General features: G+C 45.3%; 1 protein-coding gene across 1 annotated transcript; it reads right to left on the reverse strand.

The window, feature by feature from the left end:
• Window positions 1–7,006: 7,006 nt before the first annotated feature.
• Window positions 7,007–69,981, reverse strand: LOC147733884 (uncharacterized). The gene is made up of 8 exons (XM_086952459.1): window positions 69,894–69,981; window positions 66,192–66,278; window positions 50,350–50,497; window positions 50,252–50,292; window positions 27,638–28,116; window positions 19,698–19,779; window positions 8,090–8,169; window positions 7,007–7,225 (listed from the first exon to the last, which is right to left on the reverse strand). The coding sequence occupies exons 1-8, from the start codon at window positions 69,979–69,981 to the stop codon at window positions 7,007–7,009; spliced, it is 1,224 nt and encodes a 407-aa protein (XP_086808585.1).
• Between the last annotated feature and the right edge of the window lie 74,198 nt (window positions 69,982–144,179).

Below are 144,179 nucleotides of genomic sequence, written 5' to 3' on the forward strand. Positions count from 1 at the left end.
CTGATCTCAACCTACCTGTGATTCCTTGAAATCTTAGTAAGTGGGTGACAGTGACTACAAGATGCTAGGTAGTGCACAGTTGTCCTGTCAGGAATATTCAAGCAAAATTATATTTTTCCAAAATTAATATGGGCTCACCTATGATTTTTTCACTCCGTACATGTTTAGTGGACTCCATTAAATGGGTATTTGCATGGATACCAAACTGATGCATATTTGTGCTTCAGTGTGTACTCATTGAACTAAATATATATTCTTTCCAAAAATTGCCCTTGTCTGTACAGCAAACGTCTACACTAGCCACTGCTCAATCTTTGTATGGTGAGCATCATGGATGTTCATTTTATTTTCTTCTGAAGAATAACCCTGGAGTAGGTAGCAGTAAAACCTGACTGGAGCCAGGAACGCCATGAGACCTAAAGCCTGCCTTGCTTCAGGTCAGCTGCCCTATGTCCTGGGAAGCTGACCTGTGGCCTGAAAAGTAGACAGTGGTCAAGAGACCTTAACATGAGACAGGAGATCTGAACATGGAGAGTTGATGAATGACCTCAAGGTGAAAAAAGAAGCCTGCTAGAAGAACTCACACAAAGAAGAGTCCTCCAATCACAGTACCTGAAGTGGCAGTAACATTGGACATCCTGAAGCCTTGGCAGCACAGTCGAAGGCCTCAACACTAGCCCTTCCAGTGAACTTTCTTGTGCTTACAGCTGTTTTCAAGCAACAATAAAAAATGTTCTTACTGGTGAGAGATCGGAATGTTGTCTAGTGTCAGTTTAGGCTCATCGTAATGTAGGGTGGAGGGTTAATATGCTTGCAGACAATAACGTGACCATACAGAACTAAGGGCCATATGTATCATCAATCTGATTTGCGATTCCCAAATAGCTATTTTTAAGAAATCGCTATTTGAGAATCGCAAATAGGTATGTATGTACAAAATCGATTTCTTAAAATTCCTTAATTGCGATTAGCAAATTGCGAATCGCAATTAAGGAATACTTTCCCATTCATTTCTATGGGCCAGGAGGCCCATAGGAATTAATAGGAAGTTATTCTCAATTTGCGATTTGCAATTTGCTAATCGCAAATTGAGAATAATTTCAAGGGTGCAGGGGTGTCCAAAGGACACCCTGTTGCACCCCGAAAATATGCATGGGTGCACATGTGGCGCACATACATGCCCTAAGGGCATGTATGTGCGTCACATGGCACTTTGAAAAATGCAAAAATGTGCATTTTTCAAGGAATTCGCAACTTACCACCAACTAGAAGTTGGTGGTAATTTGCAATTCCTTAAGGACATTTTGCAAATTTTTTTTGCTTCATACATTGCATTTAAGGAATCGCAAAATTTGCGATTCCTTAAATGCAATTGCAAAATAAGGAATCGCAAATTTTGCGATTCCTTATTTTGCACCACATTTTGCTTAATACATACCATTTAGCAAATTCGCATTCGCGAAGGCTGAGATTCTGCGAATTTCAGCCTTTGCGAATGCGAATTTGCTTGATACATATGGCTAAGTGAACTATGAGTAGTGCTATAAAAAGGATATGTACATCTGAGAGAGGATATGGAGAGATGAGGTGCACTGTTGGAGAGTGGCAGTGGAAAATTCATGGAGAAGGAGGTCATGGGGGAGGGGACCCCCAAAAAAGACTGTGGTAGTCTTCAATGCTACATGTATGTATTTGAGCTTATATAGCTCCAGCCCTGGCTAGGAATGTTAGCCCATGCCCCCCACCCCCACCCCCGCCCGGCCCTCAACGGAAAGTTATGGTCTAGTTGCGCACCTAGTGTCAGTTGATGCACCCTTTGCTAACTACGCCCTACTGTCTCTAGCTGAATAGATCCACTGTCTGCAGGGAGTTCTGTTTTATGGGTTTATGACCGATAGTTAATTATTTCAAGAACGCTTGTCCAAACCAGATTTCTTTTATTTAGTCTTTGTGAAGGGAAAATACAGCATTGTGTATCTCAAACGCCCTTTGCTTTTCTATCAACATTTGAAGTAGATAACAGAAATTATTACGAAACACGTCAAAGTAAGCATTTGCTGTTGCAACGAGCAAACAATGACTTTGAAGTTTCTGGTACGTTCCAGAATCACCAGCCTACCTATTGGCTGTGCCGGGTGCGTGCCTGCCTGTTGTTTGCACATTACCAACCGCAGACCTTGGCTTTTGACATCAATCAGGTCACGAGATGCAGACGTGGAAAGTCCCAGGTCGCAGAGTTCCTGTTTACGCAGATGTTACTCTAAAAATAGGTCGCATATTCACGTGACTGAAATTTCCGACGTTACTGAAGGGTGAAAAGTTAGACGGGCTCACTTACTGGACCATTTCTTTGCAGGACAGACTGAGGAGAAGCAACTACGCAAACGAACTTTCAAACACTTTGGGCGGGATCACAAAACGTGTTTTTTACTGGCGCTGATCTATGTTCTGTGTGGTAAGTAAGGCAGTTGTCGGTGCAGACCCCTTTCCCCGCCCTATTATGAAAGCAGACTTGTGAAGGTGGTAAAACGTTGTGCATATTTGCTATGTTGTATTTAGTTGAAGTGGTTACTTCAGGTACTCATTTCTGTTCTGTTGTGTTTTAGTGTTACATTATTATGTTGTGGTTGTTTTGTACTATGGCTATTGTACTACATTTTGTTTTGACTTTTTTGTGCGGGGCGCTGTTTTGTGTTCGCTGTGTTATGTTGTTTTTTGTTATGTCGTGCTTTATTTTCTTGTTCACTTTTCTTTTTTAGATATTAACCTATTCTGCTATATTTTGAGTCAAAGGCATCACAGTTCCATTGACAAACCGCCATTATGAATGTTAGTCACCAGGTCCTGACATCAGGAGCTCAGGAAACGTGGAAAGAAAGGCGCTGCAGTCGTTTGTCCGGAGTACACCCACAATTGCGAAGTGACCGACCACCTGTTTTCTAACGATTGTATTCTAATTGTTTTATTTGGCATTATGTGGATGTTTTCTGTATTTCATACGGTACTGATGTGTGCCACAACTGCGCTTTTTTCACGCAAACTGTGTGTTTAATATGTGCACTGCTGTCTGTCTCCATTCATTTCACGCCACTAAATTGGTTGCACGTTTCAGTTATAAGCCTTAATTGGCGATCCAGCATGTTCGTTTAACCAATGTTCTGTGGAATAAATAAAGTTGAAGAAAGTTATGTTTAGATGCTATGATCATTCATTTTTAAATGTCATTAAAGAAAACCAGAAACATTCTCCTAAAATATACAGTAGCTATAGATAAGTTATCACACCTCATAATGTTCGTTTTATTTTTCAAATAACTTTTCTCAGTTTACAAATTCTGCTCAAAGCTTCTAAATTATTTGTTTCGATTCTAGATTGATTTGTGCAGATTGCGCAAGAAGACTATAAATCATAGGGGCTACAAAAAGAGAGGGCTCTATGTGGAATTTCGTGCCCTTTTTTCCACATAACATTGCAAAATCATCTAAACAGTCTGTCACCAAATTTCACGAGGACACTTTCCTCTCGGTGCTTTTGTAAAACTTGTGTAATGCTGATCAGTAGTTGCTCTGTATTGTGTGTGTATATATATATAATATATATATATAATATATATATATATATATATATATATATATATATATATATATATATATATATATATATATATATATATATATATATATATATATATATATACATACAGATATCTGGGTGATCAAATGCCCGAAGTCTGTCGATGTCCGTCACGTAAGTATGTGGAATCTGATTGGCTGCTGAGAGCTGCACTGGTGCATCTAACCTCCAGTCGCCAGGGGTCTGTGGACATCAATGAAATGTGCATTCGTTCTTCTGGAAAAAATATTTCTTTTAGCTATAGGGGCAGGATGGACACACCCCACCCTCAGAGAGAACTAAGGAGATCACCACGAAGAGGAACATTTATCCGGGGATCCAAGTAAAATATTCCGTAGTTTTTCTTTTCTTCAAATGAGCTAACTTTAATGTAACTCTACTGTATGATCCTAATCCTACCAATAATACTGTCCCACACCTCGCACTAGTATGAGCATTTATTGAGCATAGATCCACGATCTGTCCCCCATACCAGTTGCTACTGGCATATAATGCTATTGCTTTTGTACACAGTCGTTGAAAAATAAAGATAAAAGCCTCCATGGCCCCGTATAACAACATCACCTGAACACACCATAAGAAAATAGATGTCTGTTTATGGTAAGTTCAATTTGATTTGTTAAGAGAAAAGTTATCTCAAAAGCTGCGCTTTCAACAGAGGTTTCCAAAGGGTGAACACAAAGCAGCTGTCTGAGGACCATGCACAGTTAATAATGTTGGGAGCAGGGGGTGGTAAAATCCCAAAGAGCCCGGTTGTAGGCAACCCTGGTGCCATTGCCTGCTGGGCACATCCGATGCAGCCACAGCCCTGGCAGGTAAGATCGGTGGAGCCGGGTTGGGGGTGTGGGGGGATTTGGCAGGTGACCATTAAATCAATAATTAATTTTCCCTCCTCGTGGTCTGTCGAAATCACCCCCACCTGGCCCCTTGACTCTTACCTGCACAGGCCACGGCTGATCCAAAGACTGAACCTGTAGCCAGAGTGGTAAGGTGCCAGTAGGAGGGGATGACCAAAGGCTACACCCTGAAGGAATACATTGTGGGAGTTTCTAAACATATGTGGCTTAACACTATTCAGGAGACTGAGGGTAGGAGTACTTAATATCGAGCTAAGTAGAGATGACCCTCATTCACAATCGATCAATTCATTCATTTTTTGTTACTAACATGCAGACCTTTTTCATGTCACGTTTCAGTACTTTAATCAGTAAACGCTTTGGAATTTCAAATGTGCAGACCTAGTTATATGTGCCACAGTCAAAGATGTTTTACATATGACACTCAGGCCCTGATTAAAGTCTGCCCAACACCGTATCGGTCTGGCACCGCGAGACCATAGGTCGGCGGTTCCAACCTTTGTATTAGGATGCGACCGGCCATAGGGCGGTCGGAAACATCCATTCTACAATGAAAGCTTGTGCGGAAGGCAAAAAAGGCCCGCAGCACAAGCTTCCATTGTAAAAGGGATGTTTTTTAAACATCCTTGCACAATGTGGCAGGCACCTCAAGGTGTTTGCCACACGGTGCATGGATGTTTTGGGGGCACCTATGATGCCCCCATGCTCAAGAGTGGATTGCCAAAGGGAAAGGGGGGCCTGCTAGGTGCCCCAGAAAACACTTTCCGACAGCCTTTCCATGTCAGAAAGGCCGACACGAAAGGGCTGTCATAAACAGTCATAATATACAATAGAAGGGGGTTCCCCAGGGCAATAGGCGATGTAGGCAGGAAGGGAGGGGATCAATAGAGCAATTAGAAAAGAACACCCTGCCATGGTTGATAATAAAGGGTCCTGAGCAGGGTCCGATTCTGGTAAGAGGGGAGCAATATCAAATGAATATCAAGACCCAAGACAACAATTAGATAACAGTCAGTTTATCTTTTTATAGAAAATAGATTTTTTTTATTATTATTTGTTTTGATGCAATCAGTCATTTTTAAGAAACAATAAAAAACTAGCAAATTCTAGAATTAATAAAAACCATCAATGAAGTTCATCATTTCATGTGGGGACAGAATTTTCTCCAAAGAATTAGGTGTTCCAATCACTCCAGGGAATTTCAAGGGGCTCAACAGACACTCACATCTTACGGGGGTCATTCATACTCATACAGGTTCAACCACTTCACACAGGTAAATCTCGTTTCGCCTGCAACAAAAAGGTTGGACTTATGGTTGCATGGACGGGGGTGCAACTTGGGAAGGGCAGGTTAGGTGGAATACTGTTGCCGTTCTAGGCCGGCAGTTTTTGATTGTTTCTTAAAAATGACTGATTTCATCAAAACAAATAATAATAAAAAACATCTATTTTCTATAAAAAGATGAACAGACTGTTATCTAATTGTTGTCTTGGGTCTTGATATTCATTTGATATTGCTCCCCTCTTACCATAATCGGATCCTGCTCAGGACCCTTTATTATCAACCTTGGCAGGGTGTTCTTTTCTAATTGCTCTGTGGAAACAGTCATAATGCCAACGGCAGTGCCGAGTCTGGCTCCACCGTCATTAGTGGATCTTTGAATGCTTCCGACACACTGACGGGCCCCTAAAGTCAGTAAACAGCCGTTACAAGGAGTCCTTCACTACGCATGCAATTACAACGCGGTCGTTACAACAACTGCGTTGTAACAATGCATACCATTACCCTGCAAGTCATAACAACGAATTGCGGAGGGGGAGAAGTTGTTGAATTTAAAATCTAACACCTTCTCTACTGTTGCACAGACTGGAGTTGGAATAGTAAATTATACTATTCCAACATCCAGCACCTCCCCTAGAGCAAGTCGTTGTTACAATGCAGTTGTAACGACCTCGTTGTAATTGAATGCGGAGTAAAGGCATGAGTTATAAGCAGTCATATTTTCCAGAGTCCATCGGAAGCGCCGCAGACGGTCCCTCCATCCAATGCCTCCACCCGACGCATCATAACGCGGGTGGTGGACTGCAATGTGAAATGTTGGGCGGACGGCAACCGATGGTCGATCAGTTGTGTGCGCCCGACATCTTAATCGTGCCCAATGCGGTTTTACATGCTTTAAAAATATGGGTACATACCCATTAAGTCTTATTCCAGACTTTCCAGTTTCCAAGAAGTCACTAAATGATAGAAAATGTACTGTGGTGTGTCCCGTGACTGGTTGCTTTTCAGTGTCTCTAAATTTATTGTATGGTTTCCGTCCACTTAATATGAGGCACCAGAGAATTCTACTACAGTGCTAATGCTATTCAGTCATAATGGGGTTATAATTTGCAAGAGCTTTCTCCGGATTTACACATTATTTTTTAGGTAGAGGTTGGTTAAATGAGTTATTTCACTCTTCTTCTCGTCACTGTCCCTCTACTGTCGGAGTTTTATTGGCATGGTATTCCTCAGACTAAGCCACTGGAGAATACCACGGTGGTTCATCTGCAATCACAGTCTCCACTCCTCCTGGCTTGGTCATTCTTTGGTGGTATTGTTCTATTTTTGCTATCACTAAAATGTCATGCCTCGATGCAATTATCTGAACTTTTAGCTTCCAGAGTTTTGGCTTTTCTGTTCTCTGGTGGTGTGGTTTCCTTTCAGCTGCATCACTGTCAGGTGTGGCATCCACCTGGAATTGCACTCATGTACATTTGAAATTTTAAAACATTTTCTGATTAAATGAATCAAATGAGGCATAATGAAATGTTACTGACTACAAATGAATCTATAGTGAATGAGGACTATCTCTCCTTAGCTCAGCCCCTTGCGGAAACAACCATAGGCTTTGCGCAGTGGGCACTGAGATCAGGGTACATGGTGCAGGGTATAGTTTAAAACCCCAACTGCAGACTAGTGACCTCTTAGTACAATGATAGACAGTACTGTGAGTTTGGAGTCTCCCTGCAAGGTGTGACTGAAAGCCATGTCATATACCGCGTGCTTGCAGGGTACGTCTGAAGGCTACAATCTGTGAATTTTGGGAGAAGGGGATTACCCACTAGGGATGACCAAAAGCCACACCATTCATTGAGTACTATTTCAGACCGACGTCTGTGCTCGGTTGGCAGTGGAGAAGTATGGCTCACTGGTTAGAGGAGGCAGACCCTGATGCAGAGGTCAGACCCGGGACCAGGGTTCAATTCCCGACGCGGCAGGGTCTTGAGCTCAAAAATGTCCACGGGCTCGATAATTCTCGCCTCGGTGCCTACTCGAATCATGGGTTCACACTCTGAAACTCTGGGCAATAGCTTGCTTAATCTCCACTATGGCCCACCGAGATGGGATGCCTGGTCTTCACCTTGGGGAAGCCCAGTAGGGGTTATCTCACAGGGAAAGCCAGGACGGGTTCCCAAAAGCAAGCGCTAAGAGACCTGTTGGTGATTTGACTCTATATAAATCGAAATTAACATAACAGTGAGTGTGGGGTATTCAGCCTCATGATGTAAAGTGCTAAAAACCCTTAAAAATTGCAAAAGTCGTTTGATTGATCTACCTTCTCCTTGCTGATGACGCAGCATTGCCTTGTGATACCTCCATCAGTCTTGATACATTTCTGGAGTGATAGGCCCCGTTCTGTGAAGAGAGAAGTTTAGTTAACAACAATAGTCAAACCAAATACATGGGCTTCTTTTAAATGGAATCTTTGCTAGGGTTCCACCAGTTTAGACGCGATTCCTGAATTTGACTGCCTCAGAGTACACCTTAGCGAGGATAAGATGGACCAAACAAATCACATAGAGTGTGATTGTGCCTCAAAGAGTTTGCCTGTAGCTTTGGGGATTTAGCAACCATGATATTTCTAAGGAGGTGTTATACCGCTGCAGGAGTTACAATAATTTAAAGTGCCATACTGTGGGTTTGTGTCCCCTGTTTTAAAGCTTTCAGCCAATGAGAACTCGTTGCTCTGATGGTTCTTCAAGTTACGTAAGAGTGCAGTAATAGTGTCACTTCCTTAGAATTTAGCAATGCTAAGAATAATGAGGAACATTCAAGATCATTTCTGCTTTGAATTAGGGCCTGGACTGCTGCAGAGTTATTGTCTCTTAGAAGAAGAAATCTTGGCTGAGAGGATCGTTTTTTGCCTTCCTTTAGCGTAATATTGGAGACCATTTGCTGTGCTAGTGCTTGGAGGAATCCCTTCGATCAATAATTTTTTGATAGTCCAATTGAAGGAGGAATATATTTTCGTGATCAAAACACGATTTATTTCTTACCAGAAGAGTACATTATTTATTGATAAATCAGCTTGGGAGTTTCTTTTTTTTTTTTTTTTTGATTTTAAAAGTTTTTTTTATTGAAAAATATAAGTGGCATATACAAAGGCAGTTGTATACAGTACATTTGTGTTATCTACATTTCTTGGCTTGTCAAAGGGGAGAAAAGAAAAGAAAGAGAGGGGGGGGGTTGGTGTCATTGTGTTGTCTTTAAGTGTTCGTCGAGTGGCTCCCACATGAGCTCCTTGGCGGTATGTTCTTTCGAGAAATTGCCTGTGATGTTATCTGCTCCTCTTAGGAAGGTGACCCAGTTGATCCATGTTTTGAAGTTTGCTTTTGCCGTGTTCTTCCAGTTCGTTAGGATTATCTTTAGGGCCGCTGTGAGCAACAGGTCCAGTAGGTCTCTCTCTTCTCTGTTGTTTAGGTTCATTGTTAAATGCCCTGTCGCCAAGCTAGCATAGTTGATTGTTAGGTCTGTTTTGAACATGTCGATTATGAATGCAATTATCTGGGCCCAGAGCCTCTTGACTTTCACGCATTCAAAGATGAGGTGTTCGAGGGTGCCTTCCTCCTTCTGACAGTTCCAGCAGTCACTTGATTCTGCAATACCAGCTTTATGGAGCCTGGAGGGAGTCCAGTAGGCTCTGTGGAGGAGCCAGTATTTCGTTTGCGCCAAAAGTATGTGGAATCTGATTGGCTGCTGAGAGCTGCACTGGTGCATCTAACCTCCAGTCGCCAGGGGTCTGTGGACATCAATGAAATGTGCATTCGTTCTTCTGGAAAAAATATTTCTTTTAGCTATAGGGGCAGGATGGACACACCCCACCCTCAGAGAGAGCTCAGGAGATCACCATGAAGAGGAACATTTATCCGGGGATCCAAGTAAAATATTCCGTAGTTTTTTTTTCAAATGAGCTAACTTTAATGTAACAACTACTGTATGATCCTAATCCTACCAATAATACTATCCCAAACCTCGCACTAGTATGAGCATTTATTGAGCATAGATCCACGATCTGTCCCCCATACCAGTTGCTACTGGTATATAATACTATTGCTTTTGTACACAGTTGTTGAAAAATAAAGATAAACGCCTCCATGGCCCTGTATAACAACATCACCTGAACACACCATGAGAAAATAAATAAGGCTGTTTATGGTAAGTTCAATTTGATTTGTTAAGAGAAAAGTTATCTCAAAAGCTGCGCTTTCAACAGAGGTTTCTAAAGGGTGAACACAAAGCAGCTGTCTGAGGACCATGCACAGTTAATAATGTTGGGAGCAGGGGGTGGTAAAATCCCAAAGAGCCCGGTTGTAGGCCACCCTGGTGCCATTGCCTGCTGGGCACACCCGAAGCAGCCACAGCCCTTGCAGGTAAGATCGGTGGGGCCGGTTTGGGGGTGTGGGGGGATTTGGCAGATGACCATTAAATCAATAATTAATTTTCCCTCCTCGTGGTCTGTCGAAATCGCCCCCACCTGGCCCCTTCACTCTTACCTGCACAGGCCACGGCTGATCCAAAGACTGAACCTGTAGCCAGAGTGGTAAGGTGCCAGTAGGAGGGGATGACCAAAGGCTACACCCTGAAAGAATACCTTGTGGGTGTTTCTAAACATATGTGGCTTAACACTATTCAGGGGACTGAGGGTAGGAGTACTTAATATCGAGCTAAGTGGAGATGACCCTCATTCACAATCGATCAATTCATTCATTTTTTGTTACTAACATGCAGACCTTTTTCATGATGTCACGTTTTATTACTTTAATCAGTAAACGCTTTGGAATTTCAAATGTGCAGACCTAGTTATATGTGCCACAGTCAAAGATGTTTTACCATGTAACGATGATATATACTAGACATACAGTAATACAGTTTACAATTTTAAGACTAAGTAATTTCACACTTTTTTAAAAATGCAAGCCCTGTAACATTAATACAGTGTGCACATATGACACTCAGGCCCTGATTAAAGTCTGCCCGACACCGCATCGGTCTGGAACCGCCAGACCATAGGTCGACGGTTCCAACCTCTGTATTAGGATGCGACCGGCCATAGGGCGGTCGGAAACATCCATTCTGCAATGAAAGCTTGTGCGGAAGGCGGAAAAGGCCCGCAGCACAAGCTTACATTGTAAAAGGGATGTTTTTTAAACATCCTTGCACAATGTGGCAGGCACCTCAAGGTGACTGCCACACGGTGCATGGATGTTTTGGGGGCACCTATGATGCCCCCATGCTCAAAAGTGGATTTCCAAAGGGAAAGGGGGGCCTGCTAGGTGCCCCAGAAAACACTTTCTGACAGCCTTTCCATGTCAGAAAGGCCGACACGAAAGGGCTGTCGGAAACAGTCATAATGCCAACGGCAGTGCCAAGTCTGGCTCCACCGTCATTAGGGGATCTTTGAATGCTTCTGACATACTGACGGGCCCCTAAAGTCAGTAAACAGCCGTTACAATGAGTCCTTCACTACGCATGTAATTACAACGCGGTCGTTACAACAACTGCGTTGTAACAATGCATACCATTACCCTGCAAGTCATAACAACGACTTGCGGAGGGGGAGAAGGTGTTGAATTTAAAATCTAACACCTTCCCTACTGTTGCACAGACTGGAGTTGGAATAGTAAATTATACTATTCCAACATCCAGCGCCTCCCCTAGAGCAAGTCGTTGTTACGACTTGGGCGGGTAATGGTATGCGTTGTTACAACGCAGTTGTAATGACCTCGTTGTAATTGAATGCGGAGTAAAGGCATGAGTTATAAGAAGTCATATTTCCCAGAGTCCATAGGAAGCGCAGCAGATGGTCCCTCCATCCAATGCCTCCACCTGACGCATCATAACGCGGTGGTGGACTGCAATGTCAGATGTTGGGCGGACCCCAACCGATGGTCGATCAGTTGTTTGCGCCCGACATCTTAAACGGGCCCAATGCGGTTTTGCATGCTTTAAAAATATGGATACATACCATTAGGTCTTATTCCAGACTTTCCAGTTTTCAAGAAGTCACTAAATGATAGAAAATGTACTGTGGTGTGTCCCCTGACTGGTTGCTTTTCGGTGTCTTTACATTTATTGTATGGTTTCTGTCCACTTAATATGAGGCACCAGAGAATTCTACTACAGTGCTAATGCTTTTCAGTCATAATGGGGTTATAATTTGCAAGATCTTTCGCAGGATTTACACAATATCTTTTAGGTAGAGGTTGGTTAAATGAGTTGTTTCACTCTTCTTCTCGTCACTGGCCCTCTACTGTCGGAGTTTTATTGGCATGGTATTCCTCAGATTACGCCACTGGAGAATACCATGGTGGTTCATCTGCAATCACAGTCTCCACTCCTCCTGGCTTGGTCATTCTTTGGTGGTATTGTTCTATTTTTGCTATCACTAAAATGTCATGCCTCGATGCAATTATCTGAACTTTTAGCTTCCAGAGTTTTGGCTTTTCTGTTCTCTGGTGGTGTGGTTTCCTTTCAGCTGCATCACTGTCAGGTGTGGCATCCACCTGGAATTGCACTCATGTACATTTGAAATTTTAAAACATTTTCTGATTAAATTAATCAAATGAGGCATAATGAAATGTTACTGACTAAAAATGAATCTATGGTGAATGAGGACTATCTCTCCTTAGCTCAGCCCCTTGCGGAAACAACCATAGGCTTTGTGCAGTGGGCACTGAGATCAGGGTACATGGTGCAGGGTATAGCTTAAAACCCCAACTGCAGACTAGTGACCTCTTAGTACAATGATAGACAGTACTGTGAGTTTGGAGTCTCCCTGCAAGGTGTGACTGAAAGCCATGTCATATACCGCATGCTTGCAGGGTACGTCTGAAGGCTACAATCTGTGAATTTTGGGAGAAAGGGATTACCCACTAGGGATGGCCAAAAGCCACACCATTCATTGAGTACTATTTCAGACCAACGTCTGTGCTCGGTTGGCAGTGGAGAAGTATGGCTCACTGGTTAGAGGAGGCAGACCCTGATGCAGAGGTCAGACCCGGGACCAGTGTTCAATTCCCGACGCGGCAGGGTCTTGAGCTCAAAAATGTCCACGGGCTCGATAATTCTCGCCTTGGTGCCTACTCGAATCATGGGTTCACACTCTGAAACTCTGGGCAATAGCTTTCCCAAAAGCTAGCGCTAAGAGACCTGTTGGTGATTTGACGCTATATAAATCGAAATTAACATAACAGTGAGTGTGGGGTATTCAGCCTCATGATGTAAAGCGCTAAAAACCCTTAAAAATTGTGAAAGTCGTTTGATTGATCTACTTTCTCCTTGCTGATGACGCAGCATTGTCTTGTGATACCTCCATCAGTCTTGATACGTTTCTGGAGTGATAGGCCTCGTTCTGTGAAGAGAGAAGTTTAGTAAACAATAATAGTCAAACCAAGTACATGGGCTTCTTTTAAATGGAATCTTTGCTAGGGTTCCACCAGCCGAGAAGAGATTCCTGAATTTGACTACCTCAGAGTACACCTTAGCGAGGATGAGATTGACCAAACAAATCACATAGAGTGTGATTGTGCCTCACAGAGTTTGCCTGTAGCTATGGGGATTTACAGCCTTATTCATCAATCTCCCGTTTTGCGAGGCCCTAATAGCGAATCATAGCGATTCGCTATTAAGGACTCGCAAAACGGGATTCATGTAGGATTAGCAAAATGTTTTGCGATTCCTAATGATTCCTTATTTGCGATTAGCAAATTGCTAATCGCAAATAAGGAAAAACTCCCCATTCATTCCTATGGGCCAAAAGGCCCATAGGAATGAATGGGGAGTATTCCTTATTTGCGATTAGCAATTTGCTAATCGCAAATAAGATTGCGATTTGAAGGGTGCAAGGGGTGTCCAAAGGACACCCTGCAGCACCCCTCAAATGACATTTGACACAGGTGTTGCACACACACATGTCCAAAGGACATGTGTGTGTGTAACATGCAACTCAGAAAAATGCTTTTACAAGCATTTTTCTGAGTTTTCGCTATTTACCACGAGGTTTGACCTCGCGGTAAATAGCGGCCCGAGATTGCAATTTCGCAATTTTTAAATGGATGATGAATTGCATTTAAGGAATCTCAAATAGAGATTCCTTAAATGTAATCCATCGCAAATTTGCGAAAACGCAATTACCGATTTTTGCATTTGGGATGATGAATCCCAAATGCAAAAATCTCACTCGCAAAGGGCCAAATTCTCAGAATCCGGCCCTTTGCGAGCCGATTTAGCCTTCATGAATAAGGCTGCTAGCAACCATGATATTTCTGAGGAGCGGTTATACCGCTGCAGGAGTTACAATAATTTAAAGTGCCATTTTGTGGGTTTGTGTCCCCTGTTTTAAAGCTTTCAGCCAATGAGAACTCGTTGCTCTGATGGTTCTTCAAGTTACGTAAGAGTGCAGTAATAGTGTCACTTTCTTAGAATGTAGCAATGCTAAGAATAATGAGGAACATTCAAGATCATTTCTGCTTTGAATTAGGGCCTGGACTGCTGCAGAGTTATTGTCTCTTAGAAGAAGAAATCATGGCTGAGAGGATCGTTTTTTGCCTTCCTTGAGCTTAATATTGGAGACCATTTGCTGTGCTAGTGCTTGGAGGAATCCCTTCGATCAATAATGGTTTGATAGTCCAATTGAAGGAGGAATATATTTTCGTAATCAAAACACGATTTATTTCTTACCAGAAGAGTACATTATCTATTGATAAAATCAGCTTGGGAGTTTCAATCTTACCCAGGTTGGATGGCCACCGTTTCCAATGTGCGAAATTGTATTTAGTACAAATTACAAAAGATTCAGGAAGAGCCCACCGCACTCAGTGCACTTGTTCTGTTTCTATACTAAACCGAAACTAGGGCATTTTTTCCTTTTCCTCCAGCATATTCTGATTTTCTGCCACAAATTGCTTTTGCCAGTCTGTAGTTCCTCTGGAGGCAGAACTTTTACTTTGCAAATCAGTCTTCCACGTTTCTATTACTTTTAGAATCACTCAATTTATTGCGCCTGAAAGCCGAGTTCAAGCAAATTATTTGAATTCTTAAGTCTGCCTGTTCTTTGCTTTTTCAACTCCTGTTTACAGTTAACATACATTTGACAAAGGCGTGTACTCATTTCTAATCTGTTTACATTTTTCCTTATGTAATACTTTATTTTAAGACTAATAGGGTTGATATGTTTTCAATAGTATCCACTTAATTGATAATTGAATATGCATAGGATATGTGATGAACATGCTTAAAATGTATTATGATTGTCATAGCCCGGTTCCAAAATAAAATGATATTGACTGATAGACTGACTTAAAATGTTATTTATTATATGCCATAAAAAAGTAAAAACAAAAAACTTCAGCTCAAAAGAAGTTTTACAAAGAACATTTTAAAAGGTGCTATGTCAAAAACTACATTAATGAAGAAAAATGTTTTGATAGTAAAGAGAACCATAAGCGAGCATAAACATCTTTAAAAATTACCAGGGGTGAAAAAAAAGGGAGCAGCAGTATCAGTGAGAGGTGTGCATAAAAAAGAACATGCTCAGCACAAAATCAGAGCGCAGTCACCAGTGAGGATGCTGACGCACACAACTCTGCTATCAGATAACACTTTAAGGGTTCCCGTTCTATTTTTGAATAAACAGAATGTGCTGACAGGCCAGAAACACACAGAAGCGATGAGAGCAGAGAAAAAGCTGCCTATTTATGATTGGTGTAGGAAATAGAAAGAGGACTTGCCGAACAGAAGCACTAAAAAGCAATTGACAATTTAAACCCCACAGGCAGTGACTGTAACCTTATTACTGTAGCGATCACCAAATCAATTTTGAATAAGGAACATAAGGAGCAAGTCAAAAAAATTAATTCAACAGCAAGGTAACATAATTGATATAGAGCAACGTTTAACAAGCATTTTCAATGCAATGGTTTCGCCTTTGGAAAAGTTTGAGCTATTGGCATTGTTAATGACAACATTTTTATGTATGTGCTGGTTTTGAAAACAGATAAATAAATGACATTGTCACTTACATTGTTATTAGCTTAATCTCTGCAGTCTCTAGAACTCCATAGCACTCCCTAGTTACTCTACACTCCCTCGCACTGTGCACTCCCTAGCACTCCCTAGCTTCCCTAGTCACTCCGCACCTCTTAGCATTGTGCACTCCCTAGCACTCCTTAGTCACTCCCTAGCACTCCTTAGTCACTCCCTAGCACTCTGCACTCCCTAGTACTCTGCACTGTCTAGCACTCTGCACTCTCTAGTCACTCTGCACTCCCTAGTCACTCTGCACTCCCTAGTCACTCTGCACTCTCTAGTCACTCTGCACTTCCTAGTCACTATGCACTCCCTAGTCACACATACACACTTAGAGCCACACCCCCCCAGAGCCACACACTCCTCCCAGAGCTACACAACCCCCCCAGAGCCACACACATACCACCCCAGAGCCACACACACACCATCCCAGAGCCACACACACATACACACTTTGAGCTACACATATATATCCAGAGCCACACACATACACACTGATTACAAACACACCCAGAGCCACACCCAGATGCACACACAGAGCTACACATACATACCCAGAGTCTCACACACACACACACACACACATAGAGTTATGCATACACCCAGAGTTACACACACATATACACACGCATACAGAGCCACACACACATACACACCTAGAGCCACATAGACACACCCAGAGCCACACAAAGACATACACACAGAGAGCCACACACACATACACTTAGAGCCACACACACACACACATCCTGAGCCACACACACTCAGATCCACACAGAGCTACACACACATACCTAGAGTCACACACACACACCTAGAGACACGCATACACCTAGAGCTACATGCACACATACAGAGAGCCACACACACAAACACACCTAGAGCAACACACACACACACACAGAGCTCTCCAAACACACACACTCAGAGGCACACACATACTTAGAGCGACACACACACACTCATAGCCAGGCATACACATACATCTAGTCAGCGGGAGGGGGGTGCGGGAACACACGGAAAGCACTCACCTGGACCTGGACTTCCTCGGGCGGCGGTTGGCCGCGGAATGACGAAAAGAAACCTCGACGAACACAAAAATAAACCCCGCCCACCGCCGCACTGAGGTGTCCAAAGGGGCAGGATGAGTAAAAATGGCCGGAACGCCCCCGAATCTGCTCCGCAATTGACGGACAGATCTCTGTTCCAATGGCTAGCCTCCATTTATGGAGGTAGCCAATGGAACAGAGGGGCGGATTCCCAGCCACACAGTGTTAGACATAAGATTTCGCCTGCGCGAATCGCTGCTTGCGCAGCTTTTCGCCAGGTCGAAACCGAGAAAACAGGGCCTATCTACCTCCAGAAACGAGCTCCCTATTAGGTGCCACCGAAGAACCTCAGGCCCACTCTAGTTTATGTAATTCTGCAACGGCCCTTGACGAGACTGAACCAAGGAGGAAGAGATACTAGTGTGCAGTGTCCAAGACTATGGATTGCTTCGGCTCAGAGCAGCATCTCCCAAGCTTTAGTTCAGGAAACTCCTGCAAACCAAACCTTTTCCAATGGACTTGAATGAAATGGTCAAGAATTTTATCCCATAACCCAACAACTGGAAAGTGATGAAAAAAACACAGTCTACGCATCCTCTGGACTCTAATGCCCTTGGGCACAATTTCTATCATTCCTCCTGTTTCTGTTGTTTTGTGACATCGAGCGCTACGAAATAGCATAAGCACTTATTAAAACATCAATAACATAAAATTAGTCAGTGCTTGAAAATGTCTGCAGTTCTTGACTTACTGCATAAGGATCTGTCATTTGTGCATTCAAAAAACATTTTCCCTCCTATCTCTTAGGTACACAAAAAACTTTGTGAATAGACCTAACGCAAATTGGTCAAATGGAGAAGCTTGGACAAGAACTCGATCAGGACACCAGCTTCTCCTGCCAACAATTTAGTAACTACTATCCCATGTACCTTCCCTTGACCCATATGTAGTAAAGCATTTTACATGTTCATATTCGGAATATCAAATAGCTATAAGTTGACACACAATAAGTTATACCTTTTCACTGCAAAAACATAAAAATATTGTCAAAGCCAACAGGTCTGGCCCGACAAGCGTACAATGCATCTTTTTACTAAAATGTATCCAATATTCAATAGCAAATCTATAAAAATAAAAGGAAGTTGCCCAGGTGCACAAGTCCTGAAACTACAGTGCACTCTTTTTCATGCATGTGTGTACGTGATCAGTCAAAAAGCGTTCTGTCACAGTGGAAGGCAGCCAATGGATAAAGATTATTGGCACACTGTCCATGCTATCCCAATGGTAAGTGGAAAGTAAATGTCAATGACAGTTGAACAGGCCACTTGATGAATACGGCTCACTGAGAGACGTTTTGTTTATGCATTTATGAGGTTCGGTTATATTTAAAAAGATAAAATACAGAAGGTTGGTACAACAACTAAAGCCACTTTTAAGTCAGACCAGAAAATTAGCCCTAAGGCGCTCGTATGGCAAATGGTGCGGTTCACAATGCTGGTCTGGACATTACTTAATTCTCCTCGGTCAGGCCAATCACAGGCACATAGAGCTTCCGCAGAGGAGGACAAAGTCTGTTAGAAGCCAACAAACAGTAGCCGAGGCCAAAACGGAATTCACTGTCTTTGCTTTCCAGGCAGAAGGATGTAACAAAATGAATTGATATTATGCATCTGGGAGAGGAGGAAGGGCACATAGAGCTATTGTTTCAAATATCAGCTGATTATGACATAATATTTATTCACACATTTTGTCAGTGTTGTGACGAAAAGCATCAGCTTTACAATGTCGGTCCCATCCTCGGGCTGTGGTTTCTTCAGTAAGATAAAGAAACATTGTGAGAAAAACTGCCTTCTCATTGCTTTTTGTCATGTCAGAGGAGGCTCAGTGAAAGGAACCATCGAAAGGCGTTATGTGCCCTTGCTGTAGGAGACCAAATTCCTCTTAAGCTGTCACCACATCTTCAATGTAGGTTAATGGCTGTTGTAGTGGGAAATGCCATGAGATAAATGCCTGCACGCGGCGCTCAAGGAGATACTCATAGCGAGTGTGGATGGACATTTTCTCAAAGTTAAAGCCCTCTAGAACTTTTTATTAATTATTGGAATGGCTTGCTGAAAGCAGCAGTTTGGGAAACTTTATGAGGGGTATTTTAAAAATGTGTACATGAATGATGTGATTTTGCCTAATGTACTTGCTATAATAAACTGCGGCACAGTTCTGTAAAACAGGGTCAGTTGAAGTTACGAGAACCCATAAATAAACAAGGCAGGGGCGTCTGAGTCAGTGACTAGAGTAATATAAACGTTATGCAGCGTTATACCGGGTACAAGCAGGGAAGAGTACTGCCGAGCCAATGGCTGGGGTAATACTGGCTTTATGATGCTCGGTAACGGGGTGCAAGCAGAATAGAGTATTGCGGAGTAACTCACTGGGATTAAACAGACTTTGCAGCTCAGGGACGCGTCATGCCTGAATTTAGCAAGGGAATACATATTCACGTTATACATAAAAACAAACCCTTCTAAAGATTAACATAGGAATGTGGATTGCGCAACGTGCTGGTATGAAAAAAAATCTACGATCACAATCTGGTAAATTCGAAGAGTGTGACTGGACTAATCGTACCCCGGGATTTTACTGAAAAGGGGTTTTAAGGCTGCCGTTGCTTTAACCTGAAGTATTAAACCTTTCTCTGCACAGTCAGCGTGGACGCATCTCCGCCGGTGGATCCTCTCTCCTTACAACTCGCAGGGGGGACGGGACTGGCGCGGGGGGTTAAAAAATACATTTAAAAAAAATAAAACTTACCTGACTGCTGTGTCCGCGTCAGAGCAGAGGAAGCAGCTCTAGTGTGGGTAGAAAGCGGCAGCATCACCGTACTCGGCACCGGCTGGGCAACAATGGAGGACACAAAGCTTACAAAATTAGCAAGGGCCGTGGGAGGAGAGGGGAGCATTTCTATTTCCCGAGCATCAAAAGGTTACGCACACGGGCAGGCTGATAGTATGCTCTGCATTGCGACCCTCGTGCCACTCGAGAAACAGTGACTCAAGAACACAATTGAACATAATCAGACAATGCCAAGAGAAGGGGATGGAGGATAGAGGGATGTTCGTAAGCCACGAACAATGATCACAACGCGCCGCCTCCCCCCCCAAAAAAAATAACATCCGCCCACTGCCGAAATGACGTCACAAAGGGGTGGGATGAGAAAAACATCGCAGGAACGCCCACGAATCGCCTCGGCGAATGACGAATGCCTCTCTCTTCCAATGGCTAGCCTCCATTTATGGAGCTAGCCAATGGGAGACAGAGGCGGGACTAAGCCCCACACTGTAGGAACATAAGATTTCTCCTGGCGGAGCTAGTGCTCCGGCCCAGGCGAAACCTAAAAATGAGGAAACATGGAAATATTTACTAGAGACAAATTAGTTTCAGTTGCTTATGGAAAAGGGAAGAGATGTACAGCAACCGTCTGTTCAAACCGCCAGTTTTAAATTGCAAGTATTTAAAGTCATTATCATGCTGTATTATGCACCCTACTAACAGTTTTAACGAAAGGTTAAGGTACAATGTAAATGCACCAGATGTGGATCTGAAAAATAAATAAATAAAAGTCTGTTCTAAATTGTTGAGTCACACAAACAGGCCACAGTGCCAGAGGTTGGAGCACAGATTACATTGAAAACGTATACCAGAAGTGCTTATAGCTAACTCCCAGTGTATTTTTATACTATTTTTAGCATTCACACCAGTAGCTTCAAAGGAGTTTGGTATGGGGACTTCAGGCATGCCCTGACCCCAAAGCTGCAGCTATCTCCTTTTTACTACACCTAGAGTGAAGTTCACAGGGGAAAAGTGCTTGAAATGGGATAATAGAAATGCAGGTACTCCGTACCGGAGAACCTGCTTGTTTCCGAAAAGTGTAGGTACTCTCTAATTATAAGTATTACGTCTGTCTGGAGAATTGCTGGTACTCTCCTTCTCAAAATAAAAAAGTGCTGGTACTCTGTACTGGACAGTACCAACCCATTTAAAGCACTGCAGGGGAAAGGAGCGGGTGAGAGAGAAATTCCAGGAGTGCAGGGAATGGGGGTGAAGAGAATGGAATTTTGAGAAGGCAGAGATGTGGTGGAGCGCCCTGGGAAAGAGAGCGGTGCGAGAGAGCTGGGGGGAAATAGAGGTGCAGGATCAGTGAGAGCACCAGGGAGGAGGAGGCAGGACAGGAATCTTGGTTGGAAAAGAGGTGTAGGAGAGAGAGCATAGGGTAAAAAGTAGATAGGCATCGAGAGCACTGAGGAGAAGGTGGTGATGTGGAGATCACAGGAAAAGAGAGAATGCACAAGACAGCAGAGGAAAGAGAAGGATATAAACAGCAAGAACGCCAGTGATGCAGCGTTTTGGTCCAACCCTCTAAACATTGGTCCTCCGATGGACCCTTCTTCCCCACTGAGAGGTGAAGGAAGCTAACATTACATTATTCAAATTTCAATTAACAGTGTAACCCACTTGGCTACACAATAAGCTACAGGAATCCGTAACTATAGTTCAGAAGGTTTATTACAAGTTAGCAATCAAGTTAAGGTAAACGATTCTCAGCACCATGCCATAAAGGTACAGAATAACAACTAGGAAACCCATCCTCCTAAAGAAGTTTAGACATGCCAGTATTAAATACACAAGAAGTTCAGTCACAGCAATACAAAAGATTAACAGTAGTATCTGATGCTGAGAGAAGAGTCTCAAAGAGTTTCTCGTTTATACATAGGGAAATCTAGAATCACCTAAATTAGAATCCACGCTAAAAGGAAGGTTCTGGCACCTTAAAGATCTAAAAAGTCAGGGGACTGTAGAAAAATAGGAAAAATCTAAGGAAGTATGGAAAGTGAGAAAAACAAAGTGTAGGAAGTAAGGGAAGGTATGAGCATTGCAGAAACTCGATTAAGAGTCTTGAGTCAGGGAAGTAAGTGTTAGCCTAAACCACACTCAGCAAGGATCAAAGGGAATAAGCATAGAGGGCTGAACCTCTCAAAGTCCAAGGAAAAGTAATGCTCCTAAAAGCTCTGGAAAGGTTCTGAAAGTGTTCTGAAGGAACATCTTATCTCCAACTGTGTGAACACTAAGGGGCCCATTATGATGGCGGGCGGAGGCACCACTGCTATGCTTTCGCATGCGGAAGATGCCTTTTTTCGCACGCCAGCAGCTTTTCTCACGCCCGCCATATTAGTATGGTCAAACATAGCTCATTTCCCGTACAACTTGAACCGCCGTAAAAATACACTGCCACCACGGCAGTGTGAGCCAATAGAGACCCACCGCCATGCCGAATGACGTCCCGACCGCCGTACAAATCAGGATGCCCCAAACAGCCAGTCACACCACAGCGGAGAAACCGCCCAACCAGAGACGGCGGAAGCCTGACAGTGGAGCACGAACCAGTTTCCCGGTCCCTCTGCCCGGTCACAACTGCAGTGGATCCAGCTCTACACGTCTTCCCGGTGCTGTACCTGATATACTACCAGCAACTCATGCACCATCGCGGCCGCCGCCGCAGGTACGCAATAACACAACTCCGCACATAACAACAACACATTACCCATGTGCAGATATAGGGTTCCTGTCCACACCAGACACCCTGGTGGGGACAGGAACATATCCACACGTGTACCCACACATGTCCTACCTGTCACAAAATCACCCCTCCGCATCCAGGTCACCCATCTACAGCGATCTTGAAGTAATGTCCTGGTCACGCCACCGCAGTGGTGAAAACACGGGAAAATATGCGCACAATGCAGGAGGCAGTGCCAGCGCCAGGCATGGGCAATCCACAAAGATCACAGGGCCACACCTCCACCCTCCACACACTAGCCCCCCCAAATGAAGGGTCATGCCATGTATCCCTCCTGTGCTACCCCATGCACAATAACCAGACAGGTGAACCCACAACCTGCACCACACAGCAAACAACTAAGGAGACAGCCTCAGCAGGTGTGGCTGTAGAGGAACACACAGCACAGAAGAACAGGGCCAAGGCACCCACACACCACAACACCACACTCATGGCAAGATAACTGAGTCCAAGCATAACATGAACACACACCCAGATAATGAACAATCACTCAACTGGACACAGAGCCTGCCAAGTTACACAGACATACCCCACACTGACTCACAGCCACAGACCAGATGCAGCAGCAATGGAGGATAACAAATAGGAAACCGGAAGTGAGGTGCACACAAATGGAAGGCCAAGGAGTTAACCACCAAGCATGTGTACATCACATGCAAGCATGCAAGAGAAGGAATATATAACAACACCCTCAGCCCATCAAATCACACATGGCTGGCACAGTGAGTGAAGTCAAACCACAGTCACTTCAGTGGAACAACTCAGGGAGAGAGCAAGACAACCCATGTATAGGCACATGGATGAAAGGAAGAATATGAAGTTAAACAGTGAACAGCCACACAGCTGTCTCCAACTACTTGACAGGAGTATGTCAGCAGCACATCACTCCATGACTGTCAAACTCAAGTCGGAACCTTCATACATACCCCACCCCACCCCAACACACCTGCAGCACACAACACCAGTGTCAAACACACAGAAGGGTGCCAAAAATGTCCAGTCAATACACTTACAAACACTTCTCCCTGTTGGATATCCACAACCATCACACACACACTGGGATGCCTGAACAAATGTTTGCACAAAACAAAAGCCAAACAGACAACTCAATAAAAACACACACAGAACTACAACAAGACTAGACATGACCTTTCAGCAAAACTGTGGAAAGGCAATGGCAGCACATACAGAACAGAGTATACAACCGAATCAGTCAGGAACAATGCACAGACAACATACCACAACACAGACAAGAAGTGCATAATCACAAAACAATCATGGACACAAATTGGGAAAAATGGGCCTACAATGACACACAGACAGACATACCACACCACCCATCAAGTCAACATGGTGTCATAGTGTACCACATGCCTGCACATGCACAAGAATGACAAGAGATAGCTCAAATATGAGAGGAGAAAACACCAAGGACGCACCTAAAACTGACACAGAAACTAGAATAGACCTAAGTTCATGTGACAGACACATAAGTAAGGCACAGCACACTGGCAACACACGTCGGAATGAAACACACCACACCAACAAAACACACACACTGACATGCAAATAGAACACCACACACAGAGCATCTGTCAACTGCAAGAGACAACACAGCCCAAACACTGCACACAGCCATATCAAACACACAACAGATGCACATGCAAATAAATCAAATTGCAAACACACCAGGCAAGGACAAGGCAACATACACTTACAGCACTACATTCACACCAAGCAGTGTGTGCACACCAAACATACCAGTTCCACACAGATATGAGTGACTCACCATGAACAGCCACAACAACAATCAAAATAGCACACAGACAACACCACACTCAGGAAGTTAAACAGTACCTCATCAAACACACAAACAGCTAACCCAACATCCACAGATGCACAAGTCTGGGACCTCAAAGTGGAAACAACATGACCAAAGGACTGTGCAGCACAAACAGTTGAACTGCATATGAGCAACCATGACTGCAAAACAGTACAAGAAAATCACATATAACCAATTGGGAAAATGTCCTGAGTGGCACATTGCTCCTGTGCACAGATCTGCACCACAAAGCACAGTTTTACAAATGAAGTGATGGGGAGGCACACACACAGGCAACCCAAGGGAACATATGACATGAAAGTGAAGTGTTGTGAAGTGTTGTGTACGGCATCAGTGTGGCTCAATGATTAGAGTGGCAGACCCTGATGCAGAGGTCCAGGGTCAATTCCCCGCCTCGTGGGTCTTGGGCTAAAAAATTCCATGGACCTGATAATTCTCACCTCAGTGCCTATTCCAATCATGGAGTCCCACTCTGCAACTCTGGGTAATAGCTTGCTTAATTTCCACAACGGCCCCCACAACACTAAGGATGCCTGGCCTCCACCTTGTGGGTGCCCAGGAGTGGACGCCTCACAGGGAAAGCCAGGATGGGTTCCACAGCGGTATTCGTACAAGCGCCTTGAGACCCTTGCGGGTGAGTAGTGTGCTATACAAGTATCAATTTACAATTTTTACAATTTTCACACAGCACATGACAAAGCCCCATGTGACAGCAATGCATGAGAAAACACACCCATAGTGTCAATGTGGCTGAGCAGGTCTGCACGGTGACCACAAACAGTATCAAGACACAGGCTGATCAACAAAACACAACACTGACTTGCCAGTCACACACTCTGCTTATTCACAATTGCGACCAACAACAAGTAGAAGTCAGCCAGAACTACATGGACACACCAACACACTGCACAGTGCACAACATACAACTCACACATGGGCACACAATCACAATCACAGGGCTGCACAATCAGACAAACAGGCACTCAACTCCTGGGTGACACATGTGTGTAGTTGGCATTGCAAGGGCACACACAAATCAACACTCCAGACAAATTCACCCCCTTACACTGCACACTTCCTGACCAACCAAGTGCACACATTGAAAGTAGCCCATGTGACTAGGATGACTGCCCATCACAAGATGACCACACACCAACACTGCTGGGCACACATAAAGTAAGATCATACATACATGATTTCCCTGGTCAGCCTGTCTGCAATCCTGTGAATAGATCTCACTCTGTGCTGGCTGTGCCTCCACACCTGACGTGTACAATATAGCTAACACGAACAAAGAATGATAATGATAACAGTATTTTATCTAAAACCACCATCATTGCACCCACAAGCTTCAGAGTCAGGAAGAACTTAAGTCCCTGTCACCCCTGTAAAAACTAGAAAAAGTGAGACAAGCCATTGGCAATGTTGAAGTGGCATACAGAGCATGTGTCTCAGTAAATCATACCCACATAGAAAACACTTTATTCAGTAAGGACACTGACAAAACAGACAACAGGAGCAACTGTCTTTATTCACATATTGCACAGATAGGCACCAATATTAGACAAGAGCAAGGCCAGTGGCCAGCACAAAGTGCAGAGTAGTTACATGAAATCCTGCATAGGCAAGTGGCAAACATCAGTGAACAACAAGGCCAGTGGCCAGTCCAATGTGCAGAGGAGTTACATGAGATCCTGCACAGGCAAGGGGCAAGGGGCAAACAGCAGGGAACAACAAGGCAAGTGGCCAGTCCAATATACAGAGTAAGTACATGAGATTCTGCACAGACAAGGGGCAAACAGCAAGGCCAGTGGCCAGTTCAATGTGCAGAGTAAGTACATGAGATGCTGCACAGGCAAGTGGCAAACAGCAGGGAATAACAAAGCCAGTGGCCAGTACAAAGTGCAGAGTAATTACATGAGATCCTGCACTGGCAAGTGGCAAACATCAGTGAACAACAAGGCCAGTGGACAGTCCAATGTTCAGAGTAAGTACATGAGAAGCTGCACAGGCAAGATGCAAACATCAGTGAACAACAAGGCCAGTAGCCAGCACAAAGTGCAGAGTAAGTACATGAGAAGCGACAGAGGCAAGGGGCAAACATCAGTGAACAACAAGACCAGTGGCCAGCACAGAGTGCAGAGTATTCACATGAGATCCTGCACAGGCAAGGAGAACACAGCAGGGAACAATAAGACTAATGGCCAGTCCAATGTGCAGAGTAAGTACATGAGAAGCTGCACAGGAAATGTGTGTGACCGTACCCTGCCATGGTCAGCAACACAGTCAGGAGGTAACAATGGGTAGCACAGGCAGCGCTGTGGGCGAGACAGGTGTGTGAGGGGGACTTCCACTGAGACTTGGCTGTCAGTCGGACTGGGAGGTGGCTGTGTATTGGGGACAGTTGGAGGACTGGACCGGGGAGAGAGAGGCCCAGCTGAGGTAGAGACATCAGTGACTTGGGAAGCCAGAGGGCTGCTTAGACCAGGTGGTGTGGTGGCACATAGAGGTGGAGTCATGCTGCCGTGAGACACAGTATGGGTGGGAGATTGTGGAGGGGTACCTTTCCACTTTTTGTGGACTCTAAATAGGTTCCCTGTCTTAGGATTAATGGCAAGAGGTGTGGACAAAACAGGCACACTTACAACCAATGCTGCATCAGGTGCAAACGGTGGCCCTTCCTCTGGGGACATGCCGGATCCAGCGGTATGTTTGGCCTGGCCTTTCCTTTGCCCTTCCATCCCGTTTTACCAGGTGTACCCCCTACAGTTCCCTCTTTTCCCTGCTTCACAGGGCTTTGGATGGGAGTTGAGGTTGTGGGTGAATCTGCCTTGGAGCTCTTCTTATGTGTACTCTTAGCAGGCACCACCTTCTCAGCGGGCATGGAACCTATCTGCGTGTCTTTGCGAGACGCTTTTGGGGCAGAATTGTCCTTGGCTGGGGATGCCTCTGAGACATGTGACCTTGAGGCCTGCTTCTTGGCTTTTGGCCCCTGGTGTCGCCTGATGGGCTTTTGTCTATGCGCTTTGGAGTGGCTTTAGTTTTCTTTGGGGATGGTGTCTGTGCCCTGGACCGCTTGGGCTGCTGCTGCTGTGTGCTGGGTGTGCTGTATCTTGCCCTTGAGGTCTGTGGTGTGTTGTCCCTATCATCAGATGTCGCACTAGCAGGGGGTGGACAAAGGGACTGGAGCTGGACTCTGTGACTGTGCCAGCTGAATGCCTGCCGTCACTATATGGAGGAAAAAGAGTGGACAGTCCGGTGTAGCCCACCCACGTCTGAATGAATGCCCTCCATGAAAGCAATGACCTGGACCAATTTTTTGTCATGGTCTAGGAAGGTGTTGATGAGAGTTGTCTCACCCACACACAGCTGGCGCAAAAGGTCCACTGACTCAACACTGAGGGCAGCAGGGGAGGCAGGTGCAGCGGTGCCTGGGGTGAAGAACACCCTTCTCTTCTTACTGTTGCGAACACGGCCAGCACAAGTGGAAGTAGCTGGGAGGGTGGGCGCTGGATGCTGTGTGGTAGAAGAGGAGGCAGAGTTCCCACTCCCTGTGCCCGCCAACATATATGTGTCACCGCTGGCATCAGATGACGTAGAGGATGGTGTCTCGGGCTGTGATTCCTCAAGCGGACTCCTGTCCCCCTCTGAGGCGCTGGTCACATCAGTGGCACTGTGCTTGTGTGCAGCAGTTGTGCTTGATGCCTCACCAATGGTGTCCACCCCCTGTCCTTCGGTGCCCACGGGAGATGCTGCATGAGAGAGAGAGATGTAGGGTCAGTTCATTAGCATCAGCAGAACAATCATATGCCAGCAAAGCATCCCTAAAGATGATGAAATCGCCATGTTGCACACCACCCTGTGCAATAACATTGTGCAACCTCAATTTTTAACTTGAATTTTGTTTGTCAACAAGCAAACGGGGCATAAATGAGCCATGTGATGACCACACAGCACAATATCCTGTCAGTGGCTCCGTTCAACCAGACACACAAATAGCTATGAGCATACCTAGGGCCCTAATGGGGCAAAGATGTACCCCAAGACATGTTGCCACTGTCGTATCTGGATAGAGAAGAAGGGGACAACAAGATACAAGACTACAACATAACAGTCCACCATGTTGTACTTTGGGCACAACTACAGTTGCACATTGGTGTCAGATGTCTAAGCCTCACAATACTGAGGCCAGGAAATGCACACATTGATGAAAGCACGCGCAGATGATGCACACTGCCATTCCTTTCCATGGGATTTTCCAGACTGCATCCAGCTCAGATGATACCTGAAGCCCACAACTCAGAATGCAATGTCAATTCCCATTACTCACATTACATTAGGAAGTACAGGTACGGCAAATGCATGACAGCTGCACCCAACACAGAGGCCACTTACAAGCCACTGCATCACACTACCAACAGCACAGCCCAGCGCTGGCCCAGGCTGTGAACACATGCAGCCACTCTTAGCCAAAATCACCCTTCCAAGAACACTCTCCCCTAGCTTGCTGCTGATGCTCCTTCAAACGTGCATCCAGCTCAGGCTATCTCACGGCCAAGATGCGGGCCATTAGTCGTGTCATGCTCCTCAACGCCAACCTGCCAGTCCGAGGGAGCCACCCCAGTGTCATCTCCGCCACGTTCTTGCTCAGCCGGCAGATGTCATCCCACCTCTTGTAACAGTGTGTGTGTCGTCGGTTTGAGACACCCAGAGCTCCCAACTTGCATGCAATGGCCCTCCACACTGCCTTACGCTGGTGGACTTTGAACTGCAGGCATGGGAGACAAAAGGGAGGAAAAAATCAGTGACACAGTGTTATGTACCAATATCTCTCAGCACAGGAGCATGATACTAACGCATCCCAAATTCACAGATAGGTCTAACGGAGACATGCAGGATGCCAGCACAGAAAGCAATGTGTAGTCTGCCCACATCTACTGTCCATTTTTAGGTTGAGCAAGACATACATTACATATCAACATATGTTTGGGCGTAGACTCGCTGGGTCCAACACTGTGCAGCCCTCAATGTCCTCGACCTGTGAATGGCTCACTGTGTCATGGATGTCACATTGAGGGACACAATCTTATAAAACCACACCCTTCTCACAAGGCCTGTTGTGTGCAATCTGCCGGACTGAGATGGCTCATTGATGGAGAGTTCCACAAAAAACACTCATGTAACACTCTGTTCATTCAGTGATGTGTCCTTGTCAGAATGGGCAGTGACTGTGCAGGCCAGGTGGGCTCACACTGAGGTCCAACATGGGGCATCAGAAATGCCACATGAAGGGACAATTTGAGAGCGGAAACAGTGCCTACACATGTGAGTCGGTAAACATGCTGGTGGAAATGGAGGGTGCAGTGCACAACAGTACAGCAATCTGCTCTGTCATAGGTGAATGCCCACCAAGAGTGTCACCCTTGGGTAATGAAGTCCTGAGCATAGTGCTGAACTAGAGATGATGTACAATTTTGAGCCAGACACAATTCCATCACTACCCTCTGGACGAAAACCCCAGCTAAGTTCACAGATAGGCCTGTGAATCACATCAGGGACCCACACAGCCATTCACACAAGCAATCATTCCCCTGTCTCCTGCATTACCAACTTGCAACTTGCAACTTTCTGCGGCACTGTATAGCTGACAAGACAATACATGTCCCTCCAATCTTGATGTGCAGGCAGGGAAACGTGTGAAATAGGCTACACACCCCTTTTCCCTGAGGACAGCATGCTAGGCAGTGCATGACACTACCTCACACTCTCAGGGACATACTGCAGCAGATCAACGTCATGTGTGCCCCCCCCCCCCTGCACTCTCACTCCCTCTCTGGAAGACTTATCACAACATTTGGAGCACCATTTAGCCTCAGATACTGTTTGAGCACCTCGTCCACCAGGACCTCCAGCTCCTTGGTGGTGAAAGGACTTGCACAGATCTTCTCAGTTCTCGCCATCACTGTAGCCAGGAGACATCAGTAGCAGCAGTTGGTGTTGAGGGGTGGTAGGCAGCAGGCCCTGGAGACAGCAGTAGAAGTTGGTGTTGAGGGGTGGCAAGCAGCAGGCCTTGAAAACAGCAGCAGCAGCAGTTGGTGGTGAGGGTTGGCAGGCAGCAGGCCCTGGAGACAGCAGTAGCAGCAGTTGGGAGTAAGGGGTGGCAGACAAACAGGCTCTGTGAGCTGTGGAAATGTGAGGCTCTCTCCCACACATATATAGCCCCCTGGGGCCGTTTCAGTGGTTCTAAGCTGTTGCAATTGGTGTTTCAAGTCAGCCATTTTCAAATGTATCCAATGACCGGCTCCGCAGTGGCGGAGCAAGCCTATTGCGATTTTCAAAATTTGCATTGTGCTAACGCGATTCCGGTTCCCATTGGCTGTAAGGACATGGTCCATGGAGGTGACACGCCGCAGGGGCCTGGCCGCGCTACCGTGGTGGTGCATCTTTCACTTGCAGCCAATGACCGGTACGCGGTGGCAGAGCACGCCTACCGCAATTTTCAAAACTTGCATTGTGCTTCTGCGATTGCGGTTCCCATTGGCTGTCAGGGCATGGTCCATGGCGGTGACACACCACAGGGGCCAGGCGGTAGCTACCGCGATACGTGTTCCATACATTACATCGTATGACCGTGATTTGGGTGGCGGAGCATGCGAACTGCCATTTGACAATGAGTATATGCCCATCACTACAGCGATTGTGTCTTGGGCATTAGTGGTGACACACCGCAGGTGCCAGGCAGTTGCTACCACAATATGTGTGACATACATTACAATGTATGGCCGTGATTTGGGTGGCGGAGCATGCCAACCGTCATTTGACCATGTGTATATGCCTATCACTACCACAATTGTGTCTTGGGCATTGGCAGTGACACACCGTAGGTGCCAGGCGGTAGCTACCGCGATATGTGTGCCATACATTACAATGTATGACTGTGATTTGGGTGCCGGAGCATGCCAACCGCCATTTGACCATGTGTCTATGCCTATCACGACCGCAATTATGTATTTGGCATTGGCGGTGATACACCGCAGGTGCCAGGTGGTAGCTACCACGATATGTGTGCCATACATTACAATGTATGACCGTGATTTGGGTGGTGGAGCACTTTGACAGCACCTATGGACACGTGTGAAAGGTCAATGTGCAGTTCTCAACAGTGCACAGTGGCCACATGATCAATGGCACATGATTGTGCACACAATGCCAATGTCATATTTACCTCACTGCTGACTACACATGCCATGTTTGTGTTTATACTTTGGAACATTGGCATGTACTCCCTCAAATGTCACTTGTGATATTGCTGGGCATGCCCTCAGAACAGTGTTGTGATGGATCCTCCAATGAGTACACATGGCAATGTGTATAAGTGCTGAGCAACTCACAGTGATGATTGTCTTACTGAACAATGTGCTGATTTGAGTGTCTACTTTTCCTGGCTCATGCACATACCTGTTTTTCTTGCATAGGCTGTGCTCATTGTGTTGTTAATGTGTGCCCTGTTTGACTTACACCTGATGGTGTGGCAGGTTCTGCAGCTAGGTATGAGACAGTTGTGTTGCTGTTGCACACATATGCTGTGTGAGATACTCTCAGGGCTGCTCATGCAAGATGTGGCCATATCCCTTTGGACATTCTCATAGTCAGATATTGTTTTGGAGGTTCTTGCTGTGTGAAAGATGGACAAGTGTATGAGAGGTGTAGCAGAAGGTATTCCTACATGTAAGGTGTGCTGTAAGCTTCAACTGTGATGCTAGTCATTGTTGCGTTTTGTCAGTCAAAACTTAAGATGTCAGACACATCTTCTGGTGGATTGTATTGACATGTGTCCTCTCTCATCTCACCTAGGAGGAGACCAAATGTGTATCATCCCTTCACAATGTTGGCAGACATTGAGGATGCGGATGTCATACAGAAATTCCGTCTGGAAAGAGACACCCTCAAAGACCTATGTGCTATGTTGGAGCCCCATCTGCAGCCTCGCAAGACATATCTGGGTGCTTTCACACCAACGTGTAAGGTGATGGTGGCCCTGCATTTTTTTGCATCTGGATCTTTCCAGTACACTGTGTCCAGCGCAGGTGGGATGTCGCAACCTATGTTCAGCATGGTGCTGCGTGATGTCCTGTCCGCTATGATGATCTACAAGGACAGATATATCCATTTCCCCAGGGGGAGTGAATTGGTGGGTGTTAAGGGTGATTTATATACTCTGGGACATATCCCCCATGTTGTTGGTGCCATTGATTGTGTAGTGTAGTTCCTATTTTCCCTATAGGCCCTGCGCATTGGAATAACATAAACAGCAGTGTAGGCGTAGAAGTGCGGTCTTCTAGGTCTCTACTGACTATGTTAGACTTATTTGGGTTTGTACCAGCTAGCTCAGAGGTCACTGGAAACTTTCTTGACTGAATAGGAAGTGATCAGCTTCCCAGGCACAGATAAGAAGGGATTCAGTTTTCCAACAACCAGATTAACATGACAACTTTGCTCCTCAGAATAAGAGTCAATCTCTAGAGTCGTGTGAAACAATAGACAGCTATTTCACTCAGTCAGTTGTGCAAGATTACTTTCAACAGTATGCAGAGAATGGAGAGACGGGCGTTTTCAATAAAAGGTATTATTTATTGAACAGTCTTTCTTCTCATGCAAGAGAAATGAATTGCCACAATTGCAAGACTTGTTATTATAAAAAGTGCGTACAGTAAAAGGAGCATTGATATGGTTTCTTAGCCATACGATGGTTAAAATGAATAAAATATATACATTCATATATACATTTGGCTAACGTACTTAACTGGTGCTTCTAGCTACGCCTACCCCAGTGTACCTGAACTAAGCCTAATACGTGGGAGGGAGTAAGTAGCAGTTTAAGTTAAGTGGGTTTTGCCAAGGGTTTGCTTCAAGAATTCTCTCTAAGGGTTTAGTCAGCACCGTACCTCTGGAATAGAATGTTGGAGGTCTAGTATCTCCTCTCAGGACTCGATATTCCAGTCACCTGCAAGGGTAGGCTGGAACCGCCGGAGCTGGATTTTCTCGGCAGGAGAAAAGACAGCGTCTTTCTCAGCGCGTCAAGGAGGAGGAGGGGCAGCGTCCGTGGGCTTCTTGCATCTGCTGAGCTCTGCAAGGGACAGCTGTTCTGCTCCTATATTGACCACCACCGCTGTGTGTGCTTAAGGCAACGTTGGTATTATTTATACCTGAAAGGTGCCTTGTTTGACGTAAGTTTTTGGACATAAGACGTCAATAAAGATGTCACTAAGAACTGGTCATTCTTACAGTGCTCGTTAGAGTTCTATTACTAATCAAAACAAAGCCAGCGGGGCTTTCCCAGGTTGCTGGTGGTTTTATCTGTTGAAAGAACTCGGTGTGTTATCTAGGAATCTTTAGGAAGTGGCTTCTGCTGTGTCATGTACTGTAATGAGCTGCAGAGACGGGTTACTGAAATATGGCTCTGATCGTTTATTCTATTATAGGGATACGTAGTGATACCTATTGATACCTATTGATTATAGCCGTATAGGGGCATGAGGTCACAATATTGATCGGGGTCCTAGATAGATCACAACACCCTCTCCACGATTTTATGTCCATCAAATTACTAAAAACTTAAGCAATAGGATGCGCATATATTCCTACCCACCCCAAAATACATTTCACATTTGACATGGCGTATTTTAAATACATGAAAACATAGGTACTGTACGTTTTTTAAGCATAGTAATCATTCAAAAATTATTGCATATGTAATCAGCTGAACGATTTTGCGAAAAAATTACACATGAAATGTCTCTAAATACAGAAAAAAAGGCGAGACTATTTCATCAAATACAATTGCTGTAAAATGTGCTAGAGGCTGAGGTAAAGTTTTTGTCTCTAGATCTACTAAAATAGAAGTTCTGTTCTTTATGAATAGTTCTACTTTAAGGAAAGGTATTTGTGCCAAAAATAGGGTAAATATTTTGAAAAATTGTTCCAAAAAAAAAAAAAAATCTGTGGTGAACGGGGAAATAGAGTTCCAAACGCTTTACAGTCGTTTTTGTTGATCAAAACTGAAGGCCAAATTCAGAGTTCATGGGAACGCTGTGCGCCGGAATGTTTTTTCCAAAAATTTGTGTTGCTGTTCAGGCGAGAACATCATATCAGACAGGCTCTTAAAGAATAGGTCTAAATATTCAGGTGACAGTTCGACCAGGTTAGATAGCGCAGTAACCTGGCAGTTGTGAGAATGATTGCTATCATCGATGTTTGGATCAGCAATGCTCACAGAAGGCCATACCTGGGTGATGTTGCTTTCATTTACTGCTTCACTGCCGCCACCTAGTCATAGCGCAGGAGTCTCAATGAATGCCGTCATCAGGATTGGTAGCCGCTGGGGACAACACAAGCATGAGCCGTTACAGGACTTAGCAAAGTATCGATATCCATTGGTACTGCTGATGGTAGTGCAAGACAGGTGTCTAACACGCATTCTTCTCCGCATAGCATACATCGAAGCACAGGTAAGATGCAGGTCTGCCATATAGGTCTGAATGAAAGAAACCAGGTCATGTTTAGATCTCTCAGGCAGGCCAATCCAAGGACTCTAGTTATGCGGTCCCGGTAGCGTACTGCTAGGATCGTTTCTTCCATCCTTGACGGAGTCATGTCTGCGTTTTGGCTTGCCATATCGGAGCAGGAGGGTCAAGAATAAAATGCCTGCTACTAGTCCCAAAATTAGGGGTATGCCGCCAAAGACTGAATGGACAAAATTTGGTATTATGCCCAGGACTGCTTTGAAGGGTGTTAACAGTCCCAAACAAATCGTCTTAAATACGTTTGAGATACCTACGGCATCCGACATATTTAGAATTTGGCTAAGCATTTCTTTGAAATGCACGGGGCAATTTGTTGATAAAAGGTCATGTACCTCCGATGCTGTCCTTGCAACTTGGAGATCATACGTCTCTTTAGATGACGTGATGGGCACTGTTGTCTGTAAAAGCACAGACTTCATTCTGCTTAAAGTATCAATTCGTATGGAAGAGACATTCAAGGGAGGCCAAATCGGCGTCTCTGAATCTTCAGGGCCGTTTGGAAACAATGCTTGCATACAGCAAGTGACCATGGAAGTTACGCTTACGAGATATGCTTTCCCTGGCATCAAGCCACAACAGCTGTGATCCGTTATTAGAATGTAACTCCCGTTAGAAAGTTGCTTAAAGAAAGGCTCTATCTGCGTTGCAGGTGTGACGTGCTGGTGGCATGAAAGGTTGTTAGAAGTCCCTTCACTGGCCCCATGTAAATTAATAACCTCGCACAAAAGTATACCGCTTAGTGAATGTTTGCAGTTATTACCACTAAGAAATAAATTTTTGTTGTTGTCACTGTAGCATGTGTGTGTATATGGTAATTTCCATGATGACTTAATGTACCCTTTACCTAATCGTTCATACTGTCCAGTTGGTATATACTCAAGGCACTTTTTAAATTGGAAAGTTGTTATCGGAATTGTGATAATCCTGTGTATTATCCATTCAATGACAGGTCTTTCTGACATTGTCAATGGTAATCTCTCAAGTTTTTCGATGCTCAGGATTGTGTAGTCTGCTCCTTTCTGTGCCAAGCTGATTTGTTTATCAGTAAGGTTAAAGATGGAAAACAATGACGTTGTGTTGATTAAACGCCATGGCACTTAGCCTGAACGAAGATTTTGCAGCGTCCAGCCTAACTGTATAATAGAACGTAATTGCGACTGGCCATGTTGTAACATTAGCAAGTCTTTATCTATTATATCGATGGCAGATGATACAATACTGTCCAGTGAATATATTCTGGAGGACAGAGTCATTAACCCATTGTCCTCAACAGAAAGTGATTTTTCCAAATTAATACGATCAATTTCTTGTATTTTTTCTGCTGTTTCTATTTGTGTTACTTTCCAAGCCTCGTTGTATGCCGCATATATACTTGCCGCTATGAAACATTTTTGACGCTGTTTGCGTGGTCCCATAATGAAATCGCGCAAATCAGCACCATCTTTAAGTAAAGATATGTGTTGCTTAATTTCTGCCAGTGTGGATGATTCTAGCCATTCAAGGCAGAGTTTCCCTACACTGTATGTTGTTACTATCCCTGGATGTTGTCTCTGGGAGTATCTAGGGTCTGGTCTGGTCATTGTTAACCCCTGTGTTTTATTCAGGAATCTATCTTGACAGTTATTCGTGTCAGTAGGCCAGATTAACCACTTTTTCCAATCAGGATGTGTTCTCTTTAGATGTAAAATTTTTGATACGTCTATTTCAATATCTGTGGTTACATTATCAGGTATTGGCTTTGGAATAGACGGTTTGTTAAGGTCTTTAATTTTAGCTAGGCCAAGACAGGTTGTTTGGTGAATTGTGTCATTTAAGAACATTATTTGTTCTGGGATCATGCAGGCTCGAAATAATGCTTCCAGGCCTTGTACCTACCAATCTTTTGTACCCCAGATGGTTTTTGTTTCAATGTTGTTTTTCCAGAAATCAAAACCAAATGTCATCATTTTTTCATAAAATGCTTCTGAATATATTAATTTAGTATTTGTCAGCATGGTTTTCGTCCCTGTTTTATCCAACAGTTTATAATAAAATGTTTCTGCGTTACTTGTATTAAACCCTGAGAAGTATTGGAATTTCTCAAAAAACGTTTTTAGGTGGACTAGCACAATGTTCCCATTGGTTATATTTAAAAATATTTCTAGGCTGAGCAGATTTATGTAAGTAGTGGTCAGCGTAATGTGAGAAGCAGTACATTTGCTCATAATTAGATGAACCTTGCAAATAATCATGTTCTGTAAATTTTGCTGACAACACTAAATCCAACATCATATTATTTATACTTTCAAAATCCCAATCATCAGAGAATGTACTTGGTTTAACAAAGTAACTTAAGGAAACCTTGAACTGGTGAGGACATTTCAAGATCTCGACCGGGCCATATATTTCATAGTCAGTCTTGTCCCAAACTACCCCGCCGGGTATTGGAATGTAAATGTAAATGTAAATGTATGAAGCTTATATAGCGCATGACTTACCCTGGGGCATCTCCGCGCTTGCTTAGGGAACCCGTCCTGGTATTCCCCTGTGAGATAACCCTGGCAGGGTATCCACAAGGTGAAAGCCAGGCATCCCACCGCAAGGGGCCAATGTGGAGATTAAGCAAGCTATTGCCCAGAGTCGCAGAGTGTGAACCCGCGAGTCGAGAAGGCACCGGAGCGAGAATTATCAAGTCCGTGGAATTATTGAGCCCAAGACCCACCGAGGTGGGGAATTGAACCCTGGTCCAGGGTCGAACTCAAGCTCCAGGTCTGCCGCCTCTAACCCCTGAGCCACACTTCTCCACTATGGCTATGACATTTACTGATGATAGTTCTCTTTTCTTCACGTGGGATGATCTGTGTGGTTTTAGAACTAAGTTGATGTTCTGACTTGCTGTGTCCATTGAACTGTGATAAATGTTCCTAAAATTAAAACTAAAATTAGGCATAGTAGGAGTATAAGTACCCCTGAAATAATCCAATGCTCAATCAATGGTGCATCTAGATATACTTCTTTGATTTGATGAAAGAGTTCTGTTGCTTTTTCTTTAAAAGTCTTTGTTTCTGGTGTCACTTCAGGGTAGCTTTGATCTTCAGAAAAGTTACCGAAATTGATGAAGTAACCAGAGGCAGTTCTGTCAATTGTTGGAATTGTTTTCTCAATTTGTCTTTCATTAGCACATTCTGATGCCACATCATTGTAGACTGGAGTTTCTTGACGAACTGTTTCAATCTGTGTTTCAAGAGGCACGAGTTCCATGGCATTATTGCATAGTCCTTCTCTGTGTACTGTAGGTTTATCAAATGTGATTAGTCTTTCTGTTTGAACCTCTTAGATTGTTGCAAATTTGGGTGTTCTGTTATTTCTTGGGAGTCCACTTGGCCTACTGTTGATTATAGGCCACATGCTTGTGGTTTTACCAGGTCGATTGATACAACTCAGTTCTCCTTTGTACCAGCAAGGGGCGGTAGTACTACTGATCTTGTTCCGTTGATTGCTCAGACAGGTACTGCTTTTCTGTAAGAAGGCCCAAATTCCTTCTTCACCGCTATTTTCTCTCTGACCAGATCCCTAATCTTTGTAATCCAGACAGGCCTTGCTGGGACAGGTGGTGTGTCTTCAGTGGTAGTTGGCTGTTGCTTTATTTTTATGTTGCTTAAGGATTTTCTTGTTTCATTCAGGTCCTGTAAAATAGCCAAACAAGCTTTGATGTCAAAGTCTTTATTTTCATCTTTTACCACTGAAGCCTGACTATCAAGATCCTGAACATGCATTCTAGTTCCGAACAATAGTTCGTACGGGCTGAAACCTTTAAGAGAATTTCTTGGCAAATTATTAAGACTACGTTGGACACTTATTAAATGTTTGACCCACCCATCACCCGAACCTAATACCTTTGCTGTTATAGATTGCTTTATGTCTCGGTTTTTTCTTTCCACTACACTGTTTCCTTCAGGGTGAAATGGACAAGAGAACGCAACCCAATGCCCATACTGGCCATGGCCTCCTTATAAGCTCGAGAGCTGAAAGCAGGACCCTGGTCAGAATGGAACATGGCAATTGCTTATGTGCCGATAAAGACTCGCAGATGTTTTATAACAGTTTTGGCATCAGGCGAGCGTGGGGCCACATTTTTAAGTGAATGTAGTCTTTAACAATTAATAGGACGCTGGATTGCATATAGACAGCATTAACCTGTCCATAAAAGGTATCTGGGCTACAGGCTGGACCGGTTCACAACTGCTATCTCTGCTGCAGTCTTGACAGTTTTTTGCAAATATTTGATGTTGCACGCTCATCCCCGGCCACCAGTACTCTGATTGTAATTCAGTCAGAGATTCTTTGATCTTTTTGTCCCTCGGACCCAATCCCATGTGTGCGTCTGCTATTAAAAAGATTCTCCGATTCGTGTTTGGAATTAGCCTATCCCCCACTCCAGGGATTCGAGCAAAAGGAACAGAGTTTGTATCAATTACGTATGCATAATTGAGTGGATAGTTCACGGGTAGTGCTGCACAGTCGCCTTTTAAGGACGTTTTTACTGCCAGCATGGTTTCTCCGTCTATGTATTTTTCTGAACTCTTTTTTGTGGCTACGGAAGCCGGTTTAGTTACTTCCGCTATGGCTGTATTAGCCAATGAATTCCCTGCAACGTGAACGCCATCACGTTGATGACTCAGAGTGTGTATCATGTGAGTCTTTCGTAGTTGTCTCTGTAAAAGAACTACTTGCTTCCAAAGCATTTTATGCTTGATTGTGGCACCTGTGTCATCTTTGTAATCATTTTGAATCCAGCTCTGTAAATCATTATTGTATGAGTTGATGCAAAAAATGTGAATCGCACACGATTAGTGTCGGAAATTCACGTTCTGCATTTTCAAGCGCCATCTTTAAAGATCTGATTTCAGCTCGCTGAGCCGAACATTTTCTCAGTGATTCAGTTTTTGTTATTTTCGGTCTGAATTTACCGCACAGCCAGCGACCTTTAACAATCGCACAGGCTGCGTCGTAGGATTTATTTTCTACATTGTAATGTTGTACAAATCTGTCTGTATAGATTATACAGGAGTACTGTTGTAGAGAAAGAATTTCGATTGGCAGAGGATATTCTTTTTCATAAGTTAAATCATTCAGTTTTTTCATGTGCGGGGCGAAATAGTATTTCACATCTTCCGCAGCAAGAGAATTTTCCCACTGTATCCATTTCGGATCCAGTGACAATGTAGGCAGGTTTACTGGGCTGAATAGTGCCTCGAAGGTGGATTCTGCTGTGAGAACAGTGATCCTTTTGCCTTGTGCTAATTCTCGTTCTTTCGCTATAGCAGTCTGCACTGTTTTCACAGTATTTTCTGTGAGACTGAATGTTTTTTCTGCTTGTGTGTACAAGTGAGATTTGTAAGCTATTGGTAACGTTTCTCCCTCATTAGAGGGCAGGTACGTGAATCCGCATCTTCCTGGGATGACTCGGATTACAAGGTTGCGTGTGTTGTCACGTGTTTCTAATTTAGTTTTCTCTAACATGTCTGTTTGCAGTGATCTCAAAATTTCTGTGTGTTTTTGAGTCCAGTTGATTGGTTTAAAATCACGTTTAATTAATTCGTAGAGAGGTTCAAACCTCTCCGCATAATTTAGAATGTAAGTTCTTCCGAAATTCAGGAAGCCTAGAATTGATTGTAAGTTTTTCAGCGTTTTTGGTGCTTGGAGTACTGCGCACTTCTCTAAGAAGTTGTCCGCTAGGCTTTTCCCTTCACTTGATAATTCATATCCTAAAAATAATACTGTCAGATGGGCAATTCTTGACTTTTTAAAGTTGAATTTGTAACCCTCTGCTTCGAAACCAAGTATTATGGTGTTCACCCTTTTCAAGTGAGTATCCAAGTCGTCGTCCGTGAGATAGATGTCATCAACATAAGATAATGCCTCATCATCATATATTTGTAGTAACTCTGTTACTCTGGCTGAGAATAGTCCTGGGCTGTTCTTGAATCCCTGTGGGAGCCTACAGAAATTTTTCTGTGATCCCATTATTGAGAAAGCGGTCAAGTACCTGCTTTCTGGTGCAATATTTTGACAAAAGAACCCATTAGATATGTCTAATGTCGTTTTATATTTTTTCATAATTATGTTATTCATTAGTGCCGCACTATGCGAGTTCTGTACCGCAAAGGTTTTGCAACACGAATTAAGATGTCTGTAGTCCAAGACTAGACAATATGAATTGTCTGGTTTGGAGACAGGAAACAAAGGATTGTTCATTTGGGGGGTGCATGTTTCAATCACCCCCTGGTATTCAAGTTGATCTAAAATCTCCTTGACCTGTTTTTTAGCTTCTTGCTTAACTGGGTACTGCCTTTGTGCAGTAGGTTGACATTTTAACTGGATTTTGTGAGGAGGAGAGTCCTCATCCCATCCTACATGGTTTTTATATAATTCTGGTGCCTGGGCTATTGCCCATTTCCTTGCATATATATATTTAGTGTGAATCAGAATGTGATTCGAGAAGGGAGGCATAATCATTTCTTAGCCACGAGGGCACTCCCTGACAAACTCCGGGGGCCAATCCTTTTCAGCTAACAGGATGTCATAGCCTTTTGGGAGGTTATCCCAAAATAGACCTCTTATTTTTCTAGTCTTATCTCCCTCTATACGCAGTGGTATTTCGTATATTTTATGAGGTTCGCTAACTCTGGTGTCGGCAGTTTCTATTTGAATGTATTCATTCGTGTCCACTGTCTCCAGATGACTCATCAGGATCTTGCGAACTCTGGTGATTTCTGCTGCACTGTCTAGCATTGTCTGTGCCCACTCCCTGTTTTTCAGCTGTGTCCTCAGAATTCTCGGCATGTTCGATTACTCTAATACTGGCTACCTTCTTTCTTGGAAATTGTAACTTTTTACTTTGAGCAGGTTCCTTGTCTTTGGACTTGGTGTGCTCTCCTGGGTCTGACCGTCCTCTTCTTTCCGATTTCTGCGAAAAAGATCGAGAGGGACGTGTATCAATACTTTGATATCTATCAGGCTTTTTCAAGTTATCCCTATTTCTAAGGTTATATCTTTTTTCAGAGGGCTCCCTCTGGGGAGACTGGTGTTCTCGAGTCGGAGTTCTTTCCCTCCGTCGAGGAGACCTTCCTCTGGACTGGAAAACTTTTTCCTTGGGAGTGGATTGTTTATTTCCATCCCAGCTCTTTTTAGGAGTTTTAAATTATTTTTAATAAACAATTTTTCAGGATTTTCGAGTAGTTGGGGTTTTACTGGTTTCCCACCCAAGCTGTCTCTACCTAATTCTTCATAACATTTTTCTATAATTCTGGCAAGCTCAATTGGTTGATCTGTTATATCTGTTTCCTTCAACTTCTGGCGGATCGCCACAGATGTTGCTTCTCCTTTTATATTGGCTAGTAATATAGCCGAGACCTGTTTGAAGTCTTTCAGTAATTTCAGACCAAGAGTTAAACCAGGTTCTGGACCGTATTCATTCTGAATCTGTTTTAGCACATCTGGTATTACCGCCATTGACGGAACACCATGTGGTTTTGTGTAAATGGAAGCAAAGACTGTACCCCAAGTGTCACAGTCCTCCACGTGTGGTGCGACCCCCATTGGAAGGCAGATGGTCAGAATTCTGTGTTTCTCAATAGGGATAGTATTCGGAAATACTGCCTCTATTTGAATAATTTTCTGCGCTAACCAGAAAGGAATTTGTTCCCGTTTTATGGGTGTTTTACCAAGACATGATTGTATGTTCTGTGGTGTAATTTTATTTGTGTTCCCCTGATGAGGGGTCAGCTGTGGAACACTAACAGTTGTTTGGACTGTTGCAGGCCGCATTACATATTGGACTAACTGTCTATGTATTTTAATTAATGTTTTTAGTTGTGCTAAAAGTTCTTCTTTCGACATTTTTGCAATGTCCGGATGTGGTGTGTAGCTGGCTAGAACCAATGTTGGATTGACGCGAAAACTCAGGCATATCTTAAATCATCTTATCCTAGATGCCCCAAATTATACATGATTCCTAAAATCCATAACAATCCGCAGGACCCACCGTTTAGACCTATTGTATCTGGATGTGGGTCAATATTTGACCCCTTTGGAAGGTACCTTGATCATTTTCTCCAAAAATTCGTACAGGCATGGAGCTCATTTACTAAGGACACAACTGACTTTTTGAACAAACTAACAACCACTTCTGAGGACTATAGTAATTCATGGATACTGTGCACTATAGATGTGGTTGTGCTTTATACCTCAATTCCACACACAGCTGGATTAGATTCAGTGGAATGGGCATTGCTGCAAATGGGAGAACTAGGAACAGAAAAACTCTTCATACTGAAATTGTTAAAATTCTGCCTACAAAACAGTTATTTTGAATGGAATGATCAACATTTTGCACAATTGACAGGCACGTCAATGGGATTTTCTGGAGCACCGGCATACGCCAATATCTTTATGGCTCAGTTCGAATCAGAAAATTTGATGAACACACCACATTGGCCAAATATCAGGATGTGCTGTTGTTTTATTGACGATATTTTTTTAATTTGGCAAGCCCCGATCCAAGAGCTAGAAAGAATGATTAAGGAATTGAATGAAGTAAACCCTAGAATACAGGTTACCCACAAAATTGACTGTCAGACCATTGATTTCTTAGATGTAAGGATCATCAAATCCGAAGCAGGCTTCCGAACAGAACTATATTCCAAACCAACAGACTGCAACAACGCACTGGCATATGACAGCTTCCATCCGAGAAGTTTAATCAGCAATCTACCTTATTCGCAACTACTCAGGATTAAACGAATCTGTTCAGACACACAAACAGGCTTGATTAAAATGGAGGAACACCTGCTCAAATATAAGCACAGAGGGTACCCAGTGGATATACTGCAGCATAGCAAAGAAAAAGTGATCAAATTAGAGAGAAATGACTTATTGCAAACTCAAGTAAAAACTACAAAGGATAAAATGGTTTTTGTATCTAAATATACAACACAGTCCAAAAAGATCAAAACAATCATCAACAAAAGATGGGAATTACTAGCAACAGAACCTGATTTCAAGGATCTCTTTAAGGAGACACCGTTACATGCGTACACCAGAGGAAGAAATCTGAAAGAAATCTTAAAAAACCCAAAACCACAACAAGAAACATCAATGTATAAAGGGACTTTACGTTGCCAGAACTGTATACACTGCAACAATGTTATAACTGGAAACACCTTTAACCATCCAACTACAGGCACGGAGATAAAACTGAGGCATACAAGTGACTGTAATACACAAAATGTGGTTTATGGAATTAAGTGCCCATGCGGTAAAATGTATGTGGGGAAAACGGAGCGAAAAATTCAACTCAGAGTGATGGAACATAAGAGCAAGATCAGAAATCAAACCTTAACATCACCGCTAGCACAACATTGGAAAGAAGCCCACCATACTATCTCACAACTATGTTTTTTCGTAATTGAGAAATTAGCAATGCAACGGGGTGTGGACAATAGACAAAAACTACTACAGCGAGAGCTATTTTGGATAAAGACATTACAAACAATATCCCCGAAGGGACTGAATGACAGATACGATTTATCATGTTACCTATAAATGACAAATTATCAGAGAGAATGGACAGTAAAACCTCATCATTGAAGCATACCACACAGACAATAATAGAAATACGATGAGCAGTAGGTTGTAAATCATTTCAGTCATATTGAGTATTAACGAACCTTAGAGTGAATAAGTTTATTGAGGTTCTCTTCACTGATTCAATGAAAATATAGTAGATACAGTGGTTGTACATACTAAGTACAAATGTATGATTTATCAACATATGTTATGGTAACAACGCAATACAAGTGATTAATGGTATTTAATGACTCAACCTGTTGCAAACGATAGACAGACACCAAATTTGGGAATTGATTTAAAACACAGGTTCTAAGTAGAGACACACAGCAATATAGATATAACTTATTATCCATAAATAGCAGCAGCTCACAACTCCATAACCCTGATATAACAATCATTAATAGGGTCAAATAGGTTTATCACAGGTAGAACGATCGTACTTGATTCAAATATAGCAGTATATAGATTTGGAACACAAGTATAGACACACATAATAACTCAACACCAGTTACAGTGTAAGACAGTGCATTGATATTGCACCACCCTAAGAAGGCGTTTGAATAACCACAAATCGCGGATTGAAATAAACTAGTCTCTTTTCTGAGAAACGTATATTGAAACAAATCTAAATATCGCAATTATAAACATATTTAGGCATATTGACTAAATATATTTATAGCATCATAGGATATGAATTCTGAGCAACATAGTATTCCGTAAATCTGTTTCTAAAGTACGTTAGGATATCTCCACTTTAAGATGGCGCTGGATAAAAGTCATCTATAGTCCGTTTTTAGTTCCTACGATCAGAGGCGGGTACATAGGTAACGAGTAAAGATGGCGACATTGTCCCGGGAGCGTTGGCGTCCGCGAAAGAGGCCGGAATAACATCTTCACACAGTATGTTGCTAGACGAATAGCGCTAAGCAAACATCTAATGATAAGTAGTGCTATTTTACCCAATATAAAGGGTAATAACGCTCGGAAAATGTCTGTGTCTGTTTTTTACAGATAGACGCAAATGAACATCGTTTAAGGTAGGATTCAAGAACGCGTAAATTGTAATTTTAACAACACACTGAAATACCAGTGATCTAATGAGACTTTTTACTGTTTTCCCCGCATATTTAACAGATTCCCGTTCAAGTTAACGTTACTTGCAGGTAGGCTGAGAAATATCAGTACACATTAAATCCATTTTGGTCGCTAAGTATTGGAAGTGATGGTTTTAATACATTACACTTATGGTCTTCCTTTCAGTATCAAATCCAGACCAAAGCATCAATAGTAAGAAAAAAGCCTATAAAGTGTATAACCACGTAGAAATAGAGAGAACACAAACTATAAACAAAAACATTTTTTTCTTTCAGGGAAACTTCACAAATAACACCACAAATAAGGTACGGATACACTAACATTAGGAAACACTCATCAAATTAGCTACCATGGGCACATAAATTAAAACACATAATCTTCTTTTTTCTTTTTTAGTATTGCCCCTGAGGAAGGTGCCGTGTGTGCACCGAAATGTATCGGGCGTGTTAAAAGTGAAATGTTGATAGCTTCAGATATGAATTATTGAATATTATGTTATGAACAAAAACAAATGAATAAGAAATGTATTGTTTTGTGATGTACATGAAGTATTAATGACTCACAGTATAAAAAATGAAGTGTGATGACAAATAAGAAAATTAAAAAGCTTGAATACTAAAGGCACTAAGAATTATTTTAAATTGTGAAACAGAATAGGTGTAGGAAAACACAGAGTGAACAGTGCATGATTGGACTAACCTTGTGGCTAGTCATAACTATACTAGAATCTGGAAGTGACAACCCCAACGATCATAGCACCAATCCAGAAACAAGTTGAAGCACACCAAAAGTGAGTGCTCCTCATGCACCCCACGTTCTTGCTGGCTAGAACCGGCCACGTTGCTCCTGGTCCACCTAGTGGACCGAGCCTGGTAATGTGATCATTGTGTTTTAGGGCGCCTTTAAACCAGAGCAGGTGCTCTTGGTATTTTAATGGGATTTCAATCTCCTCGAAAGGAGCGTACTCATCCGGTGGATCCTCTATTTTGTAATAGTGGAATTCGTGTGCTGCAGCGTTTGCCGCTGGAAATTTTATCCAAGAATAGAATACCTCTGTCTGTCGATATTCATGTGCCTATATTATGAAGACGACTGTGCCACCTTGTGTGGTCAGTCCGTTTTCTATAAGTTTTAACGTTATAGTTTTTCTTATGTTGACCGGGATGATTATCGCACCCGGTTCATTAACACCGGCGTCCCGTTGATTTGCATCTACTGCGGCTTCAGCGGTCCCGTTGTCTAATACTGACATTGTATAAATGAAAGTTTTTCAGAGCAGGTCTCCAAGGAGACGAAGATTAGGTGCACAATATTTTGGAACACTGTATCCTTCAACGTTGAATAAACCAGAAGCTTTACATAGGAATCTCTTCCTACTAAGTTCGGGCGGATTTTAACCTTTCACCCACTCCAGACGTCTATTGGAGTATTTATGGGAGAAAGGGTCTGTGTGAAAAAGCACGACTGAGTTACTCTAACGTCTTGCGTTAGTTATATCGCCTTACCAAACGTTGGGCACCATGCAGTGTAGTTCCTATTTTTCCTATAGGCCCTGCGCATTGGAATAACATAAACAGCAGTGTAGGCGTAGAAGTGCGGTCTTCTAGGTCTCTATTGACTATGTTAGACTTAATTGGGTTTGTACCAGCTAGCTCAGAGGTCACTGGAAACTTTCTTGACTGAATAGGAAGTGATCAGCTTCCCAGGCACAGACAAGAAGGCATTCAGTTTTCCAACAACTGCATTAACATGACAACTTTGCTCCTCAGAATAAGAGTCAATCTCTAGAGTCGTGTGAAACAATAGACTGCTATTTCACTCAGTCAGTTGTGCAAGATTACTTTCACCAGTATGTAGAGAATGGAGAGACGGGCGTTTTCAATAAAAGGTATTATTTATTGAACAGTCTTTCTTCTCATGCAAGAGAAATGAATTGCCACAATTGCAAGACTTGTTATTATAAAAAGTGCGTACAGTAAAAGGAGGATTGCGAAATAATACTGTAAAAGCATTGATATGGTTTCTTAGCCATACGATAGTTAAAATGAATAAAATATATACATTATTTTATACATTTGGCTAACGTACTTAACTGGTGCTTCTAGCTACGCCTACCCCAGTGTACCTGACCTAAGCCTAATACGTGGGAGGGAGTAAGTAGCAGTTTAAGTTAAGTTGGTTTTGCCAAGGGTTTGCTTCAAGAATTCTCTCTAAGGGTTTAGTCAGCACCGTACCTCTGGAATAGAATGTTGGAGGTCTAGTATCTCCTCTCAGGACTCGATATCCCAGTCACCCACAAGTGTAGGCTGGAAACGCCGGAGCTGGATTTTCTCGGCAGGAGAAAAGACAGCGTCTTTCTCAGCGCGTCAAGAAGGAGGAGGGGCAGCGTCCGTGGGCTTCTCGCATCTGCTGGGCTCTGCAAGGGACAGCTGTTCTGCTACTATATTCACCACCACCGCTGTGTGTGCTTAAGGCAACGTTGGTATTATTTATACCTGAAAGGTGCCTTTTTTGACGTACGTTTTTGGACATAAGACGTCAATAAAGATGTTACTAAGAACTGGTCGTTCTTACAGTGCTGGTTAGAGTTCTATTACTTATCAAAACAAAGCAAGCGGGGCTTTCCCAGGTTGCTGGTGGTTTTATCTGTTGAAAGAACTCAGTGTGTTATCTAGGAATCTTTAGGAAATGGCTTCTGCTGTGTCATGTACTGTAATGAGCTGCAGAGACGAGTTACTGAAATATGGCTCTGATCGTTTATGCCATTATAGGGATACGTAGTGATACCTATTGATACCTATTGATTATAGCCGTATAGGGGCATAAGGTCACAATATTGATCGGGGTCCTAAATAGATCACAACAATTGCACACATGTTGGGCTGGTTCCACCACAGGAACTTGTGCACATCTATAGGAATTATAAACATTTCCACCCCATCAATGTGCAAGTGGTGTGCCAGGCGGATATGATCCTCTCGCACGTGTGTGCTGAATTTCCAGGCTCAGCCCATGACTTATACATCATGCATAACAGCATTGTACCACAGCTGATAGCTAATCTGCTACCTGAGCGTGCATGGATTGTGGGGTAATATGCAGAGTCAATTAGCGTGCTGTGTGTGTGACATGCTGTCCTCTGCCACAGTAACATTACAAGGTTTCTCTGTGTTTCTCACACCTAGGTGACTCTGCTTATTCCAACCATCCTTGGTTGCTGAGCCCACTGCAGTATCCCAAGACACATGCTGAAGTCCGCTACAATGAGGCCCATGGGAGGACACGTCTCCTGAAGACATGATTTCGCTGCCTGGACAAGATCGCAGGTGCACTGATGTACTCGCCCAGGAAAGTGTGTCAGATTGTAGTTGCATGCTGCATGTTCCACAACCTGGCCATTCGCATGGAGATCCCCCTGCTCCTGGATGCAGATTAACAGCCAAGGACCCTGCCTGCAAACCAACCTGTGTCCAGTGACGAGGATAGTGGAAAGGAGGAAGGTGTTGACCTGCGTCAACAGCTCATCAACTGCTACTTCACTTGAAGGTAAGTGATGATGTACAACGGACCCATTGTCTGATAATGTCACTGTTGTTGGCAAGGTGTATGTGAGCTTTGTGACTGCAGCTGGTTGTTGACTCAGTGGTGGCTGACAATGTCTCTGGGACAGGGTAGTTTGGCACATCTACAGGATGTGTATGTTGGCACTGTTGCTCATTGTGATGTGTACATGATGGAGTAGCTTGATGGTAAGTGTTGTGTGATGTCTGTGATGCCAACCCCTGACTAGTGAATCTTGTTCTGTTGTGTTTTCCTGGGTCCCTTCAGCCTCTCCCTGCCTACATACATTCCATATTCCTGGTACTGTAATCATGGTGAAGACTTCACATCCTGAAATAAACACGGAGCAGAAACAAAAACATGTGTGTAAGGAGTATTTATTTACAATGGTGACATGTGAGGGGGTGAACATTTATATTGAGGTGAGTAGTGAAGCAGTGAGTTGACAGCTATGGTAAAGGAGAGAATCGAGTAGTCACCACATTGATGTGGTGACCCAGTGCAACAGACAGATGCAATTCACAATGCAGTGTGGGTAAGGACAGTCCAAAATGTCAATGCAGTAGTGAAGAGGGTTGCCATCATGGCTGGCTCCGTGGCTCACATTTGGCAGGTGCTTTGCCGCGGGATACACCCTGGGATTTCTTGGGACGGCCCCTTAGTCGCTTGGCAGGGGGGGCCTCTGATGTTGGGCCAGTGGGGTCTGAGGACTCACCCCTCTCTTTGGCCGCAGTGGAGGATGTTGAACTACCATCCTGTGGCCCACCAGAGGGAGGTGGAGGTTTTGGTTGTGGCGCAGGTCTTTCCCTCAGTACCCCCACTAGCTGGCCCAAGAAGTCCACAATTTGGCCCATGCAGGTGTCCATGGACCTCATCAGCTGGAGGAGCTCATGTGAATCTTCTTCTGACCGGCCCATTCGTTCCTGGGCCCATTCATAGGCCCAAGGACTCTGTTGATGTTGTACAGGGCATGGGTCCCAGGGTCTGGTTGTCTGTGACTGACCCTTTCCCTCCCACCTGCCCTGCAGCCACGGACCTTTTGCCTCACCACTGTGGGGCCCGCATCCTCTCCCTGCTCTCCTCAGTTGGTGGTGTGGACTGGCCATCCGCTGGGACAGCGAGGGTTTTTCAGGCAGCACTGGTGGTGGTGGCGGTGGTGTAGGACGCACAGGCCGTAACAGCAGGGGTTGGTGTTCCTGCAGATGTGGTGGGGGGGCGATGGGGTCCTGGGACCTGCTGCGCCCTGGCACACCACATGGGCCATCTTCGAGCTCCTCGTTCTCTGAATCCCGGAAGTCAACATACAAGAGTCCATGTTCCAGGGGGGTAGACTGACTCTGCAGGTTGCTGGTGTTGTCATCTGCAGTCAGTTCTTGGTCACCTGTGGGACAGAGGGGAAATGGTCATTGTAGTGCACCCCGCAAGCTTTGTGTTAGATGTGTATTATTCACTGTTTGTAAGCCATGCAGTTGAGTAATCATTACATTGTTTGTATGCACACTACTGTGCCTCCTGACATGATGTTGAGGTACATACATTTATTTATTTATTATTTTATTTATTATTAATCTTGTAGAGCGCGAACAGCTACCCGTGAGGGTTTCCCGGCGCTGATTGACATTTTAGCATAGTAGTCCAGAGGGAGTTAAAGCGCAAAAGCCAGGTCTTAAAGGCTTTGCAGCTTTCCGAAGGGAAATTATTGGGCAAAAAGCCAGGTCTTAACGGCCTTGCGGAAGCGAAGATGGCAGTGCTCCACTCGTAGGTCTAAAGGAAGAGAATTCCAAAGTCTGGGTCCCAGTACAGAAAAGGAACGACCGCCCACTCTGGTGAGCCTAAACTTAGGCACACAGAAAAAATGTTGGGAGGAAGAACGGAGGGATCATAGGGTCTAAAGAAAGATTGGAGATAGGTGGGGGCAGCTTCCATCTTTATCTTATGCATAAAGCATAGTGTTTTGAATTTAACTCGTTTATCAAGATTGAGCCAATGGAGTTGTTTGATGCGTTCGGAAATTGGATCATATTTCCGACATCCACACAGAAGCCGAGCAGCGGCATTCTGGACTAGTTGGAGACGGCGCATGACCGCCCTGGTCGCCCCCAGATAGAGCACATTACTGTAGTCCAATCTGGAGGTCACCAGCGCCGTCACAACAGATCTCTGGGTGTCAGAAGGCAGGATCCAAAAGATTTTACGCAGCCACCTAAGAATAGTAAAGCAGGTGGCTGCAACCTTGTTAGCCTGATCCTTCATCGATAGCTCCCTATCGATAATGACCCCGAGATTTCTCGCTCGTTCCGATGGAATGGGTAGGTCTCCCATGGTTGATGGCCAATGTCTTGAACTCCATAGGTCAGGCTTGTTGCCGAAGACAAGCACCTCCGTCTTATCGCTGTTGAGCTTAAGAAAATTACAGCTCATCCAGCGGGAGATGTCCCTAAGACCAGATTGTAAAGAAGAAGGTGATGAAGGGTCAGCTTGGGATAGGGAGAACACAATCTGTGAATCATCAGCGTAGGTAAAAAGATTAAGCCCAGAGTGATAAGCAACATGTGCTAAAGGGACAACATAAAGATTGAAAAGAAGAGGACTTAGAATAGAATCCTGGGGAACACCATGAGGAGAAAGATAAGTGTTGGAAGTGGAGGTGATGGAGAAAATTTGAAAAGTCCGATCAGTAAGAAAGGACGAAAGCCAATGCAGGGCTTTGTCACATATACCAAAGGAGGCAAGGCTACTGAGAAGGATACTGTGCGAGACGGTATCGAAGGCTGCACTGAGATCGAGCAATATCAGTGCAGCCGTTTCACCTCGATCGAGTAGTTGGCGAATATTCTCAGTTACTCCTAAAAGAGTGGATTCAGTGGAGAAGCCTTGACGAAAGCCTGACTGGGAGGGATGAAGGAGATTATTAGTGACAACAAAGCGAGACAGATGTAGATGAATATGCCGTTCCAAAATTTTCGAAAAAGCCGGCAGCAACGAGATTGGACGGAAGTTGGCAGCAACATTTGGGTCCGCATTGGGTTTCTTAAGAAGTGGGGTTACCATTGCATGCTTCCAGCTCTGAGGGACCGTGGCTGAATCAAGAGAAGCATTTAACAAGGTACAAATTACATCTAGTTGAGGAAGCTCAAGTTGACGTAAAACCGAAATGGGTAAGGGATCCATCGGTGAGCCAGACTTTATGTTGCTTAAGATTTCCAGGAGGGTAGCAGGTACAAGATTAGGCCAAGTCTTCAGTGAGGCCGAAGGGCAAGGAGTAGTGAGGGATGAAGATACGCTAATGACGGAATTCTCCTGAGCTGCTGTGTCTTTATAAATTTTATCAATTTTAGATGTGAAGTACTGGGCAAGTTCATCACATTTCGTGTTGGAGAGAGGAGGGGGTGTAGCAACTGTCTGTGAACCAGCAAGGTCTTTTACCACCTTAAATAGAACGTTGGACTTATTCATGGCTACTGTGATCAGGTTGTTAACATAGGTGGCTCTGGTGTGAGCACAGGCCTTGTGATAAAGTTTCAGTTCAGCTTTATACGTAAGCCCAGCAGCGATGGAATAATCTTTCCTCCAAGTTCTCTCAAGTTTTTTGCATTGAGATTTATGAACACGGAGGGTTTCATTGTACCATGGAGCAGGGGAATTATGAACAGTATTTTTCTTATTTGAGAGAGGGAGGCAAGTATTTATAGCCTCGGAGAGCCAGGAATTTACCGCGTTGGCAGAAGCGTTTATGTTGTCTAAATTAAGTGGGTATTTGGACATGAGATCATACAGAGTTTTGTTGAAGGCAGCTATGTCCAGATTTTTCCAAACTCTCTTTTTAAGATTCATAGCAGGATTAGCTGTCGTCTGTGTTTTGTTATTTATTATAGTAAATTTCACAAGATAATGATCAGACCAGGAGACGGGCAAGGCAGGAAAACATATTATATGTAAGGAATTTGAGAAAATAGGGTCTAAGAGATGTCCACCCTCATGGGAAGGGCCCTTATTGAGTAAAATTAAATTCATAGCGGCAAGATCAGTAATGCAATTATCAGCGGAATGATCATTAGGGTTATCCAAATGTAAATTTAAATCACCAATAACCAGAAAGTTACTGGAAGAAATAAGCACAGATGAAATATAGTCCAAAAACTGGGTATACCAAGAATTTACAGTGCCCGGAGGACAATACAGTAAAAGCCCTGTAAGAGTATACTTGGGATTTAAAGTAAGCTTAAAAAACAGAGCATCACATCCGTTTAAAGTGATAGGGTCCGAGTGACACTGATATTTTTTATTAAAAATGATCGCCACACCACCCCCCGTCCTTTTAGGACGGTCATTGCGAACAATGGCATAGTCAGTGGGCAACGCTTCGGCGATGTCAGGGCCGGAGCTCTCATGAATTGTAAGGATTCAGTGATGAATAATACGTCTGGCGCTTCATCTATAAGCAAATCAAAAATGTTGCGCTTATGTTTTGGCAAAGAATGACAATTATGCATTACTTGTCCATGGTGTGATGTTTTGAAACATACCATGCGCCACGTGCATATTTTGTGATCACAGGGACATGTTGCCATCTACCGACTAGTGCAACAAAGAATGTATGTGAAGCCTCCTTGTTGATTCCTCTGCCTGGCAGACTTTACATCTGAGCATGAACTGACCATTGTCATCTCATGCATACCTTTGTCATGTCATGTGCATATCTAAATTTGTCCCACCAACCATGATTTCTTTGTTTTCATATGGTCCTTGCTGCTCTGGCCACATGGCACTTACACATGGCATTCAGTGCTGTGCATGATTGTGCACAGGCTTTCTTCTACATGTGAATTGGTGTGTCACAGTTTGGTTGCTGTGACAGTTACATTTGCTTAAGTGTCTGCACACTGAGTGGCAATAGGATCTGTGTTTATTTTTGTATGGTGAGAGGGCTGGTGTTCTCATATAACACCATGCTTTTTGAGAGGAATGGCTGGGTGCGTGTACTGGCTACTTACCTGATCTGTTTTCTCATTTGTGTTGGATTTGTGACACATCTCTGTGTATGTGTGTGGTGGAGGCTTCCATCCTGCTCAGGGGTGGGACAAAAGAGCATAATATGTCTACCTACCTGTTAGTTTGAAGTGGACAGTGCAATGTCAGACATGTGCATCTGGTTTGAAGGGAGTGCTCCATCTTGATGATTTGTGGTACAAGGGGACATGGTGGTAGTAGTAGTGCAGTCCTCACACCCAGAAACAGGACAACCTTGGTAACTGACTACCTATCTGTACGTTGTGTTGGTGTACTACGATGTGTGCCACATGCTTCATGGTGGGTGGTGAATGCCACACCCTGCTCAGGGGCGTGACAGGGTTGACTGATGGGAGTTGTTGTGCAGGCCTCCCACCCTCAACCCCCCCTCCCTGGGAAGATGGCCACCTACCTGTTAGTTTGATGTGAGCAATCCAATCTCTGCCACATGCCTCGAGGGGGGTTAGGGTGGGAAGGCCACATCCTGCTCAGGGATGGGACAGATTTGACTGTTGGAAGATGTTGTGCAGGCCTACCACCCCTAAAGCCTCCTCCCTGGGAAGATGGCTACCTACCTGTTAGTTTGCTTTGAGCAATGCAATCTCTGCCACATGCCTCGGGTGTGTGCCACATCCTGCTCTGGGGGTGGGGGGGGATGCCTAGCGGGAGTTGTAGTACAGGCCTACTACACCCAAACACCCCTCCCTGGGAAGATGGCTACCTACCTGTAGGTTTGTTTGTTGTAATACAATGGCTGCCACATTCTTCTGGCTGGGGGGAGTGCTCCATTTTGCTATGGGGTGGGACAGGGGTGCCTGGTGGGAGTTGTAGTACAGCCTCCCACTCCCAAACAGCCCTCCCAGAGAAGATGACTAGAATCTGTTAGGTGAGTGGGAACCGTAGAATGACTGGCACATGCTTCTTGGTGGGGGGAGTGCTCCATCCTGCTCAGGGCTGGGACAGGGGTGCATGGTGAGAGTTGTAGTGCAGGCCTCCCACCCCCAATCAGACCTCCCTGTAAAGATGGCTACCTAGCTGTTAGATGAAGGGGAACAATGCAATGGCTGCCACATGCTTCTGGGTGGTGGGTAGTGCTCCATCCTGCTCAGGTGTGGGACAGGGCTGCCTGGTGGGAGTTGTTGTGCAGGTCTCCCACCCCCAAACAGCCCTCCCAGGGAATATGGCTACCTATCTGTTAGGTGAGTGGGAACCATACAATGGTTGGCACATGCTTCTGGGTGGGTGGGGTGCAACATCCTGCTCAGGCGTGGGACAGGGGGGCATGTTGGGAGTTGTATTGCTGGTTCCGTGGACACATACAACCCTGTAAATGTTGGCGACATTTGGGGTGATTCAAATGGAGTGAATGTTACATATGTGGGGCATGTGTTGGATATTGTGGTGCATTTGAATATACTTGGGCATCTAAGATGTAGCTTTGTAGTTGTGCTGGACAGTACATAGCAGTGTAATGGTCTACATTTGTTTGTACTCACCAGCCTGCACTCCCCCAGCTATTCCTTTGAGACTCTCTGGATGCAATATGGCAAGCACCTTCTCCTCCCATGCAGTGAATGTTCTTGGTGGAATGGGAGGGCCACCGTCAGTCCTCTGAGCCAGCTCATGGTTCTTGTTCCTCTTTTCTTTTACAAACCTCTTCAAGTCATGCCACCGCTTCATGATTTCATTTCTTGAGCGCGGGGTGGTCCCTACTGCAATGACCTTATCGATTAATCTTGCCCACATTTGTGCTCTTGTGGCTCATAGTGTCTGTTGGACCAGGCTACCAAACACTTGTTGGTTTACTCTGATTATCTCATCTCTCATGACTGTCAAGTCACTCTCTATGAATTTGGGAATTTTCTGTGGTGCCATGGTGTGTGGTGTGCTAATGTTTTGGGGTGCAGTTGTGAGGCTGTTGGGGTGTTTTTTTTGTGTGTGTGTTGTTGTGCTGGTGTGATGTGTGCAGGGTTGCCTCTCCTTTGTGCTCTGGTGTTGGGCCCTTCAGTTGCGGAGTATTGCAAAGGATTCTGGTCAGGAAACGGGGCTGGTTTTATGCTCAGCTACGTGGGTGTGTCAAGATGGAATATTGCTGTCAGGTGTGTTGTGTGGGTTGTCCTGGGATTTGTATTTTTGTAGTTGCCATGTGGATGTGTCATTTGGGTGTGTTAGGTGTTTTTTGGGGCGGGGCTAGTTTGCTGTGTGCACTTTGTGGCCTTGTGAGCTCTTCCGCCTGCTCTCCCATTCATCACTGTTTGCGACCGCGGCGGTCGGAAGCAGCGGAACGTACCGCGGTCACATCGGGAATATCCTAATTTTCCATACGGTCTTTCCGCTGTCCTGACGGCGGTTTGGTGACTTTCCACCGCGAATCTGACTGTTGCGGACGGATTTTAGCCTTCTCCGCCCGCTAAGGGCGGTTTTTCATTGCCCCATTCCGGCGCGGTCAGATTTTTTGGGCGGTTGATCCTGATTGTACCGCCGTTTTTTCCGTGGCACCGGCAGGCGGTTGATTTCCGCTACCATGGTGGTCGGGGTGGTTTTCCGACCGCCATCCTAATAGACCCCTACCTTTCCACAAAAGCAACACTTTATATTCCATTGTCACGTTGTAGGCTGCAACATTAGCAAAAGATCCCACACTGGCAACCGGTTAAACATTGTCCCTGTGCAACCAGGCAAGGTTACAAATGATGCCAAATGGACCTTTCAGTAACTGTCTGGCTCTCTCGTCAAGGTCTTCTTCTCAGGCTCTCCCCATCTATCACTAGTACAGAAATGTATTTATTCTCAATCTAAGAATGCATGTGAACACCTGCAAGAAAGTCATTTTAGCAGAATATGGAAAAATTGGATTTTATGCATCATGGAAAACAGGTCTACTTAAGAAAACTTAAAATATTAACTCAATGGTGCACAAATGTAAAATATCAGGACATTAAATTTACATTACATGTGTCATACAGTAAATTCTTAACTGTATACGTATAAGTACGTCTAACAACTACATTTTAAGGCAGTTTATGAAACTTTAGTATACACATTACATAAATCACAGTTGTTTCTAATATAAATGAAATTCCATAACGTGAGGATGGTTTCTACTTAAAATTTAAACAATGTAATTTAATTTATTGGGGTACACATTATGTAAATTGATTTCGTTTTAGAATGAGTACATGTATACTAATTAAAGATGGTTTATTCATCAAGTCTTCAAAAGATACCATTTGATAAAGTTCAGCCACACATTATGAGTACATGTGCTAATCCTACAGTGAATGCACTCTAATAATAAATATGAAGTGCAACTCTTATTTTAATGTTGTTGGATCACACAAGAAACATGTGATAAGTGCAAGTTTATGTTACCAAATCGTGATGTGTAAATGTGTAGCCAATTTTACGTTGCACCATCAGCAATGACAGGGGGAGAGGAAGTAGCAAGTGTGAGGGGAGGAGACAGGCCTGGTGTAATTGAATGCAATAGTCTAAAACCAAAGGAATGGCTAAAGAAAGGCCCATCAATTGCTAAACTAAATTCTATAGAAACTTGCAAAAGAAAGAGTTCACTTATATCAACAAACAATAAGGAGAAAATCAATCCATTCAGAAGCAGGACTCTAAAACAGACAAGAAGGCAATTGAATTCTGATTGAAGGCCAGACCTAAACCCCACTCTCAGCATATATTAAAGTTCGTTGACGATGGTGTCTGTCTAAGTCAGCTAAAGTTGATGGCAGTTAGCTGCACACACTGCACAAAACACCTTTTTGCCAATTGCACAGATACACAAACACCGTTAACAGGAGAGCAACACGACTATGAATTATAGCATGTGTTGTGTGCGTCCATTCACCACAAATGAAGACTTTCTGTAGTTATAACAAGTTTGAGCCAGAAGCAAAATTCTGTTTTTAACTCTTTTTAGATGCATAGTTACTGTGTAGTTAGGACAGAGTTTCCACAGAAAATGGATTTTTTGTTCAGCCAATAACTTTGGCGCTGTTTGATGAATCTTCACAAAAATTGTAATAAAAAAAGGTTCGTCCACCTCAGCTCCCTCCTCGAAAGTTTCAATTTGATCTAGCAAAACCTGTTTATCTCATGCAGTATTCCAAAGGAACTTTAGACAACGCTGCAGCTAAAACAGGTGAACGGAATTGCAAAAAAATAGGCAGAAAGCTACACTTTAACCGAAAAAGCATGTCTTCTGTGAAAATCACTTCAGCTGTTCGAGAGAAAGTAAGCTTAACAAGCATTTACAATGCAACGGTCTCGCCTTTGAAGAAGTTAGAGCTATTGGCATTGTAAATGACAAAATTTTTATTTGTGTTGGTTTCGAAAATAGATAAATAAATGGCACTGTTATTTACAATGCTAATAGCTTAATCTCCCGCAAATGCCACACACAAACACACAGACCCACACAGAGTCCCACACACATACATACCTACAGAGCCACACGCAGAGCCACACACACACACACAGCCACACACTTCCAGTAGTCGGTGGGCAGCGTGGAGCAGACCAGCATCCAGCCCGACAGGGCCAGCCGGAAGGCCACGATCTACCCCGCCATGCTGGCCATGGTCACCGGCGAGGGTCACAGGGCACAGGTGTCAGAGCTGAGGGCACGGGTGAGGGTACAGGGGTAAGAGCTGAGGGCAGAGGGGAGAGAGCTGAGGGCAAAGGGGTGAGAGCTGAGGGCACAGGAGTCAGAAGCGAGGGCCTAGGAAGAGCTGAGGGCACAAGGCAGGGTAAGAGCTGAGGGCAGAGGGGTAAGAGCTGAGGTTACAGGGGTAAGAGCTGAGGGCACAGGGGTAAGAGCTGAGGGCACAGGTAAGAGCTGAGGGCACAGGTAAGAGCTGAGGGCACAGGGCAGGGTAAGAGCTGAGGGCAGAGGGGTAAGAGCTGAGGGCACAGGGGTAAGAGCTGAGGGCACAGGGGTAAGAGCTGAGGGCACAGGTAAGAGCTGAGGGCACAGGGGTAAGAGCCGAGGGCACAGGTAAGAGCTGAGGGCACAGGTAAGAACTAAGGGCACAGGTAAGAGTTGCGGACACAAGGGTAAGAGCTGAGGGCACAGGGGTAAGAGCTGAGGGCACAGGGGTAAGAGCTGAGGGCACAGGAGTCAGTGAGGGCACAGGTGAGGGCAGCGTGGTGAGGGCTGGAGGCCTGGGTTGAGGTCAGAGGGCACAGGTGCCAGAAGTGAGGGCCTAGGAAGTGCTGAGGGCAGAGGGGTAAGAGCTGAGGGCAGAGGGATAAGAGCTGAGAGTACAGGGGTAAGAAGTGAGTGAGGGCCCGGGGTGAGATCAGATGGCAGAGGATTCAGAGCCGAGGGCACCTGCGAGGGCAGAGAGCAATGCGGCAAGGGACGAATGCCCTGCTTGAGGTCAGAGGGCAGTACGGGGCAAGAGTTGATGACCAAGGGGTAAGAGCGCTATGTCAGAGCCGGGCACCGTCAGAGCTGAGGGCACAAGAGGGGTGGAGCAGATAGACGCGGGGCTCAGAATAGAGCCCTTCTGGCAAACGCACTGGTTAAACTTGGGAAACAGCTAGTGGAAATGCGCGGGTGCTGGGGTGAGAGCAGTGGTGGTGAGGGTGGGCGTCACTGTGGTTTCTTCTTGCTCCAAGTTCTTGCCCCGTGGTTGGTGTGTGCTCTCCAGACTATAGCTTCTCTCCCACAGTGCTTCTACCACACCCTCATACACACACCTGCCCACCAGCGGACTCCTCCTACCACCCTCCCCCTAGCCCCACCTAACAAAGCAACTGGGTCACAAGCAGGGAACAGCGGGCACAACAAGGGTTTTGCTTTTCCCCTGCTTCTGCCTGTGTATTTTGGCTCCAGGGGGCCCTAATCTTTTATGTAAACCCACAATACCAGACGGCAGCCTGACAAGAATTTAATACACCAAGAAGTCCGGAAAATATCGACAGTTGCAGTACCGAAAAAAACATGCAATAAGAACAACTGCTCTGAAAACCAAAGCGACACACCCATCTCATGCAGTCTGCCCTTTCCGGAATACAAGGTTCCAAAGGACAACTTGCAGTATTCCTACTGCCTGCCCTAGATGACAATGACCACGTCCGCGAACCTTCAGTATCATCTTTAGAATGCTACCCGTGTAAGACTTCCCCGATTTAGGAAGCCAGGCCTCCCTACCCACTGCAGCATGCCCCTACTACTACCTCCACCTGACTGAAAGTTGCTAAGTGGCACCACAGCACGTGTGATACTTCTACATGTTGTTCCTTTTTGGACAAAAGACAGTACTTCGCAACGTGGTTTTCTTCAAGCCACACTTTCAATTTTAAAAGCAAAACCAACAAGTCCTACATACAACATCAACATGTTGTATGTAGTCCAAACAGGCAGGAGTGGTTGAATTACTGCATCATCCATTTACGCTGCTGCGACCACTTGGCATGCCACTTCTTTCACCCAACCACACTAGTACCCCATGACCTCAGCAATCCTCTTTCTGCATCCCATGCTGAAGACCCACCATCTCCTTCTCCCTCCCGTGCTTCATACGCACCAGTGAGCATCTCTCCTGTCATTGACCTCTCCTTCCACGGTGGGTAACCCCCCTCCCCAGGGCTTACCTGGACTGTCAGAGGCTTTCTGGGCCAGCACAGGGTGGCGGAGGAGGCCTCTCTGCGGGGCTCGCTGAGCCGGAGGAGCGCGGAGCCTCTGATAAAAGCGGCGGCCGGTGACATGCGAAGGGCGCCCACACTTCGGAAACAGCAGCAGAGGGCACGCGACGCCATGACTGCTCCCACAGTGCACCGCACCGGAAGAGCAAGTCAAGGAGGGTAGACTGGCCGCGGAAACAATAGAGGGGAGGCGTGTACAAACAGGAGATAGAGCGTCTCCCTGTCTAGAGCAACTACAGTGCGGTGAAATAGAGAGTCGCCTCAATGGCTAGAGCGTCTCCAGCAGAACCGAGCTGGTGGGATAGAGCGACTCCAATGTCACTCACAACTGTCGTCCACTTTCATCGCGCTCCTTGACCGTTTTCAGTTACTGTGTAGGTCTGCACAGCATGAACCTGATCGCTTAAAGTTTTGCAACTTCTTAAAAAAATAAAAACATTTCCGAAATTGTCAAGCATCAATTCTTCTTGTAAAGGGCCGTAACTGTATTGTTTATAATGGGAAACAGTTCCAACAACAAGCACTCACCCGAGGACGATTTCTGCACGATTTCTTCCGGCGGGTGGTGGTCGGGGGAAATGAGTAAAAGCCTACCTCTGAATGACAGAGAGAAAAGGGGCGGGAATTAAAAAAAGACCCAGAAACGCCCATGAATCGCGTCGTGACGGGGGAAAGAGTGATTGACAACCATCTCTCCAAATGGCTAGCCTCCATTTATGGAGCTAGCCAATGGAAGAAGAGGCGGTGCAAGTCCCCAATACTGTGCTAACATAAAATCTCGGTCTGCGCCAACACTGCTGCGCAGTGTACGCTAGGTCGAGACCAAAAATGTATCAATATCTAGCGATGCAGAACTACAGCAAGAGTACAGAGCAAAAAAATGACAAATAAAGCACTCTGTCTGGTACCGGGGCACTGGGACTAGTGCCATGAGACCGAGTGTTATGTTATGTTATGTTATGTTATGTTATTTATTCTTTTGTATAGCGCAACGGTTACTCAAAAAGAGTGTCCCGGCGCTTTAGGTAAGGAGAACAGATTTTAGAATAACACAACACAGATAAAAGAGGTTAAAAAGCAAACAGCAAAAAAGCGAAACTACTGGCAGACCTATTGGGAAAACAGCCAGGTTTTGAGGCCTCTTCTAAAATCAAGGAGAGTAGACGCCCCCCGCAGAGGGAGCGGTAATGAATTCCACATCTGTGGGGCCAATAGACTGAAAGAGCGGCCCCCGAGGCGAGCCCTCTTCACACGCGGTACAGCCGCCAAAAGTAGAGATTCCGACCTCAACGAGCGAGTCGGGTGGTAAAAGGTCAGTCTCTTTTGGAGATGTTTAGCTCCCACCGCATGGAGCGCTTTGTAGGCCAAGGTCAGAGCCTTAAAGGCGATCCGTTTGCGGATGGGAAGCCAGTGTAGCGTCACCAACAACCCAGAGGCACTGGTGCGTCTACTTAGGCCAAAGATGGCCCTGGCCGCCGCGTTCTGTGCAACTTGAAGCCTCTGCAGCAGATACTCTGGCAGGCCCAGGTAAAGAATGTTGGCATAATCCAACCTGGAGCCTATCAGAGCCTGCACCGTCAGCCTCCTGTGCTCCTCAGACAAGAGAGGCAGAAACCTCCGCAGCATTTTTAACAGGCCGAAGCAGGTGCCGGTTACCCCCAGGATCTGGGCTTTCATCGTCAGCCCCTTGTCCATCTTAACCCCCAAGTTTTTAGCCATGGGAGAAGAGCCGGACGGAGGGAACATGTCGATGGGCCACCAGGCCTGCCAGCTAGGCTCCGTATCGCACCCGAAGAAGAGTACCTCCGATTTGTCGGAATTGTACTTGAGGCTGTTCAGTTGGAACCATGCGAACACAGCCCCAAGGCAATTCTGGATACTCTCCCCGTCAAAGTCAGCCCCTCTCTCGCAAGAGAAGAGGAGCTGGGTGTCGTCGGCATATGACACGATCCGGGCACCAAATGACTCCGCCACTGCCGCCAAAGGGGTCATGAAGATGTTAAAAAGGGTCAGGCTCAATATAGAGCCCTGAGGGACCCCGACTCCCAAAGGCGGCATTACAGCGGTGTCAGATGATGTCCAGATGGTTTGCCGGCGGCCGGCCAAAAAGGAAGAAAACCATTTGAGCACCGTCCCCCGCAGACCAATCTCAAAGAGTCTTGCGAGCAGGCCCTCATGAGGGACGGTGTCAAAAGCCGCCGACAAGTCCAGCAACACCAGCATGACTTTCCCCCCGGTATCCAACACCCCTTTAATGGTTTCAGAAACCTCAAGGAGCGCGGTCTCGGTGCTGCGATTAGAACGGAAGCCCGACTGGGAGTCGTGTAAGATCTCATGAGACTCCAGAAAATTGGCGAGCACCGACTGGACGTGCTTCTCCAGAATTTTTACAAGAGCCGGCAGCAGCGAAATTGGCCTGTAATTGGCTGGGGCTTTCGGGTCAAGTCCCGGCTTTTTAAGCAGCGGGATGACCATTGCCTGCTTCCACACTGGCGGCACCTCTCCCAGACTCAACGAAAGGTTGAGAAGAGGGTGCGCCAGCGGATTAACCACCTCCGCCAATTTACCCAGGAGCTTAGCAGGGCAGGGGTCAAGTGGAGACCCGGATTTTAAATTGCCCATAAGCGCTAGGGAAGCGGAGGCTGGCAAAGATGGAAACTCAGCCAATATGGCACCCTGCATAACTGGGGGAGGCGTGCCCGCCTCGGGCATCGGCAATGTAGCCGGTCCACTCGATAGAAAGGAGTCCTGGATGAGTTTGATCTTGCCTGTAAAAAAACCCGCAAGATCCGCCGCCCAGGATTCCACGGGCCCCTCTTCCGAAGCGGTGGTCCGAGGTGAGATGAATTCTCGAACAATGGTGAAAATCTCCTTACTGGAGTTCGAAGCTGCTTCGATTCTCCCCGCAAGATAAGCTTTCTTTTCGAGGCGGATGTCTCGGTGGTAAGCTTTAACCACAGCCTTATAGGCAGACCTGTCCTAATGTGCCCGCCAGGCCCTTTCGGCTACTTTGCACTGCTGCCGCGTAGCCCACAGAGCTGGGGTAAACCAAGGGGCCGAGACCCGCTTAGATGTCGGGCGGGGGGGCAGAACTGGGGCCAGGTCATTCAGCCTCTCCGTCAGCCATTCTTGCAGGGACTCCAAGTCTCTCTCTAGCTCGCCAGACAGAGGGCAAGGGTGAGTCGCAGCAGCCTGAGCCAGCATCTCAGGGGTCACCCTGCCAAATGCTCTAAAGGCTCGTCCCCGCTGCTGTGAGACAGGGTTCGGCGCCCTGACATTGCCACTGATTACAAATTTGGCAAGCCAGTGATCCGACCACAAGACCGGGAGAATCTCTTTCACCACCAAAGGAGAGGTCGAGAAGACCTGGTCTAGAGTATGCCCCTTGTCGTGGGTCGGGCCCTGCAGGTGCGGGGTGAGACCCAGCGGAGTCATAGCCTCCAAAAGCTTAATAGCAGCGGGGTCCGACGGATCATCCATCCGGATGTTAAAGTCCCCCGCCACTAAGCAGTGTTCTGCTCTCAGGGCTAGACCCACCAGCACCGAATCAAGGTCAGCAAAAAACGTCCCAAACGGACCAGGGGGGCGGTAGACTAACAGTCCCTTTACTGATTGATGCGGCGCTAGCACGATTGAAAAAGCCAGCGATTCCGAGCCGCGGATGTCCTCAGTAGGCAGGATGGTACAGGGCGTGCCCTTCTTTACCACCAATGCAACCCCGCCACCCCTGCCATTTGCTCTGTCCTTCCTGAAGATGTCAAAATCCGGCGGAATGGCCATGGCCACATCGGGATTAGAAGCTTCACCCCACCAAGTCTCCGTCAACATTAGACAGAGTGGCTTCTCTGTCTCGAGGAGCTCAAAGATGTGTTGCGCATGGCTGCGGGCTGATCTGGTGTTTAACAGCATGCAGGCATACTCTGCGCCAGCTATGTCAATAGGCGGGGCTGACGACAGAACCCGGGTAGGATGCCAGCCACAACCCGGACATCGCGACTTGCCCCTATGGCGGCCCGGAAAGACAGTACAACAGCAGCTCTCCCTATGATTCAAAGAGCGCAACTCCGTAGAAGAGTACCGGACCAAATGAGCGCCCAGATTACTCATTCTCGGTGAACAGAGCCCCGCCCGCCGCCAAGACGCCACCGGGACGCTGACGGGCGCAGACGGGCAGGACTCTGGCTTGACTCAGGCGAGAGTCAGGCGCCTCCGCTGCGCGTCACCGCTGCGCGGGAGGAGCGAGCTTTAAATACAGCCTCCTCGTTCTCCCCACCGGAGAACTAGAGCGCTGAGTAAGGTGGCGCGCTGCAAGGCAGCAGCCCCAATATGGCGGCCAAACTTCCTGCCCCAAACAATCCTACCAGGTGACCGCGCTCCGCTTCTGCAAGCGGTGGGGGGCCCAATTATGGTGCAAGAATGAGGGCACTACCGCGCAGCAAACGAAACAGGTGAGAAAAGAAAATTATGCCAAAAATACACACACGAGTAAAATACAGTAAAATGCTGTTTTTAAAAAGCGCAGCGCGCTAAATGCAGCCTCAATGCAGGCTCCCAAGCGAGAAGAGTATCCTCCTTACCGTAAGGACGAGCAGCTCCCACCAGCTCGCCTTAAATACAGCCTCCTCGTTCTCCCCACCGGAGAACTAGAGCGCTGAGTAAGGTGGCGCGCTGCAAGGCAGCAGCCCCAATATGGCGGCCAAACTTCCTGCCCCAAACAATCCTACCAGGTGACCGCGCTCCGCTTCTGCAAGCGGTGGGGGGCCCAATTATGGTGCAAGAATGAGGGCACTACCGCGCAGCAAACGAAACAGGTGAGAAAAGAAAATTATGCCAAAAATACACACACGAGTAAAATACAGTAAAATGCTGTTTTTAAAAAGCGCAGCGCGCTAAATGCAGCCTCAATGCAGGCTCCCAAGCGAGAAGAGTATCCTCCTTACCGTAAGGACGAGCAGCTCCCACCAGCTCGCCTTAAATACAGCCTCCTCGTTCTCCCCACAGGAGAACTAGAGCGCTGAGTAAGGTGGCGCGCTGCAAGGCAGCAGCCCCAATATGGCGGCCAAACTTCCTGCCCCGAACAATCCTACCAGGTGACCGCGCTCCGCTTCTGCAAGCGGTGGGGGGCCCAATTATGGTGCAAGAATGAGGGCACTACCGCGCAGCAAACGAAACAGGTGAGAAAAGAAAATTATGCCAAAAATACACACACGAGTAAAATACAGTAAAATGCTGTTTTTAAAAAGCGCAGCGCGCTAAATGCAGCCTCAATGCAGGCTCCCAAGCGAGAAGAGTATCCTCCTTACCGTAAGGGGTGCTGTGATTGACTGACCACAACAGGAACAGAAATGTTGCAGCAGACATTTTAGAACTCATGAACCTGGTCCTATATCCTGAAAATTAAAATAAAAGAACATATAAGGGGAACAGGTACGGGAACCCTGACCTATGGCCATTTTTGTAGTTTCCCAGAAGGACCCCCTCCTATGATTTAAGTGCACACTTGCCATGCACTGCTTATGATCTCATATATTACATCACGTATAATATGTTCTATGATATCATTGATAACATTACTGATGAACTTTCAAATGACATCGCTAATGGCCTCACTGTGCATGGCAAGTGTGCACGTTATAATTTCTTCAGTTAAGGATAAAAAGACATAAGAAACTTAAAGAAATATCAACAGCCCTGATGAAGTCACAGATTGATTCCCAGAAGCGACAAAACACATGTTGGCTATGAACGGCTAAAAGCTTAAGAGAAAATAAAAACAGATGAACAAAATAATTTGTAGAAACCTGAGACATTACTGTTAATTGGTGCAGACCCAGAATATTGAGTACAAAATATCGAGTTGCATAAATATTGAGTCATTAATATTGTGGGTCAGAAATATTGACTGCAAGAATTTCGTGGTCAGGAATATCGACTTAAGGTAAGTAATATCGATTTTAAAAATATCGAAGTGTTTAATATCAACCGCAATGACATAGTTGTTAAAAATAGCTTTTTTTATTATTGTTATGTATTTTAGTATATATTTTATATGTATGTGATGTATATATTCTTAATATATGTGTTATATTTTTAGTAGTTATAAAAAAAATTATTTGAATTTAGTGCATTTAGTTCCGTAGCGGGTTGTGGGTTTACAGGGGAATAAGGTGGGAAGTAATTTAATTATATTAAATGTATTGATTAATTTTTATTTATTAATGTTTGTTTAATTGAGATGTTATAGTGGTAAATGTGTAAAGTAAGTTATTATGAAGGAATTAGTAATTGGTTGCTAATCAATTTTAAATAATTAATTGGTAATTAAATATGGTAGTTGTGTAATTAATTGTGAGTGTGTGTAGTGGTTTTAATAGGTGTAAAGGGTGGGCAGTAATTTATTTTTGATTTATTAATGATTAATTGGTTGTGAATTAATTTTAATTAATTAATTTGCATTTCATTTTGGTAATTGTGTAATTAATTTTATGTGTGTGTTGTGGTGTTTAAATGAGTAAAGGGTGGGAAGTAATTTTTGTTAAATTTATTATATTTCGTTGTTAATTAATGTTAATATTTTTATATTTATTTTGGGTAATTGATTATTTTTGTGCATTTTTTACATTTAAATTAAAGGTAAAGGGTGGGTATTAAATACATTTTATTTATTTAATTAAATTCATTAGTTGTTAGTAGTAATAGTAATAGTTTTTCATTTTAAAATAAGTTTTAATTGTGCTTTATTATTTTATAGTTTAATTTAAGTGTTTGTTGTGGATGTTATAGTGTGTGTAGTCAATGTTTATTAGTATTTGTTATTCATAATATTTTGTTAATTCATTATTAGTTATTAATTATGTTAATTATGTCAATAATTTAATAAAACATGTTGAAGTGTGTAGTTATTGGTGTGGTGGTATAGGGTCGGAAATAAAATAAATATATTTATGTTTTAATTAATATTTTCTAGCTTAAAAGAATATTTTTTTGTAAATGTATTTATTAATATTATATAATACTAGCTTACCCGTCGAGCGTTATTGCGATCTCAGAAGAAAGGAAATTCAAGGAAACTAGTTATGATAACATTACATTTACATTGTGTCATTGTTATTGAAACGTATTCATTTTATTTTTGAAAACATTTCTAAGTGTTATGATAACATTAAATTTACATTGTGTCATTGTTATTGAAACTTATTCATTTTATTTTTGAAAACATTTCTAAGTGTGGCTTGAGCAGTGCGTCCTCGATTGGCTTTCAATCTTGATTCTGGTTGCTCTCCTGTTTCATTCGAGCGGGCTTGAGCAGTGCGTAATTGATCGTTTTCCAATCTTGATTCTCTTTGCTCTCCTGTTTCATTCGAGTGGGCTTGAGCAGTGCGTAATCGATCTGTTTCTAATCTTGATTCTCGTTGCTTGTTCGTTTGAGAAGAACGTGCTTGAGCAGTGCATAATCGATCGGCTTTCAATCTTGATTCTCTTTGCTCGTTCATTTGAGAATTACGGGCTTCAGCAGTTTGTATTCGAACAGCATTATGGGCTTGAGGAGTTTGTATTCGAACAGCTTCTAATCTTGCTTCCCGTTGCTCGTCTGTTCCTGAAGCTCATAATGCCTTTTTCTTTAGAGCTTCTGATGTATATTGACCAATCGATTTCCATTTGGGGGTCATAACTGTCGACGATGTTCGCAAATTCGCTGTCTATTTCAGTATTTGAAAGAATATGAGGGCCCTGGGGGCCGATTTTAAAAAAAGCTCTTTTTGACAGAAACCTTTGCGGGAGTGTACTCAACAACTTCCCAAAGTTTCATGGCGATCGGATGAATGGTGTAGTAATGCATAAAGGACAAACAGACAGACAGACATACTTTCGTTTTTATAGATATAGATTTTTAGTTTTGGTTATATGTAATTAGTATTATAAAATGTTTTTTTTCTATGTTTAATATATATATTAGTGTTTGAGTGTGAATAGTATTTCTTTTTCTATGGTATCCAACACTTTCCCTAATGTTGCATTCACTGTAGTGGGAATGGTAATTTTTACCCCTTCGTTATCCAGTACTTTCCCTACTGATCCACTCACTGCAGCTGGAAAAGTAATTTTTACCCCTCTGCTATCCAGCACTTTCTCTACTGTTGCACTCAATGGAGTGGGAACAGTAATTTTTATCTCTCCGCTAACCAGCACTTTCCCTACTGTTGCACTCACTGGAGTTGGAATAGTAATTTTCACCTCTCTGCTGTCCAACACTTTCCCTGATGTTGCACTCTTTGTAGTGGGAATAGTTATTTTGACCCCTTCACTATCCAATATTTTCCCTACTGTTGCACTCTTTGGAGTGGGAATATTAATTGTTCCCCCTCAGCTATCCAACACTTTCCCTGCTGTTGCTCTCACTGGAGTGGCAATAGTAAATTACACCCTGTAGAGACCAGATTTTCATACCTTGTTATCAGCTTACCAATGATAGCACACCCAGCTGCCACGTACCACCACCCTTCTCAGGCCCTATAAAGCCCAACACCTAAAATACCTACATGAGAATGGGGAAATGACAGTAAACTAGAGGCATATTATTATTAGTTGGACTTTCCTGCTCAAGAACTGATCTCACTTCTATATATTCTACCCATTGGAGGGGAAATAACCTGTCCCTCCGTGAGCATTAGAAAGGTCTCAATCCTCCCAAGCAAGAACTGTTAGGCCAAATTATTCTCATCTGAAGTTATTCCTTGTCATGAACTACACATTCTACTATCATCAGTTACCTGTAAGAAGGGAATTATACATCCTTCTATACGTCAGCACCTGGCTAGAAAGAGAGGTTAATTCTGCCTCGGAAATAACATTTGAATGCAATGGGTAATCATTGGAGTCTATTTATTACATAACAATAATAATGTAGAAAGAGCAATAGCATTTATGCAAATGGAAACCTAAGCACAACCTAAAGAGCAAAGGATAAATAGTTATGTATCATACTCTAACTAAGAACGCCCCACCTTGGTACTGCACATTCCGGCCTTGGCAGTCGAGCTGGCCCCTCTCTCGATTCATTCGGGACTCTGCTTTGCAATCACAGGGATACATCTTCACCGCTATGCCTCAACGAAACTGCCACCTTCTTCAGCATTCACCAGCTATCTTCAAACTCCACTGCAGCTACGATAATAATTGCTGGATCCATGGGTACAATGGTAATGACTGCAGTGACTACTGGAACTGAAATCTCCCTCTGCTCCACTGCACCTCGATAATATAGAAGGTCCTCTCTTTATGGAAATTTCCAGCCAGCAACCTGCCTCCCACCGAATTCCTGTACCAAGCCCCGCGCTCCCTACGCACCCACAGTGGCCAGCTGCTGTTGCATCTGGAGCCCGGGAAATAAGCACATTCCTTCGATAAGAGCCGGTCTTCGCCGGTTTCTAACTAGTGAACAACAAGTTAAAACTAAAGCAATACCTCTGACCTACAAGCACCTCAGAGAGTCAGGGCAGAGACAAGATGGAGTCCCTCTAGCTTAGGCCTTTAAGCCCAGGAAGAGGCGAAAGAGACATGACATCATGTCCAAGCATATAGGTAAACCTTGCAAATAGGTAGGAAAAAGTCGGAAATGAAGGATTCATAATTATATACTGAGATGGCGGTGGACAACGGTCACCACCAGTCCAATTAGTACAAATGATCCTGTTGTTACACACCCCTCTGCTATCCAACACTTTCCCTACTGTTGAACTCACTGTAGTGGCAATAGTAATCCCCCCCCCCTCTGCTATCTAACACATTCCCTACTGGTGCACTCACTGGAGTGGGAATAGTAATTTTTACCCATCCACTAGCCAACAATGTTCCTACTGTTGCACTCACTGGAGTGGGAATCCTACTATTGCATTCAGTGGAGTGGTAATACTAATTTTTAACCCTCTGCTATCCAACATTTTCCCTACTGTTGCACTTTTTGGCATGGGAATAGTAATTTTTGCCCCTCTGCTATCCAACACTTTCCCTACTTTTGCTTTCACTGGAGTTGGAATAGTAATTTTTACCCCTCTACTATCCAGCACTTACCTTACTGTTACACTCACTGGAGGGGGAACAGTCATTTTTATCTCCACTATCCTGCACTTTCCCTACTTTTGCACTCACTGGAGTTGGAATAGTAATTTTCACCTCTCTGCTATCCAACACTTTCCCTGATGTTGTACTCTCTGGAGTGGGAATAGTTATTTTGACCCCTCCGCTTTCCAACATTGTCACCGCAGTTGCTCTCACTGGAGTGGCAATAGTACATTCTACCCCTCTGCTATCCAACACTTTCTCCACTGTTGCACTCACTGGAGTGGCAATAGTAATTTTTACCCCTCCACTATACAAAACAATCCCTACTGGTGAACTCACTAGATTGGGAATAGTAATTCTTACCCATCCACTATCCAACACTTTTCCTACTGGTGCACTCACTGGAGTAAGAATACATTTATTTACCCCTCTGTTTCCAACACGTATCCTACTATTGCATTCAGTGGAGTGAGACTACAAATGTTTAACCCTCCGCTATCAAACATTTTCCCGACTGTTGCCCTCTTTGGAGTGGGAATAGTAATTTTCACCCCTTCGCTATCCAACACTTTCCCTACTGTTGCACTCACTGGATTTGAAATAGTTATTTGTACCCCTCCCCTATCTAGCACTTTCCCTACTGCTGCACTCCGTGGAGTCGGAATAGTAATTTTTACCCCTCTGCTATCCAACACTTCCCCTACTGTTGCACTCAATGGAGTGAAAATCATAACTTTCTCCCCTCGGCTAGCCAACACTTTCCCTACTGTTGCTCTCACTGGAGTGGGAATAGTAATTTTTACCCCTCTGCTATCCAACACTTTTCCTACTGTTGCACTGTTTCGAGTGGGAATAGTTGTTTTTACCCCTCCGCTATCCAACACTTTCCCTACTGTTGGTCTGACTGGAGTTGGAATAGTAAATGACATTATTTTGCTATTTAACACTTTGCCTACTAATGCCCTTCCGAGGAGAACATGAAGAGATCCCCGAATACCCCGGAAGTCCAACCCTTCGGGAATTGAAATCCGGAAGCCGCGAACCAGAGGACGGAAGAACTGCGGGAGGAGAGACGGTGTTGCAGGAGTTCCAGACTGACGGTGGAGAAGTTTGAGTAGCGGAGATTGAAGGCGGAGAAGACGAGTGGAGTGAAGAGTGGTGGTGTCCCACGGAGGTGGCTGGGGAGCGGCCGTAGCTCAGGGGAGCCTGGTGGAGTCGGTGAGTACACGCACACAGGGGAAGCACTTTAATAAGGCACCAGAGGGGAGGTGGCGAGCACGTTCTTTGTATATAAACCGAGCACCCATATAGAACCTCACCAGACACTGTATATATATTGTAAAGCACTTTCCAGACCCCACTCCATTACCCGTTGTTCCCGTCCTACACTCGCCCTGATACCCGAACACGGTTACCACGTCAAAAGAAGCATCTATCTCTTTCTTTTCTCGGATTTCCCTTCCCCTTCTATCGCCCCCATTACCCGAACCCCGACCCTCACGTTCCCCTTTTCGTATATCCTTCACTTCCCGGGCTTTGGTAAACGGTACTCAGCTTAGAGCGTCCGACAGGACTAACGACTCATTTCTTTGCCTCCCACACGCCCTCCACGGACTGTCTGGAGTCGTTATACCAGAAAGGAGACGTGACCACCCCGATCCCCGGAAGATCCAAGGACGACAGAGGAAGACCCGAAGTGTGGACTGTGGACTATTTTGTTACTCTACTCGAGTTGTCCCTGTATACCTCATTAAACATTGATAAGAGTTCCAACTTGATACAGCCTCCACGCCTAAGTTTTCCGGCCCGCACTCCCCCCACGTTCACAGGTGGTGTCAGAAGTGGGATTTGCCGGAAGCATGGAGGCCGCCCTCAAACAAATGGCGGACACCCCAGAACAACTAGGACGAGTTATGGAACGGTTCCTTAAAACGGCAGAGGAGGATCGAGGACAGTTACAAGACGTTATCAAGGGCCAGGAGGTATCGTATGATCAGGCTCTGGGCAAGCTCTCAGACGCCATGGGACAGCATAGACCTGTTCCCTCCCTGCCCTCAGTGGTATTACAAAAATATGTACCCGGAGAGGATCCAGACTATTTTTTCACCAATTTTGAGCGAATGGCCCAAGCCGCCTCCTGGCTGACGGAACGTTGGGGTCAGTATCTGGGGCCCCTATTGACCGGTGAACTCCAGACCGCCTATCAACAGGCGAACGTACAAGGTACCACCCCATATGAGGATATCAAATGCTCTATCCTTGAGAGGTTGGGGATCGATGATAAAACTTACAGGATAAGGTTGAGACAAGCGAAAGAAGGACCCCAGGAGACCCCTAGGGCGCTGTCCTTTCGAATCAGGTACTTGACAGATCGCTGGCTCCGTCCGGCCACATCCACCAAAGAGGAGATAGTGTCTAAAGTATACCTGGAGCAGTTCTTAACCTCCCTACATCCACCCACCCAGAGATGGCTTCTGCAGCATGCCCACTTCACGCGGGAGTTGGCTGTTGACATAGGGAGTGCCTTCATCCGAGCCCAAGAAGTCCAAAAGGGGAATGAAGATCATCCCCTCAGGCCAGGTAATCCAAGTGGCCGCCGGCTCCATCGTGGCCCCGTCCCCAGGAAACCAGAGCCGCTACCCTTTCCGCCGACCCCAATCCTTATTAGACCCCCTACTCCTGGTTCTCAATGCTACAATTGTGGGAATTACAGGCACATAGCCAGGATGTGTCTCCAAACGGACGAGCCCATGGAGGCGGGCCTAGCAAGGAACTATGTGTGTATCAACCCTAACACACGTCCGCCACCCTACCGGTGTGAATAACCATCAACGGACAACAGAGGTTAGCCCTTGCTGACACAGGTTGTAGGCAAAGCGTGCTCCGGCCCCAAGATTCAGGCATACAGGTCGGTCCCCTCACCGGTACAGTAGCAATACAATTAGTCCATGGTGACACCAAACATTATCCCACCACGAAGGTACATGTCCAGCACCCCTCGGATCCAGGGACCAATTTGACAGTAGGCCTGATTCCTAGGCTACCAGAACAGGTCATTCTAGGAAGTGACTATCCTGGCCTCCCTAATCTCCTGAAAGACTCAACCACCACCTTGTCTCGCTGGTGGACTGAGGCCCCATTTTCCCAGGATACTGACCCCTCGGAACATTCCTCCAAAGAACGAAAACCCGTAAACAAAAGAGAAAAGAGAAACAACAATACATCACAGCCTGTCCCGTTAGGACTGAAGACCATCCCTGGGAAACAGACCGAGAGTTTCGAGCTTGCCAGAGGGAAGATCCTGTGCTCCAAGAGGCTTGGGGAATAGCCCTGGATCACGAAGACCCCTTACAAGTAGGTCACTACTTCTTTAAGAGAAACGGAATGCTATATAGAAAAAGCGGACCAACACAACAGCCCAAACTGGTAATTCCAGGACCTTTTCGCAATAAAGTACTCTTCTTGGCTCACAGTCACCTGTTAGGAATGCACTTTAGCAACGAAAAAACAGACAAACCATAATAGAAAAATTCTATTGGCCTTGGGTATACCAACAGGTACGGACCTATTGCCGCGATTGCCCGGTATGCGGACGTAACAGCAGATATCGTCCCCCGAAGGTACCACCCCTCCAGCCCTTACCAGTAATAGACGTCCCCTTTAGTCGGGTGGGCATGAATATCAATGGCCCCCTGTTGCCCTCTCGGAGCGGGTGTCGTTATGCTTTGGTTTTGGTCGATTATGCCACCCGCTATCCAGAGGCAATAGCCCTAAGGCACCCTACCTCTCAAAACAAAGCCAAAGCCATGATTTCCATATTTGCAAGAATGGGGTTCCCTAGAGAGATCCTGACGGATCAAGGAACCCCCTTTGTTTCAGCTCTCATGCAACAGGTTTGTTCCCAACTGGGGATCAAACAGGTCTGTACATCCGCCTACCACCCGCAAACGGATGGGTTGGTAGAGCGGTACAATGCTACATTGAAAACGATCCTGAAAAAGTTGCCGGCCCTGGAGTCCAAACGGTGGGATGAGATGTTGCCTCTAGCCCTCTCTGCTATCAGGTGTAAGGTTCAGAGCAGCACAGGCTATTCCCCTTTTGAGCTCTTATATGGGCACCCGCCCCGTACCCTCCTAGATATGGCGAAAGAAGCCTGGAAGGCTGAACCAGACCGGACCCGCACCCTCCCAGAGTATGTTGATAACCTCAAGACCCATTTAGGCCAAATACGAGATATAGTAAGGCAGAACCTCGAGACGGTCCAAGCCCCTCAAAAAGTACAATACAACAAGGGCACCAAACCCAGAAGCTTCTCCGAAGGTGCGCTGGTACTCCTAATGATGCCCACTTCTGACCAAAAGCTTCTGGGTCAATGGCAAGGTCCTTATGCCATCCTCCAGAGAGTGACTCCAGTTACATATAAACTAGAATTGGATTGTGACCGAGGGACAACCCAAATATACCACATCAATCACCTAAAAAAATGGGAGGGCCCCCATCCCATATGCCTAGGGGAACCTCTCCCTCCTAAATACATCCCTTGTTTTGATACCGAGTTGACTGAGTCACAAAGACATGATCTACTGGAATCTCTCCTGCCCCTACAACATGTCTTTTCTGACCTACCCGGATTTTCCAGAATTGTAGAGCATGCTATCCACACAGACCCCGGTAAGACAGTGGGGCTCCGGCCCTACCGCATACCGGAAGCCCGGAGACCAGTTATAAAAAAAGAAATAGAGCAGATGCTCAAGTTGGGAATCATCGAACCATCCTCTAATGAATGGAATTCACCTATTGTGTTGGTTCCAAAACCCGATGACTCAATTCGCTTCTGCATAGACTTTCGCAAGGTGAATAACATTTCTAACTTGGACACATATCCTCTTCCCCGGGTCGACGAGATGATAGAACGAATAGGAAAGGTTAAATACATCACCACACTCGACCTGTGTTAGGGATATTGGCAGATCCCGCTAAAACAACAAGATAGGAAAAAGACTGCTTTCTCCACCCCCGAGAGTTTGTTCCAGTTTAAGGTGTTGCCCTTTGGACTCCATGGGGCACCAGCAACTTTTCAAAGGGCTACGAACTTTGTCCTCCGACCCCACACTTGTTACGCGGGGGCCTATTTGGACGATATAATCATTTACAGCAATACGTGGGAAGAACATCTTTCCCATATGTACCAGGTTGTACAGTCCTTAGGCTCCTTCCACTTCACCATCAATCCGGATAAAAGCACCATAGCCGCCCAAATAGTGAAATTTCTGTGTTTTCTCCTGGGTGAAGGCGTTAATCGCCCCTCAGGACAATAAAATTGTCGCAATACAAGCCCTTCCTTTTCCGAAAACCTGAAAGGACCTCCGTGCCTTTCTAGGTCTTTTAGGATACTATCGCAGATTCGAATGTCTGACATAATATCGACAGACAGAATATCGAAATACAAAAATATCGGAGCAAAAATATCGACATCAAAAATATCGGAATCCTATCTTCATAAAGGTAAGTAGAAAAATATCGAAAAAATAATATCGTAGTACAAAAATATCGGAATCAAAAATATCGTTTTTTTAAATGTATTAATAATAATGTAAAAATAATTTTAAAAAACATAATTTTTCAAATATTAAATAAAAATATTAAAACAAAATTAAAACTAATACATATACATTTAAAATAAATAAAACACTTAATAATTTAATGTAATTTTTTTAATGTTATTTATTTGATTTAATTTAATATTTTTTTGTTTTTACCCTGTACGCCTGTACCCCAAAAACCCAAAATTGACCCTGAACCCTAAAAATATCCCTGTACCCCAAAAACCCAAAACTGACCCTGAACCCTAAAAATACCCCTTTACCCAAAAGCTGAAAACTGACCCTTATCCCTAAAAATACCCCTTTACCCAAAAACTGAAAACTGACCCTGAACCCTAAAAATACCCCTTTATCCAAAAACTGAAAACTGACCCTGAACCCTAAAAATACCCCTTTACCCAAAAACTGAAAACTGACCCTGAACCCTAAAAATACCCCTTTACCCATGAACTGAAAACTGACCCTGAACCCTAAAAATACCCCTTTACCCAAAAACTGAAAACTGACCCAGAACCCTAAAAATACCCCTTTACCCAAAAACTGAAAACTGACCCTGAACCCTAAAAATACCCCTTTACCCAAAAACTGAAAACTGACCCTGAACCCTAAAAATACTCCTTTACCCCAAATTAATTAATATTATTTAATTGCCAATTAATTATTAATTAACAATAACAATAAAGTAAATATATTAGCACATTAGCTGTAATTAATTTAATTTAATAATTAATATTATTTTTCCCAATTAATTAATAAAGAATAACAAAAAATTATATATAAAAAAATTACTATAATTAATGTAATTAAATAATTAATATTAATTAATTACCAACTAATTAATAATTATAAATATGTACAAAATTATATTAATTAATTAACTAATTAATATAAATTAATTACCAATTAATTATTAATTAAAATATGTACAAACATATATTAATTAATTAATTATTATTAAATTACTTCCCACCCTATTCCCCTATAAACCCATAACCCGCTACAGAACATATTTATCAATTAATCAATTATTTAAAATTAATTAAAAATTATTTCTCAATTAATTAATTCATAATTCCTACTAATTAATAATTAATTTAACATAATTAAATTACTTCCCACCCTATTCCCCTATAAACCCACAACCCGCTACAGTAGTAAAAGACAATATTTAATTAAATTACATTAAAAATTAATAATAAAACATAATAAATACAATATAATATACACTAAATTTATTTAAAAATTGATATTAGTAACATCCAAGTTATTTATTTCGATATTATTGACATCGATATTTAAAACTTCGATATTACTGATATCATACTAATATCGATATTAAGACTGTCGATATTACTTACCTTCGATATTTTGTCCCATCGATATTTAAACTTCGATATTTTTGTATATCGATATTTAAAAATCGATATTTTGTCTGTGTACCCGCAGATTCATTCCCAATTTCTCCCAAAGAGAAGCGCCCCTTACAGACCTCCTGAGAAAGACAGTGCAAACGGAAGCAATCTTGAGAACCCCCACACCCCAGCTATGGCAAGCATTTGGGGGACTCAAGGCCTCTCTCACCTCCAAACCCGTTCTGGCCAGCCCCGACTATAACCGACCCTTTGTACTCCAGACCGACGCTTCGGATCAGGGCTTAGGAGCTGTCCTCTCCCAGCTTGATACCCACGGTGATGAGAGGCCTATTCTATACCTTAGTCGGGAAAAGAACTATGTAGTGATAGAGAAGGAAGCCCTGGGCATTAAATGGGCTATAGAGAGCCTTCCCTACTATCTAGAGGGTCGTGAATTTACCCTCTTCACGGACCTTGCACCTCTGGAATGGATGGCTCGCAACAAAGGACATAATGATAGGGTCCTCCGTTGGTTCTTGGCCTTACAGTCTTATAGGTTTCGGACCCTGCACAGAAAAGGAAGCGAACAAGGGAACGTGGATTTGCTGTCCCGCTATGCCTCCTCCCCTTCCCGTACAAGAAAGACAGCTAGGGCGAAGGGATGTGATCCGAACCGCTTACCGGCCTCGCAACATCGCCATTTCCTGGGGCCGGGCTCGGCCGCACCCACAATGACAGAAGTCCCGCCCTCCTTTCCTCTGTCATTCCAGAAACCAATGCCCTTCAGAGGAGAACAGGAAGAGCTCCCCGCATACCCCGGAAGTCCAACCCTCGGGTATTGAAATCCGGAAACCGCGAACCAGAGGACGGAAGAACTGCGGGAGGAGAGACGGAGTTGTGAAGAACCGGGTTTTAGAACCCAGCGGCGCCAGGGGCACGCCCAAAGTCTTCGGTTCACCTGTCTTAGAATACAGAGACACGGGATACTTTTTGGGGGCGTCAAAGATCGAGTTTATTGGCTGCAGCCAGAAACAGAAGTCCACGAAGTACAACACAGCGTATATTCGTAGGAGACTGCTCAAATTCGTAAGTCCAGTCATCCTCTTTTATGCCAAAAATCACATTCTGGACAAACACCCACTATTTACAATTTGTCCAATTATAGGTAACATTGCAAAAGGTATCGCATGACGACAGTTGTTCGGCCCACCGTTAATTATACAGACAAGCCCAACATTCCTTCTTACACAAGCAGAACAAACCCATAATAAAAGACCACAACCCATATCGTAAACAGACCATAAAAGAAGGAACAGAAACAGATAAGGAGCAGGATAAGGGGTGTGTGTGTGTGTGCAATAAACTCTACAATGTCCTGTGCTTTGATCCTCAATCTTGATCAGCTACTGGGCAAGGAACTGGTTTGGCAAGATCAGCTTCAGGCAACGGGGTCAGTTCACTCAGGTCATCCAGAAGTCAGCTAACGTGTACGTGTACTAAGAACTCGTTCGGCCGCAGTCATCGGCCTATGTGAAGGCAACCACAAAATGGCTGCCATGCACAAAATGGAACCCAAGGGTTCAGAACGAAATCCCTAAATACGTAGTGAATCCATCGGTCTAACATGGCGAAGACACTCATACTTGCCGCACTCACTAATTACGGTTCGCTACTATCAAATTCGTAACAAAACCATGACCTTTATGAAACGGGTTCAGAATTCACGGAACCTCAGTTGCAGGAGTTCCAGACTGACGGTGGAAGAGTTCGAGAAGCGGAGATTGAAGGCGGAGAAGAAGAGTGAAGAGTTGTGGTGTCCCACGGAGGTGGCTGGGGAGCGGCCGTAGCTCAGGAGAGCTACGGCGGAGTCGGTGAGTACACGCACCCAGGGGAAGCACTGTAATAAGGCACCAGAGGGGAGGTGGCGAGCACGTTCTATGTATATAAACCGAGCACCCGTAGACAACCTCAGCAGACACTGTATATATATTGTAAAGCACTTTCCAGACCCCACTCCATTACCCGTTGTTCCCGTCCTACACTCGCCCTGATACCAAACACGGTTACCACGTCAAAAGAAGCATCTATCTCTTTCTTTTCTCGGATTTCCCTTCCCCTTCTATCACCCCCCTTACACGAACCCCGACCCTCACATTCCACTTTTCGTATATCCTTCACTTCCCGGGCTTTGGTAAACGGTTCTCAGCTTAGAGCGTCCGACAGGGCTAACGACTCCTTTCTTTGCCTCCCACACGCCCTCCACGGACTGTCCTGAGTCGTTATACCAGAAAGGAGACGTGACCACCCCGATCCCCGGAAGATCCAAGGACGACAGAGGAAGACCGGAAGTGTGGACTGTGGACTATTTTGTTACTCTACTCGAGTTGTCCCTGTATACCTCATTAAACATTGATAAGAGTTCCAACTTGATACGGCCTCCACGCCTGTTTTTTCGTCCCGCACTCCCCCCACGTTCACAACTGGTCTTGCCTAAGTTTCAACATGAATGAATACCAACTTGCTCAAACTTGATGGGGGCAAGACAGAAGTTCTGCCGGTATGCAATCCCCCCACTTCTGGGGTCCTCATCTATGGCCATCAACTATGTTTATGACCACCCTCCACATTTCAGGTGGTGAAAGACCTGGGAGTATGGTAGATGACATGCTGTCTCTGAGTCACCTGATCAATGAAGAGGCTACCACCTGCTTTGACATCTTTAAATGGCTAAGGAAAATTTTGTTTTGCCTCCCAGTCCCTCCTCAAAGAACTGTGGACCAGGTTCTGGTGATTTCAAGACTGGACTATGGCAATCTTCTGTATCTGGGTGCTGTAAAATCTTTGCTGAAATGGCTCCAGACAGTGCAAAATGTGTCAGATCGCCTTCTTCACACACCCAGATTCACTGCCTCGGTCAGTATGTTACATACTCCGCATTGAGTGTCCATTGAACGAAGTGTCCAATTTAAGGCCTTATGCTATATGTACAAGTGCCTTTCTAACACATGGCCCATGTATCTGTGACCTTTGGTGCCTAGATACATTCTAAAATGCCCACTCTGCTCTAGCCATCAGGATCTGACAGTGGTTACCAAAGTTAAGAAAACCCACAACGGTGGCCAAGCATTTGTGTATCTTGGCCCTAAGGAACGACTTGCCACAAATGCTGAGAGCCTGTAAATCCCTCAAAATCTTTCACAAGCTGCTTAAAACTTGGATGTTTCCACCTCTTTAATTGCAGCTAACTCTGGCACCTCTGTAAATGTCTGGTTGACTCTGGCTTAGTGAGGAGACTAGCGCTGAGAAACACTTTTTAAGGAGCCATTCACTCTACAAAGCACACTTCATAAGAATAATAATATAAAAAGGAGAAAGTTTGTTTAAAAGTTTGCTTAGTCTTACCTGGCATGTCTTGTTCACGTTCAGACTCCTTTAAGTATTATGTTGGAAGCACCCATACATAGTCCTGAGGAGCACCATGCATTAGGGGGCTAGCCTTACGCATTTTAGTGCTGGTGTCCGCATCACCACACAAAAATGCAATAATCCCATTTTTTAGAGCCCTAACACCACTTCACGAGGCGCGCTCAAATAAGCTGCAGTGTGGTGCATTTAAGCAGGAAGTGCACCCTGCTGGCCGCCGAGCCTGCTGTGTTAAAACACTTGCGTCTCTACTTTTCAAAGAGCTTACAGATCTTGTTATTGATCTACTGTACTGTTTAGGGTGCAATCAGGGGGCTCGCTTCAATGAAGTCGTGCCAGGCCGCCTCTCAGGTCTGATAGCCGGGGTCCCTCAGCGCGTGGTCATAAGAGCTGGTATTATAAACAAATAAGTCCACCAGATTCTGGCAGCACCCTCAGGTGGTTCAGATGGCGCCTTGTCTATTGTTGTTTTAATGACAAGTGCTGCTTCTCTGTGACCACGCTGCAGTGTTCTAGCCTATTGACTCGGGCATCACCTTTGTTTTTTAACTCATTGCTGCATCAGTTTTCTCCTGTGCTATGAAGAGGCACTGGTGTCATCCACGCAGGATCTCCCAGTGCTGCTATGTGCAATTGAAGAGGTCACACTATCAGAGTGGCTGCATGCTATTTTCTATGTAGTTATCTGCATAAAGAACCCTTCTCAGACCGAGCACACGTCCGCACAAACTTTTTAGGTCGAACCTAGCGGCACAGTGCATGCCCTGCTCTCTCTGCAAGACTGCTGTAGTAGACTATGGGAGAGAAACTGCGCCCCCTCTCCTCCCATATTTTTCATTGGCTCGTGTCATTGTCTTTCGTAAATGCTGCCTTCGGATTTGTTAATAGGCTTGTTAGTCCCTCCTTAGTATGGCCTTGTCTTCATTTGTAACCTCCCATGGCTACTGGCCCCTTTGCTTCGGTTGTTACATGGGACCTGTTATTTAGACTGCAAGCACTATTTATATTATTGAGTTTCTCTTTCTGCAGGCTGGACATGCGCTGTTTCAGCTGAAGCCGCTTGTGTTTTTTTAAGCAGAATGGCCGCCACCGTAACACGGCTCTTGCTTTCAATCACTTTAGCCCGCCCCTATCTCGTGACTGTTTCAACCCCCCAAGTACACAATCAGAAAAAAGGGGACCCCGAGAAAACAAATGTAGGCAGGGATTCTCAAGAACAATCAAAAGAAAGAGGTCCAACCCCGAAGGCGAGGAAGGAAAGTGTCACCTGCCAGCGATAAACTTAAAGAGCGTAATAATGTCTCAAATGGATAAGCAGGGCAATTGACTGGGTTCAGGGGAGAAGCAAATACATTAAAAATGCGAAAATAAACAAAATAGCAAGAAACCGTGATATAGATGTACAAATTATATAAATAAATGTATTTAGAATCCAAGTAATAGTTTACGGAGCAGACAACATATATAGCAATACATTTACAGTATACATGCACAAATATTTCAATTGATAAAGATATCAAAATAGACAAATAAATACTCTCTATCCCCACGAAAGAGCTCTAACCAAAAATAACCCCCCAAGTAAAATGGACTTAGAAACGATTAGCAAATTAAGTCATGTGAATTCCAGGTAGCACATAATCCTGTATCTAGTGATAAGGTCCATAGCCAAGATGTAGTTTTACATAGATTTATTAATTTAAGTTACAAGTATTTGAGTTGTAGAGGTGCAGCCCCACCAGGAGCAGTCTGTCAGCTGCTCAGCTCATACTCCAACTGTTACACTCAAGCGCCCAGGCACCCAGGCACCCAAACATTCCATTCAAGACCATCACACCAACATTCCATGCATAACATTCACATTGGATGAGCAGCTAGGGAGAAAGTAACAGAAAGTAACCATATAAATATAATACAAGTTACAACACTGTATTAATGGGCTGAAGCTAACAACAGCACATCTGTGTTACATGTCTCCTGTACTAAAGCCACCTGACCGGTTGGTTTCAAAAGCTGATTTCATTAACACCACCACCACCAATACCACCACCACCAATATACCCAACCCCACCAATATTAGCACCATCAATATCACCACCTCCACCAATAACACCACCAGTACCACTTCCAATACCACCACCAATACCACCACCACCGCCAATTCCACCACCACCACCAATACCACCACCACCAATATCACCACCAATGTCATCATCACCAATACCACCACCACCAATACCACCACTATCAATACCACCACTAATACCACCACCACCACTGCCACCAATTCCAAAACCACCTCCAATACCACCATCACCACCACCAATTCCACCAATACTACAACCACCACCAATACCACCACCACCAATACTACCACCAACAATAACACCACCACCAATACTACCACCACCACCACCAATACTACCACCACCACCACCAATACTACCACCACCACCAAAACTACCACCAATACCACCACCACCTATACCACCACCACCAATACCACCACCACCAATATGACCACCACCACCAATACCACACCACCAATCCCACCATCATGACCAATACCAATACCACCACCAATACCAATACCAATACCACCACCACCAATACCAGTACCACCACCAATACCAATACCACCTACACCAATACCAGTACCACCACCAATACCTATGCCACCACCACCAATGCCATCACCACCAATACCACCACCACCACCACAAATACCACCACCACCACTAATACCACCAATACCAGCACACCAATACTACCACCACCAATACTACAAATACCACCACAATACTAATACCACCACCACCAATACCAATGCCACTACCTCAGCACCTCTCCCTCACTAGTAATAGCAGGGGCACTGCACGAGGCCAGAGCTGCAGCTGAGACCATCCCCCTCCCTCCATGCATGCCACAAAGCACAGCCCGCCCTGTACCAGGAGGTGATGATAGAGCGCGCAGGTCACCCGACTAACTTTATCACCAATTAGTGCACACTTGGGCCCATAAAAACAATTTCTCAATTATTCTTTTATCAGGTAACCTACACACTATTATCAATAATTCAGTTTTCTCTTTTCTTCTATTTTCGGGTACCTGATTTAGCAATCCTCGTCACAGGTACCCAAGATCACAATGGATCAGGGAGTTAGCTGTTGGACAAATAGACTACACTAATACCATATACACCTTGGAAATGTTTATACTCTTTATAAAAACTACAAACTCAGGAAGTTTTGAAAACCTTTATCTAAGCATCATCATCTTCATCGTATGCCATTAGCCACAAATTTACACAGATCAAACTGACTATGACTAGAATTAGAAATATCGTATAGCTATGAATGACGGTAAGAATCATTTAGAAATTTGAATTAAGGGAAGGGAAATTAAGGAAAACGCTAATTTAGATCAACAGATTTTCACCACTTTTACTAAAGGCGGGTAAAGAAAGGGAACATGCTAATCAAAGAAACTTTCGAAATTCACTAACGGTTCAGAGGAAACGAAACTTATGAATTAATCCAGATGTTCTGAGTTTTCTATAGGGAGGGTAAGAATGGAAACGATTACCAATTTACTAAAGGTAGGTAGAAAATAGGACACGCTAATAAACAATATTGCATGAAAATATTATTTATGAAAGAGGAAAAAGGAAATATGCAAGAGCGCTTTATTCGAGAGGAAAGGAAAGTTTAAAGAGACAAACACCCACATAAAGGTATATTTACCTAGGACAGAATGACTACTAACCCTGGCCACTGGTCAGTTTGGAAAGGCGGGAAAGGACCCTCAAGGACTTAAGATGCCAGTAGGCAAGCAGGTACAGCTCATGGACAGTCAGGACAGGATAACCCCAGGATTTCAATCAGGACCGGGCTCACCAAAGGGCACGACCAACACCTGCAGCTTCGGTTGCAACGCCTGCGCTACTCCCTCTCTGCAAGGAATCTGCCAATAACCCCGATTGGGTTCTCGAATCTCCCAGCAAAGTGCTTCGCCAGCACTTAAGGTTCCCAAAACCCCGAGTGGGTCTGTGGAAAATCGGACAGAGTGCTCCGCAGCTCTCTGTATCAGTCACCTATAGAGTACGTTGGGTCAGTGACAGGTCAGCTATTCGGACAAGTCAGACAATTTCTCTAGCTAAGCCTAGGCTAGTTATACTGATTTTGGATCAGTGTACCAACCCCCAATGTTGCAAGTGAAAGGATCCCCAACTTCTGATTGGACAAAGGAGGAGGTTAGGTCATCACACCACCTAAAATTTAGACTTTCTCAGACTTAATATTCAAATTTCGTACCCAGCCCTTACATTCTAGCTCCCATGGCATACGATATACAGCGTACAATGGGCTACACAGCAGTAATATACAATTGTATCGTTTTAAGGTACAGTTCAGCTTCGCCTTGCTGGGGCACAGGTCGGTTCCCAGGAGCATGTTGGCTACAGTCGCCAGCTGGCTGGGTTCCACTGCTGCATGGCTCTTTTCCCCCATCACGTGACTGGTACCACACAGGCTTTTCCAAGATGGAGTAGCAAGCACCTCCCAGGCCCAAAGAATGTGATACATGAAAAGTAAGCGAAAACAATTTAGAAACACAGAATAAAATATTACACTGTATACCATGAAAAGGCTAAACTATATCCCTTACTTTATAATAACTATTTGCATTAGGGTAAGTGCAGAACATGCAGCTTTGCAGAAGCGGCAAGGCAAGCTAGGAGCATGTGAAAACATAGAGCAGCCATTTTAAATGCAGTGCGCATGAGCAACAATTTCCCACCAGAACTGCGAGTGCATCACATCACATGGGCATGACCGACGCATGCGCAGGCTAAATTCCCGCTTAGCAGCGGCCATTTTAGAGGCAAGCGTATTAGGATTATTAAACACATAGGCAAGCTTCACTGGGACAACCCCGTGTAGTGTAAAAAGTGCAATATTAGTAAAACAAACAGATTGATTACAAAGTTAAGGTTATTTAAGGTTCTTGAATACAAGTAAGTCGCGTAACGTGCGAATACTTGCTCCATCAATCCCCTCTTTGATTATATTTACTATCATCACCATTAATGGAACCAGATGCCAACTTTTCACATTTCACCCAATTCAATTTCTACAAGATTTTTATTCAGCCTTTTCTCTGCATCTTTATTAGGATGAGAATTTTTCATCCTTTTATAAATCTGATTATTCAGCTCTTCTAATTCAAGTTCATCAACATTCCGTTTCATTCCTCTCTTATTCACAGCATACTTCTTTTTGTGTTTTCGACATTTACAGCAAATTATTATGATGAGCACGAATAAGCCTATTCCCGCTATTGGCATCAGTATTTTACTCACAAGACTTTTACCTAGGTTAGAAAACCAATTACCTATAGAGGAGAGACCATCAGTTAGTCTCTTCCAGGCACTGTCAACCTCCAGTGGCTTGAGCTCTTTTTCCAAATTAGTTATGTTTCTCACATATTTCTTAATTTCAACACTTTTGTCAGGAATGTAAGTGCAACAATGTTACGCTTTCAACTGTGAAAGATGAAAAATTAATTAGTCCTTTGGTGAAGGGATACATTAAAGTGAACCCTTGTTTTATATTCATTTCTGTGTTTCACCTGCTTGCAAATAATATGAGCCCACTAATCATAATGAAAGGCAGCTCCATGATGCACAGATGGTTAAACTAAATTGTCTGAAATTCAGCTAAAACCAAATGGATAGCAAATGAAAGAGTACATGTCCCTTCTGATGTAACTCAAACCTGTGTAATGGTTCACTGGCCTTTACCTGTTTACAGAAGCCGGTTCAGAGAGTTAATTCCTAGAACTGGCTCTCTGAACGGGGACGTGTCAATCTGCTCTGCCCCTGCTTCGGTAAAGTGTTTGCTTAGGACAAATATTGTGTGTGGAAATTGTGCGTAGAAAGCAGAGACCACGAGCATCTGCTGACTATCTCAAAAGTGCATGTTTGACAAAAACAAGATAACAGACTTAGGCTCTAGGTCAGGAGGCAGTAGCGTAAGAGATTGGCTAAATATTAGCATGGTCATGTACGTCATGTATAAGGTAAATGTACACATGGACATATTTGTGAAATGCTCACACCATGATGTTGTTGTTAATGATTAATGTGTCCAGGTTCTGTAAAATGTATATAAGGACTGATTTCCTCTCTGTACAACTTGATCTCTTTGCAGTCCTACTGGCAAATTGTCTCAACTGCAGTTCATTGGCAATAAAGAGCCACTCTTGAAGCCTTTGTGTGTGTCCATCTTACTTACCCTTAAAAAAAACTTGCTTTAACACAACATTCTACAGACACCGCCCTCTTTTGCCAATAGAGTGTCAAGAGCAAGTCTAGGTTGCAAAACCATAGATCTGATCGCAACCATTTCGGTATTGACCAGCAGGAAACCTGCAGCAGTGTCGGTTGATAACCGATCTACTACTGTAGACAATTTACAGATTCTGTGTGTATTCAGAGTCACTCCCACTGCAGGTATCAATGCACTAAAAATATCACCCATTATTTCAGCTACACTTTCTCTTCTACTACGCACTATTCCATTAGTATTTTCATTGCTTCCATCGACTTCATTCACATGGTATATTTTCTGGAAGACAATTCTAAAATAACAGCATCCATACCAGTGATCCGGCAATTTGAAATAAGCCTTGTTTCTACATTTATAATAAATTCCGGGAAACACAGGCTCTGACCCATTTTTGAAACCCCAACCTCCAATTACCTTGTAATTGTGTTCGCATTCACTGGAACCAATGAATATGTTATTATAATAACTAGTCTTTTCTCTGTGAAGACAAAGTTTCCCTTTCTTTTCAAAATCCAGCAACAAAGCAGAATTAGCTCCACCATTTGAGGTGCTCCCCATGTTTTCAGCCCATTTAGGAGTTTTCCATCTTTTATCATTCGCTTTTCTTTGGAAACTTTCCCTTCTTTTCTCTGCCATATTCAGAAACATTTACTCTTGTTCATGTAATGAACATGTTAAGTTATCTCTATGCGCTTCACCTAAATCCATTGTACCTATGGTTAGGAAGTATTCTCCCATATAACGTGTAACATCACTTTTAGTATGTACAGGATTTAGATTTCCACGTATAGGAAGTTCTGAAAAGATTACGTCTGAGTTAGAATAATAGTACTGTAACGGTCCTCTTTTATAGAACAAACTAGCTAAAATACTACAGGAAATTCCATAGGTTAGTGGTAAATGATGATAGGTCACCCCTTCAGCCACAGAAGTTGGTAGCTTCATGCAGACATAACAGTCCTCTATTTCCATTGCTTCTACGTAGTGTACTAACAGGTTTGCAAATACGTTCAAATGAGTTCTGTTCTTGATTCTGTGATAATGTAGTCCTCCCTCATCTGATGCGTCTAAGTCCATTCCAGTTTGTCTAAGGCTAACTGCTTTCTCAGGTCTATCTATACTTTGTGGTGTCTCTTTCGTTTGTATTTCTTCTGTGTCCTTTGTCACTATTTTAGTAGGGTACATATTAGTATCTTTACTAATCATGTAAGGAATAGTAATTGTTAGTCCTATCCATAATATCAGTATTATTGCTATACTACTCAAACATACCATGCAGCATGTTTTACAACAATTGCGTCTAGATCTACCATTCACAGTGGAATCAGACATTTTAGCTTAAAAGAAGTTTTTCAACCCCTCTTTGTAACTTTGCACAGGTTGCTTACACAGGGCAACTTTCAGGTTGGTTCGTCTTCTTCGGTAGACTGGTCAGCAATCAGTTCTTCATCACTTTTATCACTAATATCAAGATTCTCGAATTCCTCCAACACCAGATAAGTCCATTCAGGATTTTGATATTTGTTATTTAGTCTTTTTATTCGTTCACTTCTTCTCTTAGGCCTTGCTCCAGACTGTTCAGCTTCTCTGGAGTCTTGTTTTTCCTGCTCAAGTTTTTCCTCTATAGTTTTTAGTCTCAGTCTCAGTCTTCTGACAAATCTTGGTTGTCTATCCCTTTTCTTGAATCTTTTAACTGGCACTGTAATTTGGTTTTCTTGAAAGTCTCTTTTATTTTCGTTCAGTTGTGGCACATCTGCTTCAAAGTTTTCTTCTTCCCTTCCTGTCTGACTAGTTCCAGGGCTTATGTCAGTTTCTTCTGCCTGGTCACTAAACTGGCCTTGTTCAGGTGTATGCTGATTCTGACTTTCAGTTGTTTCAACTTCTATTTCCTGAACACATTCCTCTAACCCTATCGGATCCTGTTTAAGCACTTCAAACCTTTGATCCTTTTCCGCTTGAACTTCCGCTTTGATTTCTATCTGTCCCTCTTCAAACTCAGGAGTCCTTGGAGGTGTGTCGATAACCTGTTCTGCCCCTATCTGACCTTTCTCATCATCAGATTTGACATGGATTTCGATGATTTGATTTTCTCCTTCTATTCCTGTCTCGTCCTCACTATCCCACTCTCTATCTAGGTAGGGCTGACTTTGAGTTCTTATTGGATCGAATGTCAGGTCGATTACTGGGACCCAATCATCTTGACTGGTGCTCGGTTGTTCTTCTTCAGCTACTTCAGGACCAACTTCAGGCGACCCCTCAGCTGCACAACCTTCAGCCTCAGTTTCTTCGTCTTCTGTCACCTTTTTTGTATGGCTGGCATGGATCCATAGTGGCACACCTGCACACTTCACCGCTGTTGTGGTAACAAGAATCACTTGTCTTGGTTTTCCCCACTTTGGTGCAAGGCAACTTGACCGGGTGTGTTTCTTTAGTACAACCCAATCACCCGGGTTCAAATTATGGGCTGGAGTTGCTGGCCTGGCGACGGCGTCTTCCCCAATCTGGTGAGAGATAGAACGCACTTGGTCACCCAGTTGCTTGCAGTACTCTAGCACCAAATCATCAGAAATGTTTATCAATTTGTATCCTGGTACTCATGCTTGCCGCATCACTCTTCCCATTAGTATCTCATTAGGGCTCAGGCCTGTTTTTCGATCTGGAATACTTCTGAGTCCCATCAGGACAAGGGGCAAAGCGTCTATCCAATTCATTCCAGTGGATTCACACATCTTTCCCAACCTGGACTTGATAGTGCCATTCAGTTGTTCTACCACTCCAGAGGCCTCTGGATGATATGCATAGTGCACATTTTGAATGCTTCACAGATTTGGCCAAATATTTCATTCTGAAAATGCCCACCTCTGTCTGATTCAATTGTGACTGGGAAACCGTACCTAGGTATTAGTTCCCTTAGTAATAATTTGGCTACAGTGATGGCATCATTTTTTCGTGCAGGATAAGCTTCTACCCAATTAGAAAATAGGCAAACAATGACGAGGAAATACTTCATTCCTTGACAGGGAGGTAACTGAATAAAGTCAATTTGTAATCTGATAAAAGGGCCTTCTGCTTTCCCAATTTTACCTGGTAAGACTATTGTTTTCTTTCCGGGATTGTATTGCTGACATGTCAAGCACCTCTGGCAGAGTGCCTCTGCTACGTTCCTGAACTTCGAATTGAACCATGTCTGTCTGAAGACACGGACCATAGCATCTCTCCCTATATGTGCATCTCCATGTATCAGCCTAGCCATAGGAGCAAGCAAGCTGTCGGGCAACACAGGCATACCATCAGTACAAACAATGACACCATCCTCATTCCTTTGCTGACAACCAAACTTTCTCCGTCTTCTCTTTTCCTTTGGTCCAGCTGCCTCCTGCAAATCTTAGTTCTTCCCATGTTTATACATCTTCAAACACCATAAGTTGGCAGCTGTTTCCGCTTCCCCCCAATTTGATATTGATTGACATTTTATGTCTTGCACAATGTTGGGCCAGTCGGTCAGCATATCGATTACCTGCTGTCACATTGTCATCGCCAGATTTGTGAGCAGCACATTTGACCACTGCCAATTCTTTAGGTAACTGGATTGCTTCCAGTAGTTCTTGTACGACTTTTCCATTTCGGATAGGAGTACCCGAAGAAGTCATAAATTCTCTTTGCAGCCACAACTGGCCAAAGTCATGCACAACCCCATAACCATACTGGCTGTCAGTGTATATGGTTATTCTCTTACTTTTCCCAAATTTACAGGCTCTTGCCAATGCAACCAATTCGGCTACTTGTGCAGACTTTACTCCAAACAAATAGGATGCTTCTACTGGACGTGCTATCGTACACACGGCATAGACAGCGCTTAGGCCTCCATCCTCATGTCTTAGACATGAACCATCTACAAACAACTCAAAATCTTCTATAGGCAGACGCGTTTCCTTGATGTCTGGGCGTGGTTTGGTACTAAACTAAGTCAGATCAATGCAGTTATGCTCGACCTCTCCTTTTGCTTCTGCCATCAGTGAATTGGGTAATAGGGTAGCTGGATTCAGTATGTTACATCGAGTAATGGTTACATTTGCTGCACCCACTAGAATTCTCTCATACTTAGTCAGGCGACTAGGTGTGAGATACTGTGTTTTGGTTCGGTCAGTAAGATTACAACTGCATGTGGAACATACACAACTACAGGATGTCCCATAATGATGGATTCACTCTGCTCAAGACTATGCAAGTTGCAGCTACTGCTTTTAGGCATCCAGATAATCCAGCAGCCACAGGATCCAGAGTAGCAGAGAAATATGCCACTGGACGTCTAGTCAAACCATGCATTTGAGTCAGGATTGAAAGAGCACAATTGTCTCGGGTGTCACAAAACAGTGCAAAGTCTTTCGAGTAGACAGGCATTCCCAAAGCAGGAGCTGTTCACAGACATTCTCGTAACTTGGTAAAACCTGACATGCTTTCACCATCCCACTCCACTGGGTCTTTTGCTCCTTTCTTTGTCATTTTTATTAATGGTCTCGCTAGGACTGCAAATCCCACAATCCACTGCCTACAGTACCCTACAACTCCAAGGAACATTCTGATTTCCTTCTGAGTATTTGGTAATTCCATGTTTCGAATTATTCTAATTCTTTCTGTGGTAACCTTCCTGATACCCCTCTCTATCTGGTGTCCCAGATATTTTACAGAAGAGGTACAGAACTGTAGTTTGTCTGGTGATACTTTATGTCCCCCTTCACCTAGATGGTTCAGTAAGGCAATGGTGTCAACAACACAGTCTTTCCGACTTTTAGACGCCACCAAGAGGTCGTCCATATATTGCACCAGAACTGATTCTCCAGGTAAGACCAAGGATTCAAGGCATTTCTTCAGAATTTGATTGAAAATCGAAGGACTTTCCGTGTACCCTTGAGGGACACGATTCCAGACGTAAACATGACTGTCGAATTTAAATGAGAAAATAAATTTGCTGTCTGGATGCAGTGGAATTGAAAAGAATGCGTGACATAGGTCAATGACGGTAAACCATCCAGCATTCCAGGGAATTTGGTACAAAATCACTGCAGGGTTCGGCACAATAGGACAGCAAGGGACGACAATTTTATTTACCTTGCGCAGGTCCTGCACTACCCTGTACTTACCACTAGGTTTCTTGTTTCCAATTATGGGCGAATTACAAGGACTGCTCATTACCTCCTGAATGATACCTGCTTCCAACAACCTTTTTATTTCAATAGCAACTCCTGCTTTTACTTCTGCACTCATTTTATACTGTTTAGTATTAGGCTAGACTGCATCTTCTCTTATGGATATTTTAATTGGGTCAACATTTGCCATTAATCCTACACCTTTTCCGGTAAAGTCCCATACCTCAGGTTTCACTGTCTGCTGGAGTTCTTCAGTTAAGTCTTGTATTGTCAGTCTTTTGATTTCTGAGTCAGGTCTAATTAACATTAATTTGTAAATTCCGTCTTCATCTGGGGTCTGAATTTCAACACCTTTTGGTGTGCAAAAGATGGTACAGGTCATTATGCACAGCAAATCACGTCCTAGTAGGTTCACAGGACTGGAATCACAGACAACGAATCTGTGCATTTCTTTGAAATTCACTATTGTAATCTCCATGGGTTCTGTAACTGGGGTACTAATTAATTGATTAGAAATACCCGCTACTTGGATTGCTTCTCCCGAGAGGGGTAGGTTTGGAACGTCTGCTGTTCTCACAGTAGAACGGGTAGCACCAGTGTCCAACAGAAAGGTGACGTCATTTCCTTCAACCTTTCCTTCAATGTATGGCCCTGACTGGTCTGCTGGCAAGGAGGCGCCAAGCACGCACTCCTCGCAGTGATGTCACTAGGGTTGGTGTCACTCAGTGCAGGTAACTCATGGTGTCACCCCCTCACAATTTACCGGATGGACCAACTTACCCTCTGCCTGCACCACGTCCCCTCTACCTGCACCATCTCTCCCTCTGTCCACACCCTCTCCCCTCCTCCTGCATCCTTTCACCCTCTGCCTGCACCATCTCCCCTCCGCCTGCACCATCTCCCCCTATGCCTGCAACATCTCCCCTCCGCCTGCACCATCTCCCCTCTGCCTGCACCATCTCTCCCTCTGCCTAAACCATCTCTCCCTCTGCCTGTACCATCTCTCCCTCTGCCTGCACCATCTCCCTTAGCCTGCACCGTCTCTCCCTCTGCCTGCACCATCTCCCCTCCGCCTGCATCCTTTCACCGTCTGCTTGCACCACCTCCCCTCCGCTTGCAACATCTCTCCCTCTGCCTGCACCATCTCCCCTCCGCCTGCACCATCTCCCCTCTGCCTGCACCATCTCTGCTTTTGCCTGCACCATCTCCCCTCCGTCTGCACCATCTCCCCCTCAGCCTGCACCTGTACCCCCTCCCCAGCCTGCTGCTCTTTTAACCCTTTCCTCGTCACCTTCTCCTCCCCCCACCCTTCCCATGGTTTCTCCCTCACAGTTCTTGGCTTTTCTCAAAGTGGCTAAAATAAACACATGAAATGTGCTTTGAATTCATGCGCGCGCCGCTGAGGATAAGTTTAAATAGACACAGAGCAGAGACGAGCAGTGGCGGCTGGTGACATTTGAAAGTGGCGTGCCGGAAAGTTATCGTGGTACTGCACTGAGGCGAGTGAGCGTAGCAAGCAAACCTGAACAACCTACAGGGGGTTCGGAGGGATCTCCCCCAAGAAATTTTTGAAAAAGAGTGGATAAATGGAGCATTTTCAAGCAAATTTGAGGAAGCAGGAAGGTTGATAAAGTAATTGCGAAAGTTTTATGACATCAATAGTAGAGATTTCATATGATAATGACGTTGGTAGCCGCTTGTTCAGTATAATCAGAGAACTTAACTTTACAACCCCCGAAAAACTCAACGCACTGACTCACCGGAAAGCACTGTATTTTTGTTTACAATTGCCTTCTCAATATTTTGGCAACTGTGTACCTCCTTCACACACAGTTGCACAAATCACAATTGCATCTTAAATAAGTGACCTTTGCTTTGATTGTTCAGCAGAGAGGCCAGGGGTTGGATGGCCAAGTTTTCTGAACACCTTATAGACCCACTGACAGGCACTGTGAGTAACTGACACAGCCTTCAGCCTTTGCTCTAAAGTTCTCAATGTTGGCCCGTTAAATATGACTGAACGAGGCTCAATTCAAAGTATGCACTGTACAAGAAATATGCTACACAACAAAATACAGCATCCTGGAAATAGTGGGTACTCTTAAGGAATGCAAGATTAATTAAAACATGTGAGACATAAACAAAAACCATATCACTGACATGGAATACCTTAAAGTTTTATACATTCATTGTTCAGAAATCAGTACTTTCCCAGTTGTGGATGAGTGGATGCATGCATGCAGGTATGTATGTATGTATGGATGGATAATTGGTGATGTGGAAGGATGGGTGTGGAAGTGAATAAATATGTTTGAAAAGGATGGATGGTTGATTGGGCAAAGGGCCCATGGGTGAACGAATGGATGTGTGGACCATGGGTCTATGGATGAGGTTGTTGGGCGTATAGTGGGATGCAGTAAGTAAGGAAGGGGTGTGACAGTCAGAGAGAGGCTGAATACGTCTGATCCAGTGCTCGTTGTGAAATCATTCATTCAGTGTGGATTGGGCCCGATTGACCCCCGGACACTACCGCTGCGCTTCGTCGCAGCAGTGGCACAGTGCACAATGAGATATCAAAAAACAGGATTGGGCCTTGACTCAAACTCAGTCAGGCTAAGTCTACCAAACTATAAATAACAATATGTGTGCCAGGACTGATGATTTTTTGAAAAATGAAACTTAGTGTGGACCTCTATGAATAAAACATAAACGTCTGCTTGATCATTTGCATCATTTAATGATATTGCTTGAATTTTCTTTTTTTTATAAATTTTTAAATGAAATCTTATTTGTGTGAAAACACCTTATATCACAAATTCTATATACAAATATGTACTCAATATACAAAAACAATACAATTAAACGAATTGACAAATTGCACTTACACCACATCCATGCCTCATACACACATGACAAACATACTATACAATGGTCCCTAGGAACACCGTAATGTAAACAAAATTTAACCTCCAAAATGGAAACCAATTGTGCTACAGCATTTGTGGTATTTTTTCTAATTGGACTATTAGTTCACTGAACGGACAATGGTGACTCCTTAATTCGTGTGACCTGGACCAGGAAGGGAAAATAAGGAAAACGCTAATTTAGATCAACAGATTTTCACCACTTTTACTAAAGGCAGGTAAAAAAAGGGAACATGCTAATCAAAGAAACTTTCGAAATTCACTAACGGTTCAGAGAAAACTAAACTTATGAATTAATCTAGATGTTCTGAGTTTTTCTATAGGGAGGGTAAGAATGGAACATACTATATATGCAAACGATTAGCAATTTACTAAAGGTAGGTAGAAAATGGGACACGCTAATAAACAATATTGCATGAAAATCTTATTTATGAAAGAGGAAAAAGGAAATATGCAAGTGCACTTTATTCGAGAGGAAAGAAAAGTTTAAAGAGACAAACACCCACATAAAGGTATATTTACCTTGGACAGAATGACGACTAACCCTGGCCACGGGTCAGTTTGGAAAGGCGGGAAAGGACCCTCAGGGACTGAAGATGCCAGTAGGCGAGCGGGTACAGCTCATGGACAGTCAGGACAGGATAACCCTAGGATTTGGATCAGGACCGGGCTCACCAAAGGGTACGACCAACACCTGCAGCTTCGGTTGCAACGCCTGCGCAAATCCCAATCTGCAAGGAATCTGCCAACAACCCCGATTGGGTTCTCGAATCTCCCAGCAAAGTGCTTCGCCAGCACTTAAGGTTCCCTGCTGCTGATCTCCCGAGGCGTCTCCGGGAGCAACGTGACTTTTAAGCAACTTTTGCTTTTAAAACTTGCACACTAACCTGCATTGCGCCTCGCACCCGGCGCTCGGATCCTTCTTGGCTGCCCCTTCCCTGCATGTGACCAGGGACCAGACCGCCGCCGCTGATCGCCCCCTCCTCGCCTGACTCTCGGAGGGGACGGGCGGCTCCACCATCTTGGGCGGGTCTGGCCTCGGCGCTGCAGCGCTTTGGCTCCTCCCCCCCTGGGCTGACCTCTTAAGGAGCTCACTCACCTGGGCTCGCTGACCTGCTGCTGATCTCCCGAGGCGTCTCCGGGAGCAACGTGACTTTTAAGCAACTTTTGCTTTTAAAACTTGCACACTAACCTGCATTGCGCCTCGCACCCGGCGCTCGGATCCTTCTTGGCTGCCCCTTCCCTGCATGCGACCAGGGACCAGACCGCCGCCGCTGATCGCCCCCTCCTCGCCTGACTCTCGGAGGGGACGGGCGGCTCCTCCATCTTGGGCGGGTCTGGCCTCGGCGCTGCAGCGCTTTGGCTCCTCCCCCCCTGGGCTGACCTCTTAAGGAGCTCACTCACCTGGGCTCGCTGACCTGCTGCTGATCTCCCGAGGCGTCTCCGGGAGCAACGTGACTTTTAAGCAACTTTTGCTTTTAAAACTTGCACACTAACCTGCATTGCGCCTCGCACCCGGCGCTCGGATCCTTCTTGGCTGCCCCTTCCCTGCATGCGACCAGGGACCAGACCGCCGCCGCTGATCGCCCCCTCCTCGCCTGACTCTCGGAGGGGACGGGCGGCTCCACCATCTTGGGCGGGTCTGGCCTCGGCGCTGCAGCGCTTTGGCTCCTCCACCCCCTGTCACGCCCCCTTGCTCCTCCCTCTCCATGTGTCGTCCCCTCATAACTGTTCCTGTCTTCCGGCGGCGCAGCGGGCGGGCGCAGCGGGCGCGACGAAGGCGCGCCGAAGTTGCGCCTAAGTTAAGCCCGTCTGCGCCCGTCCGCGACGGGCCGGGACCAGGGGCCACACACTCTGCCTCTCGTTTTGTTTACACTGCTGCCCAACTTACTGCCCTATCCGCCTTTCCTTCGCTCTCCCCTCTTCCCTCTCATCACCTACAATCACTCGGTATTCTCTCTTCTTCTTTACCCCACCCTACCCTTCTCTCTTCTGATTCCCCCCCTCTCCCCTCTATTTCACCTCCGGTTCCTTGTCCCCCTCCCGCCCCTACGGTTGCCTCTGCCTATCTACTTAACACCCGGTCCGCAGTTAAACACCAGACTGCACTTTTTAACCTCTTAACCACTGATTTTCCTGATTTTTTATTTCTGACCGAAACCTGGTTCACCACTGACTCCCTTCCTGATCTTCTAGCCATCCTCCCTGACACCTACTATGCCCTCCGAGCCGACCGCCCGGATGGTAAGGCAGGTGGGGGGGTGGCAATGATTGTCCGGTCGCAACTGAAATTTCAGCTTCTTCCTCACCCCCCCATTTCTAACGTGGACTACCTGGTGGCCCGTTCCCTCAACCTCCCTTCCCCTCTCACTGTGGTCCTTGTCTATCGCCCCCCTCAATCGATGCCTTCTTTTGTAGCCTCTATTCAGGAGTTGCTGGCCACCCTGGTGGTCAATAACTCCTCTGTACTCTTGCTTGGTGACTTCAATTTCTGGCCAGGAGACCCTAAGGAAGACTTTTCTTCCAAAGACTTCTCTGCCACTCTTCACTGTCTGAACCTTACTTCTCACGTCACTGTCCCGACCCACGTGCATGGCCATATACTTGACCAAATTTGGTCGTCTTGCCCCCTAGCTTCACCTCCCTCCATCTCTCCTTGTATCTGGTCCGATCACTTTATCATTTCTTTTTCTGTTCACCTAGGTGTGGTTGACAAACCCTCTCCCCCTAAAAACCTTCTAGCCCGTAATTGGAATCAAACCGATCTGGATTCCCTCTCACTTTCTCTGGTTTCCTCCGCTCCTGACCTTACCTGTCTTCCCCTTGAATCCCAGGCCAAAGCCTTGGGTTCATGGCTTGCTGCTTCGTGTGACCGTGTGGCCCCGCTTAAAAAGATCAAAGCGGTTCGCCCATACGACGCGCACAAATGGTTCTCCACTGAGCTCAAGGCACTAAAACTTGATCTCAGGCGGGCGGAACGCCTCTGGAGACGCCAGTATTCCCCTCCTCTGCGCGTTCAGTATAGACAACTTCTTACCAACTACAAAAAAGCAGTCCTTAACGCCAAAACCTCTTATTTCACGGAGAGAGTATCGCTCTCCGTGAATAAACCCCGCGAAATCTTCTCTTTGGTCCGCAATCTTGCCACTTCCGATCGCTCCTCCCCCGGCTTGGTTCCCTCTCAATCCCTCTGTCTTTCACTCAACAACTTTTTTATTGACAAGATTGCGAAAATTAAAGCTAACATTCCTTCTGTGCCTCAGCCTATCCTCACCAGCCCTGTCACTCCCTCTTCCTCTTCCCTCGACATTTTTCCCCCTATCTCCTCTGACTTGTTTCACAACTACCTGATTAAAGTCAAATCTGGCTCTCCTGTGGACGGCGCTCCTGCGCGCATTCTCAAAACCCTTTTCACCAATTGTCCTGGCCCTCCCCTCACTCTTCTCAACTCCTCACTGGCCTCCGGTGCTGTCCCCTCTTCCTTTAAATCTGCTGTTGTCCTCCCTATTCTAAAAAAATCTGGCCTAGATCCCTCCCTTCCCGCTAACTTCCGTCCCATTTCCCTTCTCCCCTACCTGGGTAAGATCCTAGAGACCCACGTTACCTCCTGCCTCTCCTCATACATCGAGGACAATGGCCTCTTAGCTTCCCACCAGGCGGGCTTCCGCCCTGGCCACTCTACAGAAGCGGTGGTTCTCGCGGTTTTGGATGAACTTAAGGGCAAGGCAGATGTTAACCTTCCCCAAGCCCTGGTGCTTCTCGACTTGTCCGCTGCGTTTGACACGGTCGACCACTCTATTCTTCTCGACCGTGTCAGCGCAGCGGGCATTCGGGGCGCGGCCTTCTCCTGGCTAGCATCCTTTCTTCAGGATAGACATCAGGCCGTTCATCTCTCTGGTTTCTCTGCCCCCTCCCGTCCGGTCACCTGTGGTGTTCCTCAGGGCTCCTCTATTTCCCCTCTCCTCTTTAATCTGTACATTTATCCTCTTGTTTCTTCCCTTCTCAAGCTGGGGGTCTCTGTATATAACTACGCAGATGACCTCCAGCTTGTCTTTGATCTGTCTTCTTCTCCCGACTCTATTCCCAAGTTCAGTTCCACTCTTATTTTTATCTCTGAGTGGATGAGCGCTAACCATCTCAAGCTCAACCCTGATAAAACGGAACTTGTCCTCACGGGTGGCCCTTCCAACCCTTGGTCCCCTGCTCACTGGCCCCCTTCTTTTGCCCCCCCCCCCACGCCCTCTTCCTCCGTCCGTACCCTTGGTATTAAAGTCAGCTCTGACTTAACCATGCACAGCCAGATTAGCTCTGTTGTGTCCTCATGTTTCCTTTCCCTTCGCCTTATCCGCAAAATCTCTCGTTTTTTTACCATCGACGCGCTTAAAACCATAGTCCTGGCTTTAGTCATCTCTCGCCTCGACTATGGCAATGGCCTGTACGTGGGTATCTCTTCCCACGAATCTCGACGTTTACAGGCCATTCAAAACCAATCTGCTCGTCTCATTCTCTCCCTCCCCAAATCCTCTCGCATCACTCCGGCTTTGAAATCCCTTCACTGGCTCCCCATCCGCTTCAGATCCCTTTTCAAATTAGCCTGCTTTGCCTTTCGTGCCCACTCTCGCTCTGCCCCAGCTTACATCACTTCCCTTATTTCTTCCTACGTTCCTAGTCGTACCCTCCGGTCTTCTTCTCTCTCCCTTCTTCACATTCCCCGCTTCCGCAAAGCCAGATCCGGGGGCACTCGTCTTTCTGTCTTGGCCCCCCAGTTCTGGAACAGTCTCCCACTTCATCTTCGCTCCATCCCGATCTTTAGTCATTTCCGTAAAGCCTTAAAAACTTTTCTTTTTTCTTTGGCTTTTCCTTCTTAGGCTCCCTTTGTCCCCCTCTGTGAGTTCTGACCCAGGTCTCCCAGCGCCAGGAAGCCGCTTGGCAGCAGTGCGCTTTATTAAATATTGTTTTCATTTCATTTCATTTCAAAACCCCGAGAGGGTCTGTGGAAAATCGGACAATTTCTCTAGCTAAGCCTAGGCTAGTTATACTGATTTTGGGTCAGTGTACCAACCCCCAATGTTGCAAGTGAAAGGATCCCCAACTTCTGATTGGACAAAGGAGGAGGTTAGGTCATCACACCACCTAAAATTTAGACTTTCTCAGACTTAATATTCAAATCTCGTACCCACCCCTTACATTCTAGTTCCCATGGCATACAATATACAACATACAATGGGCTACACAGCAGTAATATACAATTGTATCGTTTTAAGGTACAGTTCAGCTTCGCCTTGCTGGGGCACAGGTCGGTTCCCAGGAGCATATTGGCTACAGTCGCCAGCTGGCTGGGTTCCACTGCTGCATGGCTCTTTTCCCCCATCACGTGACTGGTACCACACAGGCTTTTCCAAGATGGAGTAGCAAGCACCTCCCAGGCCCAGAGAATGCGATACATGAAAAGTAAGCGAAAACAATTTAGAAACACAGAATAAAATATTACACTGTATACCATGAAAAGTCTATACTATATCCCTTACTTTGTAATAACTATTTGCATTAGGGTAAGTGCAGAACATACAGCTTGCAGAAGCGGCAAGGCAAGCTAGGAGCATGTGAAAACATAGAGCAGCCATTTTAAATGCAGTGCGCATGAGCAACAATTTCCCACCAGAACTGCGAGTGTGTCACATCACATGGGTATGACCGACGCATGTGCAGACTAAATTCCCGCTTAGCAGCAGCCATTTTAGAGGCAAGCGTATTAGGATTAATAAACACATAGGCAAGCTTCACTGGGACAACCCCGTGTACTGTAAAAAGTGTAATATTAGTAAGACAAACAGATTGATTACAAAGTTAAGGTTATTTGAGGTTCTTGAATACAAGCATGTCGCGTAACGTGCGAATACTTGCTCCATCAGTGAAGCTAGGACCCTACTACAGCTGGAGTGTTTTCCTTAGGCCAAATATAGCAATGACATTACGCAATGCCACACTGCACACTCAAATCACGGAGACGGCAGGAAATAGCCGCCCTCCCACTCTTCCTCTTGAGCCTCGACAGTGTAATCACAGAGCGAACGGTGTTGGGGCACTATGTTAGTGTTTCTAGTTTGGATCATATGTAACTCTCACTTCACACTTTGTGTCTGTGTAATTTACAACACTTACACATTTTCTTCCCTGCACTATTTATCACTACTTTGAAGACATCGCAGGCCGGTCTCTTCCTCTGCTATTTACAATCTAAAAAGCGGTCAAGAAGGCCCTTTATTGCAATGCAATAGGCCTCGCATTTACAAGAGTTTAAGCTATTAGTATTGTAAATCACAATGACTTTTATTTATATTTTAAAATCCCAAAAATAAATAAAAGGCATTGTCATTTACAATGCCAATAGCTCAAACGTCAGTGAACTCGAGACCTATTGAATTGCAAATTCTTGTTTTTGTTTGCTAAGTCCTAGTTCCAGCTTCTGACACATAAGAGTCATTATGCTTCTGGCTGCCAGAGAAGGCCCATATATCCTAAACCACAAACTCATTACAGCCCTCACAGCGCTCCAGTCTACTCTGGCCTGTGAATGGCTGGCAAAGTTTATATTGCTGCTGTTCCTGGTGCTTGTGTGACAAGAGTAATTGAAGGGTCAAGCCAAGCACTTTAATCCAGCCCAAGAGGAATGATACACATAGTCTGTTCTAAATGGCAGTCACACATATTTGTGCTAAAAGGCCTGCCTGCAGTAGTTACTTCCTCAAATTCCAGTCCTAACATGCTGTGATGAATTACAGCACTCACTGACTCCTGTCAGGTTCTGAATCACAGTGGGGTTTGATACCTCATTCCTATGGTCAGCATGATGATTGCCTCATAGCTTTAGTTTTAAGAATCAGCTGAACTCTGCAACATGTGCTTAATAATACTAGGCTGCAATATCAGTTAGTTTACACCATACACAGGAATGTTCTCTTAATTTATATTTCAGACTGAGACCTGGAGCTTACTTGGTACATACAGGGGAATAATTGTATTTATGTTGTAATTGCTATGAATGATGTCTGACAATTTCCACCTCCACACAGTTGTTAATGCCAAACTGTTAGCATCACCGATGCTGCTCCGATGCCCTGCTGTAAAGGCACTCTTAAAAATGTGGTGATATTTCAAACCACAGAGATCATAAGGCATAAATAGTATAGGCGCAACACAGAAGACACGGTCAGAGGAGCGGGAATCACTAATACTCACGAGACAATGTACCATGGTTTGGTGAGGATGTACGGCTTAAAAAAATTTAGAACGATTCACTCGTACAATTTCCTCTTGAATTTGGGACTCGACAAGCAATTCCCCAACAAATGATTGTGGGACATATGCATTGGCGTAACGAGACTATGTAATGAGAATCACCAGATAAATGAATCGTTAGGATGACATTATAAGAAAAGTACTGGACAGAAGCGAGCCTTGAGGACGACCTGTTGGGCGAAACGCACATCGGCTGCAGTGATTTTCTGGAAAGAAATAAAGTTTGAAATGGATAGACTTCATCATTGTGAACTCTAATTTGGGACCTGGTTTCGTGACGTGATCTTGTACTAAAAGACCTTGGACTATTTTTGGGACTGTGCTCAATTACATTTAGGATAAAAGCAAGAAATGTTAAGGTTGGCTCATGTGTCGTTCCATTAATATGGCATCTGGACTACTTTGGTAAGCCCAGTAATTGGATACCTAAGGTGGATGGGTATCGAACATCCGGAAGCACCCACAATTAATATGTATTGTATGTAATACAACGATCTCTGTTACTTTGGTTACTTTGGGACACATGGTGAAGTGAAGATCAATTGGTACAAATCCATCACAGTGTGTATATATAGCATAAATAGTATTTAGCTCTGACTGTTCAGAGCAGCCAATGCAGCAACAGTCTCACAACAAAATTGAATCAGGGGCGTAACTAACACCCCCGCAGCCCCTATGTTGGGGGCCGGGGGTCAGTCTTCTCTACAGGAAGGGGGAGGGCTCAGCTTGTCTGTGCAATGTGTGTTTCTCTAAAGCAGCAGGCAGCCTGCTCTACGCTGAGACTGCTTTGGCCTAGCAAAGAAAAGAAACAAAATAACTTATTTGTTTCTTTTTTCAATCAAGCCTGCCAGGTACCTTCCCTCAGTGGGTGTGGGGCCCCTGAGAGAGAGTATTCCCCACAGAGCACTGCATGATTTGTAGTTGCCACCTTTCCCAGAGAAAAATGCCAACCCCCTCTTCACATTTCAAGATTCTGCAAAGGCGTACAAACGATTGTTAAGTAAAACATTATATGAAATAATCTGTATTCTTTTTAACATTGCCTTTTATGTCTTTGTTTACTCAAGTTATCAGTCAGGGGTCATCAGGACCACTGTGGAACACATTCTAAAGTATGTACTGATAAGGGGAAAACTTAAGGCTAGGACAGGAAATGCTAGGCCTTGCAGGTGATTTCACAATGTTGTCATGAGAGGAACTGATGGAAACCCAGAGTTCTAATTTCTCTCTGGCATGAGTTGAATAACTTTGACTTATGTGCCAGGCCAAAATTAAAGGCAATATGCAATACATATAGTTTAAAAATAATTGACAAATATATACCAATAAAATCACAGCATTGAAAAACGACTGACCAGCATTACAATGTATTTTTAAAGCCTCTGTGTTAGATAAAAAATACAGTGAATTCAATATTTAAATAACCACATTAAGAGACAGAGATCTCAACCTTACTCTTATCAGATATATCTTGTATTTTAAACCTGGCGCTAGTTATTTGCGTTTCCTATTATACACAGGACTGAAAAATACTAGAATGCAATGCCTTAACTACTCTTAACTGAAATGGGAAAATGCGAGGTAACTGTGTAAGGTCGAAGTGATCATTTCTTGTTCACCTATGGAGCATGGAAGCCTTTTACTTCATTGTTACCACAAAGTATGTTTGTGTTTTCATACTGGTAGCTCCCATAGCAGGAATGTACAGCAGCCTTGGTTATTTTCGTTTACCCCCCAAAACACTTTCCTCGTGTATAACAAGGCAGACAGTGAAACAAAGGAAGTGTGTAAGGAACTGCGAGGAAGGGGACCAAGCACATGATTTTATTGAGCAGGTGATGATAACAGCAGACACCATTAGGGAATTATTGCTGAAAGGGAAGTTATGATACTGTGAGTGGTTCAAATTAAGTCAATTTGTACTGAAAGGTCAAATTCCTGAGACACTTAGGGTAAGTTGTAAGTCACCCACATAGGGTCCTTGAAGGTGCATCAGGGAAACTTCATGATACATGTGCATAACCATTGTCTGCTTAGGTCAAAGACAACGTTTTCCATAAGGTGTCAGTCAGAGTGTCACGTATGAGGCATGAACATGTCACACATTAGCAGCTGTAAACAATGAAATGTCACACATATGCTGACTTAAACTTGGTAGCCCGGTTTGACATAGTTAAAAGTAGGCAAGGTGTCCCCTGCATATGCAATAAACTAAGGGGAGGAATTCTGTAGGGACATGTGATTTACTTTAATCCAAGGAGATGCATTGAAAAGGTGACCTCATCTCTTACACTGAATGTAAACCCCTCAACAAGTAATTTACTTTTTTTTCCAGGGCCATTGCAAGGGCCATTGCAATTATGCAGCATGGAAGGACCAAATTATGTGGCAAGAAAAGGGCAAATTGTGTGACATAATGTGACATAATGTGTCACGTTTTGTGATAGAATTTCTTTATAATTTTGTCATTGTTTAACAAGTTACACTGTCTGGGCAAAAGGTTGACCTAATTTATAACAGCTTGACATACAAATGTAGTAAAAAGCAACACAAAGGTGGGTGGTCAACTTTTGTATAGGACCTTCTACTGAACGGAAACATGTCATTTAGATTTTAGTAACTTTGATCCATTTGCTTAGAAACAAATTTTGTTTTGCTAAAACCTTTGGCTTATGCAGCAAATGAGGAGTATGATGAGTCACATAGCAAATGCATAATAATGTGGAAAATGACGCAGCCACAGAATCACATATTTCCAGTGGCCCTGTCTAGTAACGAAAACTGCAAATTATCCATATTACCCATGCTTGCATAGGCCATTACATGCATCTGCTTACAAAAATTACAAATATCAACCATGTCTGCCTAGGCATTTACGTATATCTGCATTATGTTCTCTACGTGTATTATATGCAACATTTAAAATACCACTAGCCAGACCAACACTGATGTCCTCAAAACTGAACTTCAGGAGAGGTACACATTAAGGGGTCGATTCCGATCCTGGAAAAAAAACTTCTGTACGATTCATATCCAGAGCCCTCTCCGTACGAATCGTAAACATGCGGTACGACTCGACGAGTACGATCCGGACCGGGGTATGAGGACACGATTCGTACGGTCCACGTCAGGTAAGGGCGATTTGTACAGAAAAGCACACAATCACATACACACTGTACGGTCAGTACACCCCATGATCGTGGGGTACGATGCGTACCTCTGCGATCATGGGGTGTACGCACCGTACCACTGCCATCTCAGGGTGTACGCACCGTACACCCAGCGAACATAGGGTACGGTCTGTACACCCCCTGATCCCAGGGGTACGGTGCGTACACCCCATTATCGCAGGGTACTCGGAGGGGGGGCTGTTCCGTACCTGTTTCGGGGCAAACTCTGCTTTTACGGCTGTTTTCAGCTCCCGTAGAAAAAGGGTCGTACGGTGCGTACCCGACACGAATCGTACTTGCTGGGTCGGAAAAACCAACCGCGAACTCTACAGACGTCGCGTACAGCGGGTTCCGAGGGAGATTCGTATGCGAATCTGGCGTTCGCGAATTTGCGTATTTGCGAACACGCAATCCGCAAAATCTGCGAACTGTCGCGAATTTGCGGATTTTTTTGTGTGTGTTCGCAAGGGTTTCTGCCAGTTCGCGAGGGTTTTGTACCAGTTCGCAATTGCGAACTTACTTGTCGGCTCGCAACCGTCGCAACTTTGTTGTTTCTACGTCTGGTTCATCATCACAGGTTCACAGCACCCTCTGTTTCACCACTGCCACCCTCTGATTCACCCATGCCACCCTCTGGTACATCACTGCCACCCTCTGACTCATCACTGTAGATTATGGGGGGGAAAAGCAAGCACACCTGCCCTGCTTCAACTGACATGAATTAATTTGGGTTTGATTAATGTGTCACTGAATTTAAACTTCCTGTCTATCACCTGCTTCCTTATCTGTAATTTGCTTTCTGTTGCAGTGCAATTCTTTTTCCCAGGACCTTTGTGGCCTACGTGTAGCTATTCTATGAGCCTGCCGTGAGGGTCAGAGCAGGGTCATAGAATAGTTGCAAGTAGGCAACTGAACTCTGGAGGGGCCCCTCAGGAAGCACTACAGGGAATAGTTACTAATGATGAGTTTGAACTTTTGCACCTGCTGAGTGCTTTCAGTTTTGCAAAACTCGTTTTTCTGCAGAACAGCAACTGTAATGCCCCAAACAAACGTAGGCAACTAAACTCTGGAGGGGCCCCTCAGGAAGCACTACAGGGAGTGGCTACCAATGATGAGTGAACTTTTGCACCTGCTGAGTGCTTTCAGTTTTGCAAAACTCGTTTTTCTGCAGAACAGCAACTGTAATGCCCCAAACAAACTTACTTGTGAAAGTTGATTTCTAATCCAAAAGTTATCCAAAGAAAGTCAAAAAGGCATCAAATCCCAAAAAGTGCAGGCAAATGTCAACCTGAGGAGTTATTCTGATAAAAATCATCATTTTCAGAAGGTTTATGCTGCTTGCTGGTGGATTTCTTGTGCAGAATTACAAATTTTGTAATTTCGCGAGTGCGAGATTGTTGCTGCCCGCCGCTTCTACATGTTCGCAATTGCGAACTCTCGCGAGGTGTCGCCAAACTCCAGCGGGATCCCGCAGCAAGATCTAAAATGGCGCAGCACTCACAAAATATCGAGAAACGCAACTCGGCAAGCGCTGAATGACGGTAAGTGAACGCCGCATGCCGCAATATTGTATCACCAAGCAAAAAAATCCGCTGCTTGCGAATTTGCGGATTTTCGGTAAATTTGCGAGAGTTTGCGGATTGCGAATTTACCGAAAATCCGCAAAATCCGTGAGCGGAACGGATTTTCCGCCTAAGCTTAATGGGGATTTGATTCGTACGGTCTCTGTACGATTCGTACAGAGTCCAGCTCCTGGTATGAATCGTACTTCATCGTACGTACGGGGGACGTTGCAGGGTACGATTCGTATGGGAAAAACGCTCCGAATGGCTATACGGAGCGTTTTTTCCCAAATCGGAATCGACCCCTAAGTCACAGATAAACTGGTGCTACACTCAGAATAAGGCATTCAATGAAAAGGAGAGCTGTCAGTCTCATAGAATGGGAGCACCGTGAATTTATGGTAGATTAACTTGCTCTAACGAAATAGAAATAACTTGCTTAAACTTCACCTTTTAGTGACTAGATTTAATTTGCATCTGCACATCCCTTACAAACCTACTCCTCTATTTAGGCATCAGTGAGGGGAGCATTTACTCAGCCCCTAAAGTTAAATGTCATTGGTAAAAATAATAATAATATTATAATAAAAAGTATGAACACAGCTCGGTTTTCAGTGTGCATATATGTAGAGCATGCTCATCCCACAAGGATAAACTGTTGTCCCTTTGACTCAAAATGTAAAGAAAAAACTCATTCTGATGTTGTGGACGCAGGTGACAAAGCTGAAGCACTTCTACAGGGTGGTTGGTGACTGCGAGGGATTGACATTGTAGGCGCCCACGCCCTCACCATTCCTTGCAGGGGGGCCGCTAAGGTTTTTTTACGATATTGAACAGAAACAAGAAAAGAATATTTGATAACTATTTTGTGAGTCTTTCATCTTAACCACACACCTAAATAAAAGATGATAAATCATACTATTCCAAGAAATTGATGGGCAATGCATTATTTCACATAAACGCAATGAAACCTCAGTTGGGTAAAGGAAGCACTTCAGATGCTTTGTGAGGAACCAAAGAAAAACAGAACTGAGTCCTGGTTGGCACAGTGACTTCCGTATTATAGTGCTACAAGGTTGCAGCCTGTATCTGAAATTACTGTGCATGTGCACATTGTTGTAAAATGGTTTTCCACACAGAATAAGGTAGGCTGCCCCAAAACGTCTAGACATTTATTGATCTTTAGGTAACAACATACAAAATAACCACACATCTTAAAGGGAAGATGATAAATCATGTAAGTGATAGGAAAATGATGGGAATTGCATCCCTTTACGATAATGTTACGGGACTTCAATTGGTTGCACAGTGGTGGCCAGTGACTTCTGTATAATAGTACTATGAGGTTCCAGCGTGTGACCAAAAGCAATACGTTTTAAAATAGTATTGCACACAGTAAAGGATAGGTTGCCACAAAATGTGCATACATTTAAGGGCAGTTTCTTCCCGTTTGGTCCATAGGGCGGGCCTCCGGGTGCTCTATGGCGGTGCACTCGGAGCGCAGCAGAACCAAGCCGCGGTTACATCAATTCCAGTTTCCCCATAAGGGGAGTCAAATCTCCATGCACTCCCGGTTATTCTTTAACCAATTATAATCATACACCAAGGTTTGTAGGGTGGTTTAGATTTATTTTCACTCGTCAGCCGACCAGCACCACCTGATGCGTTTCAGTCTCTCCGGAGACCTTGCTCACAGGAAACCGTCATTACATTTTTTTTACAATGTTTAAATAACCAGACATCTTCTATATCAACAAACCACTTCCTGTTTGACGCACAGGGATTGTGGGACCTGTAGTTTTAAACCCACCATTTAAATCATAATGGTAATCTTTAACATTTAAGCATTACACAATTCAAATTACGGAATTATAGATCCATTGAATCCCTCTGGTGGGATAATAAATTATTATTCTACTTCAAATGTTATCATTCATATTTGATATCGCCCTCTAGTGGGATTACAGTTTCAAAATTAGAATCTATTGTCCAATTTAACGCATCTATGCTTGTGGCTTATCCAGTTCTGCTTTTGAACCTGTGCATTCAGTTACACAAATTAAGGAAATGGGTTTGAGTTACATTTGTTTCAAAAAAGAAGAAAATTGTTAAAACCAGTTTCAGAGAGAGAGATAGTTCATTGTCATTTCAGTTAGTTCTGAGCTTAAAGATGGCAGTGTAGCTCTTCATCCAAGTTGTGCCCATGAGGATTGAGGGTTATGAAACTCATGATATGTTTTGATTCTTTCTGTCGCATTATTTTTTCACGATCACCTCCACGCTGATTTAGCCCAACACTTTCAATTCATTTAAGGGCAGATCATTCTTTCATGCAGCGGAACTCAGAAACCCCCTTGCTGCGTGTTGTTGCTTGAAAGTGCAGGAATGCACCCTATTTACCATTACACAGCGCATTTGTGTCCTTTTCTAGCGCTGGTGCACTTTTGGCTGCCTAGCACCAAAACAGGAACCCTTGCGTCATTTTGTAGGCAGGATTCTTTTTGTTATAGAAGGGACACCTTCCTGCACAAAAACATTCCTGAGGGGCTTTCCTCTTCAGAAAGAGGAAAAAACAAGGAGAAATATCTTTATTTGGGGAACCATAGCATTTTAAAGCATTCCCAGGTCTACCACTAATGGTAAATCTGGAAATGTGCCAAAATCAATGAGTGGATGCGTGGGAACACCCACTCTCCACCCATGGAACACCTACCTAGGGCAGAGTAACACAGGCTGCGATTTGCGCTGCCTTGCTTTACTCTATATTTATCAAGCCATGCAGGACCACGCATGGTGGCCTTGAATGGATTGATTAATCTTACTTAGGTTTTGCGTCACCTGTCGCCTCCTTGCATGGCGCAAGGGCTACCCAAAACCTTGATGAATATGGGCCTTAGTGTTCACTGTACTACAAGTGTTACGTTTCCATCTCAGGGGTTTTTCAGCAATTTATGGGAATTGTTTGAGCTTCTCATCACTCATACGAGTGTCAACTCTAACATCATCTTTGTACATTGACAAAGGGGCTATGGGCCACAGAGTGGACCTGCTTCATTCGCTTGAGCAGTTACTTGAATATTTTCAACCACTAGCAAATAATCCTCTGTACAACTGGGAAATATTCTAGCAAGTCAACAGCACTTCTGATCTTTTATTGTCCTGGTGTTTTATACAGCTCAAACTTTACCCGAAGGTATTAGGTATCAGAGCGCTTTACATGAGCACCAGTTGCGTTACACAAGAACACATTCATATTTTTGTTAGGCACAGGGACGTTAAGTGATTATCACAAGATGTTGAGTATCATTGCCGGACTCAAACCAGTTCCCCGGATTTCAGGTCCATCGCCCTAGTGGTTAGGCCACATCCTCTTTGAAAATGGGGGCAAACTTTAAAATGAAGCTGAGTTCTCTAAAGGTGAGGACGAACTTCAACGTGAAGCAGAGCCAGAGGCTATGGTGGCCACTTTCCAATTCAAGAAGGTTAATGTGGAGTGTTTTCTGTAAATACAGATTACCAACTAGCTTGCTGGTTTTGAGTAGTCATACAAGACGTACCGGAAAACCTACTTCCAGGGGCCATTGGGGAAAGCATAAGGAAAAGAGTTAGCAGCTGGAATGACTGGAAAAGATAAAGGCCGTCCAGAAACAACAAAAAACAAGACACTTAGAAAAGGAGGACGGGCAGAAGGGAGTAGCGGGATGCAGAGAAACAAGGGAAAGGACCAACAACATTACTTAATACTGAGAAATCGAGTAAGAGTGATGCAAAGCCAGAAGTTCTTAAGAGAAAAAGTAGGGCTTGCCAAGAACAAATCAGAGAAGGACAGCGAATGGACAAAGAGGGGATGTAAGAGCCACCAATGTAAAGAGGGTGTGAGAGAACAGCGACAGTCTTGTGCTCTTATGGCTAGCTACAATATATAAGGAGAAAATCGTCACCTAATGTCAGCAGTGCAAGGATGCAACACATTCATTCAAAAACCTGGTGAGAGAGATATGCTCCAAAGTGGGGGACACAGAATAGGGAGAACAACCATTGAGCCAGCAGAAGATAGAAATGGCTAAAAAGCCATCGAATGATGAACTAGAGCCTTAAGTCTACCCTAAGTACATGTTGAAATATTGTATGCAATACTGCCTGACATTAACAGCTAAACCTGTGATGTTACTTTACGTAATGTTGTATTTAAAAAACTGCAAAGTACACTGTAAGTGTATTGAGTAAGCTGCACTGTAAGTGCAGCTTACTCAATAATGTTCCTTGGGACCAATGCAGTAATTAAGAGTGACGAAAAAAGAGGGACATTTCTTAAACAGGATAGTCTTAAATTGTTTGTGATAGATGATACAACATTTTTCTAGATACTAGTGGAAGATTATTCCAAAGGCAAGGATATAGAATTGAATATGCTTTGCCACTACAAGTATCTTTTTACAAAGAAGGTTGGTTTACTAGCAAAGCAGATGATGATAGAAGAGAAAGTGTGGATGCTTGCACATACTGAATTTACTTTTTAAAACGTCTGAGGCTTCATCTCATATGAATTTATGTTCTATGCAAAGTGTCTTGAAAGAGAAACAACTTTCAATGGGTAACTAATGAAGAGTTGATGCTAAGGGACGTATCCAAGGAGGAATAGGAAGAAAGACTAATCAGCATGGTTGCTTGATTTTGAACCAATTGATGCCTATAACCAATAAAGAGATTTGCAATACTGTAATCTGGACAAAATAATTGCTGCAACTGTGGTTGTTTTGGAGAACATCGTGAAAAGAGGCAATATTGGTCCACGTTTGCACATCCAGAAGGTGCATGATAAAACAACCACTAATACCTGGCTTTCCATAGCTAGACTGCTTTCCAGATTGACGTCCAGCTTTTTAATAGTGGCCATAGAAGAGGGTTAAGGCCCATAAGGATGTGGACCACACAAAAGTTTTCTTTCAGATAATTAGCATGTCAGTTTTATCAATGTTGATTTTCAGCCAGTTTTGGTCCATCGAGCTTTTTACCTTGCAGTGAGAGGGAAAGATGTTGTCGAAGTATATTGTGGACTAATTAGCGGAGTATTATCAGCAAAGGTGTACAATTTACAGCCAAAGAAAGTGAAGGACTGGGCTAATTTAAGGCCCAGCGGTGCCAGGGGACAACACCTGAAACCTTTGTGGAGATACCTGTTCCGGCGTACAAATTACAGAGACACGGGACACTTCCTTCGGCGTCAAAGATCAGCGTTTATTTACTGCAGGGACACAGAAATCGCTAGAAGTACAACATAGTGTATGTTCAGAGAGTCTGCTTCGAATTGCAAAAGTGGATCGCTCCTTTTATACACATTTTTGCCATTGCACAACATAACGAACAAAAGGTTACAACTCAGTTCCCACAGTAAACTTAAAAAGGATCGCATTCATGTTTTCAGGAGCCCGGAACATAATTACAAAAACATGTCGGTTCCCAACTGTAAAAGCACGCTATCCCACCATTAGGCACATTCCATTCTAGTCGTAAACGACCTAAGAGAAGAGACAGAAACAGGTGCAAGGAAAACAAAGACAGACAACAGATTGAAAAGAGTGTGGGGGCAATATCGGAAGCATGATCACAGGATCAAAGGATTGGAGCCTAACGTATGCAAGGCTGAAACAATAGACCGGCACGGCAAGATGAGCCTCGAGCGGAGCCATCTGCTCTTGCCGTGTCGCTTCCCTAGTCATAAAGACACACTCAAAGGAATATGCATCTTCCGCAAGAGCTTGGGAATCCCAGGGTCATCGAGCGGACATTGTCCGTTCGCCGGCTACGTGAGGGCAAGAAACAAAATGGATGCCGTATCTAAAATGAAACCCGAAGGTTCAGATGGAAAGCTCGTAAATAAGACGAACCCTTCCAAGTAGTGTAGCGAAAACACGTACATCTACTAATCTCGTCATTTACGGTTCGTAAATACCAAACTCATCCATATCCGAACAAGCCCAAAACGTCTTTCCGATTCTCACCGAACCTCAGACGCTCCTTTTGCCCTCATGTAGGCAAGCACTAGTCGATATCAGAATCAATATCGATATTCATCAGATCGTTTAGATGTTGCTGGAACATTATTCTATCCATCAATGTCTCTCTGGTAACAGATGGTCTTCTTATACACGTTGTAGCACAAAGGCCACATAAGACTGGACCACACTGCACACAAAGACAACACGTGAACAGAAACGTCACAACAACCCCTACAATCATCAGAATATTCCAACCCCAAGCCGACATCAGACCCCAAAACCATCCTAGAAGCGTCCAATCACCTTCGTCCACGTGTATGGACTCGGAGATTTTATGCAACTTCGAGATGGCTTGATAAACAGTTGGGGCATTATCAGGTATGAAAATACAGCAGCTCGAATGGATCACCTTGCACACACCACCTCTATCTGCGAGTACAACATCTAGAACCATACGGTTCTGTAATGTCATAAGTCTATGCGCTTGAAGCTCTGCTGTCAGGTTACCAAGAGCACTTGCAGTTATGTTAGCAGTCGATTCTACCACATGAGTCAACTGTCTCAGGTTCCTACTATTGACCATAGGTCCCCAAACAGTAGGAAACCCTTAAAGAAGTCTCCGGCGTCTTGACCGGCAGTGTCCTCTTTACTAATAACGCCTCTCACAACTCTCGTTTTGTGGTAGTCTGAGGCAACTGTGAAAGTCGGTGGCAAAAGATTCGCGATATAACATGTGCCCGAGAAGTCACGGGGCAACCACGTATAAGCGCGATCATAACACACAAAATAGGTACCCTTGGCAGTCAGAAATACAGGGGAAGAGAGCATCGGTAAAACGTATGTCTCAGTACAAGCACTCTTCCCAAGCTGAGCTCTCGGATTTCGACCAAGACCTTGCAGACAGAAATGACCAAGGTGGGGTACAATCCAGATTGGCGACGAGCTCTTAAGCTGTCTATCACCCACTGAAGTACTATACTCGGCCTCACTCAGATCCTTTTAGGCTCGCACCTCTTCCTCTGGAATAAGCGATGTATCAAAAATATATCTATCCAGATCAGCAATCGCTATCGTCAAAGACTTATGGTACGGGCCAGCACCAAGGTCTGTGGAGCGTCGCTCTCGACGGGGGTAGGAATCTTGTGCACTACGGAACATGGTTTGGAATGCCCGAGCTGACCCCTGGGAGCTGTAGGGAAGAACTAAATACGGAATACCCTTATCCATGGTATGTGGCATTAACCCACACACCCAACAGTTGGTAGTGTTCATCACCAACTGATGCTGATGCAAAAGTTGGACAAAGGAATTGTTCATAAATTCCGCACGTCTGACCTGTTCATGTTGGGGCAGAAGATGAAAGGAATGTGGAGAAATAGTGGGAACGAGAATAGAATTCAGATCATGAGAAGGGGAAGTAGGTGAAGTGGAAGGCAATAGCGACTGAATCCCAAAATACACTCCACCCACCAATAACATAGACACAGTTAAGAACAACATGAAAATCTGAAACAAAAAACACTTTGTTCGTAAATCTTATGCAACTTAGATCTTTGCGCCGACCTCATCTCTATTTCTGACAGCTTAGAGAACTCCATCCTCTAAAGACCGTCCTTAACGTTCTTGACGCACCTGATTCTGAGTAGCGATTATCAATTCCCAGGAGTTCCCAGAAACCGACAAAAGTAACCAACCTAGTGTCAGAAACCTGCTAAACAGAAGTAGGTACCCGTACGGCCCTACGGCCAAACCAGATGGTAGGTTTAATCAATTAAGCATTCAGTTTAGTATAAGTCTCCTAGCTGCACAGAAAAGGAACACACGTGATATGTAAAACAAAATTAAAGAACTCAAAATCAGGAAAAAATGCAAATGTCCACAATGTTCATAGCAACAGTGAAAGGGTACGTAAATTCAAAAAAACAAAAGGGAAGTTTTATTTGTCCTTAATCACGCGATCAAAGGAAATATCGACATTTTCCAGGTCGAGTTTGCTCTTCAAACAATGGTTCAGGTGGCAAAACAGTGTTCGATTGTTCAGGTGACGGTTCAGAACTTGAATTCTCCAATGCTGAAGACAAAGGTGAAGTTCCAGATGATTCAACAGGTGTATCTGACTGAGCTGGATCGATCTCTACAGGTTGAGCATCACTAAATGGCACATACTTTGGGATGACATTGGTCTCAGTCGGGGCAAACCCTTTCCTTATCCAATTATCTGCTGGCAATGGGAGCGGTACTCTCTTCGTGTGGGTGGCGTGCACCCAGTGCTTTCTGCCGTCCAACCGAACTGCAGTCCTCGTTGCCAACAAGACTTGGTAGGGTCCCACAAACCTTGGCTCGAGATTTCGTTTTCTCCCAAAGTTGCGGATTAACACCCACTCTCCAGGTTGGAGCCGATGTCCAGGTCCTTCTGTTTGTACCGGTAGAGCTTCAAAAACCTGTTGATGAATCAAACTCAATTTAGCAGTCAGATCGTAAAGATAGTCAATCAACATTGGATATTCAATTCTGTTAAATTCCTTAGGCCTTGGAACTCCCCAAACGTTCGCAGGACGGCCGAACACAATCTCATATGGGCTAAGCCCTACTCGAGAGTGCACAGTCGCCCTGGTTGACAGGAGAGCTAGAGGCAATGCATCAGGCCATGATAACCCAGTCGTTGCCTGGATTTTGGCAAGTTTCAGTTTCAGAGTACCATTGTACCCTTCCACCAAACCCGCCGATTGAGGATGGTTAGCACTATGAAATTTTTGGCGGATACCCAAACCCGCACACACACTCTTCATCACACTTCCCACAAACTCACTGCCATTATCCGACCATACGATCCGTGGCATTCCATACCTTGGGAATACTCTTTGAGTAGAACTTTTGCTGTGGACAGGGCAGTATTATCCTTAAGAGGGTAGGCCTCAATCCATCTGGAGAACGCACAAACCACAACTAATACACATTTCAAATTATTGCATCTCTCCATATGGATGAAGTCCAACTGGATAACTTCAAAGGGACATGTAGGAGGAGCAAAATGACCAGGTGGAGTGGGGGTGCCCTTGCCAGGATTATGCATCAAACATACCATACAGTTCTTGACCACTCTCTCAGCACACTTAGCAATCCCATCATTCTTCCATACAGAAGACAACAATTTACATATGCCTTTAGCGCTAATATGTGACATGCCGTGGGCCATAGTAACAACGGCAAGCACATACGCATCCGGTAACATCCATCTCTGATACTCTGACAAATCAACCCAACATCCATTCACGTCTAACTTCCCCGTGCTTTCTTTCCACTTAGCCTTTTCAGTTTCGGTGGCCTCATTCTGAATCGCTTTCACACTCTCAATTGTGTCCTCACACATACCAGTCTCCGCCGGCCATCTCACTGAACTCGTAACATACATTCGATTTGTCAGATTCTTGGCCGTTTCCTTAGCAATCTCATCTGCAAACGTGTTACCACGACCAACATCATCTGTAACCTTTCGATGCGCGCTGCATTTAATGATTGCCACTTGCTTAGGCAATGTAAGTGCATCTATAAGATCGCTCACGAGCTGTCCGTGTTGGATCTTCGTGCCATGAGACGTCATGAATCCTCTCTCTCTCCACAATCGACCAAAACTATGCGCTACGCCAAATGCATACTGACTGTCACTAAACACATTCACTCGCTTTCCTTTAGACAAAACACACGCTCTCATTAAAGCAATCAACTCTGCCGCTTGTGTCGAATTCTGACTCAATCTTGCAGTTTCCACAACCGTACTCAACGTCACTACAGCATACGCAGTCGTCACATCACCATTCGGCAACTTGAAGCATGAACCATCAACATACAAAGTACCATCGGGATCTACCAATGGAGTGTTTTTCAGGTCAATACGACCCTTCGTCTCTTCTTCAGTTCTTAAGTAACAGTCATGTGGTGCTACATCACCTGATTCCATATGAATCGGCAACAGTGTCGCTGGATTCAACACATTACAACGTTTTATCTGTATATGACTTGCCAAAAGTGTCAACTCATAACCGGACAACCTTGCGCTCGTCAAGTGTTGAGTCTTCGTTCGATTCAAGAGAGTGTCAACTGCATGCGGAACCATCACTGTAAGCATATTATCCATGACCAGACCTGCGGACTGTCGAATGGACACCGCAGCTGCCGCTGTCGCCCTTAGACAACTCGGCAATGCTCTAGCTACTGGGTCTAAAGTCGAAGAAAAATATGCACATGGACGCTGTTTGCCGCCAAATTGTTGCGTCAAAACACTTAACGCACAACCTTTTCTCTCGTGAACATATAGTGTAAATGGCTTACTGTAATCAGGAGTACCTAACACAGGAGCCGAACACAACGCATCACGCAATTCAGAAAAATTTTTCTGACAGTCTTCAGTCCATGGCAAAGGAGTCGGAACATCCTTGCACGTGAGAGCTAACAATGGCTTCGCTAACAATGAGAAGTTTGGAATCCATTGTCTGCAGTATTACGTGATACCTAGAAAGGCACGTACATCTCTCTGAGTTGTTGGCACAGTCATTCGAGCAATCGCTGCAATTCTTTCTGGGGTCAACCATCTTCCCTCCTTTGACAATAAGTGACCTAAATAGGTTACTTCTTGACAACAATACTGTAGCTTAGAAGGTGACACCTTGTGATGTAAGTCACATAAATGCTTTAACAACGATACTGTAGCAGTTTTACAAATTTGCTCAGTGTCAGCAGCCACTAACAAATCATCAACGTACTGAATCAAGGCCGCACCAGCAGGTAACACAAATGCATCAAGTTGACTCTTAAGGGCTTGACTGTAGATCGATGGACTCTCACAGTAGCCCTGTGGTGCGCGTTTAGGTTTAAAGTATTTTATTAAGGCACAAAAACACGGGGAGGGGAGCAGAAGGTCAAGCAAACATACAGTACAAGAAGCGGAACGTTGCAGCGAGTCAGAAGAAAAACAGGGAGGCAGGAAGCCCCAGAGGGTAACAAGGCAAAAACATAAGGCAATAAGGCATTGTGAACGACCCCCCTGTAGACCCCCACTCCCTAGGCAAGGCCGAGCCCGAATAGCACCCCGCAACACAGTAAAGGAGAAGCATACCGTTCCACCAGCCCCCCGACCCCAAAAAAGAAGAAGAAGGAAAGCAAAGGAGAAAAAGAAAGAAAACAATACCCCCAACATCCCCGTCCGAAAGTCAGCATTAGAAGCATATAACCCCTCTTCCCGCCCCCAACCCCCGGCCCCCGATCCGCACTTTCACTCCGCCGCAGCCGCCGGCGGCGTCAGCCTAAGGAGGCGCAAGTACCGTGGACACGTGAGCTCGTGAAATTCCGTGGACAGTAGTGCCAAAAAGGGGTGCCAGGGCTCCTCAAACTGGTCAACATTCCCAGCCACCGTTAGCGACATCTTCTCCATGCCCAGTACCTGCCAGAGCCTATGCAGCCAACCAGTGATAGAGGGGGCAGTAGGGGTGCGCCAGAGCACAAGAATGTTCTGAACGGCGGAGCCTAGCGCAATCTGCCTGCCCCTGCGGGATTTCAGCGGGTACATCAAGTCATTGGGGAGGCCTAGCAAGACATACGCGGGGAAGCGCGGGAGCTCGATCTCAAAATGCCTATCCACCTCATCTAAGACTTCCTTCCAATAGGCCGACAGCACCGGGCACTCCCAGAGAATGTGCGTGAGGGTGCCCTCCTGTCCGCAGCCGCGCCAGCAACCTTTATCGCCGATTTTGCGCATCTCATAGAGCCGCTCCGGGGTGTAGTACCAATAGGTGGACACTTTAGTGAAGGTTTCCGTCAGCCCAGTGTGGTACGCAGAGTGCCTCGCCCGATACGCAATCCTGTCCCACTCCTTGTGACTCAGGGTCCTGCCCAGTTCCCTGTGCCAGCGCTCCCTCCCTGGGTTATGGTAATGAAACGGCGGGGGCTGGAGAAACTTATACAAATCAGTGATGAGCTTGGCGTCCGAGGTCCGGGTTACCAACCATCGCTCGTAGGGCGTAATCGAACGGGCAGCAACGTCACGCACTGGGGGTTGAAGAGCCCAGTGGCGGACTTGCATGTAACGCAGTCTGTCCCCTTCCGTCAGGCCAAACTCCTGTCGGAGCTGCTGGAAGGGGAGCACGCCCTCCGGCCCGTAGATCTGGAAAAGCGCCCTGCAACCCGCGCTCACCCAGTGGGAAAAGGCTCCCGGCTCCAGACCCGGGGTAAAGTCCGGATTGCCAGCAATGGGAGTGAACGGCGATGGAAAAGTGGTGAGCTCACGCAGCTCACACACCGCGTCCCACACTCTTAGCGGGACCCGGGTGATAAAAGAGGCGTAGAGATTAGGCGGGCGGTGAGTGCGCCGCAGGAACGGGACCTCCTGGAGGGTACGGCCTGCAACTGCCTGGTCTTGAAAGAGCCAGTGTTTGTCCGATTCCCACCGGCTCCACTCCACTAAATACCGGAGCTGCGCCGCCTGAAAGTACTTCCGGAGGTCCGGGACTCCGAGACCCCCCGCCTCCGGGGCAAGCATGGAGAGGACCCGCTTCATCCGAGGTTTACGGCCCTGCCACACAAAGCGGGAGATGTCTGCCTGCGTCTGCCGTATCCAACCCACGGGGGGCTGGAGAGGCAGAGCGCGGAAAAGATACAGGATCTGAGGTAGTATCGTCATCTTCACCGCCGCGATACGGCCCAACCACGAGAGCAGGCCCGTGTTCCATCGGCCGAGTTCCTCTTTGATCCTTTTGCCCAGAGAGGAATAGTTAGCTGCGACCATGGCAGGCAGGGAAGGAGCAAGCAAAATTCCCAGGTAAGGCACCGTGGAGGAGGACCACTGCAGAGGAAAGAGACTCTGAAGGTCCCGCCTGGTGTCGGCAGAGAGCGACACATCCAGTGCAGCCGACTTAGTCATATTCATTTTAAAGCCCGCCACGCGGGCAAAAGCGTTCAGTTCCTGGACGCAGGCAGGAAGCGACAGCTTGGGGTCATCCAGGGTCAGCAAGACATCGTCCGCGTATAAGCTGACAGTGTGCGTGTATTGCCCCATCTTCACCCCAATAGCGTCCGGGTTATCGCGAATCCTCTGTGCAAACGGCTCCATATAAAGGGCAAAGAGGAGCGGCGAGAGGGGGCAACCCTGTCTTGTGCCGCGCTCAATGGCAAAGCTGTTGGAGCTGTGCCCGTTGACACGCACTGACGCTGATGGTCTCCTATAGCAGTTAAAGACCATAGTGCGGAACTTCTCGCCGATCCCCAGTTTCCCAAGGACCAGCTCGAGATACGGCCAATGAACCCTATCAAAGGCCTTCTCCGCGTCGACCGATAGCAGCATCCGCTCCCCCGGGACGCGTGAGGCCTTTTCCAGCACGTGCGTCACCCTCTTTGTGTTGTCGACCGTCTGCCTACCGGGTACAAAACCGGCCTGATCCGCCTCCACCAAACCTGGTAGGTGTAGACCCAGTCTGGCCGCCAAGATTCCGGTGTAAAGCTTGAGGTCCACATTTAGGAGCGAGATGGGCCGGTACGAGCCGCACAGGGTCCGGTCCTTCCCCGGCTTGGGGATAACCGACTCAGTCGCTGAGAGAAGGTCCGGTGGGATGGCTCCCGGTTCGGAGAAGGAGTTGAACAAGCGAGCCAGTAGAGGCGCGACAGTGGGACAGAAGGTCTTGTAAAACAAGGCCGTATAGCCATCCGGGCCCGGGGCTTTACCATGCTTTAGCCGTGCAATCGCGGAGATGACCTCCTCCACGTGAATGTCCCTCTCCAGGTGGTCCGCCTGAGAGGGGTCCAGGGCCGGGAGGGTCACGGATTCCAAATAGGCCTCAGCCTCTCCCGGTGGGGAAGGCTCTGCAGCGTACAGCGCCTCGTAAAAGGAACGAAAGGAGTCTGCCACCTCCGCGTCACCGGAAATCGGGATCCCATCCACTCCCACCAGCTCCTTCACCACATTGCGTTGCTGCGCAGCCCTGAGCCTATGGGCCAGGAGCTTACCGCACCTGTCTCCGCCGGTGTAAAAGGCATGCCTCAGGCGCAGCGCGGCATACTCCGCCCGATCTAGATCCAACGCAGAGAGGAGTTTCCGTGCCGCCTTCAGCTGCTTCCAGACCCTAGGAGCCCCCGTTCGGCGGTGAACCTGCTCAAGCTCCCTAACCTGCGCCGTCAGTTCCTCCCTCTTGCGTTGGCGTTCCCTGTTTTCCGCCGAGGAAATGGAGATAAACTCCCCCCTGACGACCGCTTTCAAAGCCGCCCACTGCGTTGCCAGGGACGTGGCAGAGTTGTTATTGTGGGTCAGGTAGTCCTGGATGACCTCCTCCACTCGCTTCACAACCGATTTCTTATGGAGAAGCGTGTCCCGAAGCCACCACATCCCCCTAGAGGGGGGGGCCGCCGGCCAAGCAAAGATTCCGGAAACCGGTGCGTGGTCGGACAGGGACAAGACCCCGATGTCTGCCGCTGTGGCGGCCGAACGAAGCGGTCCGCTCACCAAGAGGTAGTCCAACCGTGAATACGTGCGGTGCGCGTGGGAGAAATAGGAGTAGTCCCTATCGGTAGGGTGCATGGCGCGCCAGAGGTCATGCAGGTCCATTTCCGCAATCTGGTCCTGTACCGCCCTAGAAAGCTCCCCTGTCTGCGGAAAGCGCTAAGCAGACCTATCCAGGGTGGAGTCGAAGACCATATTCAGGTCTCCCCCCAAGATGATATGGCGATCGGGCGAGGCAGTAACGTCCACCAACACTGATTCCAGGAAGCGATCCTGGTGGTCATTTGGGCTGTATACCGAACCAACCGTAAAGGAAACACCTCCCAAACGCATGCGATACACTAGAAGCCTCCCCTTCTGCTCAGCATGTTTATGCAACACCTCCCCCCTGAAGGAGCTGGCTAGGAGAATGGCCACCCCAGCAGTCTTAGTCGCAGCAGAGGAAAAGAGTTGCGTGGGGAACTTGGCTGAGCGCAACCTATGACAATCTTTGGAAAGTAAATGGGTCTCCTGCAGGAGGCAGATATCCGCCTGCGACCCCTCCAACAGGGAAAGGATCGCCCTACGCTTCACGGGGTTATTCAGACCCTTAACATTAAGGGTCACTACTTTCAGGGGCGGCATCGCCTCCAGGGAAACAACGCGCTATGCAGCGAGCGAGGGATCAGCGGAGGGGGCGCGCAGGGCAGGGGCGCAGGGAAGGCCAGAGGCAGCAGCGCACATGATCGGACAGCTTTGGACGGGACCCCCCCCCCCACACCAAACCAACAGTTAAACCCCCCCAGAACCAACCCATAGCAACCAACCAAAACAAAAAACAGGAAACAACTCCCCATAGTCTCAGTCTAGCCCAGGTGGGCGAGTCTGCAGAAGATAGTCAAGTGGACGTCCAACCACACGCCTCCTCCCTCACCCCCCCAGCTCCCAACCCCAGCCCAGCATCATTAAAGCTAAGAGTCTCTCCCCCCGGAGAAAAGTTAGGCCGTTAGGGCCACACCAGTAGATTCAGGCAAGTTCCTGGCCGCAGTCCTCAGGGCCTCCTCCATTTCTGCTCTGATGGTGGGCGAGTCTGGACGACTCGCCGTCGCTGACGATGGGCGCCTCCTCGACCTCCGTCGGCCCCGCCGTTCGGGGCGCCGCCATGCGGGTGTAGCCCCTTCCTCCTCCGTAGCAGTAAGGCCCAGTACTCCACAGACATCTTGTAAAGAGCGCAGCTGATGCAGCACCCCATTCCATCGAAAAATAAGACGGAAGGGGTGACCCCAGGAATAGGCTGTCTCATGCTCTCGCAGAAAGTCCGTAGCAATGCGGAAAGACCTGCGCTTCTGCAGTGTGATGGCGGACAGGTCCTGATAGAGCGCCACAGGTCTTTCTCGGAAGGTCAGCGGTTGCTTCCTGCGGGCCTCCGTCATGATGCGCTCTTTTAGGGGGAAATCCGGCAGGAATGCCAGGATATCAGGCGGGGGTGCCGATGACTGGCGCTGGCAGCCCACCCTGTGTGCTCTGTCAATGCGGATCGGGAAATCCGCTCCTTCCTCCAAGATGTCGCGGAACAGGTCCTGCAGATAGGCCACTAGGTCCGCACCTTCATCCGCGGATGGAACCCCTCGCACCCGGATGTTATTCCGCCTGGACCTGTTCTCGAGGTCCTCCGAGTGGGCCTGGAGCTCGACACACTGCTCCCGAAGGCGGAGGACGTCCTGCTGGAGATGAGTTCTCTTCATCGCGACGTTGGGCCGCCGTCTCCACAGTATCGACCCGCTCACCCAGGCCTTCGACTTCCCTGCGCACCTCCCGGACCTCTCCAGCCACTTCGGTCTTAAGAGTCTGAAATTCCTCCTTGAGGGAGCTGAATAAGTCCTCCATGAAGGACCTCGTGACTGGTGGCGCCCCCACGGTTGCGTCTGTTGATGCCCGGGAGGCCCCCGGGGACGGCTGCGCCCTGTCGCGTAGTTGCTGGGACCTGCCGAGCATTTCCGGCAAAGTGCGATCTCCTCGTGCCGCGCCACGTCTCCCAGTCATCTTGGCCCCCGTTGAAGCCTAGGGCAGTTGCTGTAGGCGAGCGCCACCGCTCGCGGGCACCAGATGTGAGGCCCTCGTCGGGGACAAGGGTAGTGCGTCACAGGCGACAAAATGGCGGCCCGGGCCCGGGCAAGACGACCCTCGGGCCAGCAGGGCAGGCAGCAACGTCCAAAGTGTAGGCCTCCAGCCCCGTACTCCCAGGGGGGGCAGCAGATGAGCCGGTACCAGGACGAGCCGAGGCTTCCGTGTGAGAAGGGCGCGGGCAAGGGCCACTGGGCTCAGCTACACAAAGACAAGATGGCGGGAGGGTGGAACCCAAGAAGGCAGCCCGGGCCAGCAAGTCCGTGAGCAACCCTCAAACAGCAACGGGTCCGGAAAGTGCGAAACCGATGTTTCCCTTCACCACCAGTTGATTGCCCGGCTCGGGCACTGCTCGAACTCCGCCGTCTAGAGCCTCCAGGCGCGGAGTTCGCAAGTCAGCACTCCTCGAAACCCAGAGTAGGGGGGAAGATCGCCGGCGCAGGGCTGAGGTTCGTCGCCCAGCAATGGTGCTTGCCACCAGGCCGCCGGCCAGGAAGCCACCACACTCCGCGGAGTCCGTCTAGTCCGCTCCCCCGGGTTCTCCGGCTTCCAGCTTTTCAGCACTCGGCCCAGCCGAGGCGCGCGGACAGCGCCGCAATACGCTCCGCCTCCCGGCTCTTCACCTCGGGGCGACCCGGGCTCCACTCCTCGGAGCGGTCTCCGAATAAACTTTTCGGGGACTTCCCCCGGGGCCACAGAAGTCAAAGTGGTCTCAAAATGTGCCCCGCGAACTCCGGCACAGTTCTCTCACCCGCAGTGCAGCCGCGGGGGGAGAGAAGCGCAGGAATCGGGGCTCGGGCTGAGCTGGGCCGGAGGAGCTACGGGAGGAAGCGTCCGCTCACCCCGCCATCTTGGCCACGCCCCCTGTGGTGCGCGTTTAAACCTAAAACTGCGACCACCTAATGAGAAGCCGAATAGATCTCTGCTTTCCTCAGCAATCGGAATACTAAAGAAAGCATTCTTTAGGTCGATCACCGAGAACCAGGAGGCAGAGGCTGGAATCAGGGTCAGCAAAGCTGTAATGTCGGGCACCACTGGAAACTGTGGGATCACGATTTTATTCACTTCTCTCAAATCGATTACAAATCGGTACACAGGAGGCTTGGATGGGTCAGTTTGTTTCAAAATAGGTAACACAGGACTATTACACACATTACCCCGAGTTTCTTCAATAACATCCTTTTCGATCAAGTCATAAATGATTGCTAATAGCGCTCGCTCGCCATCAAGAGAGATACGATACTGGGGGATACGTGGTAATCTCACATTTGATTTCAATTGGACTACATAAGGTGGTATGTCCAGTAGGCCCACATCATTGGGACCTGTTGCCCATAAAGACTCAGGAAGGGAACTCAATTCCGGCGGGAGCTTATCAGTTGACAAATACATAGGAGAGATCACTCTCTGACCTAATGTAAGCTCCACTCCTGTAGGAGAGCAATACAGAGTCGCATATAACCGCTTCAGCAAATCCAGACCCAAGAGATTCTCACCACAACCAGTAGTTAGAATCAAAGGAGCCTCTAGCTCACGTGTTCCGATCGTAAGGGACAAAGGGCAAGAAACTGGATTGCTAACCGGGGCGCCAGAGAATCCAACAGAAACATTCGTTAAGCCAGACAAAGGTGCGCCAGGGAGTTTCAAATGCATGATGGAACTTTTTGCTGCACCAGTGTCCAACAGAAAAGGCTCAACTACGCCCGATGTGGCAACTGCGACGTAAGGCCCTCTCTGATCAACCGGAACTGATACTACTCCCTCTCTTTGTCTATGGCTGTCCTAATAATCGTTGTCTGCACCAATCTCATGCTCAACATAATAGCCATCCACATGATACTGTGCAGATCTACCAGACAATGTATTTCGCTGATCAAAACAATTGTTCGTGTCCGATGAAGGGCAGAACGCTCATTTTGATTTTGAGAGGTGCCACGACCTCTACCTCGAGGGGCTTGCTGATGACCACCACGACCTCCTCGAACCGAGACACCATTCGTTCGGTCACGTAAAACAGGGCAATTAAACTTAAAATGGCCCTCACCCTTACAATATGCACACTGATTATACCCAAGCATAAATCTGGATGCAGAGTAGTCAGAGCGCGACTGCATCCTAGAAGACTGCGCCTGTGGTCGATACTGCATATGCTGCTGTTGCGAGTCATTCTGATTCGAGCGCGGAGGATACTCTTGCTGCAATAAGACCTTAGTTTTTAGCTCCTTCGTTTTCTTGTCTGCACGATCATTCTCCTCTTTTTCCCTATTCTCATAATATTGAGCCGTTGCTAATATTTGAGCTGTGGTTGAAACAGCCTAAGCACTTTCAGAATTTTTCAATTTGTTGCATAATTCAGGCAACAGATTGAACACGAACTTATCGACAAACAACCGCTGACCTCCCTCAGTGCTCATGTCCTGACCACTATGATCAATAAATGCCTCCTCAAACCTAGTAAAGAAATCGGAGACACTCTCGTCTTTCTTTTGTTTGCAAGCAGACAATTTATCCCAGTTCACCCCCATCATGAGCGTAATGCTTCTTTGGGGCAGATCCACAATTAACTGTTCAGGCTTGGCCCCACCAACTTGCCGTCCATCGGCCGCTACAATTGCAGCCCAATCACCACCTAACTCAACTGCATGATTCTCATGACGAATCTTCGCCCAGATCGGTTGCGGTACGACATTACCAAACAACATGTCGATATCAGCAAGGTTCAGAATAGAAGCATCCACAAGTTGGGATAACTCCTTGTAATAACCTGCCGGATTCTTCCGGGGGTCAGGCAAGGATTGTTTCACCTGCAAGACTTCTGATCGCTTCCATGGGAGGTGTATCCAAACTCTCTGGAAGTGTGGCAAAATTGGAGGATTGACAGTAGCATCACCTGGCATCCACACTGGGGGAACCTCTCGCATGGGATACTGACCAGATTTCGCTTTCGAATCATCGGAGTCGTCGTCAAACGACACTCGTGAAGGCACTGTGGATCTAAAAGCTAACAAACGCTCTAATGCACGCCGTACATCACCACCTACAATCATACCGTTCGAAAATTGACTCTGAAGGTCAGTCAAGTCGGGCGGTACGATATCTAGCTCATCATTATCCCACTTTTCTCTCAATTTTTTGCACATCTCTTCGAACACGAACCTCTGTGTGGGCTCATTAACTGAGAGAACGTATCGAAAACTATGCGCGAAGTGTACTTAGCAGGATGTCTAATCCACCTACACGCCATAGCTACTAACGTCTCACTCTCCCTTACACCAGGCATTTGACTTCGTCTCTGAGAGATTTCAGAGACATCGGATTCGAATAACGATCCGAAAAGTGTAGAATAGAGAGTAGCAACAGAGTGAGGTATACGTTGACGAACAGAAGGAGAAGAAGAAAGAAGAACAGGAGCAACAATATTAGGACTAAACGTAGGAGCAGAGGGAGTAGCCAAGATAACAGGAGTAGTAGTAGCAGTAGGCTGAGAGGTTACGAGCAGAGGAGCAGTAGGAAGAAGAGGTGGTAAAGGAGCAGGGCCCACTTGAGGAACAAGGGGATTCGGAGGAACAGGGCCAACTACAGGCTGACCAGCAGCCACCAGAACAACAGGCGGAAGAACAGGAGGAACTATATGGGCTATAGTACCCTGTACATAAGGAGGTGGTGACTTCAGCAAATAAGATAACAAAGGATCCTCTTTCGATACTTCTTCCTTCTTTTCAGAACTCGACGGTAAAACCGGATAACATTTATCCACTGCCATGCTATGCTGTCTGATAGAAACTTCCTTTTCCTTCTCTGCCTTGTCTCGCTGATGCTGTTCTGCACCTTGCATTATCGAAAGGACACCCTCTTTCTTATTTTTCTTAATCAGCTTGATTTCTTTCTGTCTGGCTTCTTTACGCCATAACCGAAAGGAATCAAACATTGCTGGCCTAGCTTTCTTTTTAAACAATTTTGCTTCGAGATTATCTAAAATTTCAGTTTCAAAGCTACCATGGGGTGGCCAACTAAGGACACCATCTTTTCTCGTATAACGAATACAAAATGGGTTATATATAATGGGGCCCACTCCATGTCGACTATAGAGCTCATAAATCGGAGTTCCAACTTGAGGTATCGGACATGAGTCCTCCAACCGGGAATCCGTGTTGCAACATTTAAGGAAACCAAACAAAATATTACGGCCAGGCATCGTGCACACTAACCGAGTTTCAAACTTCAAGGGTTATCAAATTACGATATCCTCGCAAAAATACGAGACCCTCGGCTTTTGGCAATTGCAATTGTCAAAGAAAAACCCAAAAAGATAGAACCAACAACTAAAGACCAAAAATGCAATGGAACCATGCAATCAACCAAGTTTCAAAGTACGAAGCAAATGTCAAGCAAATGCCAAGTTTTCAAGTTTGAAACAAATGTTCCAAAAAAGGAACCAAAGAGCTAACCGAAAGACTGGGAGCGACCCACAAATACTTAACTGAAAGAACAATGGCGTCACCAGGAAGGCCCGTCTATCGTCTCGCCGTACAAAGGACTACGCCAGGCGCCAAAACAGGTCGACAGTCAGGGCATCAGTCCGTCGCAGCCGTCGGGAAGCGGGAATCTTCGCGGGAAAAATCTTCGGACCACTTATTTCGACAACAGGATCGATGAAGCGGGGTGCACCTTCCCTCAGAGATTTCACACAAAGTTCCTCACGATCGTCAGGCTTTGGACCGGTACCGCATGATGTCGCCCCACGTGGGGCGCCAACTGAAGGACTGGGCTAATTTAAGGCCCAGCGGTGCCAGGGGACAACACCTGAAACCTTCGTGGAGATACCTGTTCCGGCGTACAAATTACAGAGACACGGGACACTTCCTTTGGCGTCAAAGATCAGCGTTTATTTACTGCAGGGACACAGAAATCGCTAGAAGTACAACATAGTGTATGTTCAGAGAGTCTGCTTCGAATTGCAAAAGTGGATCGCTCCTTTTATACACATTTTTGCCATTGCACAACATAACGAACAAAAGGTTACAACTCAGTTCCCACAGTAAACTTAAAAAGGATCGCATTCATGTTTTCAGGAGCCCGGAAGATAATTACAAAAACATGTCGGTTCCCAACTGTAAAAGCACACTATCCCACCATTAGGCACATTCCATTCTAGTCGTAAACGACCTAAGAGAAGGGACAGAAACAGGTGCAAGGAAAACAAAGAGACAACAGATTGAAAAGAGTGTGGGGGCAATATCGGAAGCATGATCACAGGATTAAAGGATTCGAGCCTAACGTATGCAAGGCTGAAACAATAGACCGGCACGGCAAGATGAGCCTCGAGCGGAGCCATCTGCTCTTGCCGTGTCGCTTCCCTAGTCATAAAGACACACTCAAAGGAATATGCATCTTCCGCAAGAGCTTGGGAATCCCAGGGTCATCGAGCGGACATTGTCCGTTTGCCGGCTACGTGAGGGCAAGAAACAAAATGGATGCCGTATCTAAAATGGAACCCGAAGGTTCAGATGGAAAACTCGTAAATAAGACGAACCCTTCCAAGTAGTGTAGCGAAAACACGTACATCTACTAATCTCGTCAAGAACCCTTGTGGGGATAGAGGGTGCTTTGGAATGGAAAGTACCTAGCAGGAATGTTTGGGTATCCCTTCCAGGACTGAAGAAAAACAAGTAAATACTGTGCCTTTAATATGAAAGGTCTTGGATCTCGCCATCAAGAGAGTACCTAGTGTGGAAAGCTTCAGGCAGGTCCAACAAGATAAGAGCAGAGAGATGTTACTGTCTTCAGCTATTCTTAAATGTTCCAGGGCTGACACTAAAATGGACTTGGTGCTACGGATGGGGCAAAAAAACACTTAGGCATAATTGAGATCATACTATTATTTAAAAAAAGTTGACAGTTGTTGTGCAACTACACTTTCCAATATTGATTTCAACTGCTGGTATCAAAGGACTATATTTGGCATGTGTTTGATGATCAAGATTTGCTTTTTCTGGGGCGGGGGCCGTTGTGAATTGTGGGAAGAACAATGACAATTAGTGGTGTCTTGATGCTGTACTATATGATGTGGTTGATTTTCATTTTAATTGCAATAAAAAGATTACTAAAAAAAAAGATTAGCTTTTTTGAAAAGCGGCCTAACTGTACTTTGTGTTAGTTCTGAAGGAAGGGAACCAGTATTAAGCAAAAGATTGACAATTAGACCTATAGTACGGGAAGTGAGAAAAACAAAGTATAGGATGTAAGGGAAGGTATGAGCATCGCAGAAACTCGATTAAGAGTCTTGGGACAGGGAAGTATGTGTTAGCCTAAGCCACACTCAGCAAGGATCATAGGGAATGCTCCTAAAAGGTCTGGAAAGGTTCTGAAAGTGTTCTGAATGAAAATCTGATTTCCAACAGTGTGATCACTAAGTTTTAACACAAGAGTCTTTAGCAACACTTTATTTAATGTGGTCATTCTGTGGTGGTATTGTTATATTTTTGCTATCACTAAAATGTCAAGCCTCGATGCAACTATCTGAGCTTGCATCTTCCAGTTTTTTAGCTTTTTTGTTCTCTGGTGGTGTGGTTTCCTTTCTGCTGCGCAACTGTCAGGCGTGGCATCCACCTGGCATTGCACTTTTAAAACATTTTCTGATTAAAGTAATCAAATGTGACATGATGAAATGTTACTGATTAAAATGAATCTATGGTGAATGAGGACTATCTCTCCTTAGTTCAGCACCTTGTGGAAACAACCATAGGCTTTGCGCAGTGGGCACTGAGATCAGGGTACATGGTGCAGGGTATAGCTTAAAACCCCAACTGCAGACTAGTGACTGCTTAGCACAATGATAGTACCGGTCAGTACTGTGAGTTTGGAGTCTCCCTGCATGATGTGACCGAAAGCCATGTCATATACCGCATGCTTGCAGGGCACATCTGAAGGCTGCAATCTGTGAATTTGGGGAGAAGGGAATTACACACTAGGGATTGCTACAAGCCACACCTTTGATCTAGGACTATTTCAGACCAAAGTCTGCTTTTTGGTAGTGTGTGGGGTAGTGAGCCTCATGAAATATAGCACTAAAAACCCTCGAAAATTACGAAAGTCGTTTGATTGACCTACCGTCTCTATGCTGTCGACGCAGCATTGTCTTGTGAGACCTCCATCAGTCTTGATACATTTCTGGAGTGATAGGCCCCGTTCTGTGAAGAAGTTTAGTTAACAATAATAGTCAAACCAAATACATGGGCTTCTTTTAAATGGAATCTTTGCTTGGGTTCCACCAGCCGAGAAGAGATTCCTGAATTTGACTACTTCAGAGTACACTTTAGTGAGAACAAGATGGACCAAACAAATCACAAGGAGTGTCATGGTGCCTCACAGACTTTGCCACTAGATTTGGGGATTTAGCAACCATGATATCAACTATGATATTTCTGAGGAGGTGGTATACCACTGCTGGAGTTACAACAATTTAAAGTGCCATATTGTGGGTTATGCTTTTAACCAATGAGAATTCATAGCGTTGAAATAGTATAACTTTCTTAGAATTTGGCAATGCTGGGAATAATGAGGAACATTCAAGATCAGTTCAGTTCTGTATTAGGGCCTGGACTGCTGCAGAGTTATGGTTTCTTAGAAGAAGAAATCATGGCTGAGAATAGTCAGTGTCTTCCCTGAGCTCAATATTGGAGCCCATTTGCTCTGCTAGTGCTTAGAGGAACCCCTTAGAGCAAGAGTTTTTTGACATCCAATTGAAGGAAGAGTATTTTTTTGTGATTAAAACACGATTTATTTCTTAGCAGAAGAGTGCATTATCCTTTTCATATCTATTGATAAAATCAGCTTGGGAGTTTCAATCTTACCCAGGTTGGATGGCCACCGTTTCCAATGTGCGAAATTGTATTTAGTACATATTACAAAAAGATTCAGGAAGAGCCCACCGCACTCAGTGCACTTGTTCTGTTTCTATACTAAACCGAAACTAGGGCATCTTTTCCTCCAGCATATTCTGATTTACTGCCACGAATTGCTTTTGCTAGTCTGTAGTTCACCTGAAGGAAGAACCTTTACTATGCAAATCAGTCTTCCACGCTTCTATTACTTTTAGAATCACTCAATTTATTGCGCCTGAAAACCGAGTTCAAGCAAATTATTTGAATTCTTAAGTCTGCCTGTTCTTTGCTTTTTCAACTCCTGTTTACATTTAACATACATTTGACAAATGTGTGTACTCATTTCTAATCTGTTTAAATGATTCCTTATGTAATATTTTATTTTATGACTAATAGGGTTGATGTGTTTTCAATAGTATAAACTTAAATGATAATTGAATATGCTTAGGTTATGTGATAGAAATGCTTAAAATGTAATATGATTTTCATAGCCCGGTTCCAAAAAGAAGGGCCCTATTACGATGGCAGGCAGACAAAGTCCGCCTGCCACCTTAACGGTGAACGGGATCGTCCGCCAGAGGTGCGGAAGCCCCGCTGTGGCCATTAGGATGCCACCACCGTACGGCCGGTGGCGATCCGCCCACTATACTAATGACCACCAAAGAGTTTTCGACTGATTGATTGACTTAAAATGTCATTCTTAGATGCCATGAAAAAAGTAAAACTAAAAAAATCAGTTCAAAAGACGTTTTACAAACAACATTTTAAAAACTACTATGGCAAACAAGCATTTGCAATGCAATAGGTCTCGCATTAGGAAAGTTTGAGCTATTGGTATTGTAAATGACAAATATTTTATTTATGTGTTGGTTTTAAAAATAGCGAAATTAATAGCTTTGGCATTTACAATGCCAATATTTTTAACTTTCGCAAATGTGACACCTATAGCATTTGTAATGCAATATGTGTTGTATTAGGGCAGGCAGAGCGAACATCAAGTGATATAAGATTATTGTACTAGGGCTAGAGGTGAGTAAGTGGATTGCCAAACCATATCACTAACTATACACAGTAAGCTCATAAAACATTTTACATGTGTAAAAGTGATTTTAATACAGAAAGCATAATTCTTTAATTCCTTTAAAAATAGAGGAAACTGACTTCACACTGCTTGCTGCTTACAAACTAAATATGGAACAAACTTGGCAGTCCCTCAAATTGAGAATCATCATTCATATTTGAAAAAATTACAACATGTATTATCTGTCTTTCCAAACATGTACAAACAACAAAAAAGGGAAACATTATTTTGGTCTATGTTTGCCCTAGTTCAACTCTCCACCTTACATTTGCCGAAGAAAAGGTTAAAATGAATTTGCCTTTTTGCTGCAGCAGTGCATTTTCTTTTCTAATGTGGATGTAAGAGGACTTCCGTGTACCCAACTACACAAAGAGCTTAAGTGCCGCATCATCAAGGATAGTACATGTTTGCAGTATAATAACACTGCTAGACGAACAATAATTTTCCTTTCAGTAAAGTGATAATGTTGTTGCTTTGCTGAACTCTGGGTTTTCCAAAGAGGCGAGCCGGCTCTGATTATGAGGCCTCATTGACTTCGAGCCCCCCTGTCCCTGGCCCACACGCTGCGGAGTGTTGGAGCATCGCAGGTGGCTGACCCTGGAGACTGACGCTGAAAGGCTGGCAGCTGAAGGGAGCCCAGGTGCAGCTGGAGCAGGGCGACACATCCGCAAGTAGCCGCGGATTAAATGGGGTATGAATTCTGGGCACGGAGGCCCTATCTGTGGCATGCCGAACAGGTCACCCTGAGTAGAACAAGTCAGATCAATAGGACATCCTTTCGATGTAGCATTACAACCTTTTTTAAAACATTAACAATTCTATTATATGCTTGAATCACAGTTATCAAACAAAAACGGTTAGTTTAAAAAAATCTGACAATTATATGCGATAATCAAATAGAAGAAAAAAACGAATGTAAAGCTAATTAAACTACATACTAATTCTATAGAAAAGAATTATGATAGTTTGCGTTAGTGCTTAAATCCGGACTTTAAAACTATACCAGCAGAGAGGAGAGGCGGCCCGCTGTGACCGCGGCGGCTGGGACAGTGCACGCACAGCTAGTAGCCAGAAGGAGGCGTGCTCTCGACAGGTTGGGGAGCGCGTGCACATGTTCCAGGCAGCCACAGAGGCCTGGTGCGCACCGCCTCCCTGTGCCGTGTTGCGCCTAGTGGGTCTCGTCCCCTTTTCCTCTTCCCTTTTCGAAGACTCCGCTCCTAGTAGTGCCCCCCGCCCAGTGTGTGCACCACGAGACCTGTTTCCTACGCTAGGGGCCTGCAACCGCCGCTCCCTGCGATGTTAGACAGCCGGAGTACGAGGAGGAAGAGGCGGAGGTTCCGCCGACAGCTCCGGCGCCTAACCAGTAAGTACCGATTCGGGGGTATGGCAGATCTCCCAGTGCATGGGGCGGGGGTGTGTGTGTGCAGGGGTGGGTAGGGGGCGGCGGCGTGTGTATGCGTGCGTGTCTGTGTGTGTGCGTGTCTGTATGTGTGTGTGTGCAGGGGGGTTGGGGGGCGGCAGCGTGTGTATGTGTGCGCGCGCCTGTGTGTGTGTGTGCAGGGGGGGTGGAGGCTGGCTGTGTGTCTGTGTGTGTGTGTGTGCGCCGTTAGTGCATGCGAGCCAAGCGAAAGCAGGGGCTGTGTGTGCGTCTGCGTCTCAGATGCGCGCTCCCGCGGTGAACTCTGAGAATGGAAAAGCGCGCGTCTGACTCGTGTCTACATTCCCAGATACGGGTGACATTGGTTGTCGAGCAGACTGCAATCATTGCTTTGCATTGAATGCAGGTCGAGCTCGACCTAAAAACTGTATTAATGAAGAAAAGTGTGTTATAAAGAGAATCATAAGCGAGCATAAAAATCTTTAAAATGAGCAAGGGCGAAAAAAGGAGCAGCAATATCAGTGACAGTTGTGCGTAAATAAGAACATGCTCAACACGAAATCAGAAGGCAGTCACCAGTGAGGATGATGACGCACACAACTCTGCTATCAGATAACGCTTAAGGCTTCTATTTCTGAATAAACAGAATGTGCTGACAGGCCAGAAACACAGAAGCGATGAGAGCAGAGAAAAAGCTGTCTTACTGGTGGAGGAAATAGAACAGAAGGACTCAAAAGCAATTGACAATTTAAACCCACAGGCATTGATGTAAACCTTCTTATTTATTTATTTATTATAGCGATTTTTAGAGCGCGCAAATACCCGAGGGTGTCTCGGCGCTATTGTTACAGGACTCTCTGTCAGAGAAGGGGAGTTTAGGCTTGGAACAACCATGTTTTCAGTTTTTTTCTGAAGTTGAGCAGAGTTGGTGCACATTTGATGTGGAGAGGGAGTGTGTTCCACAATCTAGCTGTGGCAACGGTGAAACGTTTGTCTCCCCAGTTAGCCCCTCTTGTGCGGGGGATTGTTAGCAGGTGGGCCGAGGATGAACGCAATGTTCTTTGCTGTTCGAGCGGGCGGAAGGCTTGTTTTAGGAATAGGGGTCCATGATTGTGGATCGCTTTGTAAGCTATACACAAGGCTTTAAATTTGATGCGGCTCCTCACCGGCAGCCAATGTAGCTGTTGGATGTAGGTGACTGCAGTGATCAATCATCTAATCAATTTTGAAGTATGAAATCAGGAACTTAACAAGCCCCATAAGACTCTCCCCTTTACATGTAACCTTTAGAGAGTTTCTGACAAGTTTGAATTTTGAATATTGAATTCGACCATTGCCATAGGTGTTTTCTATGACTATGATCTAATCTGATGAATTTGGGACAATCGATCCTTTTGCTTCGAATCTGAGCCCAAATGGACCTGTTCTCATTCTACAAATAAAGTGGTGCATAAACTTACTAGGGAACCATCTTGACCACTTCGGTCAGGATTAACTGCGGGCACAGATAGTGTCTGACCGTTTTATGTAAATCCAGAGTCAGGATGAGATAGAGTTAAGCCAGCACCTTTACACTATCTCACAGGAGGTAGTTAAAGTGTGTTCGTCCACAGGCGACCTTGAGTTTGCAACCAATACACAAAGCAGGTATGTAAATAGTGTTCGTTTATAGGCGACCTTGAAATTCATAATCGACACACAATACAGTAAAAGAAAAAATAGTGGCGCCTCATTTTACGAAATGGAAGGTGATTTCCGCGGCCCCACACAGCTACCTTAGGCTTACGACCAATAGGAAGCAGGGATCTTGTACCTTCAAAATGTAAATTGCCAGGGCCATCTACGAGCATAGAGTGTGTCCGTTTAAGACAATAATTCAGTCTGGACAATACGGGGCCATCTTAGTATTCCACACAACATAACAGGAGGCAAATAAATGTGGTCCCCACACAGGCTATAATCATTGCGTGAAAAGTATCGAATAAAAAAGAGGGATGATTCACGCTACGATATGGAAGACGGGTTCTCGCCACCGCTCGCAGCCATCAGTGCCCTCATCCAATGAGAAGCAGGGATTTCGAGTTTTGCTATGCAAATTCCAAGACTCGTTACCTAGAGCTCCCATTGGTTAATAATTGAACCAATGAACAGCTAGTTTAGACGTTTTAAACATGGCGTCCCGCTTCTCGGTTTGCATTGAATGTTTGTGACCAGAGAAGCGTGCAGCCGCCAGTAGACGTAGAGGTAAGCGCTCCAGCTAGCCGCTAATCCGGCATACTTAAACTCTCAGTTTATAATCTTCTTGGGTGCCCGCTAAACGCCTCGCTTTCCTATTTGTTTCTTGTCTTGTTTCTGACAGGGAATGAAGACTCACGTTTCTGGGGCATGACATAGGTGCCTCTGGTCCCACACAACGCGATTGAAAGTAAAGCGCTGTGAATTCAGAAAGTTTGGCATCATACTGCCACCCAACTTAACAGGTACAGCGATTCTGCCCCCCAATATAGTATCTACTAGGTAACAGTTAGAAATAACAACCAGCATGTACTTTAGTGAATATATAGTAACAGAACCACATCATGGTTCTTATTTTCAGGTATATTTATCGGCAGGGCAAAAATAAAAGCCATGACAGAAGGGACAGAAGGAACCATATGCGATACCGAACTCGACTCATTCAGTTGAAAACTCTCAACATTTTATGGCTAAGGTAAATTTAAACATGATATGTATAACTTAAGCATTAGAGTAGGATTTGTTAGCCACAATATAGGAACAAGGTAATTATCCCCTTATCCCCCTCTCCTCCTGTTCACCGCTATATATGTTTCCCCACTAGGATCATTAATACAGGCCAAGCATGAAAACTGATCACAAGTAAACGCTGGTTGAGTAATATCGTTATTACAGAGGACGACCGCACAACCACTATAGATCGGTCCTTTCCAATTAAGAGGTAACATTATATGTTTATGTTTTTCCTCTATATGAAGGTTATCCCTCTGCTTCAATGTTAAACCTACATTAATTAAGGAGGCATGGACACCTAAAACAATGAATGCAAGTAGTTAGACTAAAGCGAAAATTAGTATCTCCCTCTCTTCCAGCACTGGGAAACAAGTCTATTTATCAAAGGCGGTAAGGGTAACAAGCTCTGAATATCAGATGGGCTATGTAAAGAGTATGGAACAAATAGCACTATGAATTAGATACGAGAAATAACACTGCTCGTCAAGGGTAATAAGGGCAATACACTCCAATTATCAAAACAGGGCATGCTAGTTGGTAGGTAATCCAAATAACATGCAGCTGCCCCTATGTATTTTGCAAAAGTTTGCTTTAGATACAAATGTTATAACAGATTAGACATGTCCTGTCTTCCATGATGGTATGATAGTTTGCCCCTAGAGGCTAATACAGAACGCTTGTGAATCAATGTGAATGATAGATTCCTTGCTAGAGCTTGCTCTAGTTTCAAATGTCATAATGTATCAAACATGCTCAGTCTCCTATGATGTTATGAAATTCTGTATCTAGAGACGTATAGTGAACATTTGTCAATTAATGTGAATAACAGAGTCTTTGCTAAAATGTAAACAGGATAACTTCAACAACGAGTCGATTGCCAAGATACTAATTTCACTGTGTATCCATTTTTTAGGAACGTATGTATCTATACTACGACAGAAACTGATTCTTTGTTTTGATAAAGGTGGATAGAATCTCAACAAACCACCGAAACGCGTCGACGCCCTAGTACAGTGTGATTCATGGTTCAGACACTGATGTTGACACATTATGGTCTTAGAGTGCATAACACCGGTGCCTTAAAAAGAATATCAGAACACACACTTTGTATTGCACAATCTGTATGTCTTACTGTTTTTCTGTCTGTTCTTAGCAATATTGCTGGTCAATATTGAATGTGGGAGTGTTATTTTATTGTTATAATTATTTTAACCTGTGTTAAGCAGTTTACTTGGTTTCTGCTTTTTTAACTCTACTGTATACAATAAATTTTGTCAGCTTTTTACTCTAGATTTTCTTGTAATAGTTATTGCTTTTTCCATTTATGGTGTTTATGTACATGACCTTGCTCAAGGGAATCGTTGTTTTATATTGGGAGGAAATAGAACAGAAGGACTCAAAAGCAACTGACAATTTAAACCCCAGCGGCAGTGATGTAAACCTTCTTACTGCAGTGATCAATCATCTAATCAATTTTGAAGTATGAAATCAGGCACATATCAAGCAGGTGAAAAATTAATTCAACAGCAAAGTAACATAATCAAAATAGTACAGCATTTAAAAATCAGGAAACATGGAAATATTTACTAAAAACAAGTGGGCCTCATTTATGAAAAGTGATGCATCGCTGTGTGAAAACAGTGTTGCATCATTTTTCATTGCGTCCTCCAAGCGACATGGTGGATGCGTCATATTTGCAGTATGACGTATCATGTCACAAGGAGTCACAGATAAGTCAGTATTTCTGACATATCTGTAGGTGCAAAATTGACGCATCAAAACACACAAGATGATGGATGGGATGCGCACATTGGCAAAACATTCACCCCCAGTCACAGATCTGGGTTTAATCCATCACTATTTTGCTCACCACGCCACCCCAGTTCAGACATGGCCATATGCAAATCAGTCTTGACCCTGTGCCTCATGGGAACAGTCCAGCCCGAACTGCCAAGCCATATCTTCCCTGGACCAGAATCAAGCATCCGAGGACCGGTTTCTGGCTATAATCTGTTAGGCCTAAATCCATTGTTAGGCCCAGATCTCTGTACTGGGGTGAATGTATGACATTGTTCTGCATTCTTTCCATCAACTGTTGTTTTTGCATTTGTCACCCCGAGTGGGACGGGTATGCTCAGACGTGAGTCCTGTGCTCTCCATGCCACTGGAATCAAGCTATCCTGGCTAATGAGGGCTTGAAAGGCCGAAACCCGTCCTAGGATGCTTGTTTACAGTCCAGGGAGGACCTGGCCAGAAGATGGCGAGTGCAGACCAGCAGCGTTTTAGACCAACGCCATTTAGTTGCAGTCACAGGCATACCTGGTGGACATGTAGAAGGCTCCCAGGCACACCAGTGAGAAGCCAATGATGAAGAGGGGTAATTGGACGACTGCTATTATTTGCTTGCTTTTGCAGAACACTCCATTGCCAGCATCAATTCAGCAGCACGGCGGCCTTTCCTGCCCAGGCTCTCTTGCCGCGCAGGTGCATGGCCTCATCCGCTCGGCTAGTCTAGGTGCTGCTCTGCACGCCAGCATGGCTGCTACCGTCTGTGAGTCTCCTGGAAAAAGACTTTATGTCCAAGACCACAACAAGCACAAGGCCAACCCAGAAGAACCCGAAACAAGACTGGCCCCGCTCAACGATGAGAAGGATTAAAAACCAGCCATTCTTTGCCCATCAATTATTGGATTTCCCTGCCTGCATGTGTATATGTAAGATACCCCTACATATACACACTCACAAAGGAGTAGAACCTACAATACATTTATGTAGGGTATGAGTTATTATACCAGAAATGTATACCAGGGCTGAGCCACAACATTGCCATGGAAAAGGAGATAACTATTTGACATTAAAATTGCTGACATCACTATCCACCACAGGTGTGACAGGGTTATGTTCCCGCCAGCCCCCTCAATTGGCACTGCAGCTTTCTGACACATCCAGCTACCCGTGCCTTCCTTTACTAGTATAGTAGTGGTGCATGCCCTCCCCCATCCTACTGCCCAACTTCAGTCTCCAACAACTACCTTGCCCTGACCACTCCTTCAATCCCAAGAGTTATCTTTTATGTCCGTCCACCTCTAGCCTAGACTAGAACACACAGTTACCTTTGTACTTGAAAGCAAAGCTTGAAATGCTTAATTTGCTAGTTAGGGGTGTAGACTGGACGTTAAACTCGCTGCAAAGTGGGGAATTTTTGCTGAACTCCGCACTCCAAGTGAAGCGCGGAAAACTCTGTGAACTCCATGGGCAGAGCGAAGTTTGCCGCCCATCCCTAGCAGTAACTCACTGAGTAATCCACATCAAATACAGTTCTGTGATCTGTATGTTACACGTTCTTTGCAACAGGCATGTTAACCCTCTGTGCTAATTGATAATGAGTCAAAACTGCCACTAGGCAAAATTCCAATCTCTCTCTAGCAGGAACATTAATCACCAGATTATCTTGACATGTTTATTGTTGCCTGAAAACTGCTGGACACACAAGAAACTCTGCAGCAGGTCCTTTTAAACCCATAAACACAGCAGCTCCCCTCCACCCACCCGCCCCCCCCCCCCGCCAGCTCAGTGCCAGATGCGGCTGCACTGGTTCCACCACCCTAAAGCCCGCCCTGATAGCTGCCAAACCTGTCACCTATATTAACGTGAAGCACTACCATTGTTTTGTATTGTAAACACTGTAGTTGTGTCTGTGTTCCTTGTTTTTTTCAATGTGGACGTCCTCTAAACATTGACCTGAATGTGGTTTTGATTTCCATCAATTTTCATTTTTAATTATAAATAAAATTAGTTTAAATGATTTATTTGTATGCCCGCAATTTTTTTTACGGATTCTATTAAGGTGTTTTTTTCCATTTACTGTGTAGTGTATTTCGGACCTGGAGGTGCGACTTTGAGTAAAAATAACGTTGATATTTGACCATTGCCTGGATTTTTAACAATGAGTTTAAACAGATGACTAGAAACCCAAATGAGTCGTGTGGGAAGGATGCACCAGTGCACTTGTGTCCTTTGTTGTAAAGGGAATGGGCGTGTGCAGAAAACCAAAAGATAAATAAATAAGAACATAGTGAACATAACAAAGATAACAAATCCTGACATTTCAGTCAAGTGTAGTTCCGGTTTCTCTGTTATGTGACAGGACCAAAAACACGCCACATACTTGCCCCTTCAAGGTGACCTATCTGCTAGTGCCCACAGTTCAAGTCCAATACATTACCAGATCTACTCATGTTCTGTGGCTCTAAGCTTTAAAAGAGCAGGCTCACAGCCTGATTCTGGCATTGCAAGTTCCCAGGTCTCTCTTGTGCATATGCATTACTAAGAGAGCTGCAGGTGAACATGCACTCTATTAGGCCCACCTAACAATAACTATAACAATATCACATCTGTGTTTCTCTATTAACCTCCAATATATGCAGTCAGTCCCCTGCAGGCTATGTCACTCTTTCACAGTCCGCCGATCTTGTCAATGAACATCCCACTGATCTTGTCAGTGGACTGCTCCCTTCCCTGCACAGCTCGGCCTGGTAGCTGCTGCCCTTGTCGCGGCTGCTGACCCTCTGGTCAGTGGTTCGAGGGCCTCCTCCATCCACCTATCCCTAGTAGTCCAGTGGTGGAGAGTCTCTGCTCTGCTGCGGCACTGCCCTCTGTCTCTCTGCTCTGCCTTCTTTCTGCTTCTTCTCTCTCTTCATCCATTTCACTGTCCCCATTGCGCCTTTTTACTCTGCTCTATTGCCTCTTTTGCCACTTTTGGGCATTTTCTTCTATGTTGTCCCCTGCTTCTGTGATTCCCCGCGGCCCGCCCCTCCAGTACCACTCTCCCACTCCCCGTGTTTCCCGCCTCCCAGCTGTCGAGCCCTCCCCTGCACACTACTTAATGGCGGCTGCTGGGCAGTGAAGGTGAAATACACTGATCTTGTCAGTGGACTGCTCCCCTTTCTGCACAGCTCCCCCTAGCAGCTGCTGCACCCGTAGCTGCTGCTGACCCTCTGGAGAAGGAAGTTGAGGCCCTTCTTCAGCTGCATGATCCCACCTGCGACCACTCCTTGGTGGTCAAGGGGAAGAGCGTCTCTGCTCTGCCTTCTTTCTGCTTCTTTTCTCTCTTCCTCTATTTCACTGTCCTTTTATCACCTTTTTACTCTGCCTTGTTTCCACTGTTGCTTTTTTACCACTTTTGGGCATTTTCTTCTCTGCTGTTTCGCGCTGCTACTATCCCCTGGAGCAGGCTCTACTCTAGTGCCACTTTTCCGCTCCATGTGTTTCCCGCCTCCCAACTGTTCAGCCCTTCTCAGCACACCACTTAATGGTGGTCGCTGTGTGGTGAAGGTACAACCCACTGACCTTGTCATTGGACTACTCCCTTCCCTGCACAGCTCCACATGGTAGGTTGCTGCCCCTGTAGCTGCTGTTGACCCTCTCGTCTGTGGTTCGAGGCCCTCCTCCAACTGCAGGCTCCTGCCAGCCTTTCATCCCTGGTGGTCCGGTGGTAGTGTGTCTCTGCTCTGCTGCACTGCCCTCTGGCTCTCTGCTCTGCCTTCTTGCAGGTTCTTTTTTTTGATTTTATATAGCGCATACTCGACCCGACGATATCAGGTATCAGAGCGCTTTACATGAGCCCCAGTTTCTTTACAGATGGACACATGCATTCACTCGGTTCTCCAGCTTCTAGATCGACCGCTCTAGCCGTAAGGCTACATCCTACATCTCTTCTCTCTCCTCCTCCATTTCACTGTCCCTTTTTCACCAATTTACTCTGCCCAGTTGCCACTTTTGCCTTTTTGCCACTTTTGGGCATTTTCTTCTTTGCCATTCCCCACCGCTGCGATCCCTCGCAACCACGCCCCACTCCAGTTCCACTTTCCTGCTCCCTGCGTTTCCGACTTCCGAGCTGTCCAGCCCTCCCCTGCACGTTACTTAATGGCGGGTGCATGCAGCGGGAGCCCTGCTGGGGTCTCAAAGTAAGTTCATCTGTGCCATCTGAGTATTGCCACGCCCAACACCACAGACCCTGGTCCCTCCACAAACATGCTGTAGCTATCCGGGACCTACCTGACTCCGTCCCCACTCACATCGCCTTCCTTACGGAAACCTGGATGGACCCCAGCTCAGCGCCGGTCACCGCCACCACCATTCCAGACGGCTACAAGATTATTAGTAAGGACTGCACCAACCAACCAGGGGGAGGCATCACCATCATTCACAAAAACACCCTCCGGCTGACAACCCACTCGGACGGCCCAACGACCAGCATGGAGCCCCTCCACTTCCACTTTCAGATCCAGACCAAACCAAACACCACCCTCTGCGGCACTCTTATCTACAGACCTACCAGTCCCCACCCACCCTTCAGCAACACCATTATTGACTTCATCACACCCCATACTCTCGCATCCACTGACTACATCCTACTAAGCTACCTCAATTTTCACCTGGACAATCCCAAAGACCTTACTAGAGAACCTCACCATCGCAGGACACAAACAACTAGTCACCTCTCCAACCTACTCAGCAGGGCACACGCTTGACCCCGTCTTCTCCACCAGTGACAATATTACCTTCAACCACACCTCCAGGCTCCTCTGTACTGACCACTGTTGCGTCCACTTCTCCTTCATCAAACCCACCGTACACCACTATGTGCACTGCTTCCCCCGCAGTAGCTGGAACAAGATCACCGAAGAACATCTCACCTCCTCACTCAGCAAATTCCCTCCACCGAA

The sequence above is a fragment of the Lissotriton vulgaris genome, chromosome 1_2, assembly GCF_964263255.1.
Source record: "Lissotriton vulgaris chromosome 1_2, aLisVul1.2, whole genome shotgun sequence".
Classification (NCBI taxonomy): Eukaryota; Metazoa; Chordata; class Amphibia; order Caudata; family Salamandridae; genus Lissotriton; species Lissotriton vulgaris.

Coding starts and splice junctions, on each gene's coding strand:
- LOC147733884 (XM_086952459.1), bottom strand. CDS start 69,981: ATGTATCCCTGTGATTGCAAAGCAGAGTCCCGAATGAATCGAGAGAGG. Junction 50,498..66,191: donor CAATCACAGCACCCCTTACG/GTAAGGAGGATA, acceptor TCCGGGATTCAG/AGAACGAGGAGCTCGAAGAT. Junction 8,170..19,697: donor GACGCGGACACAGCAGTCAG/GTAAGTTTTATT, acceptor CTCTCTTCACAG/AACGGGGCCTATCACTCCAG.